We start from the raw sequence: 144,179 nt of genomic DNA, 5'->3' as shown, positions 1-144,179 counted from the left end.
GATTCCAGCCCTCCAGAGGCAGAAGCAGGTGAATGTCCATGAGTTTGAGGCCAGCCTGGTCTGCATGATTCAGATTAACAAAGACTGCATAGTGAGACAATATATGAAAGAGGGGATGATGGGGAGGGAGGGAGGAGAGAGGTAGGGAGTGTGGGAGGAAGATAGGTAGGTAGATTTTTGGTTCACAGTTTAGAGTTCTCTTTGACCACTTGATTCCACTGGGCTATCACAAGGCAGAACACCATTGTGGGAGCATAAAGAACAGAATGGGCACCTGGGAAGCAGAGGGGTGTTTTGGGGGGAAGAAAGACCTATTCCTCTCAACCATTCCTACATCCTAGGTCTCATCACCACTCACTGCCCATCAAATTAGGAACCCATGAAAGAGGTCAACGCATAGCTGAAGTCAGAACCTTCATGATTCCCCAAAGTCCTCGCCTTTAAACACCATTTCACTGAGGACCGAGCCTTCAGTACAACCTTTACAGGATGTTCCAGGTCTAAATAATTGCAAACCTTCAGGCTTGTTGAGAGCTTTCATTCATTCCCTGGGGACCCCTAAACTAGATCCTTCCTTATAAGGCTCCGGACAACAAAACTGTGACTCCACTAACATCACCCCAGGGAACCAATTAGTTTACTGGGAGTACCTACAAAACGTGAGGCTACTTACAGAAGTGTAAGGCCCTCCCAAGAACTGGGCTAGCAAAATCTTCATGTGGCATGGATAATGGCTCCCCTACAGCTGCAGAGATGGAGGGTGGCTCCATCTGTGACGCTTCCCCCACCTATATACTCTATCAGCTCCTAAGAGCCAAAAGATTTTTCTGCATTTAGGGCAGAGTCTCACATACAGATAGCTAGGAAAAGGACTGGAATTTCAGGTGTGTGGGGGGGTCTAGCTACCGTCCCCGCACCCTACCCAACCTCGTGTCTCTGAGAGAACATCATCAAATGACAGGCCAGGTTGGGATGGTCACCTGCTAGCAGGTGCACCTGGAAAGAGTGGCTGTTTTGCTCAGAGGCCTATGTTCTACTACAAGGCTTCCATGGAAGGTAGAGAAACACTATGTGGCTCTGTCTCCGGTGTCTGGCAGGAATATCCTCTGGTTCAACTTCTTCTAACTTGCCTTGACTTTAACTAACACTCCAGGGATTTGGAACAGGTTGACTAAAGCTGTGCATGTCAGCATGCCTTGTCAAGATGACACTGTCTTTCTCAAGGCCACACTGTCTTTCTTGAGGCCAGTTTGAGTCTACGTCTCCACGGTACAGGTTGAGCCTCACTTATCCCAGTGCCAATCCTGGGACATGATCTTCTGAATGTCGGTGGCATGGTTTGGTTTTTTCCCCCCATTGCCTCTCACACAATGCCTTTATTGCTGCCTGTTTTCATGCATGGAGATCTGAGACATCTTATTAGCTAAATCTTACAACTCTGGAGAGGTGGAAGTCTGTCTCAACAACCCCTATGCTTTTGGATTGGCCTCTCAATCCAAAGACTCAAAACTAGAAGGCAGATGCATGCTTGATAGCACCCAACTCTGGTTTTCACTGCTTGTAAAACAGTATGCAAGGCATTTCAGGTCTTGTCCAAAGTACCTAGTGAAGGATGAAAAGAAATTCATTCATTCAACAATTATTTAGTGAGCCACATTTTCTGTTGTCAGGAAGAGGTACTTAGTAAACACTTGTTTGCTAATTGAATGAATGATATATTGACTACATCTCTGAAGTGGAAGCCTTTTTAACTGTAATGAGTGTTTTTCAGCACCAGTTACTGCCAGGCAGTCAAAGTTCAGTCGTTGAGTTTTCATTCTTCATATCCATTCTGCCACACAGGGTTAATGCTCTACTTCAATAGAGGACATGATAAACACCAAAGAGGTTCAGCATCTTGAGTAGGGCTGCACAGGAAGAAATTAACAGAACCAGAGTTTTAGTCCAAGGTCAGTCACTGTTTATTCTGGGCTCTTGCTCCTCTTTATAAGGCAGACTGTCCTGTGCTGAGATAGAAGTGGTGTCTTTCATGCAAGTATTGCTTTCAAGGTCAAATGCTGTCTATTCTTGATCCACTCCATAAGGCTCTGGCCAAAATTGCCTTTAATATCTTGTTATGAGCTGTCTCACAGTTGATCTTCTTCCTTCTCAGGAAGACCTGATATTTTCTTTGGAGTAGGAAGCAGGTGAGGGTTTATTTATTTTTTCCTACAGTGGCTTTGCACCTTTGCCAATTAGATCTGCAAGTATCAAAAACAACAGCAGCCAGCCTGCAGAGGGAGAAAGACAGAAAGAAAATTCTATCATGTCAGAATAATGAGATCTGTGATTTCAGCACTTACTGGGTCAAAGACACACACAATGTGTTATCTGTAATGCTTTCCTCCTGACATTTGGGGAAATTGCATTTATGCAGAGGACACGGGGCACTGGAACGTGGCACTCTACTGATGCCACTCACGGTTGATAGAGTGCAGTCTCTCCTGCTAGAGCCTGGGAGCAGCTGAGCATGGCCCAGCCTGGGATAAGGTGGGAGCTCTGAGGCCCTGCTATGGCCATTGCTTCTCCTATTGTAAGAGGAACCAAGAACCCAGGCAGGGAACCTCTTGGTTAGTCTGACAAACAGGAACAGTCATGCATCACTTAATGTTTGGGATGTATTCCTAGACATCTATTTTAGGTGATTTGGGGATTTTGCATGTGAACATCAAAAGACACTACCCCAAACAGAGATGGCTATGTCATGGTCGATGATGTCATACAGGACCACATCGTGTACAGCACCCATCTTTGCCTGAAGTGGTGCTAGGCAGCACTTGTACATGTAGTGACCTTTGGGAACAATTGTGTGTCTAGTTCTCATCCTAGCCAACATCTTCCCAGCACCAGATGATTGGGCCAGCCTTAGGCTTTTTTATTTTTTATTTTTTGGAATAAATACAGATTTCTGTCAGAGGTCCCTTTTTGCTCTCTCTAAGGTCCACACACAAAAGCCTGTGAAAAGCAAAAGAAGAAGCCAAGAAGAAGCCTACTTCTGAGACCAAATCATCAAGTTTATCTCTCTTATTTGTTCCTCCCTCTAGTCTTATGGCTGTCCTTGTCTGTAGTCGTAGTGATAAAGTGATTGATTACCTTGCCTGAGATGTCTTGGGTAGTTTTACATTTAATCCTGCCACACAATTAATCAATTGATAAGACAGCAAGAGAAGCATGCAAGCACATGTGCTCAGGAGCACGTGCATATGTACGCGCATGTACACACACGCGCGCACGCGCGTGCACACACACACATGCGCGCGCGCACACACACACACACACACACGCACACGCACACACACACACCTCTCCTGGACGTAACACTTCAATGAATTTCCTTCTGCTCTGAACTTGGAAACTGTTTTCTCACCCAGTTCTATCTGAACCCTAGCAGTTGTTTAAACAGCAGCTCAGCACATCCCACATCGACTGCAGTCTAGTATTTTCCATGGCAATTAAATGGAGTGGTTGCTCCAATGACTAGCTCGCAAACACTTTTAGTGCAGAACCACTTTCCACATAAAACACCTAAACCCGGTGTCAAAAACAGATAGGAAGAGTAAATTGACTCCCTAGCTATTTTGACTATACTGTTTGCTTAGGTTGGTGTGGACATTGATACAGTAGCCTTTTAGGCATAGGATGTGCAGTATTCATCTTGAAGGGTAACTCCATTAACCTCAAGGACCGGGAAAACTGAACGATCATGCAAGCTCAAATGGCAAGTGAGTGACAATTGCACTGTTAGCTTGGATTTTCATACCCAAGCACACTCAACAGTTTGAGACTTCTGAAAGGATATGAGTAAAATCTTCTCCACTGCCCTAGAATCACTAGTCAAAGTCCACAACGGAATGCAGAGGACACTGAATGTCATGTTTTATAAGACTGATGTAATGTGTTGACCAAGCACTTTGCTGTCACATTTTAGGTCATGTTGGCTTGTAGTTGAGTCACTAGACATTCATCTTGATTACATTGATTGATGTGGGAAGACCCAGCCCACTGTAGGATGCACCATTCTCCGAGGTAAGTCCTGGACTGTATAAGAGGGGAAAGTGAACCGAGAAGTAAGCATTCATTCGTTCATTCATTCATTCATTCATTTTCTCTGCTGTTTTTGACCATTATAAAAAGGTGTGAAAAGTAGACCCTGCAGAGTCTATCAAAGCTGTACCTTGTGATACATGAAGAATGGGAAAGCAAAGAAACACAGTAGAGATAGAATTAAGGTTGCATAGTTAGGCAATATATATGAATAAACCAGGTCCCAGCTATCCCAGAAGCTCCTAACCCCACATTGTACTGATAATAACTTTTATAACTTCCTTTGAGAGTAAAATGGAAATGATAAAATATGCTAGATTTCTTCTTTGATTTTTTATTATGTAAATTGTGGTTGTCAGGTTAGTTGTGGTAGTTACATGTCTACCTATCACAAAGGTTTCTCCTGGCTCCGTCTCAGAGGTTCACAGTCACTTGGCCCCATTGCTCTTAGGCATGTAGTGAGCAGAACATAATGGTGGAAGCCCGTTTACTGTAGGGCAGCCTAGAAACAGAGAGAAGAGGCGCATATCGCTTTCATAGACATGCCCCAGTGACTTGACTTCCTTCCACTAGGATAAATTTTCTAAAAAGTCCACTACTCTCTAATGCCGTCATCAGCTGGGGAGTAAGCCTTCAAGACAGGGACCTCTTGTGCAGTGGTTCTCAACCTTCCCAATGCTGCAGCCTTTTAATATAGTTCCTCATGTTATAGTGACTGCCCCCCCCCGAAACCACAAATTCACTTCGCTACTACTTCATAACTGTAATTTTGCTACTGTTATAAATTGTAATGTAAGTATCTGATATGCAGAATATCTGATATATGACCCCAAGGGGGTCGTGACCCACAGGTTGAGAACCGCTGCTTTAGGGGCATACTTAAGAGCTAAATGGGAATGAGAGCTCTAAGATGTGCAGAAATGTTGAACAACCAGAACAACAGATATTCATCTAATCACCTCCTAGTTCACACGTGTTTGCTGCACATCTGTTGTCCTTGCCCCTTCTCCCTCTTCTCCCCTCTCTCCCCAATCACTTTCCCAGCTTCTTTCTCTTCTTCACCTTCTTTCTTTCTCATGGACCTAGCTCACAGCAAATTGCAAAGCCATGGCATTTCATCCTTGCACAGCTTACCATCGTCTCTTAAGATTAAGGCTATTCTTCGTCATCACAAAGTGACAATCCCATCTGAAGAAAAATTATTCCCTAATGCCATTCCACGTGCTGGATTAGACCGTTTTAACGAGTGAGTATGGTTGGACAGATGCAATATCTGCCTGGGATATTGAGGCAACAGGAGGGAGACCTCCACAGTTGTGGTCATGATTTGAAGAAATGCTACTTCACGTTCGGATCTCCATGAACTGAGGATTCCTAAGGAACTGGTTATATCCATCATGTCACAGGCTGTCCTCAAGTCCTGATTTCACTACATTCAATACTTGTGTGCTACATAACAGCAGAAGGGCATGCTTCTGCCACTGTGTGACTCCAGATTTATCAATGGTATGGAGACAAAGGAGCAACAAGATGGGTGATGGAGGAATCCCCAAAGGGTTGTATCTTGTAATACAGCCAGACTCCCTATGGAGCATAGGAAAAGAAGGTTAGAATTTAATAGCTAGAAAATCAGATGTACCCCTGGGACATTTGGGTCATGCGAAGGAATGCATCTAGGTTGGCTGAATGTGCCATGCATAGTTTAACTGCCTCTCTCACACTCATGATAGTGTATGCTGCCATTTACAAGGGAGGTAGCTACAAATGCCAGGGTCCCAATAGGAGGCAGAACGTGTAGAGAAAGACTCTAAAACAAGATATCTCTGAAAAGATGGGCGTGGTTCCTCAAGTGACTGGCTTCCTGTTTTGAAACAATTGAAATTTTAGGTAGATTTCTTGACTAGGGACTCAGGCTAAAGAACAAGACAAAGAGAAAGTTAGGTGACAGAATCTAGATATAAGGCCAATGCTAAGATGTAGGTACCATTGTGACACTCAAAATCAAAGCGCAACTAATCAAGCTCAGGTAGCTGTTAATAACAAAAAAGGGAGGATATGAAATGGAGAGGGTAATGGGATGAGGGGCGTTGCGGGGCAGGGGTGAGTAGGACGTGATGAAAGATAGATATGATCAAATTACATTGTATAAATATATCAGAAATTAAGAATAAATTTAAAATATTCAAAAGAATAAAACTTGGAGGGAAAAAAATCAAAGTGCAAGCAGATTTCTGTAACATGGGGCATTGAACCCCAAAACATCAGGGCAGACTCTGGCTTTGGTCTGGTCCCAAAGCTTAAAGAATTCAAGATCTACGATGAACTTAATTAAAGACTATCCTATTGTTTAGGACTCAAAAGACCTATGATGAGGCTAGAAGAAAACTCTAGAAACTGGAATCCAAGGGAACAGGATATTGTCCTGTTGATGAACTAGTGACAAACATTCGAGCCTTTAACCCCTTCAGAAGTCATATGATGCCCAGGGAGCTGCAAGGAGAGAGGAAGAGCTTTATACAGTGATACCCTAGACTCATGGAACTTGTCGCCTGCTTGCTTGGGACAGAGTGTTCACCTCAGAGCTGCAGCATACACCCAGGGCTCATAGTATGTAGTATATATCTAGGTCTATGGTTTAGAGAACAGGCTCTGTCCTCATTCCTAAAGGAGGGTTAGAATTGGTGGTAGTCATTGGGAGATATTTCCCAGAGGGTACCTGATCTGTTTTTCTCATCTTCCCAATACAAATTTACTTTTCAATACTTGACTGAATAAGCCATATCTCTTCATGTTGTATCTAAATGTTCTGTGAGACTCGGTGTATGTAGCCAGCCAGAATGTGACAAAAAGTGATGATGCGTTAGAACTGGCAGATTTTCTTTCCACATGGTTTTGTGAGTTCTCAGCCACCAGGTAGGAAGTCTAGCTACCTTGTAGAAGACTCCACATGGTCAGACCATCTGGAGAAGTCATATGGAGACATGAGTCTACCTGTTGGAAAGGTCCAAGCTTCTGCCTTACTCAGCTGAGCCCAGCCCTCCTATCTTCTACAACCAGGCATAAGGTCTGTGTATGAGCCAAAAAGGACCTTGCAGCCAGTCTAGTCCCCAAGATGACTATGGCCCCAGGTGTTGCCACATTGGAAAGAACAGCCACATTGATGAACCCTTCCACACTACCAAGCCATAAAGCAATAAGCAAGCCATTACATGTTGTGGCGATTTGTTACCCACCAACACATGACCAAAAGCACATCTCTAAAAGCAAAACCGTTTGATCCAAATGGATACTTTCCAAAATCTTCAATGTGCTTGTGGGACCAGGAAGGGAAACTCTCCTGTTACAGCCAGCTAATGACGCCTTCCTGTTCTTCTATCTTCTTAAATATAGAACGAGTTTCCATGATACAGAAACATATGTCCTTCAGTGAGCACCAGCCAAACAAAGGCCACATATGGGGTTGGGAGAGATGGCAGGATACACTGGATAAAAAGAATACTATCTGATGGCAGCAGTGGTGACGGATCATGATGTCTATCTCTAGACTATGTTCTACCACTTGCCCATGGAGTGATGGAGGTACCATTTCTGTACAGCCAGGAGACCAATAGGAAGGTGAGTATTGAGAGCTCAGCCCTTCCCAGTCTGGAACCAGGTCCCAGAGGGTTCCCTTGATGATGTTGAAATTGACTCATGGTGATGTAAAGTGGGCCTTCTGTCCAGCAGCCGATCTTTCCGGGCAATTATTTGGAAGTAATGAAAGTGAATGCATGACATTTAAAAAGAAAACCCTCTGTCAGCAGGAACGCTGCCACAGTCTCCAGCACCTCTGAGAATACACTTAGCTTGAAATAATGTTCATTTTAGCCAAGTTGTAAATTACAAGTGTGTCAGGGTCCAGGGGGATTTATTACCATTTGGAAAGAGGTTATTGGGCTTGTGCGTGGCTGCTCATACGGTGCCTGTTACAAAACGGCTGTGCTGTGAAGATCGAGGCAAGGGGGAAAGTTTCTTGTTTCTTTTCTGATCCTTTTCACTTTTCTTTCACGGTTCATCTCCAGGGACCTCTTGTTGTTCATGTCCCACAGAAACGCCAGTAATAAAGAGCACAGTGTCGCAATCTGCTTTTCTAACTGTTGCTTGGATTTGATCTGACATCATGAATGACAGATGACAGTGAGTCTGCCGATGAGTGCTTTGGCAGGGTGTCAGTCCCCTTGGGTCAAGGTGGGGGGGGGTGGTGGTGGGAAAGCTGGTTGCACTCAGCTGCTTGGACTCCGCAGGGCGCCTTGGAATGGAGTGAGGCTTGGATCCTAGAACAGGCCTGACTTTTCACTGCCCTGCCCTTCCCAGTGATGAACTGAGGGGTGGATTTGGGAAACACACTATTGGGAGGAGTACACCGGGGCACTATATTTTAGGGAGCTTCACGTTCCTACAATGGAATACCTGGGTATTCAGCTTATAATGATAGGAGTTTGTTTAGCTTCTAGTTTGGAGGTTCAAATTCAGGCTCGTGGCCTTATGGGTGTGGTCTCTGATGAGCAGATGTTTGCGCTGGCAGAAGGGTTGGTCATATGATGACCATCACAAGCCAAAGAAGAGAGAGAAGGAGAAAAGAGAGGGAAGTGCAGAGAGACAGAGAGAGAGAGAGAGAGAGAGAGAGAGAGAGGGAGGGAGGGAGAGAGAACTGCCTGGGGCCCTTCAGTGTCCTTTGAGGCAAGTCACCAATGATCTAGTACTCTCATTCAGCCCTACCTCTTAGGAGTCCACAGCCCCTCTCTATGCATCGGCCCTGGGAGGGAAGCCTTTATACCCATATTCAAGCCACAACAGGAACTGAGATCTTGTTAGTACCCACCTTTCAACCATTCCAGTTTCCTTTCTTGTTTCTAGGATGCAATAGTCCTAAGGAAAAGTAAAGCCCCAGGGACTTAAGTTTTAAACAACTCCTTTTCTTGGCCAGGATGGTGTCGGTGTTATGACACAGGGCTCTCTGCCCTTGGCACCCCAAAGCTAGAACTTGAGTCCTGGTTCTGCTATGGTTCTTTGTGTTACCTTGAATAAAGCTTTTGTCCTCCGGTTCCCCTCACTATGGTAGAAATCCACAAAGCCTTCCCTCCAGCCCCCCAGTGTGGTTTGTTTAAGGGTCCTTTGGGAGAACCCTTAATCAAGTATGATGGGAAGGAGTGGTGCTTGGCACACCGTGGTGTGGAGGCTGCAACATTGTAAACACTGTAAACACAGCAGGCACTACCACTGATTCATTTGGTTGACTAGTATATTAGCTTTCTATTGCTGCCCAACAAGTTACCATGGCTTAAAAGCATGCCCGTATATAATCTCAGTTTCTGGGACAGAAGTCCAGGCCTGGGTTATCTGGGTTCATTACCAGGTTCTCCCCAGGCTAAATCAAGGTGTCTGTTGGGCCCGGACATTAGCTCATGCTCTGGCTCCAAGCTCATTGAGATGTTGGTAGAATTTAAAACAAGCAAAGTAAGATGAACAGAACCCTTCAAGTCTAGGGAGGGGAATGAGCTGGCTTAGAGTTGCCCCCGAGTCTTGACTCTTTGGAGCAGGCTTTGGTTTTATTGGGGCTTTGTTCCCAGTTCCCCCTCTGTGGTCCTACCCTGTGTCTCTAGCTCTCTCCTGGTTAAGTGTGACCGACCTATAACAGCAGGTTTCTAAAGCCCACAGGCTTCAGCATCAGGTACAAGGAGACGTCATCCTGTAAGCCCCGTGCCTTCTGGTCTCTCTGCTGTTTCTCTGTCATTGAGAATCTCCCAAATCTTACAGCCATGCCTCCCAGGCTCATATCCTGAGCTTTGTGCAGGCCCAAATTGAGTTGTCGGTGTGAATTATTTAGAGGCACGGGTAGAATACAGTTGTATCAGCGACACAGACTATCACTTTGTGGCCTTGGGGCAGTCTCTGTTGCACACTCTGTCACTATTTCCTCTCATGAATAATGGAAGAACCAAATTACTCTGTGTGTGGAGGATTCATACCCTGCAAAAACAAGGTTGCTCTGAAATTAATTTTCTGTACTAAAAGAGTGACAGAAAATCAATTAATCACAGATTATTCCATATAGAGACAGAGTAAAAGGGGCAGGGAATATGGCTTGGAGCATAGTCAGCTAATGCCTAGGGCAGCTGCAAGCTTTGTCAAGCCTCAACGAAGGTGGATGGCACTAGGAGTCCATATATTCCCCAAGGACGCTGAGGTGTAGCCTCCAGACCTGTTGCTGGGCAGAAGGCTTTCTTCTACCTTATTGGCATCCTCAGATTCCATGACCCACGACCCCTCTCCTCTCTTGCTCCCTCAAGCCTTCTTCCTTGCACCACTTTTAAAGGCACCTCAAGGACAGGGCATTCTTTTCCAAAGCTGCCCACAGATATCTTCGCTTTTGAAGCCCACCCAGCTCCACTGAGGTAATGACACCCCAGGGTGAGTCTTTCCTACCTTTATCCCCTGCCTTGACTACTTCCCCAACTTGCTCAATCTCAAGCACAGATCTCTCATACTGCCTTTCTCTGAAACTGGCACACCCTGGATCCCTGGAGGAATTCTCCACTGTAGAATTTATCAATCAAGGAGAGCCCTGGACAAATGAATGACTCTTCTTCGTGGAGACACAAGTAATTGGTTGTTGGATGGATGAAGATGATTTTCAGGTCTTTGAGCCTTCATAGGTGAGGATTCTGGGGCTCCTGAAATGACTCCACCGTGTTGATGGTTAGCTAGCTTCTCTGTCCTTGTGTATCGTGGATGCCTTTATTGAGTACACTTAGGCACATGGATGGGGGGATGCTGGGCGACACAGAATGTAGATGATAAAGAAAACAAATGCGTAAACGGTTGTTTTCTCCTGAGGAGAACAGGGTGAGTAGAGGCTGGGGTAGGGGAGATGCCTCACACTATGATGTAAACAAATACTGGGCAGATGAAGTCACCCAGTGGCTCTATGGTGGCCCTGGTGAACTAGACATCATTTCTGGCTAGGAAGGGAAGGCAGAAGGTCATGATGACCTTGTGACTGCTCTTCCTGTATCTTCAAATTGTTGTAACAGTAACTGTGTGACTCTAGGAGCATAATGAGAGAGTAAGCAGGTGGGGTGTAAGGGTGTACTGCAGAAAGGGTACCCACAGCCACAGTGACTTTCAGAAGAGGGGGCAGCTCTAAACCTCCATAAAAAAATGCTTCCCCCCACCCCCACCCTGCGTGACTTGTTTCTATTAGACTTGATATTATGCTGAATCTGGCTGAAGGCTAGGAGGGCTCGGAAGAAAGACTTGCTGGCTTATGCTTTTTGCTGCGGCTACATGACAGCCCCTCTCCACTACAAAGGAACAAACGTCCTGCTTATCAGCTGCCTGCGTCTGTCCTGCTTCTGACATGCAGGCAGCTCTGTTGCATGCATACCAAGATTCAGATGCGTGCCCCCAGGAGTGGCAGGGATGCATAGTGTATATCTGGACCTGGTCATTAGGATATTGTATGCTGTTCAGTAGTTGTAGGGGAGGGTAGGAAAGTGTACGCACCCCATGAAGTCCTCTGAGAGTGACCTTGTCACCTTTTCCCATGTGATGCAACAGCAGCCACAGGAGCCCAGCAAGGAGGAAGGAGGCAAGGGAAGTGGAAGGCCAGCTGGAGTAGCTCTTACACGCTGTGGCAGGAACACATGCTCTGACCATAGATTGCTCTCAGAGCCGTTCACTCTGCCAAAGCCATTTGAACTGTAGCATGGAGTTCCTATTTAAAGAAATGGAGTTGGGTGTGGGGCAGAGATCTCTGGAGGATTTCAGCTCCTCCCAAAGGCTTGCTAACTACGCATGTGTATGTTTTCACTGGGCAGCCTGCTCGGGTCTCCGAATGTGGCCCTGCCTGTGAACTGCACTGAGAAAGTTACTTCTGCTGTCATTGGATGCTTGCAGGAAGTGCCACCTCTCCAGCTGAGGGACACTGCTCCTCCTCTTCTGGCACTGGAATTGGCTGCATGGCCAGCCATGCGACTGCTTCTTTACCAGGGTGAAGACACGAGGCTTCAATGGCGGCTTGTGGGTGAGGATTACATCACTGTTGCTATTGCTCAGGCCCTGCGTTTCATTTGAGAAGGACCCAGCCACTGTGGGGACCCTTCCCACCAAATGGTGTGTGTAAAGGGTCTGAGCCAGCATAGGTCAGTCATGACTTCACTGCAAGTGGGCCTATGGGAAAAGAACTTAGTTCAAGGCCACCTGTACGTGAAGGGCCAGCCTCTCTTCTCCACAGTTCTGGAAGAGGTGTGGTGCATGCAGCCAAGGACTGTCCTGCTGGCCTTTACTTTCCAGCTTGTCCAGCTGGTTCTTAATGCTGTGGTCCTGTGAGCACCTCATTTGGGGGCCATGTCTATTGAATCAAACTGGCAGTTAGGCTTTCCTATCTGTGTAATGGTCTGTCTGTAGCCACACAATATGCGAGTGCCCAGCACAGCCTAGGCTGCTCTCCCTGGGCCCACACCATGGACTGATACATCCACTCTGTTTAGCATCTCTGTGGAAAGTGTGGAAGTCTCCTCTTCCCCTGTCATTGTCATCAGAGCTCCCTAAGTCTCCAGGGGCTTTTCTAAGCAGCTCCTCAGGGTCTCACCGAAGGTGGAGCTAAGCAAAGAAAGGCTCCCCTAGAATAGGCTTCTGTGGGAACCACAAAGAAAGCAGGTCTCACGGAAGCAATATCCCATCCCCACCCCTGCCCTCATACCATCCTGTCCACCCTACTTTCTCACAGCATCTTCAGGAGGATGAGAGTATCACTCCTTTTCTACAGATGAGAAAACTAAAGCTTGCTGTGCCTAGGCGATGAAGCTAAGTCCTGACCCTTGATCCCAGGCCACTGCTTTCCAATACCCTGTGCTATAACGTGCTAGATTCAGACAACCTGTGTGCAAATTAATTTTTATTGAGGTCATAAGTAAAGAGATCACTAGGGTTCTGGAATGGATGCTTGATCCTTCAGACCTAACACGTTCCTAGGCATTGCCAACCACCACCACCACCTCCGCCGCTGCCTCCGCCCCCGACACCTCCACCACCACTGCCTTTGCCACCACCACCCCCCGCCCACCCCCTGGGCCTTATTAGTAATAGGAGTGGAAACTAGGGCCCCACACATTCTAGGCAAGTGCTGTACGACTAGGCTAAGTACCCAGCCTCACAATTCACTTTTGAGACAAGTAAAATAATACTCAATGTTATAGTCCAGTAAAGGGAAGCTCAGAGGAGCCGCGCCGCTTGCCTGAGATCAGACCTCAACAGCAGATAGGGTTAGGACTCGCCAACGGCCAGCCTGAGTCTGCAGCATGCACACTCTCCGCAGCCCCCAGCATTGTCCTTCTAGAACATTCACAAAGGTGCAGACTGATGTCCAAGCCCCTTTTCCTGTCCATCAAGTCCTTTTCTGCAATGGCAGAGTCTGACTGCAAAGGGAAGGAGAGATCAGGTCCTGTCACCAACCCTGTCTGGTGCGAATTCTCTCTGGCAAGGGAGGGAGATTGACACTAGCATACAATTTGCATTTAAATTCTTCAGGCTTTAAGCTCCCCCACCCTATCCATATCATACTGTTAAAGATGATTTCGTAATATATTTAAGCAGAAAATGCATGGGGTTGGAGTCAGCCTGGATGGCAGCACAGATAATCACAGCAGAAGGAACAGCATTCTTAGGATCTCAAAGTGGCCAAAGGGGTTCCTCTCTAACCCTGACATGGTTGTATATGCAGTAATATCTCGCTAGCTTATGTGTACATCAATTGAGATGTTGCGCCTGAAACTGGTGTTTTCTGAAGAATTGAGTTTGTCTGTTTGTTTGTTTGTTTGTTTGGCCTTCTAATAGAGAGAAAACTCCATATCTTACTCTGTATCCTTCAGTTCCTCTCTCCCAGATATGCCTGTGCTTCCAGAGACTGAACTTATCTGAAAGAAAGTCTCTCTTTACTCATGTGGAAGTACATCTTAACCAAAACTGCTTCCCTACAACTCTACACGCTGGTGAATTTGTGTGTGTGTGGTACTGGGATTGGACTTAGAGCCTGGGGGTGTGCTTGGCAAGCCCTCTACCGCTGAACAACAACTTTAAATTTTGAAACAGGGTCTCCTTAAGTTGCCCAGCTGCCTTTGAAGTTGCCAGGTAGGCTTGTCCGGCCTTGAGCCCGTAAGGCTCCTATCTCAGCCTCCCAAGTGGGCTGGCATGATAAGCATGTGCCACAGCACCTGCTTTGGGGTAACTTATTTTGAAAACATCTATGTGTTACCGTGGAAGTATATGTGGAACTCACAGCCAGTGCAGTCTTGTGGGAACTTCCTAGTGTAGAGTGGTGCGTGCCTGCTGCTCTGAAACCATTACTCATCTAGACACCCTTGAATTTGCCTCCTGCAATCCCGGAAAGCATAACCTGTGCCTATCTCGGGAGAAAGGTCTGCTTCTGATGCTGTCCTATATCAGGAGAAAGGCGTCTTGCATCATTGCATCCTACTTCTTTCTCTTTGCAGCACACACATTGAGTCCCTAAGACACTGCTGTTGATTTCCTCCTTCCTCTTCCTGAGGGTCACTTTGAGCTTCTGGCTGTCTTTCTGGAGGGGCTGCCCAATGGCTGGCCTCTGCCTGGCATGGGGAATGCAGGATCTGTTTGATAAAGGAATCTAAAAGGACAGTGCACTGTGAAGCATGGCTTGTGGGCTTTGATCTGTGTTGGAAATCTCGGGTGTAAAGATGCTGCGGGGTTACTTTCAAGCTGTGGATGGTGATGAAGCCGGATTGCTGGGATGGTGATATGGAGGAGAGAATGAATCATAATAAAAATAATAACATTTTACAGAAACTGGAGTGAGGACAGGGAGTACACCTGTTAACAGGTGTGCCGAAGCCCTTGGCATGAAATTCTGCCATGTGAGGCAAAGGTGTGTGGAAAACTCACCCAAAATCATACTGTCCCCTGTAAATGTAGAAAATTCATTTTTAAAAATATCGTTAAAATAACTTCCCATGCTTATTAATAGGACTCCTCCCCCCCCCCATAATATACAAATGCAAATAAAGTTGCCATCTAGTTTAGAGTGTCAGGCAATGTGTTCCCGGGGCTTACATAAGCTGTCTCCAGAAAACTGCTTTTCAAAATTTCATTTGTTCACTCATCCATTGATTAAAACTATTTATTGATCGACCAATGTGTGATGGGAATTTTTCTAGACACTAAGATACAGCAGTGACTATTAAAAAAAAAAAAACAAACCCTGTGAGCTGGGCATACTAAGGGCAAGTGCTCTTAATTCCAGTGTTTGGGAGTCTGATTTGGGAGTAATGTGTCAGAAGTTTGAAGCTAACCTGGGCCTATGGAGGAATAGCCTATAGAAACTTGAAAAGGAAAAACCAAAACAGGGGCTGGAGAGATGGGTCCTTGCTTAAGAGGTCCTGATGCACAAGCGCAAAGGTTGGAGTTTGGATCCCAGCCCCTACACAGAAGCTGGGCATGGGCCCACATGTGCTTATAACTCTACAGTGAGCCCAGTGGCCACAAGAGGATCACTGTGCATTGCTGACTGCTGATCTAGTTGTAAAACACACAAGTGTCAAGAAGACACCGTGCCTCCAAGGAACAAGATAGTGAGTGAGGCAAGAAGGCACTCCATGTTTTCCTTTGGACTCTACATGTGTGCAGAGGCAGGCATACATGTAACCACATGTGTGCATACACCACACACATATACAACAATCACACATACACACACACACACACACACACACACACACACACACACACACACCCTAACATGTATATAGGTACACTTAACAACAAATCATATTACTACCTTCTTGGAGTTTACATCCTAGTGCAGGAAGGAAAACAGCAAGCATAAATAGTGACCATAACACTTTCAATGGCATTATACTGTACCCACAGATTAGTGCCTTGCTCAGCCCACTGTACTGAGAGGGAGAGACTTGGAAGCATTCTGTCCTAAATGAGATGTTTTTATCAAACTCTTTCCCTCAGGACTCAGGAATCTATGCAGAAGAGGAGGCAGAGAAATTATAAGAGCCAGAGAGCATGGATGATACCATGGCAATAGTGTCTTGCGGACACAACAGGACTGATGTACCTATAAACTCACAGAGACTGTGACAACATGCGCAAGACCTGCACAGGTTCACGTCAGACAGAGTCCCAGCACTGAGAGGGGGAAGTGGACCCAGGATCACACCCTTAACCAAGAAGGTATCTGCAACTGATACCCTGTAGCTGAATTTTTGGCTAATTATTGGGTTCTTTTACCTACCACTCTTCTCTACCCCAGTCCCTTCCAAACCTCCAACAGTAGGTAGGAGAGAAAGAAGGGTGGAGGGAAAAGGGGACATAGATCTCTTTAGACCACTTCCTGATGATTCCTACTTTCTACATCAAGTTCCTTGGGGGAAAGTCGAATCTTTATCATCAGGATATCTCCAACTACCAATCCAACAATCCAGCAAAAGCAGCATCAGGACCAGCAGGTGCAGCAGCAGCCACCAGAGCACCTTTGGGCCCCTAGCATTATATACCCCCTCTGGAGAGCCCCCAGAAGTCCAAAGGTAAACTATCTTCAGTTGGCAAAATCACACCCCTGCTGGAGCATGAGGCAAATCATAGTTGCTGTGGTCAATCTGAATCAGCCCCATATCCCACACCTGGGATTGAAACAAAAACGTATCCTTAATATAACTGGGTTAAAAAACATTTTTTTTCACTAGAATACCCACTGGTAAATGGAAAATCAGTTTTCTTCACTGACGACTTGATGGGTTTAGCAACCACATTTCAGGACAGACCCCATTCCCAGGAATAATTGGCCAGCATAAAACAGGGTAAGCCCCCAATTAAATGTGTTCTTTTATAAATTAATTTAGTCATGTGGTCTCTCCGGAAATAGAACAGCTAAGACAGTGGTCCACGGGATAGAGATGTAAGTGACAGTTGGTAAGGACATAGAAGGCTTCTGAGACCATCATTAGACATCTGGCTTCTTTTTCTCAATGACATAGAGACTTTTGGCTGAAGAGTGTCAGGACCTAACCGTTGTTTAAAACATTCTTTCTTGCTCTTACATTGATGTTAGGTGGTGATACAAGGAGAGTGTGTATTGAAAAAGCCAGGGAGGTGCTTGGGGTAGCAATGGTGATTCAGATGCTGGACATTCTTTGCAGGCAAAACTAGTACAATTTGCTGATGGATCCGGTCAAGCGTGGCGGAAAGAGAAGAGCCAAGCTTGATCCAAGGCTTCAGCAACTGGTCCATAACAGTTCTCAGCAGTCCTAACCTGCTTCCCTTCCCCATCACTTGACTGCACCACCCCCTCCCCAAGATATTTATCATTTGCCTCCTGGTACAAGGAGAAATAGTGAAATACGATGCCCATAGGGAGGCATTTGTGAGATCCAAGGTTATTGTTTTGTTTATTCCTTGACAATTGTACACATGTACATAACATATTCTGACCCCGCCCCTTTCCTCTTCCCTGCTCCAACCAACCCCTTTCCAGCAAGTTCTCCTCTGCTTTCATGTCATTATGTTTTTGTTTTATGACCCACTAAGTTTAACTAGGGCTGCCCACATAAGCACTGGTATAACTATCCAGGGGAACATGGGAAACTATCTGTGCCACTGATGACAATGACTCATCCTCAGAAGCTATCAATTCTCAATTGCTCCCTGGGGAGAGGTAGGGCTCCATGGGCCTGATCCATGACTGTATGTTGTGTAGGCAACTGTAATTCCTATGAGTTTATGAGTGCAATGTCCACTTCATGTCCAGAAAGACACCATTTCATGGCTCTCTTGCTTATCTTGCTTTTACATTCTTTCTATCCTCTTCCGTTAGAGTCCCTGAGTCTCGGAGGGCATGATGTAGGTGCTCAATTTGTGATCAACTCTCAGCAATCACATATTTGGGATACCTTGGCCCACCATAAGTTTTTAAATTAACTCCTGTTTGCTGCACAAAGAAGCTTCTTTAATCAGTGTTGAGATTATTGGGTCTATGAGTATAAATACAAATACTTAGGAGGTAGTTCAGCAACATGTACATTCAGTGGGGCAAAAGTAACAAGCTCACCCTTGGGGTTGCGATCTTTCTAGCCACAGGATTTAAAAAAAAAAAAAACAGGTCTGTATACCAGGCATGAGCTTTCTCTTGTGAATCAGGCCTCAGAGCTAAACAGAAAATAGTTGGTTATACCTGTGATAGTTATGCCATTATTGCACTAGAAGGTACATCTTACTTGATGCGTTAGTATTGCAATGCCCACATCTGGGAAAGACTGCTCATGACATCTCTCACAGCTACCTACATAGCATCTCATGGCACCATGAAAGCTAGCCAGCAAGGATAAAGCTTCTAGCTCACTTTATTGATTTCTTTGTTTCCCTACAACCAACGTGTGTGATGTCTTCAGCAATAGAAGAACCAGGGTTTTGTTGTGATATCAGTTATCTTTAGCTTAACTGGTGGCATATGAGGAGCATTTGTGAGATCTCTTCCCCACATGCCCAACACAAATAAATTAACTTCCCAACCTAGTAACTTGGCTCTTTGAATATTGTCCCAAGAGGTTTTAAGCCACCTCACAGAGTGCAAACTCACTGTGGTGATTTGAATAAGAATGTCCCTCACAGGCTCGTGTGTTTGAATGATTTGTTCCAAATTGCTAGCATTGCTTGGTGGGTTTTAGAGGGTCACTGGAAGCGGGCTTCGAGAATTTAAAGACTCTCACCATTCTCAGCTGCCCTTTCCTCTTCCTGCGTGCTGCTCCAGCCACCATGCCCACCTGCTGCTGTGCCTCCCTGCCATGATGGTAATGTACTCTGAACCCTCTGGAACTATAAGCCCCCAAATTCTTTCCTCGTATAGGTTTCCTTTGCCAGGGTGTTTTGTTACAGCAATAGACAAGTAGCTAACAAGCCTGATGTGCTTGTACATCCCTTGAATAGCTCCTTTAATTCTCTGGCCTTTTATTTCTGACTCCAGTAAGAGGTGGACCGTATCTTCTGTTCTGCTGTTCTCACTTAGTTGATGTGAGGACCACATGAGACTGTCCCTAAAGACAGTAGGTGACTGGAAAAAGTAGAGATTCACTGGTGTTTGGAACTTTGACACATACAAACACACAGGGAAATGTGTTTTGCCATTAATGCGATTAGCATACAAGTTGTACAAGAGAAACAAGATGGCATGGACAAGCTGCAAGGATCTCACCTCAGAAAGATATGTGATTAGTTTCCAACTAATATCAAGTAGCCTTTTGGCTCAAGATATACCTAGCAGAATATAAAGTAAAGTTCTAGCATTTATGAATTTCCATGTAAGAATTAGGGAGGACATGTGAGGTGGTGGTGAACTCTCTCTCTCTCTCTCTCTCTCTCTCTCTCTCTCTCTCTGTGTGTGTGTGTGTGTGTGTGTGTGTGTGTACACATGAAATGCAGCACATGTGTGCAATATGTGTGAATATGCATGTGCATATGTATGTGTGTTGGTATATGTGTGTGTGAGTATGTTCATTCATATGTGTATATGTATGTGAATGTATGTGCATGTATGTGCATATGTATATATGTGTTTGTATAACTGCATGCATGTGTGCATGAGTGTCTGTTTATGTGTGTATTTTACATGTGTGTGTTTGTGTATGTATATTTTGATATGTAAGAGAGAAAGTGTGTGTGTGTGTGTGTGTGTGTGTGTGTGTGTGTGTGTGTGTGTGTGGTGTGGAGGAAGTCAGTCTCTGGGATGGAGAAGAGATAATGAGAAATAATCATTTAATGTCTGCCCTTGTCTGTCTTATATGCTGCCTGAAACACTTGTCTCCTGTCCCGGTACGGCGAGTGGAAAGCCAGACTCTCACAGGGCTATGCCCCAGTTTGGACAAAGTGAAACAAAGACAGAAGTGTGGGTTGACTGGGGAATGAGCAATGTCTAGCCTTTGGTATGGTCACGTTATAGACAGAGTAGGAAGCATCAATCCCCATTGGGAAAGAAACTTACAGGCTAAGTCAATGAAGCATCAGACACACAACCAATAAAAAAAGGTATAAACTGAATGTTACATATCTATTGAAATAAAATTACTACAGTACATGAGAAAGGTGTTTAAGTAATCAAAATAATAAATGTCTAAAGTAAGTAATGTAATGTAAAAATGTACTAGCAAAATGTAGTATGAAGACAAGGAAGAGTATTTAGAAATGTATTGGTGACGTAGAGACTATAACATATAGAATGAAATAACAGGGATGGAAAGGAAACACACTGAGAACTTTCTCCCCCAGTGCTAAGAGAGATGAACACCACAACTGAAACGGACATAGTTTAATAGGAGACCCGGTGATAAAGAACTTGACCTAGGTGACAGTGCTCATGAGAATATGGAGAAACCAGAAACTGAATCCACTATTGGTGAGTACATAAAATGATGCATCCTTTGTGGACAATAGCATGACAATTTTCACAAGATTAAAATCTGAAGTTATCCAGTAACATCTCTTCTGGGTACATACCCCAGAGAGTCAGAAGCAGGGTCTTGAAAAAAATATTTGCGTATTCATTTTTAGGGTACTGTTACTCACCATAATCAGAAAGTAGAAGCAACCTCTATGTCCAATGACTGGTAATCAGATAAACAATCTGTAGGTATGTGAACAATGGTCAATTTATTCTGCCTTTATAAGGAAGTAAATTCTGACACAAGCTTATGACACCTGTAAAGCTTGTGGATAAACCTTATGATAAATAAACCTTATGATAAATGACAGAAAGCGAATGATTCCTTTTTTTCTGAGAACTTCGGGAAATTTAATTTGTAAAGACAGAAGGTGAATGGATTGCTGCTGTTTCCAGAATATCCTGTTTCTGTTCTCCAGGATGAAAAGTGTTCTGTGGATGGATGGCTGTGATGGTCACGCTCAACACGGATACACACAATGCCACCGAGCTACACACTGAAAAATGGTTATGATGCTAAGTTTTATGTTATGGATTTTTGCCTGTTTTCAAAAGACAAATTCTCACATTGGATTTTAAAAGATCAACTACTTACTGTCTGTAAGGGACAAACATAAATGAAACAGGGGAGATGCAAATAGAAGGATAGATGAGAAAAGATAATCCAGACAAATAGATATTTTAAGAAAGCAAGCTGGGACAGCAATCTTGGTATCTGACATTAGGATTCAAGACAGAGATGTCACGAGAGACAAAGGGAATCTTATTGCACTGCTGACAGGAGTGATAAGCTGATATAAGTAAAAATGACAGCAGTAAAGGGCTGAAATGGTTTCTGATCACAGGCAAAGCATGTGGCAGAAGATTTTAAGGGCGAGATGACTCTTATAACACAACTGGCCATATTAGCCTGAAATTGAGGTTTGAACCTAAAGATTAAGACCCAGTGGGCCTTATTCAAGGAACAGGGGCCTGGATGGGAGGGCCTTACTAGAAAAGGGTGTGAACGGACAAAGATAACTCGTGATTCTGGCTGAGACGGTAACTGGTCACCACTGCTACGCACTACATGCTGCCAACACGCTACATACTTGCCATTTGACTGTGCTGCAAGAATCGAACCACAGTAGGCCAATACGCCTGACTATCTTGAGTAGGTTCTTTCTACAGGAGGTGAAAATAAAAGGTCTACTCATCAAGCAACTATGGTCAGGTAACAGTGGAGGGTGGAGCAACAACTGTGGCCATAGCAACGGGCAAAGATGAATGAGCAGCATGGATGCTCTTGACTTTATCACCTGATCCATTGACTGGGGAAAGATCTCACTATAGTTTGAATCTAGATGTCTCCCACAGGCTCCTGTCTTGACAGTAGTTCCTCAGACAGGGGCATTATTTTATGTGGCCAGGAAGCCATTGAGACATACAGTTTTGTTAGCAGACGTGGGTTTATTAAGAGTGTGCCTTTTACGGGTATAGAGAAGCCTGTGGTTCTGGCTACTCCCTTCTCCTAGTCTATTATAATTTGACCATATTCCCTCTGGTCATCCCTGCCACTGTCATGATGCTCAAGAGTATGGGACCAAGTAATGGTGAATGAGAATTTTGAAACCATGAGTCTAAATATATAAATTTCTCTCTTGAGTTGCTTCTATAAGCCAGTAATGGTCACAGAGATGCAAAAGTAATGAACAAAGATCTCTAATGGGGACTGGCTTTATCCTGATGAAGATGTTGTCACCTACTGTAATATGAGAATGGGTGGGGATCATCAGTATCCTTATAATGACTCAGTATGTGAAGGAGCACACTCAAGACCATTGTCATAGTTATCTTTTATTGCTATAACAAAACATCATGACCAAGGCAGCTTATCAAAGACAGCCCTTAATTGGCTTTCCGTTTTAGGGAGCAAATCCATGCCCATCATTGTGGGGAGCATAGCAGCAGGCGGGAGGCAGTTCTGGGGAAATAGCTGAGATCTTACATCATCTGTTTCATCCATAAGCATGAAGAGAAGGGGAGAGAGGGAGAGAGAGAAAGAGAGAGAGAGAGAGAGAGAGAGAGAGAGAGAGAGAGAGAGAGAGAGGGAGAGGGAGTGCTACCTGAAAATGGCAAGGACTTTTGAAACCTCAAAGTCCATCCCCAGTGACACACGTCCTCCAGCAAAGCCACATATCCTAATTCTTCCCAAACACTTCCACCAATTAGAGACCAAGCATTTAAATATATAAGCATATAGAGGCCATCACAGCCATGTTATTGTCAAGAGCAAGGTGGGGAGCTGGATCAATGGATCAGTGCTTGCTGCACCTGAAGACCAGAGTTCAGATCCAAGAACTTGCATAAATACCAGGAGGGTATGAAGTCAGTCTACAATTTTCCAAAGCACAGAAGGGAGAGACAGGAGTTTCCCAGACCAAGACGGCTAGCCAGACAATCTGTGTCGGTAATCCTTCGTTTCATTGCCTCAGTGAATAAGGTTGGGAACAATTGATCAAGCCCAACAATTGGGCTTACACACACACACACACACACACACACACACACACACACACACACACACACACCCCACATACATGTAGACATGTAGGCATACCACACACATACATATGGAAAATTTAGTGTCAAGAGGACCTCCCAAAGCGAATATTGGGACATCTTTTGGCCACCACTAGAAATGTGTCTGTGTCTTCCTGCATCATTAGAATGTGGCAAGTGTTAGGGTACACAAGGCACACAGGAGTCTATTCTTATATTACCCAGTCAGTTAAAGACTGCTAGGTTCAGTTGGGTGATAGTGGTGCACACCTTTAATCCCTGCACTGGAGAGGCAGAGGCACAAGGATCTCAGTAAGTCCAAAGCCAGCCTGGTATACAACTCGAGTTCTAGGACAGCAAAGGCTACACAGAAACACTGTCTCAAAAACAAAAAGCAGGTAGGCCCAGAGGTGCATGCCTGTAATCCTAGTATTCAGGGAGGCAGAGGCAGGTAGATCTCTGTGAGCCTGAGGCCAGCCTAATCTACAAACCAAGTCCAGGACAGGCAAGGCTATACAGAGAAACTCTGTCTTTAAACACTAAAACAAACAAATGAACCAACAAAACACACACACACACACACACACACACACACACACACACACAAGACTGCTAGGTTGTCTGGATTTTCTAGGTTCTTGTGCTGTGCTTGATCTGGTGGAATAGATAAGGTAATTGTCAGTGGACTCTTGGGACCTCACTGCAGAAGAGGAACTTGGGAAGAAAAGGACAGCTGATGGCACCATCAGGTCTGCAGTTTACCTGTGCTCCTCTAGGGATCCTCATCAAGGAGGATCCAAACATGATGGATTTCTGATTTACTTAGACTATAAAAATAAGACACATTTCTGGGCAATTTTGCTTTTGGTGTTTGTCTTAGTTAGAGTGTCTATTGCTGAGAAGAAATACTATGACCAAAAAGGAAGTTGGAGAGAAAATTATTTATTTGGCTTATACTTCCATATTGCTATGCATCATTGAAGGAAGTCAGAACAGGAACTCAGCCAGGGCAGGAACCTGGAGGCAGGAGCTGATGCAGAGGCCATGGAGGGGTGATGCTTCCTGGGTTGCTCCCCCCTGGCTTGCTCAGCCTGCTTTTGTTTGTTTGTTTGTCTTTATAGAACTCAAGACCACCAGTCCAGACATGGCACCACCCATGATGGACTAGGCCCTCCCCCATTGATACTAATTGAGAAAATGCCCTACAGCTGACAAAACGGAGGCATTTCCTCAACTGAGGCTTCTTTCTCTCTGATGACTCCAGCTTGTGTTGAGTTGACACAAAACTGGCCAGTACAGCGTTCAATATTCATTTGCAGGAAAAATATTGCAGAGCAATACACGTATATTTACTTGAGTGTTTAATAAGTTAGCTTCGTTATCAAATGTAAAGCTGATCTAAATTGGAGCTCTATTGGGTAACTTCATGAGTTCTCCATCAGGTCAATTAGATCTAGAGGCCAATAAACGGCAAGCACTACCACCAAATCCCATGACTTGTTTTACATCTGACAGACACAGAGGCTTAGCTCTGTTGGGAGAGATGAAGTAAGTTGCCTGAGGTTACATAGCAGCCATGACATAGTTGAGATCTGGGTTCAGTTTTCAAGCGTCTCTGGATTCCTTGTAAATTCTTACCCTCCGATTATTTTCTATTCCAGGTCACCCATCCTATTTGCATATCATAAATAAGGAAAGATTTGTTTACACAGCAGGAGGTGAACCTGTACCCCATAGGCAGTATATTCCAGGATTGGATAATGGGCTGTATAAAGACAGATGTGACAGGAGGCAGGCTGGCCGGGAATGACCGCCCCCCCCCCCCGAACTATCAAATGGAAACCTTATGTGTGAGGCACGGAGTCCCAGATCGTCACTGACACTTGCTAATTACAGTGACTAATTAATATGTCATTGGCCTCTAATCGTGGAACCAGACAAGATTAGTAATGACGAAACCATGGCAATTAATTTACAATTCACTACAAGCTTTTCTTGACCCGGCTGAGCTCACTTTGGATCACGAAAGCAGGGGATCTGCAGGCAGGGACACACAGAGTACCAGAACACTGGAGGCTCTGTGGAGGTGGAACTAGGCCTTTGCATCAACCACGCAGTCCCCTGTAATGTTTGAGGGAGCATAAATACAAGAAGTTAAGCTATCCCAAAGGACATTCCCTAGCCTCCAAATGATCAAATGTGTAGTGGGTTCCCAGAAAAGTTAAACTTAAATTATGTGACTCACAGGTGGCGTGTAAAAGGCCCCAGAAGTAAGGAAAGCTGGATTTGGGTCTCAGCCTGGTATTTAGTGGGTGCTCTGCTCTGATCCCCAGAGCTGTTCAAATAGGAGAGAAACAGCAGATTGTGATCTTGGAGAATCCTCTGCAGCCACTGTTCTTCCTCTGCCCCTCTCCTTTGCTGCCCTCAAGCATGTGGATGTCGTCTCTGCCTCTTGCAGCCCACCTGGCCATGTCCTCACTTCCCTCGGTCCTATGTCAGGGACTTGCTGCATCTGGTTTGTATTTCCCCCAAGAGCTTTTCAAAGATCCCTATACCTGCAGCTTCTCATCACTTGAATCAGATTTCCATATGAAAACCAGAGGAACACTGACAAAAGCCTAAAAGCCTACAGCGTGCACTCTAGCAGGGCTCGGAACCCCCCCTCACAATTGGATGTTAGCCTGGCTGGACCATCCACTAGACACATACTTGGCTCATCCAGGTCACATGCATCTTGTTTTTACAACTGTTTTTTTTTTTTTAACCATAGTTAAATATATGGTATAAAATTTCTGCTTTCATGTTTTACTCAAGTATATTAATTCCAATCCATGCAAATGTATTTATTATGCTCTCAATGCTGTGCAATTATCACCACTATCTAACTCAATTTTCCCCCCGCACTCCAAGCAGAAACTCCTTCCCTGAAGCAGTGGGTTCTACCTCCATCCTCCGGTTGTGATGGCTTTAGCCTCTTTCCCCATGAATAACTGTAGTCTAGATACTTTGTCTGCCTTCTTTCACTTACAATAAAGTCTTCAAGATTCATTGGGGTTGTACCATGTCCTCACCAACATTTGGTATTTTGACCTTACATAGAAAATACTTTCAATTTTTCTTTCTTCACATATATTCATATCATGGATCTTAAAATGGTATCTTTGTCCATATAATTACGTAGTTTCCCATTGTATTCTCCCTCGCTTGTTTGCCCGAGTCCTTCCTGTAGATAGTCTTGCTTCTACATGCATGTACCTAAATAAAATGTAGAGTCTGCATATGAAACAAAACATTTCATTTGTCTTTCTGGGTCTGCCTTATTTTGCTTAATATGACAATCTTCAGATAGATTCATTTCCTTGCAGATGGCTTTTTCATTCTTTTTTATTAGAGAAAAACTCTATTGTATATATTTACCAAATGTCTTAGTCAGTGTGAAGAGACACCTGACCATGACAACTCTTATAAAGAAAAGCACTTAGTTGTGGCTTGACTACTGTTCCAGAGGTTTAGTCTATTATCAGCATGGTGGAACATAGAGAGAGAGAGAGAGAGAGAGAGAGAGAGAGAGAGGGAGGGAGGGAGGGAGGGAGGGAGGGAGGGAGAGAGAGAGAGAGAGAGAGAGAGAGAGAGAGAGAGAGAGAGAGAGAGAGAGAGAGAGAGAGACTGAGCTTGGCTTAGGTTTCTCAAACCTCAAAGCCCACTTCCAGTGACAGGCTTCCTTCAGGCCACACCTATTCTATCAAGGCCACACTTCCTAATCCCTCTCAAGTAGTACCACTCCCTCATGGCCAAGTGTTCAAACATATGAGCCTATGGGAGCTATTCCTATTCAAACTACCACATCACATTTTAAAAATCAACTAATCTATTGACATACACCTAGACTGGTTCTATTACCATGGCTATTGTGAATAATGATATAAGATATGCACGTGAATGATCAGATATCTCTTAATACACTGGCTTGGGTTCCTTTAAGGTATATTTCCAGGAGTGCTGGAGCTAGATCATAAGACCTCCACACAGATTCCATTACATTTTTTTCCTGAATCCTTGCTGTCATTTGCTTTCTTAATGATAGCCATTCCGACTGTGGTGCTATAAAACCTAAATGTATTTTAAATTTCATTTCTTACATGGCTGATGATATTAAACACGTCAAATATGTTTATTGGCCATTTGTGCTCATCTTTTGAGAATTGTATATCCATTTTATTAGCCCATTCGTTGATTTTGACTTTTGGTATTTTTTTATATTTAGCTTTCTGAGTTCTTTATATATACTATATATTAATATTTTTGGGGTATATAGGTATAGCAAAGATTCTTTTCCATTCTCTAGGCAGTCTCTTTACTTGATTGGTTTTTTTCCTATGCAGAAGTTTTTAAATTTTATATAATTTTATCAGTTCTTATTATTTCCTGAGTTATTAGAGTCTTTTTCAGAAAACCTTTGACCATGAGTACATCATCAAGTATTTCACCTGCACTGTCTCTAGCACTTTCAGTATTGGAACTTACATTAAGGTCTTTGATCCAATTTCAACTTAGTTTTGTATTATGTGAGGGATATGAATCTAGTTTCATTTTTCTACGTGTGGGTGCCCAGTGTCTGAGTATACATTTGTTGAAGAAGATGTCTTTTCTCCAATGTTTGTGTCTTTATCGAGACATCTTTACCAAAACCCAGGGAAGCATAGCTACATGGGCTTTTTTCTGGGTCTTCTATTCTTCTCCATTGGTCAGCTTGTCTGTTTTGGTGCCGGTACCATATTATGTTTGTTACTATAGCTTTGAGGTTTTGATACCTTTAACATTGCTCTTTCTTATTTTGTTGTTCGTAAATTTTAAGAATATTTTTCTAAAGAAACTGTGGTACATATACACTATGGAATACTATTCAGCTATTAAAAACAAGGAATTCCCGAAATTTGTGGATAAATGGATTGAGCTAGAAATGATCATAATGAGTGAGTTAACCCAGAAGCAGAAAGACTCAAATGGTATATACTCACTTATATCTGCATATTAGCCCAAGGGGCATGTCCCACGAAAGCCTTCACTTACCAGGAAACTGAGACAGAGGAGAGGACATTCTAGTGGGACTCTAGATGAGAGAATCATGGGAGAAAGGCAAAGTAGAAGGACCCAGAGGGTCCTAGAAGCCTACAAGTAGAACATTATGATAGGCAGATTTGGGCACAGGGGTCCCGCTCAAACTAAGGCACCAGCCAAGGACAATACAGGCGGTAAACCTTAAGCCCCTACCCAGATCTAGCCAATGGACAGAACACTCCCCACAGTAGAGTGGAGAGTGGGATATTACTTTCTCACATACTCTGGTGCCTCACCTTTGACCATGTCCCCTGGACGGGGAGACCTGGTGGCAATCAGAGGAAGGACAGCAAGTTACCAAGAAGAGACTTGATACCCTATGAGCATATAGAGGGGGAGGTAACCCCCCTCAGGAACAGTCATAGGGGAGGGGAATAAGGGGAAATTGGGAGGGAGGGAAGAATGGGAGGATACAAGGGATGGGATAACCATTGAGATGTAACAAGAATAAATTAATAAAGGAGGAAAAAAAATAAAATTTAAAAAAAAGAATATTTTTCTGTTCGTGGGTAGAATTTCCTTTGTCTTTTGATGGGGATTGAAGTGAATATTTAGACTGCCTCTTGAAAATGTAGTCATTTTCACAGTAAAAGTTCTCATCCAATATCATGGGAGGTCATTCCATCTTATAGTCTTCTTTAAAGCTACTGATTTTCACAAATTGATTTTGTATCTTGTTACTTTGAAATAAGTATTTGTCAGTTTTCCGATGAAGTCACTAGGATTTCTTGTATACAGAATCATATTCTGTTGATAGGATAATTTGACTTCTTTCTTTCCTATTTGAAGACTTTTATTTCTTTCTCTTGTATTACTGCTCTGGATAAGACTTGAAGCACTATATTGAATAAAAGTGGGGAACGTAGGCATCTATAATTCTTTCATGATGTTTCTGTCAGTGCTTTGCATTTTTCCTATAGTATAAGATTATACTTATATGGTATAAATCTAAGTATAGTATAAGATAGGTTTGTTGTGTATAACCTTTATTGTTTGAGCTATGCCCCTTCCATTCTTAGTTTCTTCGTTGCTTTTAATCATGGAGAAATGTTGAACTTTGCCAAAGGTCTTTTCCACAGTGATTGAGTCGGTCATATGATTTCTGCTTATTATAACATTTCTTCAGTTTATATTTGTGGAATGTATTTAATGACTTGCATATTTGAACTACTCTTCAATCCTTGTAATGAAGCCAACATGGTCATAGAGTTTTATTGAATTTGATTTGTATATATTTTGTTGAGATTTTGCATCTGTGATTATATGATTGTAAGGGAGATATGACTTCTATTTTCTGTGTTGCACACTTAGATAGCTTGGGTAGAGCAATACTGGCTCCATGAAATGAGTTGATAGTGTTCCTTACTTATACACATTTGGAGAACTTTCAGGAGTTCTCTAAAGATTTTTTAAAAAATAACAGTAATTCCATCTAAGCCTGGACATTTTTATGTACTTTTTGAGAGAGTTTATTGTCTTTTAATACTTGCTACAAAACTGTTTGCAATGGTTTTATCATCAGGTTTAATTTTGGTAGGACAGATGTTGCTAGTAAGTTATTTATTTCTCTTAAGATTTTCCAGTTTATTAGAATATAAATTTTCAAAATATATCCTAATGATCCTCTGACATTCTCTGGTATTTGTTTTATTGCTTCTATTTTCATGTCTAATTTTATTAATTTGGGTCTTCTTTAATTCTTTTGGTTAGTTTGCTTAAAAGATTTGCAATCTTGTTTATGTTTTCAAAGAATCAACTCTTTATTTCATTGATGTTTTATATTATCTTTTGTTTCTATTTTGTTAATATCTCTTTGATTATTTCATTATTTCTTTGCATCTATTGCCTTTAAATTAGCTTGTTCTTCTTTTTCTAATACCCGGAAGTACATCATCAGCTCTATTTAAGAGCTCTCTAACATTTTAGTATAGGCATTTATAGTTATAAACAATACTCTTAGAATTATTTTCATCTTTATTCTACAGTTGTTTTGTGTTAGGTTTTTATTAACATTCAATTACATGATTTTTAGATACCCTCCTGAGCTCTCTGATAAACTATCACTTAAGAGTATGTTGTTCAGGGCTGGAGAGATGGATCAGCGGTTGAGAGCACTGACTGCTCTTCCAGAGGTCCTGAGTTCAATTCCCAGCAACCAAATGGTGGCTCACAATCATCTATAATGTGATCTAATGCCCTCTTCTGGCAGGCAAGTGTACATGCAGGCAGGGCACTGCATACACAACAAATAAATAAAACTTTAAAAAGAGTGTGTTGTTCGATCTCTTTGAGATTATACTTTTTGTAATTTTTCTGTAGCTAAGAATTTTATTCAGAAAGTACTGTGGTACAGGGATACAGACTATATATAGATCTTCTCTTTATTATAAATACAGCAAGGGTAGATAAGAAAGTACAGATAAGGACCAGATAGAGGCCAGTCCACAGAAAGTTACTAAGAGAAAACACCACAGGGTTGAGATTCTGCTTAAACTGAGTTGTCAGGGCTCTTGCTGAAGGTAGGACACCTGATCAGATATCAAGAGTAGAGGATGCTCACTAACCTGACTTAGGATTCTTTCTCCAGTGGAGTTGTACAAGCATAAAGACAAGCCCCAAAGGTCCATACTTACTTGCGAAGAGGAGCCAGCCAAATTTAGGCCAGAGGCAGAAAGTGTAAGTCACCTGACTTGTCCCCACCTAGCACCTCAGTGTCACAGCAGGACCCATGTGCAGACTCTTTCTCTACGCCCTCATTTGTGGGGCAATAGGTACAGAGTCTGTTTCTGTGCAATCCTGACTTCTCCTTGTCATCTAATAACAGGAGAGTCTTTACGGTCTTTCCATTTCTGTGTTGATCTTTGACTTGTTTGCTTTGCAACTAAAGGGTGGGCACTGGTTATTATTATTTCTGCTTTTCTCTCTCTGGATATTTGTATGGCTATAAGGAAGGCTATCTCTCCATGACACCCGCCTCCATGCTTTAGACTCTAGTACCTTTAAACTCTTTATACTGCTCATTCCTCTTCCATGGACCTAGTGAGTCTTACTCTAGGCTGCAGCTCAGACTAGCTTTCTACCAATTAAAACACAAAGTGTTTCTTCTATAGCTAGAGAGATTCTATAGGTCTCAGGGTCCCCTGACACTTGACCTGAGTTCCCAGAATGGGCTCTGCAGGAAGGAACCTATGCCTCTGGGACCACCTACCCCGCATGCATCAGTGGCCTTTGAAAAAGGGATTCTTGTTTCTGCCACATTCAAGAAAGGATTTTTGAGGCCAATTATATGGTATCTGAATTCTATGATTCCTATAAGGTTGTAAGCAAATCTGCTTAGAGTCCCACTGTTAACTGTATTTTTGAATCTGTCACATTTTTTATTTCTGCTTCTTTCTCTGCTGGCACTATTACTACAACCTCTCTCTGTGTGTCTCTGTGTCTCTCTCTGTGTCTGTCTGTCTGTCTGTCTGTCTGTCTGTCTGTCTCTCTCTCTCTCTCTCTCTCTCTCTCTCTCTCTCTCTCTCTCTCTCTCTCTCTCTCTGTGTGTGTGTGTATGTGTGTGTGTGTTTGTGTGTGTGTGTGTATGTGTGTGTGTGTGTGTGTGTCTTTAAATCAACTGATATGGAAAGTAGTGTATTTCTCATGCTTGTTTTAAGCTGTGATTTCTACCCTCTGCTGTGACCTCATTTGGTGTCCTTGGTGCTGAGCATCCTTCCTTGGTGCTAAGCATCCCTCCTTGGTGCTGAGCATCCTTCCTTGGTGCTAAGCATCCCTCCTTGGTGCTGAGCATCCATTCTTGGGGCTGAGCATCCATTCTTGGGGCTGAGTATCCCTCCTTGGTGCTGAGCATCTCTCCTTGGTGCTGAGCATCTGTCCCTGATGCTGAGCATCCGCCCTTGGTGCTGAGCCCTCGTGAACAAACTCTGGACTCTTCCTTCAGTTTGCCTCTCTCAAGTTGCCTTTGCCTCTAACACCACACGTTTCGGTTGATGTGATAAGACAGCTTAAAGAAGAGTTTATTTGGGCTTCTAATTCCAGAGAGTCAGAGTTCATCCTGGCAGAAAGCATGGCAGCTAATGTCAGGCATGGTGTCAGGAGGGAATCATGTCTTTGACTGCAAGTGGGAAGCAAAGAGAATGAAGTGAAAGTCCTGTGAGACTTTAAGCTCTCATAGCCTGCCCCACCTTCAGTGATGTACTTTCTTCAGTATGTTCACACCCCCTAAGCCTCCCCAAACAGTGCCAATCACTGGGGAGCAAGAATTTGATCAAATATCCGAGCCTGTGGAGGACGTTCTCATTTAAACCACAGCATATATTTACTATCTAAATATCTCACTTATTCCTTTGAGATTCTAGTGACCTTTGTACAATGACATTTGCCATCTGTTCTATCTCCCTATTTAAAAATAATAGTCATTCCAGAGATACGGAATGGTAACTAGATCAATGTGATTTTTAAAGTTTATTTTCCTATAATCTGTTGATGTTAAGCATTTTTCCTTTTGTTTTTGCCATTTTAATATCTTCTTTGGAATATACCTACTCAAGTTCTTTGTCAATTTTTAAATCATGTAATCTTTTCTACATTGAATTGTTGAGGTTTGTTATGTCTTTTAGATATTAAATTCTTTTATAGATATAATTTGTAAATATTTTATCCTATTCTCTGGGTTGTATTCTCAGTTTCTTAACAATACTGTTTGATTTTTAAAGTTTTAATTTTTTGATAAAAATGTAAGTTTTCTGTTTTATTTGTTGATGAGATTTTGATGTCATACCTAACAATCTTTTATGAAACCTAGAGGCATAAAGTACCTCTTATTTTTCCTTCTAAATGCATTGTAGTCTTAGCTTTAAGATTTAGGTGGCTCATCTATTTAAAGTTAGTATTTACATACAGTATGAAAATGCTCAAGTCTTATTCCTCTAACAAGGAAAATCCTTGCACCATTTGTTGAAGAGTTGATTCTTTCCTCACAGATGGACTTGGCAGTCTTGACATAATCCCACTGATTACATCTGAATTTATCCATTTCCAGATATACAACTCCATTTTATTAGCATATGTGTGTGTCCTGTATATACTAGTATCACAAATGTTTTGAGTATTAAACCTTTGTAGTGAGATGTAGATAAGAAATTGTAAGTCTTCTAAGTTTTTCTTTTCCCACCAAGACTATTTTGAGTACCTATAACCTTTTACAAGGCCATTGCATATAAGAATTAGCTTTCACGTTATTGGGATTTTTTTAAGGTACTCTACTGAATCTAGAGTACACTGAATAGTATAGGCATTTTGACACTTAAATTTTCACTCATAAATATGGCATATATTTTCATTTGCTTCGGTCTTTAATTTATTTCAGTGATATTTTATACTTTTCAGTGTACAAGTCTTACTTCCTTATTTAAATTTATTTGGAGTTAATTTATTTTGGATGTTATTATAAATGGAATGGCTTTCCTTAATTTTCTTTTCAGATTGTTCATTTCAAGTGTACAAAAGCACACTAATTCTGTGCACTTACTTGTACCCTACAATTCTACTGAATCTAATTATTAGTTATATTAGCTTCTTTACGGAGATGTTGGGTTTCCCATATATAGATTTACATTGTCCCTGAATAAGTTCAGCTTTATTTATTTACCTCCAATATGGATTGCTTTTTACTTTTCCCAACTCTAATTATTTTAACTATAACTAGCTGGATGTGTATTAGCAGCATTGAAAATAACCATATTTATCTCTCCCTTGAGGTCACTGAGCTGTTTGCTACTAAAAATTATGCTAGTTGGGGTTTTGCTTGTTGGTTTTTTTCATAGATGCCCTTTGCAATATTGAGGGAATTCTCTTTTGGGCCTCGTGTAATTAATATACCCGCGCAATTTTGTATTACTAATTAGCAATTGGCTTAGATTTTTCCCTTCCATTTTGATATTTATTCACCCTGAGTCTTTGGGTTAAAAATAAATGAATTCCTCTGGCTTGAGGAAGTTTGCCTAACTTGTATAAACTTGGTGTTTTCATGGTCATTCCCTTCTGTAGCTGTGCCCTCTAACAGCCAACTTCCTTGAGCATGGAGTGAAGACTATCTTATTCATATTCCTGTTCCCACGAACCTATGAAATGTTATCTGAAAGAATACTGGTTAGAGACAGTCTCTGACATCACAGCTTCTCCTCGGAGATCCCGCAAGCTCTGGCTTAGTTCCTCTCAAGGACTACAGCATGAAGGAGCTGCAATCTCTGTCTGACACATGACGCTATGTCAAAGCCCAAGTTGACGCAACAGAGGTGGCTTGGCTGCTCCCTGGATGACTAGACAGGTAAACACCGAGGCTGAGAATAACCTTCTTCCTACTTCGCAGTTCTCGTATTAAGCACATGGGTGCTCACCACCAGATTTCTTCTCTGGCTGAATCATCTTACACTTGTTCAGAAACTCTGCATGTGCAAGACTACTCAACTGTTTTATTTGTTGTTAAATGAAATGAAAACAAAAACAAAAACAAAAAAGAAAAGAAGAAGTGACCGGATGACATGTCTGTGCAAAACACTGCCAGGAGCTTTGGCAGGACACAAAGAACCATTTGACTTTGCCTACTTCTTCCACCATTTGTAATAAAGCCAATAGGGTAAAGTTTTCTGGGCAGATTATACTGTAGATGAGAGTGTTAAGTTTTTATTGCTGCCATGTGTACAGAATAATGGCTGACTACAGTGGCAGAATTGAGCGTCTTATGGGTCTGGACGGCACATGTTCACTTACTCGCTAAAACCAAGGTGTCTAAAGAACTGTTTTACTTCTGGAGATTTCTAGGGGCATCTGTTTACTGGCTTTTGCCTACTTTTGCTGGCTGCAGAGATTCCTTTGCCCACGATCCTAGTAATCTCATTATTCCGACCTCTACTGTTCATCACATCTTCTCTTCCTCGATTTCTTCTGCTTCCTTCTGTCAATTACAGAAGTCTCTGTGATTAGGTTGGGCTTGCCTGGGTAAAGGAGGGAACGCTTCCCATCTCGAGCCATGTGATTATATCTTCAAATTTTACTTTTTGCCATGCACTGCTCTGGTGATTAAGGCATGAACCCACGGGAAACAAGGGTGCCATCCAGTCCTATACTTTCAAGGATAAACTACTCTTTCTCTGAGGAGGGAAGATCCCTTGCCACCACACCCATGGCCAGGTGTATGCACCAAGCCTTCCTTCCATCTCAGGATCTCTCTTCTTTGGGGGATTAGAAAAATGAGGTCTGGAGAGAGAAGTGACTTACCCCAGATAGCATAGCTGGTGGTTGGCGGGGCTCAGACTACACAGAAGCTATCTGACCCCTAGAATTCTAAGACAAAATGACTTGGTGATTCAGTGGTAAAGTGGGTCAGAGAAAGAAGCTATGGATGTGTCATTACTTTTACCTTCTTTCATGGCCTCACAAAACCATAGTCATCCACACACAAATAAACCTATTTCCAGAGTTAGATTTTTTTTTAAAAGTAATTCCTTTTGCAAAGAGGCACATATATTTGTCACTCTGTGTCTTGTTACTGTCCTGAGGGAATCCAGTATTTTATCTTCCATATTCAACTCTGTCCCATTATATCTTCAAGTCAGCTTCTCCACTGTGCTTCATAAAATTCGAACCAACAGGGATTTTCCTTCTGAACCCAGTAGACCCTTTGGGGATTTTGGAAGGTTCCAGGGCTCAGGAAACCCCATATCCCCAGCATGCTCAAGTCAGCAGATTGCATTTCCCCTGAGTTCAGCCATTAGCTCCCGCCTTCTGTCATTTTTGTGCCCACACATGGTCTCCACACAGGCTTCTAGAAACAGGCCTCCTGCCCACCCTCGCCACAGCGATGGATGCTGCTCTCTGCTCGGAGTGACACCCCTCTCTGCCTGCCACTCCCCCCCCCCCCCCCGGTGTTGTCTGACACTAAGTCAGAGACTGGGGCTGGAATTTTGTCGTTGCTATGGAAGTAGGATCCAGCTCAGTCTCCCGAACTTACAGAGTGTCCAAAAACACACACGGCATCTTGCGCTGACACACCACTGACAACCTGCGATGACGGGGATGTACTTTTGAGTGTCATCTTGACAAGGAGCAGGAGCCTCTATCTGCCGGCCCACACGCCGGGCCATCTGTCTCCCAAGATTGTGTGCACACCCCTGGCTCGGATCCTGAGCCTGCCTTGCAGGGGGCTTGTCCTTGCCTGGCCTGGCGCCTGCAAAGGGTGAGAAGGCAAGACACAGTGCCCCCCCTCACCCCCCGAGTCAGTGGGCTGTTTTTCTGGATGAGGATGAGCCAGGGAGGCACAGGGAGAGCTTGGGGTCATCTATGGCTTTAGTAATGTCAAGGTCACAGTGGGCATTTCAGCCCGGTGACAGAGGGAGGAGAGCCAGATCGCCTCCCTAATCTGTGGCCTGAAGGCACAGCTTTGGGATTTCCTAGGCTCTTGGAAAGGCAGCCCTTTGGGGAGGTGCCAGTGTTTCCAGGTGGTGTGGTGAGGGCTGCTCAAGACACATGGATTCCTTTGCTTCCTGCCTCCATCTCCCTCTGTGAGGAAGGATGGAGGAATTCCCAGATTTGGTGGATATCCCAGACAGCTAATGTCACCAGTTACACAAGATGAAAATTAGGGGCCTTCAGTTTGGAGAAGTGGAATGGTGGCATCACACAGGAGAAAAAAAAATAATGGAGATAGCAGAGAAGGGGAACATTTTTTTTTGTCTTTTCCTATTCCCACCCAATTTGGTCAGCATCCTCAGTTACATTCTCTCCCACTTAGGACATGGGGCGAGGCTTTCTGTCTGCCTACCACGTTGATTTAGCTGGGAAAGGTCAGGCAGGCATATGCTCAGGGGGCTCTGCTCCTCCCCATCCACGCCTCTTTAGTTCTCTATTTCCGATTCTGTCAAGGACTTTCTACAACCAGTCCATCTGTGAATGGTATCCCAGGACTTCTGTAATCTTCTGTATTCCACTCTGAGCTAATATATATATATATATATATATATATATATATATATATATATATATATATATTATAATATAATATATTAGCTTATATATTAGCTAATTATATATAATATATAATATATATATTAGAGGGTGGGCAAAATATATGCTTTTTTTCTGGATACATCCTTTGTGTTCCATTCTCCCAGTTTTCTACCTGGTGAATATAGGGTGCTATGCTTTTTGTCTCTAACTTTTGCAGAGTCCTGAGGATTCTATTTCCTGGGGCATCAGGCTGGACAATGACAGCTTCTCCACTATGTGCCTGAGCCCTGGAGAACAGCTGTTGGTACTGCATCTCCAGGACCGCATCTCCTGAAGCTGGAGGAGACCGTCCCCAACAGCTATTAGCTGAGAAGTATTTGGCCTGGGTTTCCTCCCTAAAATACTTCACACACATGGTGATGGCTGTCAGCTCTGACTAAGATGAATCTCCTTGTCTACATCTGGTACCGAGGCTGTCACAGACGACGGGTGGTTTCATGAAGGAAGTGAAGCTTGCATTGACCTGCTGGTGGGACTTTAAATGCTGGAGAGGTGAGGAAAGGTGGAAACTGTGGTCTGAGCAAAGCATTGTTTGATTCCGGTCATTCCCTGGTTATTGAAGTTTATGGGTCGAAGGTCAAGCCTTCTTATCAGGCGTTGAACGATGCAGGCTCGTTCCTATAACCGGAAGTAGCTAGATAAAGCATAATCCTAGCTAAGTGAATCTCAAAACTTACCCACAAGAATCTTCCAGCAATCCATAGGTCCTCTTGCTGAAGCAATGGCCCATCTGTAACTTACCTTTTTGGGGGAAATGAACAATCAAGTAGAAAACCTTCGTCAGACTCACCAAAGACAAGGGACTTAAAGAGTGTAAGGAGCAAGGAAAACAATTCAACAGTAAGTCTTAGCACACCCATGCAACTTGGTGAACTTTTCAAAAACACCCATCTGCATTTTGGGAAGTTAAAAAAAAAAGTCCACGTTTTGCTGACTTAAGGTAAAAATAGAATTCACTAGACATTAACATGGTATTTTATACATGAAGGATCTGGACAATTTGTCTTGGGTACTTGTAGATGACTTGACAGAAATTCTATCCAATTTGCTACTAAAAAGAGGGGCTTGGGTCCAACTGTTTTAGTTCTCATGTTTCTTAAATTTGAGGTTGTTGGAGATCAGTATAGTGTTGACCAGCCCAAGTGTGACAGTCACTGATTATCAGTCAGCAATGATGGGGTTTGCAGTATTCCCTAGAGAATGGAAGCCTATGTGTGCCCTTGGGTTACTTTGACAGGTCTCCATTGGGAGCACCTCTACCAGGGAGCTGGAGGCAGGTACAGTTTGAGACATGTGATTTTACAGAACGTATTTTCACTTGTTGTGAGCCAGACATCATTAATCTTAAATACATTGGTATAAGGAGAAAAAGAGAAGGGGGCGATCATAGCCCTCAGTGTTTGAATTCATAGCAGTGTCAAGGCGTTGTTTGAAGATATTACTAGGAATCTTGAGAGCATCCTGGTGCCTATCTGAGGGGATACCTCACTGCATAACAGTGTCTAGCTGACTTCTGTTGAGATACACCTTTCTGCCACCCTGAATTACAGTTCATTACTAAGTCCTATCGGTTTGACCCATCTTCCTGCCCATGATCTCCACCACCACCACTACCCAAGTTTCTACCTCCACTGTCATTTTTACTTCAGCTGCTACAGACCTTCCTAACTGGCTTCTGCAAGTCCAGTCTGCCCTGTATTCACTGTTCACATTGCTTTAGTCTCTAGCCATTTTCTGTTGATTTGCTAAACAAAAAAAGGAATGACTGGTCTAGAAGCCCCTTTGCTGCTCAGCTCCTGCACCATCCGCCAGCCTTATCTGATGCCACTGTCTCTGGCTCCCTGCCTTGTACTCTTTGAATAAACTCCTTTATTTGAGATGTACCCCTCTTCATATATTGAGCATGATTTAGTTTTTCAAAGAGCTTGCTGTTTCTCAGCTAAAAGGGGAAATATGCTTGGTTCTCTCCTTTTATGTCCCCTCTTGGAAGATGGGGACTGCTCCACAGGGCTATTGAATGGCTGCTCACCAGTGTGACCACGGGGTTCATGTCAGTCTCCTTAACTAAGGTAGGGGCTCCTGAAATGCAAGGACCTCAGCCGTTTTCCCTTCCACTGAATTTCCAGTGACTAGCACAGTCCTTGGGTACTGAAGGAATAAAAGAAAAAGTGAATGTAAGGAAATAGATTATCACTTGAGACCCTACTTCTATCCACATCAGAGACTGACACCACTCCGTTCTATCAAAAACTTCAGAGAAATTTAGAGGTCTGAATCATTGGCCCATTCCCCAGTGATAGCCATGTTCTTCGAATGCCCAGGAGGAAGTAGGATGTTTAGAAGACATAATTGTGGACAACTGGCTTCTATGCAGCAGACACTTGTGGAAACAAAGATTTCCACAGGAGATTGCAGGGCCCAGGGTCCTGTAACCTTAGGTGGGACTGAAGAGCTCTGAGCCTCAAGATGCTAGTCTATAAAATAGGGGAAGGATGCCGAACTATTAACAAGGATCAAATCGATGGTGTGAACAAAATGTTTAATCCTAAACCCACCCAAGATGTTAGCTAGTTTCTTCCTTTGGGTGGCTTGAAATCATCTGCAGATCCAGTGTCCACTCTTATTGCACAAATTCTGCATGTAGCTCTACTGGGATTTATGAAAACCTCAGCTACAGACCACACCCGTCCTCAGAGCCATGGGCTTCAATGTCTCTGCACCACCTGGCAGGCCTGGGCCGTCCCTCACCTCCGGGTTAGTATTTTGATTTGTGCACTTTTGCCGAGACTCTCTCTTGCAATGTTGACTTATCACTCATCCCACTGAGTTCCATTCTCCCTCCTCCTGACAGCCTTGCCTAATGTACTTATTCATTCAATTTAAATAAATCGAACAAGGGCCTATGACAGCCGATAAGTGAGTCACACAAGAACAAACAGAAGAGAAAGCTCTGCAAATAGTCAAATGTCAAGGAAGAATGGAAAACTGTCCCCACAGCTTCAACGAACCTTGGATGTCTGATATTTATGGCCAATTGATGTCATTAGAAAGTAAATAAGCCCTCTTATGCTGCATTACATAAGATTAACTGCAAGCAATGGAGTTTAAATAGCAGAGATAAGTGCAGATGGAAATAAACCTGTTTAAAGTTAGAAATATTTGATGGGCCTCCTCGCTGCTTTTAAGATAATTGATCTGTATATCTATATTGAATCTCACCATAAAAGCTTTGAAGAGACTTATGGCAAAGCCTGTTCAGGCCCAAATCTCATTTCTCTGGGGCCACCCAGCCGGGGTTAGAACCTTTCCAGAGAGAAGCCCAGGCTGGGGACTGGAAAGCGAGGAGAGAAGTCTGTCTGTACCCAGTCTCCTACCACATTCCCCTTTCAACCCCAATTTCCTGGACAGCAGCTAGAACTAAATGGCAGGCTGGTGGAGATTGGAAACTGCTGCGTGCGGGGCTGCTAGGGAAGTATGGTAGTTTAGTGTAGAGAGGAAAAGGGTGAGGTGGGCTCAAAGGAGGTTATGGCTCATGCTGGGAGTATTTTTAGCGATGCCACATACAAGTCGGCATCCCTCCTCTGCAACTCCACTTCCTGTAGTGTCAGTTATCTGGACTCAACTATAATCCAAAACATCTAAAATGGAAAATTCCAGAAATGAATACTTTGTAGGCTTTTCATTTGAATATGCTCCTGAATAGCCTGACCCCCCCCCCAAAATATATATATATAAAACTTCCTGCATTGTCCTGTCTAGTATGTGGGCACCCTTTGGTTCAGTGTGTCTGTGTTTTATATGGTACACACCTGTTCACCAGTTAGAAGCTGCCATGGCTAACGGACTGCTGCAGCATCACAGTGCTTGTGTCCAGATGGCTCTTATTCTGTGGAATAATGGCTCCATCCAATAATGGTAGTGACATCAGCATTTGATATGAAGCACTGCCTTTAAGTGAAACTATAAAAGCACAATATGCTGTGTGGAGAGAAGGGAGCATTTACATAACATTTCCAGGCCACTGAGATACCCTGCCTCAAAAAACAAGGTGGATGGTGCCTGACAAAGAACATCCAAGGTTGACCTCTGACCTACACGCATATGCATATATGTGTGTATGCACACTATCCCACATAAGTGTATCCCCCACAATAACATGTACAAACATTCACACACACACAAAAAGAGAACAATAAATAATAATTTCAGATATTTGCCAAAGCAACAAAAAGTCTAGTATACATAAGGGCCAGTCCTATCCGTTCTTTGTCATGGGGGTGAAGAGAGCTGGGGTGGAGATGGGGTGCCGGGCTTTCTTACAGACTTCTCTGCTCTAGGGCGTCCACCATCAGTCCTCAGGACTAGCCCAGATGGAAGCTCCTTCTTGGCAACTCCTCTTTGTCTCCGAGGATTCCTTTCTCTCAATTTAAGATGGTGTCATTATTTCTTTACTTTTTGACGATGGTAGGCTGACTAGGAGAAGTCTCATATTTTTTCCCAATCTTGACTCATCGCTTAGACATTGGTTGTAACTACAGTCCACAGCTTGCTTCTTGAGGTCTCTGCTTAAAACTGAAAACACTCATCATATTTTAAATTATTAACAACACACACACACACACACACACACACACACACACACACACACACACACACACACACACACGTTTACCCACGGCCCAGGAGCTTGGCCATGCTGACCATCTTCTCCAGGTGTATTGCAGTGTGAGGACTCTCTAGGAGCCTCGCTAACAAAACCATTCCCAGAGTCCTCTGCATAGAGCCCATCCCTCACAGAAGAGAGTTTACCAAGGGAGACGTTACAGTGAGCTTGGCATCTGAGTATATCAGATGGCATGAGAATCAGTTGGGAAGTTCACTGGAAACACAGACCTCCAAACTCAGTGCTGAAATTCCTGATTTACAAGCTGTAGGGCCTAGCACTAAATTTTCCAAGCATTTCCCAAATACTTGTAATTTGTAGCCAAGCTCATAAAACATTACTCTCTGCAACAGAACTTTCTATTCTGAGGGAGCACCGTTTTGGAAAATTGTGGGGGAACTTAGAGCTCAGCACATGAAATCAGTAGATAATTGCGTTTGATTCCACACTCTCTTAGACCTGAGCTGTTCTAGCCTGCTGAGGTACCTCAGTTAACTGGTCACTGCCTCTCAAGGGAACTCTGTGGATCTGAAAGAAGGACAGAAGTGGAAGGGATGTGAGATCTGGTTTCTGTCTAATTCTGGATGGGGAAAAGCAGTTTCCAGAAGTCTCCCTGGAGACTTGAACTCTCACTATTCTAATTACATAGTGGCCAGTTCAGGTTGTTTTAATTTTGGATGTATAAAAATTAGGCAGCCAGGCACAGTCGTATGTGCCTGTAATCCCAGCACTCAGGGAGGCAGAGACAGGTGGATCTCTGTGAGTTTGAGGCTAGCCTGGTCTACAAAGAGAGTACAGGACACCCAGAGCTATACAGAGAAACTCTGTCTCAAAAAAAACAAAAACAAAACAAAACAAACAAAAAAGAGATGCTAAAGTAATTCTTGTTTGAAGCTCCTCACAGGCATTTAAAAAGCTCTGAAATAGATGTTCAGGTGTCCTTGGTGACCCCAGAGCAGTGATTCTCAACTTGTGAGTTACGACATCCTTGACAAACCTCTATCTCCAAAAATATTCACATTATGATTCATAATAATAGCAAAATTACAGCTATGAAGTAACAAATAAAATAATTTTATAGCTAGGGGTCACCACAGCGTGATGAACTATATTAAAGGGCCGCCACATTAGGAAGGTTGAGAACTGCTGCCCTAGCGTCTCCTAATAGGAAAATCTTGGGGTGGGGCGGAGGCGGGAGGGGTGTGGTGGGGGCAGGTCTGTCCTGCTTTGACATTCGAAAGTTTCAGTCATTTTGTGTATTAAGTGTTCCCATTCACTGAGATTTTAAATAATCATTTTATAAACACATCGGCCTGACAGTGGCCCAGCTGTATGCACACTGCTGCCCTGGAGAGGCTTAGCCCTGTTATAAGAGATAGTTCGAGCACATGGCAAGGCAGAGAGCTGTATGCAAATGTGTGTTGGAGTGACTGGGTCTTAGAAGTACAGGTGGCAACTGTAGACAACTGTTGAAACCTTACCTTGCGCCCTGCACCATCGATGGCTTGCCACTGGCCACCATCTGTGGACCAAGAGCATGCCAAGGCAGCACGGCTACCACTATTGCCATCAGAAACATTTATTTGATCTTCCAGTGTTGCTTTCAAGAGCATTCATCTTAGCCTGGCCGCGCGTTCAGCCTCTCCATAAAGGCAGGTGCATGTGTCCGCACGCAGCTCTGTCAGGACTGCTAATGTAAGCGTCTGTTTTACAGCCCAAGTGACAGCTGTATTGTTCTGGCAGGGTTACAGCTCTGACACGTGGAATCAATCTTTTTAACCTGTCAATTAATCAGCGGGCAGCTGTCAGCCCAGCTGAAAGGCCTGAAGGACAGTGCCCTTTCAATGGATTATACTGGGGGCAGAGCGAAGTAAAATTGAACACTTCAAGCTTCGGGAAACTCTTGTAGCATTCAAAGCAGGACTTCACTCTCACTTAAAGGAAACAGGCTATCACTCCAGCTTGGATCCCTCCCCAAGGGGCCTTATCAAGGTATCTGGTAAGGAGGAGAGAGTAAGCTCCTGTAGTTACCTTACTAGGCTCAAGAACTCTTTAAAGAGGGGGATGGGGGGGGCTGTGCCCTTATCCTGCCAGAGCGACCCCCATCTGACCTGCATCAAGTGGGGCTGTTGTTTATGGTGTCTGAAGCAAGCCGTGCATCATGGGACATTAGGAAGGATGTACAGCGTGACTGTGCTAGAGAAGCTTGTTTATTAGGCCAGGTTTATGATCTCTTCCTTGAAACAGGGTGTTGCCCTGCGTGTGCAGAAGAATCCAGAAAAGAGTAACACAGGTTTCCCCCCCCCCCGCCCCCACCCACCCTCCCTCCCCTCACATTCTCACCTTATGCAATAGCTGGGGAGATTCAGGCAGAGAGCTGCGTGACAGGATTATCAGGAAATGGTCCCTCTGTAGACGATTATATATTAAATGATCGAATAGGCATGTTAGTTCACAGAGATGGGCGAGGTGCTGAGACCAAGCAGTGAGTGGAAGGGAGAAAGGACCTCCTCACCAAGCCTACACTGTTTTTGGATTTTCCTGCTATTCTTTCTTGCTGTTCCATAAATAGTTTAGTTCCTCTCTTCCTTTCTTCCCTCTACAAATATTTATTTAGCACCTAATAGTTGCAAAGCCTTCTGCAAGATGCTGTGGGGAATACAAAGATGATTCAGACCAAGATGAATTGAGAAGAAAAGCTTTAAAGCTATACTTGGAGCTCACGCCAGTGAGGACTGTCAGTGGCTCAATTTCTTGTTAGTCTGGTACCAGCTAGCTCCCTGTTTTTATTTTCCTTAAGTGGTAATTGGAATCCATTTGCCTGTGCCATAAGAGAGTGCTCAGTAACATAAGCATGCCAGCCGAACCCAGCATCATGTTCTCTGGAAAAATAACACACATTGTTTCTCTCCAATCCATTGTACAATTTTAGCTTCTCCATTTAACTAGCAGTGCTCGCCATACAGTCTTAGCTTTGCCACTTACTACTGTCATTCACGTGGGCCGCATCTTTTGTCTATCCGGACTCTAGAGTATTGTTTTTTCAAATGCAGTTAGAGATGCTCATCTTTGCATCAGTTACGGAAATAACTTCAGGAAAAGAGATTCCCTTTAGCTTATGGTGGCAGCAGAGTCCACTATGGCAGTGAGACCATGAGGCTGTTTCCTAGCTTTGTTGGATCAGGTAACAGAGAACTGAGAATGGAAGCTGTTCTATGGCCCGAGTCCTGCCCTCAGATCCAACTGTTCAAACGCGTGAGCCTTCCTAATACGGCGTCCCTTTAATACAGTCCCTTGTGTCATGGTCACCCCAACCAGAAAATTATTTTGTTACTACTTCATAACTGTAATTTTGCTACTGTTAGGAATCGTAAAGTAAATATCTGTTATCTGTGACCCCCCCAAAGGGGTCACAACCAACAAGTCAAGAACCACTGCTTTACGGGAGAATAGCAAAGTTGAAGGATCCAGAGCATCCTAGAAACCTACAAGAAGAGCATTATGATAGGCAGATTTGGGCCCAGGGGTCCCGCTCAAACTATGGCACCAGCCAAGGACAATAAAGGCCGTAAACTTCAAACCCCTACCCAGATCTAGCCAATGGACAGGACATTCTCCACAGTTGAGGGGAGAGTGGGACTGACTTTCACATGTACTCTGGTTCCTCATATTTGACCACGTCCCCTGAATGGGGAGACCTGGTGGCACTCAGAGGAAGGATAGCAGGCTACCAAGAAGAGACTTGATACCCTATGAGCATATACAGGGGGAGGAAGTCCCCCTCAGTTACAGACATAGGGGAGGGGAGTAAGGGGAAAATGGGAGGGAGGGAGGAATGGGAAGATACAAGGGAGGGGATAACCATTGAGATGTAATATGAATAAATTAATAAAATAAAATTTTAAAAAAAGAACCACTGCTTTAAACAGTTGTTGAAAGAATGAAGTTGAGATCATACATGCAAAATACCTCGTTCAGTCTTGATTATGTCGGGCTCACAAAGGATCATGGGCTCTATTGGTAGATGTATTTTCTGGGAGAAAACATGGGTGGCTTTGTCAGCATCCATCCTAGTTCTGCTGCCTAGAGAATTACTTGATAGTAGACACAGTCAAGACAGAGTGTCTGGTAACTGCAGTCTCTCCATGGTAGCGTTATTACCTGCATCAAAGAATGGACCTTATTGGTGGGGCATGTTGTACCTGACATTCAGGCTGCTGTAGACCGAATTAAATCTACTAGAGCTTTCAGGATGGAAACCACCTATTCCTCTAGCTGGAAGTAAAAACAAAGCAGCCATAGGAATGCCCAAGCCGTGTGTGTGTGTGTGTGTGTGTGTGTGTGTGTGTGTGTGTGTGTGTTTTGGAGGGCATTGAGAAGTGAACTCAGTGCTAGCAAGCATTCTGCCAGAAGCATGATCAACTCAGTCCTTCCTCTTTGGCACATGGTATTCAGCATCTGCTTCAAACAAACACATGCACACCTGTTGATCCTGGCTTCCGAAAGCAAGATTTTTATGGTAGGATATATGTCTGCACAATCTAGTGGACAGGGGAGCTGGAACATCCTTGCTTGTTACAGAGAGATGGTTATCTGTCATTTTGACTTGCAAAATTGGAGCCTCCTTCTAAGCAAGAATGTCATTAAATCGCTATGGCTAAATGACCACTCAAAAGCTGGATGGCGTTTTTCACTAAATAACAAATACTAAATGGTGCTTCTGGTCTCTCTGGCAAAGCAGAATGGAAGAAAGATGTCTATCCCATTCAGAAGATCTCATTGGTGTAACTGAGTGAGTTGTAGGATCCAGAATCAAGGGACTGGGGCTTTACACTTCACAGTTACACTGCGGAGCTTAGTGCCGCACCAGTGTTTCCTTCCGTGTTTATAATGGCTGCTACTTGAAACAATAAGGCATTTCTTTATTAGATTCATCGTCACTGTAACAAAACACCTGACACCACCGAATCAGGAGGATGAAGGCTTTGCACTGGGCCATGATTTCAGAGTCTCAGTCTGTGCATAGTCCCACTCCCTTTGGGAAATCATCACAGCAGCAGGAGCGTGTTATTAAAACCTACTCACATCACAGCAGCCAGGAAGCAGAGAGTGGGGAGGGGACCAGCCCGGAACCAGCCACCATCTTCAAGGCGTGGTTTCAGTGACCTACTTCCTCTAGGTAGGCCCTACCTCTTACCGCTTAAATACTAAGCCATGTTCCAAAATAGCATCGCCAGCTAGGGATCAAGTATTCAGAAATGGGCCTGTGTGGGATATTTCATCCTCAAATCACACAGCAGGGTTTCTGGCAGAAGACTCGGGCTGACGGAAGTCGTACCTCGGGACCTTGAGCAATTGTGAGACATCTGGAGCATGGGCTTGCTCGCTTACAAACTCAGGGTTATTATTACAGAGTAGAGATTGTTTACAAGCAGGTAATGAGCACAAGCACTTAGCAACCCTTGAACTGCTCAAATCATAGGGACTACTAGTTTCCCCTTCCTGATGCCACGAAACTGGATAGGAGAAAGAAGGCGGTCCGAAAGGAAGCTGATTTGATGTATGAACCGAAGCTATATGAAGCCAGTTGTTGAGCAACATGGGAGTCAAGGACAGAGGAAGTCCTGCAAGTCTTTTTCTTTTGTCTTTTTTATTATAATTTATTCAGATTACATCTCACTTGTATATTCCCATCCCCTCCCCTTGCTCTGTCTTTTGCCCTATTCCCATCCCCTAGACCTCTGACAGAAGGGGACCTCATCCAAATAGCCTGCTTCCCTTTCCTCTGAGTGCCACAGGGTCTCCCCACCAAGGGGGAGTGATGGGACTGGGGGGACCAGAGTTCATGTCAGAGGCAGTCCCTGCCATCCCACAACCATGGAGAAGGAGCTGTCCATTGGCTAGATCTGAATAGGTGTCTAGGTTTACTACATACATTGTCCTTGGTTAGTACAGCAGTTTGTGCAGGCCCCCCTGGGTCCAGATACACCAGCCTTGATGATCTTCTCGTGGGGCTCTTGGACCCTCTGGGTCCTTCTATCTCCCCATTCTTCCATACCACTCTCACCTGGAATTCAGCAGCATGTCCCAGCATCTGTACTGATCCACTTTTTCTAAGAAAAAAAAAAGAAAAGAAAAAGAAAAAGAAAGAAAGAAAAAAGAAACAAAAACAAGTAAGAAAGAGTTAAAAAAAAAACCCACAGGTGTGGCGGCTCCCACCTATAATCTTAAGACTGGAGAGAAGGAGGTAAAATCAGAAATTCAAGGTCATTCTTGGCTACATAATGAGTTCAAAGCCAGCCTGGGACACATGAGACCCTGTTTCAAGGAGAGAAAAGTGAGGGGAGGATAAGGATGAAGAGGAGAGAGAAGGAGAGAAGAGAGAAGGAGAGGAGGCAAAGGGAAGGGAGGAGAGAGGAAAGAAAGGGAAGGGAGGGGAGGACAGGGGAGTGGAAGGGAGAGGAGAGAAGACAAATTGTCTCCATGATCTGAATTGGTACATATTACTGCAGCCTTGGCAATTGCTAATGTTTGACATACCTGGCCAGCTGCCAGAGCAGCTGACCTGGTGCCTCTGCTATCTAACAGCCTACAAAAGCCTTCCCATAAGTGAATTTCTGCCTCCAAGGGATTCTTGGTGACCACTGCTCCTGTGGATCACCTCAGCCACCCCATCAATCTTCTCCGTGACTGAACTTTATGCAGGCATGGTCCCCCAAATCCAGAAGCAACCTCTCCCCTATTGACAAACATGGGGTTGCAGACCCAAGTAGAGTTAAGGGCCAAGAGTGGGACTATGAAGATGAGTCTAGGAAACTCCAAGCAGGAAGCCACCATCTAGTGGAGACAGAAACCCTTCCTCTGCCATCCTGAGTTGAGTCATGAGGATACTCAGGGGCCTGCAGTGGGAAGTTCATTCCTTTAGTCACGTGCCTGGCTGAGGAGGTCAGAGTATGCAGGCCAGGTAACTGTAATGGAAAGAGATCTAAGCCTACAGCAGGCCTCAGCTGAAAGGGCTTGGTTTGGCCATCTACTGATCCCACAGGGCTGTCCCTCGGACTCTGCAAACTAACATAGAAGACAATCTTAGGAGTGCAGGACTCACAGCATCCCATTGAAGGAAAGGTTTGGGACCAACCTCTCCTACTTTAAGCTACAGTGTGTATGTGTGTGCTCTGGTGCCATATGTTTGCTTGTTTATTTGGATATATATTTGGAATATATGAGTATTTGTCTTGACTCTCCATTTTTCCTTAATGTTTCAGTAGCTTAGTTTCTCTTTCTAATTGATTCTTTTTGATATAAGTCTGTGTGACTCTGTATATTGATGGTTAAGCCCCTTCTAATCTCAGCAGCATAGATCACAACTGCCCTGTATCTGCAAAAGTCTTCTCTACCTACTACGTAGGTCATAATCTCCCTACTTCCTCTCATACTCCAGCCCATATGCCTTCCTTCGCCCTCGTACTTTGCCGCCTTTTCCCCCTCCCAGGTTCCCTCATACTCTTTACTCTAAACCACAGTGTCTCCAAGACCTTAGACTCTGAACCTTGCAGGGCTTTCAAGTGTACCTCAAATGGTCCCCTGCTTTATTTATCAGCAGACCAGGAATTCCAATAAGTCTCCCCTGATAAAAGGCTGCAGGAAACGCAATTCTTAGTGAAGACCGTACCTGTAGGGCAACTCAGAGAAAACAAAACAAACAATCCTTAGACTTGGAAAGTAAAGAAAAGTTAAAACTGGAAACACATCCATCTGATGGGTGTGCAAGACTCACAGAAGTGCAAAGATTCTCTGACTGTATATCTGTATCCCTTCTTTTCAACCTACCCATAGCTCAACTCCCATGATCCCCCATTTTCTTCACTCAGTTATTCCTCATATTTATTTTTGTTCTCTTCCTCTGCGCCTCTATATCAATGTAATACTAATGGCTACACTCACCATGTGTTTTCCTGCTTTTCTTTTTTTCCCTATCCATGACCACAACACCTAACACATTAGGACACATGATACTGTCAGTGCCCTTTTACTTCCTAAAACAATGGGAACTCAAAGGGACATTGTTATGTAGCTGACTATTATTCTATTTTCATAGTGGGTTTACCCCTGAATAATGACTGATGTTGCAAACAATATTCAACTCTCAAGGAAGAATTGAGGAAAGAGCCTGGCGCCCTGAACCCCACTCTAGCACGGAAAATGACACCTCATACTATTATAACTTAATCTCCCTTGAACATTGCAAACATCTCCATTGAAAGAAGAAAGGTGACATTAAGTAAATCAAAATCAAAACCTCCCAACCAATAACTCGCCCCAGATGCTTGAGTTCCCATTTAAAAAAAAAAAACACAAATAACATGAGAAGAAAAAATAAACCTACAAACTTCCCCCCAAAGCCACCAACCATATAGTAATGGCCCATCAGTGACAGTGGCTTAGATAAAATTGAATATATGAAATCACTTTATTGTAATGAACTCACTAAGAGAAATATGACACAACTAAATCTAAGGTAACCATTCAAACACTTGCCCAGTCAAAAACTCCACGCAGCTCCGTGAACTTCTATACCATTAGTATGGACACCTGGAGCTGTGGACATTATCTTAAGGCTTAACACTTGTATGATCAGTTATATTTTTATGTGTCTTTTCACCAAACAGAAAAGGGGGGCGGGGGACTGAAGCTAGGGAGATGCTCTTCCAGAGGACCAGGTTCATTTCCCAGCACTGGCAGAGTGGCTCACAACCTTCTGGGATCCCATTTTTGGGGATCTATTGTCCTCTTCTGGTTTCTGTGGACACCGGCATGCATGAGAGGCACAGGCATATAGCAGGCAAAACATCCATACATGGCAAAGAAAAGAGGAAAAACCGTGAGAGAATTGAAACTAGGGAAATGATTAATTTCATATCCTCTTCCACATGTCAATTTGCCTTACTCCTCATCAAATATTACCCTTTTTGGTCTCTCTTCTGAGTCGTACTGCCACACTTATAGCTTATATGATCCTTATATGAGGGAGAATATGTGTTTGTTTGTTTGTTTTTCTCTTTATTTCTGAATCTGAGTCACTTTGATTGATACACTTCCAGGTCCATCCATTTTCCTGAAATTTTCATGATTTCATTTTCCTTTATAGCTGAATAATATTCTGTTTTGTCAATGTACCACGTCTTCATTGCCCGTTCATCTATTGCTGGATGTCCAGGCTGCCTGGAGTCCCTTGCTATCTGAAAAAGAAATAACATGATAGGATACGATGTTCTCTAAGCATATGCACAGGAGTTGAATAGCTGAGTCTTACAATAGCTGCGTTTTAAAGCTTTTGAGGAACACCTAAACTGAGCTCCGTGATGGCTATGAGAATTCGCAGCCCCACCAGCAGTGAATGGGGACTTCTCTTTCTTACATCCTCTCCAGAGCTTGTTGTTATGCCTTGAGGATTGCCCTTAGAGCTGGGATGTTTTAGTTGTACTTCCCTGATGATTAGGAATGTCGGGCACTTTTAAAAATAGTTGTTGGTTGCTTGTATTTATTCTTTTGCAAACTGTCTGTCCATTTCATCAGCTCCTTTGTTGATTTGTAGTTTCATTTCCTTGGCGTCTAGTTCCTTGTAAATTTTAGATAGTAGCCCCATCTCTGAAATACAACAGATTAAAGATTTTTCTTTTTTTAGGCTGTCTGTTTACTCTGTTGGTAGTTTCTTTTGTTGTGTTTAAAGAGTTAAAAGAAGACACAAACTCCAGAACAAATTCTAAAACACAAACAGCTGAGTGAAATAAGAAAGTGCGTTTAACATCTGACTTCAGCAAAGATAGAAACACTGGGGGGAATGCAAACTAAAATAATACTGGGAAAAAATTCAGTAAGCCACATAAGCATCTCAGTGAAAACGTCACTAATGGAACGGATTGTGTGGAAGAGAAAATATTAGGGCTTGAAGACAAGAGAGAGGAATTAGATTATGCAGTCAAGGTCAATGCTAAATTCTTTAAACTGTAAACAGAAAGTGTGAGATATTTAGGATGCTATGGAAAGACAAAATCTATGAATTATGGGTACAAAAGGAGAAGAATTTCATACCAAAGCATAGAAAATATTTTCAAAACACTCATACAGGAAAATCTCCCATATCTAGGGAAAGACATGCATCAGGGGTACTCAGAGGGGAGGGCAGCCTCTCAGGTTGCCATAGGCCTTCCTGCAGGCAGAGCTCAAGGGACCTATGACAGGACATTGATAGACCTGATCTTTTACTGGTAATTATAGCTACTATGAGATCAAGAGTACAGTAGCAGCCATTTCCAAAGATAGCATGTCCTTCACTCTATTCTTTTATTGAGCTTTTATATTCTTTCCACCCCACCTTCTACCGTGTTCATTGAGCTATGGAAGTTGTGGTTTGGAAGGTCCACTTACAGATGCGTATCCAGCCATTCCTTGTTCTCAGAACTTTGGCCAGTTACAAGCATCTGCGGTTGCCGCTGTCCATTCCAAAAGGGAAAATCTCTGGACACCTCTGGACACTAGTCAGGTGAAAATCTGATGGCACATCATATCCATGTAGCATAGTATTAGTAGTAGCTTCCCTACTAAGGTCTATGACCTTCTCAGATGGGGGTTAGGTTTACAGAACCAGACATGGATTCCCCATAAAAGTCATGCCAGTGTTCTGCCACTGGGCTCACGTTGCCCGGCAGGTTTGTATAATAGCTTCCAGGGTTCATAGTTAGACAAAACAATTGATAACTTTTCTCCCCTAGAAGCAACTTCCAAAATGATGAGAACTCACCAACAGGCTGCTTTTATGGTTTCTCTCTTGCGACTTTCAATACACATTCTTTGTTCTGTGCATTTTGTATTTTAACTGTAATAACATGTGGGGCATTTCTTTTCTGGCACTGTCAGCTTGGTGTTCTGATTACCTTATGTACTTGGGTAGGCATCTCTTTTCCTAGATATGGAAAATTTTCTTCTAGGAGTTTATCAAAAATATTTTCTATGCCTTTGGTACGGAAGCATATTTTCTGAGAATCAGTGACTTTCTCGCCTGTGTTGGGCCATCTCCTGCTGAATGAAGCTTTTTTCCCACTGTGAACAAAGAAAGGGCTTTCAAGTTTTTGAGGCAAAAGTAACATATATACACCTGCTAATGAGGCCAGCAGGCCCATATTTCTGTGCTAACTGTGAGAAAGTCAGGGACCACCCAGCTCTGTCCTCCCTCACATCTTGCCTTCTTAAAGATGTGATCAAATAGCACTGAGTTAGGAGATATTCTAGAGCAAACTAGTCTTTAAAAGCCAAATGTCTGATGATAGTTTCCTTTTTGTTTTCCCTTGCCTCTCCTCATTCTCTTTGTCCTCCTCTCACACTTTTAATCTTCATTGCTACTTGTTCTATGAAATCAAGTTCGTTACTGAAAGGGATTAATAGCCATGGCAGTGGTAGAGCATTCTCTAAAGGTGAAAATGTCTGTTAATATTAAAATCACCAAGTTCCTATCTCCATCAACTATGAACTTGAAATGGTCTCTTCTTTGTCCCTTGTGTCTACTTGTTTGTTTGTGACAGGGATTCTCTGTGTAGATTTGGATGTCTTGAACACACTTTGTAGACCAGGCTGGCCTCGAACTCACAGAGGCCTGCCTCTGCCTCTCCAAGTGCTAGGATTAAAGGCGCGCGCCACCATACCTCACTTGTTTCTACTTATTCTAAATGATTCCCTGTCTCTGTTTTTATTTATCTAATCTCCTTTCTGCAATTTTGGGCATATAAGGTAGAATCAATCTGTTGGTGTTCCAAAATGCTAGTTTTTATTATGTAAATTCTTACTGAAATATAATGTGCATACGGAAAACTACACAAATAAGGAAGGGCTCCAGTTTAGTAAATTTTCATAAAGTTATTCAAGTTAGCGTAATTTTACCTGCTTTTGATTTTTACAACAATTTTGCAATATGCCGCCTTCTTATTTGACTTTCTTTATTAAATGTTACATTTGTGGCATGCCGTTCATTTGTTTTCATTGCATTTGATGGGGCGAATATACCAAAAATGTGTTCATTCTTCTCTTGCTAACAATGTGGAGTTTTACTAATCTAGGGCAAACTCAGGATCCTCCAGTTCAGCCTGCTGAGCGCTAGGATCCAGACACGCTCTGTCATGCACAGCTTGGTGTGCTGAGTTCTTAACAGTGCTGTGAACATGGACCTAGATTTCTGTGAACACATATATGCACGTGTCCACTAAATATGTATCCATGAGCTGAGCTCTTGTCAATCCCACCAAAATGTTTTAGTGGCTGCACTACAAAACTTCTGGAGCAGTGATCAAGTCGTGGGTGCCAGAGTGCATGTCAGAGGCTCAGCGGCAGCCCCCACCACCACCTTGGAGAATCAGCTGTCTATTGGGGTTCTCTGTATGCAACATCTTTGGTTTGTGCATTAGTTTGTGCAGGCTCCTCTATGTCTAGATTTGCCAGCCTTGGTGGTCTCCCTGTGGAGCTCCTGGACTCTCTCGGTCCTTCCATCCCCTCACTCTTCCCTACAGCTCCCAGCTCTCCACCCAGTGTCCAGCTTCGAGTCCCATTCAGAAGACATCTGTGTTGGGCTAATATCCTCTTATAAGTGAGTGTATACTGTGCATGTCTCTTGGCAGGACAGCCTTGCGGGCACACAGAGGAAGGGGACGCAAGCTATCCTGATGAGACCTGATAGGCTGTGGACAGACAGTGGGGTAGGGGGGGCCACCTCTGTCAGAGGTCTAGTGGAGGGGAGTAGAGCAGAAGGGGGGAGGGTGGGAACGAGAAGATAAGAGCAAGGGGATAATAATTGAGATGTCATGTTTGAATAAATTATAATAAACAAAACATAGATTAAAAATCGGCAAAAGAAAACAACTTTTGGAGCACTTCGCACTATCAGTGTTTTCCATTATAGCTTTTACAGTTGTTCTCTGTGATGGTGTCTGACTTCAGATACTCCACTACAACCAGAGGTGGGAGCCAACATTTGGCTTTAAAAATCTATCCGTGTGATCATTTCTAGTTCAATCCATTTGTCCGCAAATTTCTGGAATTCCTTGTTTTTAATACCTGAGTAGTATTCCATAGTGTAAATGTACCACAGTTTCTTTATCCATTCTTCTACTTAGGGACATTTAGGCTGTTTCCATGTTCTGGCTATTATGAATAAGGCTGCTATGAACATGGCTGAGCAAATTTTCTTGTTGTGTGCTGGAGCATCTTCTGGGTATATTCCAAGGAGTGGAATAGCTGGGTCTTGAGGAAGCCCTATTTCCAGTTTTCTGAGATAGCACCAGATAGATTTCCAAAGTGACTGTACTAGTTTGCATTCCCACCAGCAGTGAAGGAGTGTTCCTCTCTCCCCACATCCTTGCCAGCATGAGTGAGTTAACCCAGAAGCAGAAAGACTCAAATGGTATATACTCACTTATATCTGCATACTAGCCCAAGGGGCATGTCCCACAAAAGCCTTCACTTACCAGGAAACTGGGACAGAGGGGAGGACATCCTATTGGGACTCTAGATGAGAGAAACATGGGAGAATAGCAAAGTAGAAGGATCCAGAGGGTCCTAGAAACTTACAAGTAGAACATTATGATAGGCAGATTTGGGCCTAGGGGTCCCGCTCAAACTAAGGCACCAGCCAAGGACAATACAGGCGGTAAACTTCAAACCCCTACCCAGATCTAACCAATAGGCAGAACATTCTCCACAGTTGAGTGGAGAGTGGGATATGACTTTCACACGTACTCTGTTGCCTCATATTTGACCATGTCCCCTGGAGGGGGAGACCTGGTGGCACTCAAAGGAAGGATAGCAGGTTACCAAGAAGAGACTTGATACCCTATGAGCATATACAGGGGGAGGAAATCCCCCTCAGGAACAGTCATAGGGGAGGGGAATAAGGGGAAAATGGGAGGGAGGGAAGAATGGGAGGATACAAGGGATGGAATAACCATTGAGATGTAACAAGAATAAATTAATAAAGTAAAAAAAAAAGAAAGAAAAATAGACTAATGTGAAAAATTTAAAAAAAAATCTATTTGTGTGACTATGCACCTATAGTTTATTGCTCTTAGCTGGCATATAGCTTTCTATAGTATTTTTCCACACATTAATTCGTTTCTTTAGGATAATCTCTTCCCACTGCCTCAATTCCATGCTATTAAAATGGCTGTATGATTAAAATACTAGAGACTTTCTGAATCTTAGAATCCAAATAGTTTTACTTTTACTAAATCCTGCCAGATTGGCCTCCAGATCAAACACACCAATGCATACCCCTAGAAAAAAGTATGGAAGAGTTTGGGTTCCTCCCTATCTTTCCAGCAGGTGTTATCTTATTTTAAATTGAAGGTATTTGGATTGCCAGAAACAGTATCTTGGGGACTGGGGATGTAGCTCAGTGGTAGGTAGTGACATAGCATTCACAAGGTCTCTGGATTCAAACCCCTGTACAATAAAAGAACAAATAAAAATGCTCAAACCATCTTACTGATACAGTTTGGTTGCTATGGAGCTGGCTATCCCTTTGGATGTGGCTGTAATTGGGATCTCCTCTTCTGATTTGGATGGACCAGTGCCATTATCCTTCAGTGACAATGTCCTGAAAAGGAAGGACCAAGGGATCATCAGAAATTTCAAAAAAAAATAGGAAAGGTGTTATTCAAGAGTGTGGTGGTTTGAGTGAAAAAGGCTCCCACAGGCCCATAGGGAGGGGCACTATTAGGAGGTACGGCCTTGTTGGAGGAAGTGTGTCACTGGGGGTGGGCTTAGAGGTTGTTAGACTTTCAAGCCAGGCCAGTCATCACCCTCTCTTCCTGCTGCCTTACAATCCAGATGTACAATCCAGATGTAGAACTTTAAGCTACTCCTCCTGCACCATGTCTGCCTTGTGGGCCACCATGTTTCCTGCCATAACCATGATGGACCAAACCCCTGAACCTGTAAGTAAGTCAGCCCCAATTGACAATTAAATGTTTCCCTTTATAAAGTTACCAAGGCCGTGGTGTCTCTTCATGGCAATAAAACAATGACTGAGACACACAAGGTGGTGTGTCAGATGTATCAGAGACTGAGCACACAGTAGTACTGGGATTGATAACTCCAGTCTCTTCAGTGGTGGTAGTGGGGCACCGAGGGGAGTCCCTAAGAACTGAAACTATGGAACCCCAGCCATTGTGACTCCATCTTGCTACTAGACTTCATCTTCGGCCTGTCCTTAAGGTCACCCCAGTTACTGTAAAAACCACAAGCTGTTCCAGGAAAAGAACCACCCTAGGCCCGAGCCAATCAGGGGACAGCAAGAAAGCACTTAAATGTCCTCAGACATAAGCATTTCAAGGTCAAGCTTGACCAGTTCGCTAGTGCCAATCCAACCTTGCCAAATGTCAACCGATCTAGTAACTTCCAAACTGGAAATTCCTGTTCATGAAAGCCCTGCCTAAGGGTGGTTTGGGGCTCTCCTGCTGATCCCACTGCTTCAAGGGCCCTCAAGCTCAAGTTTAAATAAAGGCCCCTTTGCTTCCGCATACCGCTTCAGACTTCTGATGGTCTTTGGGGAATCTAGTGATCTGGGTATAACATTTGGGGCTAAGTTCTTCAAGGTCCTCACTACAGTCCCAGACTGGATCTTGTCCCGTCTTCCCCTGGGTAAGGACAGAGAACTGAGTTCTCTTTGCCCTTTCATTGAAGCCTCTGAGAAAGCCTTGGGTGGCCTGCCTCTCAACACACTGAATTGTCTACCTGCCTCCCTTTTCCAATACATGTGTTGGCTTCCCTTTTTTTGTTGTTGTTGATTTGTAAAAACTGTTCCTATAAAATCTATTTGCTAATTTTCAACATTAAACATGACTATGTTCTCTCCCACACCCATTTATCATGTTATTTATAATATTTTTCATAGGATAGATTTATGATACTTGGATGTATAAATCATTTTTACAATTTATATGCTCTTCACATCAGATTACAAAATAGTCTCCTATGTATAAAAATTATAATTATACTTTCCCTGTCACATTTAGATCCATATGTCATTCAGAGATTTTGTTATAGTTAAGTTTTTCTCCAAACAGCAAGCAACATCCCAACATCTATTTAAAAAGCCATTATTTCCCACTAGTCTGTAGTAATATCCTATCATATGTCACATTTCCATACATAAACACATATACTTGAAGCCCTCTTTGTTTTAGAGTATATTTACATTGCTTTATCATACTACCCTTTTGAATTATTCTTTTTATTGTCAAAATTGACTTAGCTATCTATACACTCTCATTTTTATATAAGGTTTCAGAATGTTTACTTTCTGAAAATGCTGAAATATAATTCACATTTAAATTTGTAGGTTAATATAGATACTATTGACATCTTTAAATTCAGTAGATAAGTATAAATTTACTCACAAAATAGAACATGTCTTATATTCTTACTTAAAAATAAGCTTTCTTTAAAATAATAAAAACATCTTCAAATGCCATATTCTGTAGGTATCTTAAGTTTTTGAATACCTCATCTAACTATTTTACCTTATCTAGCTATAGAATCATGTCTATCTGTATCTATCTGTTAAGCCTAGGATGCATATTCTTGTCATAAAAATAGACAAGTAATTGACATGACCATGATTTGATCGACTAACAATTAACTTGTATTACTTAATTATCCTAAGCAGCCTATAATAGCACTTTCAAAGTATTGAAAGTAAACTTTATATTATAGTTGAGTTGTATGGGTACAATACCTCATATTAGAATATATATATATATATATATATATATATATATATATATAATATGTGTGAAGAGTAATCTTAAAATTGAATTCTACATCAATGTTTCAAAATTAAACTTATTTTGAATCAATATACAAATTCTATACCAGTTAATTAAAAGTAACCTTGTTGAATAACAATTAAGGCATTAAGTTGAGCAGTAGACTCAATAATCTACTTTTTCCCCTATCATCCCTATATCTTTCTATATTCTCCCTTTTTTCTTTTCAGTCCCTATTTCCAAACCTAAGAAAAAAAGACAAAACAAACGATATACATCCCTGAAACCAACCTTGTTTTCTCTCGGAGTAAGACCAATAATAATTTATAACTAACTCCCAATGAAAATAAACATCCATAGCCCAAGAAAGCAACAAAAACTTACTCGACCCCTTTAAGGGAAATGAGGCATCATTCCCTTAAGGTTTCTTCTGCCTGGTTTGGGACAAATAATGCCTTAGTAGGGGCCCAAATAAAATTGGAGAAAATGGTTAAACAAGGTAGGAATAGCATTTGTGGACCAGTTTCTACATGTGAGAAATTCCGGGCTTAATTAAAGTCTTACATGGGACAGTCTGAATTGCTGCACCAATTAGGATTGGAAGCTTTCTTCAAAGCTGTTCTGTTCTGATGAGGAACAGCACCTGGAGCCCTTGGTGCTGGAGCATGAAGAATGCAGGATGTCAGTGTCCAGCAGGCTGAGAGGAATGAATCCTGTCAGGTCTGATCCAGCATCAGTGTCCAGTTCTTTAGTTCTGAAAACATGTAACTTCTCATAGGCATTAGAATATGGCATTTAAAGATTTTTTTATTATTATTTTAAAGATTCTTTGACAATGAGACAGGTTAATTCCCGGCAATACCCACCCTACCTCAAAGAGGATGATGGGCATCAATAAACCTCCGTATGGAGACGGCTTCAACCGTGGCAAACCAGCCACTGGGCAAAATGTCCTCACTTTGGCCACAGACAGAATTCTGCCTAAAAATGGGAAGCTTGGATGCAGAGTTTGGCTATCCACTGCCAAGACAGTGTAAGCAAGTCCTCAATAGTTCCTGCCTCATAAATATGTCTGTCAGATATATTGCGCCAGAAAGCTGAAGATGATGCTCTAAATGTTATAGAGAGTTTTGGATGACTATTCAGGTAGCAAACTGTCTCTGTCATCTTCTCCTTTTGGAAGCTGCTAACCTGCACTTCCTGTCTACTCAGATAATTAATTTTATTCTTTCTCAAGTCTCAGATGGAGTTGAAGACCAGATAGTTTAGTTTTACAATTAAGCTTAGTGGTTTAGGGATTTAAGATGTTTTTATGTCTAGATAGATGTTTTAAGTTGATAAAGATGAGATATGATAGATATTGATTTACATTCAGAATTTAGACACACCAAGAAAGATGTTTCAAGATTGTCAAATACAAATAGCCAAAACATATGAATGTAACATGTATATAATTCCTGATTGTCTTGTGGTTCATTGTATATATGTGTAATAATATAAATATACATGTAAAAAAAGAAAAATAATAAAAAAGTAAAATAAAAATACAAGCATTTCTCTCCTTAACTAAGTTTATAGTTTTCCTCATTAGGTTTTTCTGTATGTTTATCTTAGATATTTTACTATTTCTATAACTGCCATAGTCTCTATGTATTTAAAACTGAACAATTCTATGGCCAGCCTAAGCAAAATAAACAAAATGTGATAGGTTGAGAGGCAAGAGCACTTGAGAGAAGATCCCTCATTAGTCACTGGCCCAGGAGCCAACAAGGAGAGACCATTTCTGGAGCCAGGGCAAGCGGGAGTGCCTCCCTGCAGCTTGGCACTCAAAACACAGCACTTCAAACTCAAACTTCTGGATTTCCCTGTCTGTCTAATAAGAATATGAGGAATAGAAAGCTCGAAGTTCAATTTTTTTATAGCATCATAGGTTAGCCCTATTGGTTTAAGCTTTTCTTGTCGTCATATTTCTCATCTTGGAGAAATTGCAGATCCCTGAAGGCTTGGTGAGTCTGGGGCATCTGTGCTATGGCTGTGTTAAGGGGCCTAGGAGCACGTGGTGGTTTCCCTGTGTTTTGGGAGGTGGGAGTTTTTCTGTTCACTCCTTCTTCCCATTTTGCTCCACTTTGTCCACTTTGTCTTCTGTCTTATTGTTCTGTTTTTTTTTTTCCCCAGACTATGTCCACCTTAGTTTTGAAACTCAGCTCCTCTATCTGGTCTACCCCTTTGCAAAGACTGACTACCTGGCTGTCACAGTCAGGAATCTTGTCCAAATGCACTACCAGTGCTCAGTTTGTGTCATTCATTATTGTACCTTTGTTTCTTTCTGTGTTGTTCTCTCTCTCTCTCTCTCTCTCTCTCTCTCTCTCTCTCTCTCTCTCTCTGTGTGTGTGTGTGTGTGTGTGTGTGTGTCTGTCTGTCTGTCTCTCTCTCTCTCTCTCTTTCTCATATTTAGATGTTGTGTATGTAGTTGTTAGTGTGGGTGTGTGTATATGTGTCGGGGGTGTATGTGGAAGACAGAATTAAATCCTCTTTTTTGAGATAAGGTCTTTTGATGAGTCTGAAAATCACTGAGTTTTTTTCTGATCATCTTGCTGGCCAATGAACACCAAAAACCTGCCTGTTTTCACTCTTACCTCAGTACTGGGGTTGTAGGCATGTGTCACCATGCCTGGTTTTTCATGCATAGCTTGGGATCTGAGCAAGGGGCCTCATGATGGCAAGCTGGGCATTTCACTGTGTGAGGCCTCTGTTTAGGTTTCACTTTATGACTCTCAGTACCCCTCCCTAGTGCCTATTTTGCCGTCCCCTTGTCCCCGCTGAGCTCAGTCACCTCCACCGACTTCGGTTTCTTTACTCTCTCTAAGACACGATTTTGGTTAGTTTTACTTTTGTCATAAAATAGCAGACAAGGAGCAACCAAAGGACAATAGGACTTATTTTACCTTGGGTTTGGTGGGGAGCTGTCCATTGCAGAGGAGAAAACAAGGTGTTAGAGGTGGTTCATGGTTGTGCCATTGGGGTCATGGGGCAGTGAGAAATCAAAGAAGATGCAGAGCCAGGTATGGTGGCACATGCCTATAATCCCAACACTCTGGGAGGCAGAGGCAAGTAAATCACTGTGAGATCAAGGCCCGCCTGGTCTACAAAGCAAGTCCAGGACAGCCAAAACTACATAGAGAAACACTGTCTGGAAAGAAAGAGAGGAAGAAAGAAAAGGAAAAAGAAGATAGATAGAAAGAAAGAAAGAAAGAAAGAGAAAAAGAAGAAAGAGGGGAAAGGGAAAAGAAAAAGAAGATAGAAAGGAAAGAAAGAAAGAAAAGAAGAAAGAGGAAGAAAGGGAAAGGAAAAAGAAGATAGAAAGGAAAGAAAGAAAGAAAGAAAGAAAGAAAGAAAGAAAGACAGAAAGAAAGAAAGAAAAAGGGAAAAGAGAAAAAAAATAAGTTTGGGCCCAGGCTACAGTGCTCAAAGCTGATCCTCCACTTTCAGTGACCAACTTCCTCCAGCTACATTACATCCCATCTCTTAAAAGTTCCATAGCATCCCCAAAAAGCATCATCAGCTTGGTAGCCAGTGTTAAAATACATGACCCTGAACTAGACATCCTAAATCCAAGCCACACCACACAACTTTTTTTTTCAATCTCATTTATTGACCTGTTATCCCCCTACTGGACTAGTGCATTACACGATGTGCCAGGGAGCCTGGTGACTCAGTGCATGTTGCCTTACTGGTCTTATGGGAGAAAACACAATGCTCCTCAGTCTTCCATTGGGTGTACACCGGTTTTCACTGTCATTGTGTGTGGGACATGTGGGAGTAGGGAGAAGGCTGAGGGAGAAACACAGCACACAAACCTAGCATTTGACTTCTCTGGCTACATTCTTCCTGTTGCTAAGCTCCCAGGACAGTGCGGCCCATTGCTCTCACAGTTCTACCTGTCAGCCTGAACGTGGGTCTCCAGAATGTTCTGCCTCCAGATTTTGTTCTTCTATTCCTCTGTTGCAGGCTGTTTACTAACCGCTGACACAGAGAGTCAATTAGTTCTCCAGGGTTTCTGCTGTTTTGGCTACGTCTAGGCTCCATTTGCCTTTGGCAGACGACGGAGGCCAGGCATGAAGTATGTGCCTTAAATACCTTTATCCTTGGCCAACTCAGCACACCAGTGCAGCCCTCTGGGGTCAGATGGCCTCTTTTAGATGCAGACCAACTGTTTGGGATTATGTGGTTTAGGGAAGCTAGATTTCAGCTTCTGAAGAGAGAGACTGGGAGGGCTGACAGAAGTGGAGTGACCGAGATTAAGAAGCTGCGTTCCATGGGAGTCTGAAGTGCCCACCAAGGACCATGCATGGCCTGGACCGAGGTTCTCTACGGAGATGTAGCAGATAGGCAGCTCAGGCTTCATGTGGGTCCTCTAGTAAGGGGACCATGGGATGTCTCTGGCATGGACTTTGTGGCCTGCTTTATAATCACTTCCCCATGATGGGATGGGACTGCCTTGCCAAGTGACAGGGGAAGAGGACAAACTCAGTCCTGATGTGACTTGATTAGCTGGGGTGGATGGGTTAGGGAGGCTCCCCTTTTCTGAGGAATAGGAGAGGCAGGAGGTGGGAGGAAGGGTAGGACTGGGAGGAGAGGAAGGAGGGGGCTACAACCTAGATGTAAAGTATATCAATGAATGAATGAATGAATGAATGAATGAACGAACAAATAAATAAATAAAATTTAAAAACAAAACTGGGTTCCAAGGGACAACTGTTGCAGCTGTGGCTCTGAGCCCAATGCACAGCCAGAATTGTTCTGGAGTGCATGGCACTGCTTTTTATAACTTGGGGTCACTGACAGCATACATGTGAGGTTTATGTCTCAGCATACATGTGAGGTTTCCATCTGGATCAAATCCCTCTGGTGAGAGATGGGGACTTTCTTTTGACACTTAAGTAACTGCTCTTTGTGTCCACATCACATGACTTGGGTGACTTCTGGCAGATCAGGAGCCTTTGGCTTTGTTTCTAGGGTTCTTCTTATCACTTGAGGATCTCTCCTGGTTTCATTTACTCAGAGCATGCTGTCCAAAACACTAAGTCTGGCCTGAACATCAGAAGGGTCCTTGGATACCTAGCCTGCTGATGTCTTGTGGACCTTTCTCCTTTCAGCAGCTCTTCCACTGCAGATGATGGGTCTGTGAGCCATTAGTTTTCAGGAAGACTAGGCCTCTGGGAAGAGACCATCATCACAATAGCCAAAGCAAAAAATAAGCATCTCTCACCACCCTGAGCAGGCTGTACTCCCTTGGGCCCACAGCCTAGTGCACACCAGTTAAATGGCTACTAATTTGTTTCCTGGGACAGATCTGACCCTATTCCACCAAGCTTTCTCTGGATCCAATTCCTCTCCTTTATAGGGAGTGCATGGAGCTATTTCTGGTTTGTGTGTTTGTATGTTTATTTGTTTGCTTGTTTGTTTGCTTCAGCTGCCTGGGACCTCCAGTTTCTCTTTCCCACTGAGTTGCTGGTGATCCAGGTCCCCACGGTAAAGAGTTTTTCTCCCACCATGGCGCCTAATCTATCAGTGTGCTAATGCTGGCAAAAGACAAGGGGCAGGGGCCGTTTATTTGATTGTTGTATCATTTATGTGTCGGTGACTTCCAACACTATTATCTTTGTTTAGCACAAACGGAGGGCAGTTAGCGTTCCTGGCAATCTGTCTCAGAATCAAAAAGCTATGCAGACAGAGCCAGCCTCTTCTCTGAGCCTTTATGTCCCCACCATCATTTTCTCAGCCGGGAGCCGATGATGACTCGTCTTCCAATATGCTGCTCGATGATTTTAGATGATTGATCTCTCTAAAGTGCTTCTCCGTTTTCTTGCCACATGGACGTGGATAGATTAAGCAATTATGGATTATTTCAACATCAGATGGCCCAAGACAATTAGTCAGAAGAGAAGCAAAGAGGTAGCCCTGCTGCTTTCCTGGAGGGGGAGATTTTAGGGGATTTTTAAAGGTGGAAGCTAGAATGGCTTGCAATTGGGGTGGAAAAAGACACAGGACAGGGCCCTGCTGATGTGTGGGGCTGTGGTTCTATAGAGGCAGCCATTTGGATATTGTTTTATTGGACTACAGCACAAAGAACCCTTATGATCTTCAAATCAAGCCGGCACTTTAGAATAGCATTCCTTTAAGGGAGATTAAATTGCCTGGTGCTTCTTGAAGCAAACAAAGTTGCAACAGGGAGAGAGTGGAGAGAGAGCCTGAGTAGTGCATGTAATAAAAGACAATAGATTAGATAGCCTGTGAAGGGATCTGTGCCCTAAATCACTGCAGAGGCCTGGCTGCCAGGAGCAGACTTCCCGAGCAGGGCCAGGATGTTTTATGGTGGTGGCTGTGCTGCGGGGGAGTGAATTACAGCCTTGCTGTCAGCAAGCGGCTATCTGTTATCCCACATGTAAACAGGTATTCAAATCCTGACTCCGGAACCTTCGCCTTGGCGTTTAATCATCCCCACAATCTAACCCCTGTCCCCAGCCAAGGTCGCCCGTTTGGATTGTGTGACTTTCAGACTCCTCTCTGGCACCAAAGACAGGAGCAGCCGGGCTGACAGCCGCCCAACTTATCAACTGGGCTGACAGCCCCAAAAATTAACTTTGATATTTTGTGTGGAATAATTCAGTGGCAATTGGGCCAGATGATGTTCTGTAACCTAAATTCAATTTCCATCATGGAGAAACATCACAGTCACCCCACTGCCAAGAGCACCTAGCAAATGAGGGAGAGCTAGTGTGTGTGTGTGTGTGTGTGTGTGTGTGTGTGTGTGTGTGTGTGTGTGTGTGTGTGTGTGCAGGAGCAGATAGTTACACCACACATCAGGCATTCCTACTAACAGACTGATACAAATGTGATGTACTCATTCATTGATTATTGGGGGAATCATTATGCAGTGCACCCATCCTTCCTTCCTTCCTTCCTTCCTTCCTTCCTTCCTTCCTTCCTTCTTTTACTGCCTGGGTTAATTCTCCTCTTTCCTGTGGTGAGGGGCAGATGGGAGAGAAGGAGTGTGAGAGGGGAGGAAGTGTAAAAAGCATCCATTATGCTTCCTAGCAGTTGTCTGAAAAGCCCATGGATGAAGGGAGATATTCTTCTAACTGAGGTTGGGACAGGCCAGTGCTGTGGCGTGCAGGCCACCTGTGTGGCACAAGCAGGACAGGGATGCACTGGGCAACCAGCAGATGAAGAGGATGGATTCTGGCCCGATGTACGGTCCTGTTGACCCACTTCACCTCTTGGAGCTTCAGTGTTTCTCTTTGTAACATGGGAAACGGCATTCTCCCATTGCCTGGCCCAGAGTAGGCATCCAATACATGGAAGCTGTTGCATGCTAGTCAACTGGAAAGACAAAGCTTCCATGCTGGTTCCTTCTATGGACTTTTGAACAGCTCCCCTGATGAGTTACCCTCTAAGAAGCAGCCAGGGCCATGCCACTGGACACTGCTTCTCCTAAAGGAATGAGAGGCATCACCATAGGGTAGCCTGTTCTGAATTAGTCACAAAACCACTGGTGTCGGGTCAGAAGGGAACTGGGAGAGCACCTACATTACCACGAACATTCCCTGGAGTGGGAGGCAGAGGCCCAGACAGTCCAGCACACTGCCCAAGGGCATGATGCTGTAGACCGCATGCAACACCAGCCGGTCCTGGAGTGGGAGGCAGAGGCCCAGACAGTCCAGCACACTGCCCAAGGGCATGATGCTGTAGACCACATGCAACACCAGCCAGTCCTGGCTGCATAGCTGAGAGTGGGAGGCCATGGCCTCTGCTCATTCCTTGCAACAATGTGGAACAAGTGGCTTTGGGGCCCACAAGAATGACAATGGACAGTGCATTTACTTATTGCTGACGTCCATTTGGAGGGGCCTGAAGCTTTCGTTCAGATTCTGCTTAGTAGAATGGCTCCGCAGTTTAAGAGCACTGGCTGCTCTTCCAGAGGACCTGGGTTCCATTCCCAGCACCTAACATGGCAGCTCACAACTGTCTTGTAACGCCACTTCCAGAGTATCTGACACCCTCACGTAGACATGTGCACCACTGCACACGAAACAATAAATAAATAAATAAATAAATAAATAAATAAATGGAATGTGTGCTTCTCTCATGAGATAGTTTTGCAGACCTATATAATTTTACTATTATTAAAGATGAAGGCAAATACGTCTACTAATAAGATGGGTGTTGCGATGGTTACTGTCTGCTGTCAGAATCTAACGGCAGGCCTTTAGGCACGCTTCTGAGGTTTATCTTGATTGCGTTAATAGGGATGAGAAGATGCATCTCATCTGTGGATCATTCCCTAGGCAGGGATCCCGGACTGTGTGACCTGGAGACAAGGAGCTGAACACTAGCGTGGTTCTGTGTCCCCACCCCCACCCCCACCCCCCACCCCCGTGTGTCTTGACTGTGAGTTGATTTAACCATCTGCTTCTGGCGGCTGCCACTTTGACTTTCCCACCGTGATGGGCTGTGCTTGAACTGTGGCCCCAAAATAACCCCTTTCTCCATCAAGTTGCTATTACAGGAGCATTTTTTTTTTTTTGTCACGGCAACAGAAAAAACTAATTCTGGCTGATATTTGTGGTCTTCTGTTCCCCATCCCCTTTGGTTCATTAGCTTTAAAATCAGCATGGAAAGCAACAGGCTTCGTCACGGCATCTTCATACGTCTTTGGTTCCGCTGATCCTCCTCCCTTGCTCTGTTCCCCAGCCCCCTCCCCCCATACTTGTCTCCATCCACATCCCATAGTTTCACAACACTTCCCTCCTTGCTGCTATAGGTGCCGTGTGGAAATACCATATCTTGCTTTGGTGAGGATAAGACAGAGAGCGGGGAAAGGAAAGGACTGGTTCTAAGAGAAGGAAAGGAAGAGATAAGTGTGAGAAATTGTTGCCAGTAGCATCACACAGCTGCTGTGGCTTCACACTGGCCCTTAAATCAGGACCTTGTATCGTGTTTGAGCAAAAACACCCCCCTCCAAAAAAAATCCAAGAGGTTTAGGATTTTTCTCTTTAAATCCAGTGCCAACTCTAACCCAGTGTCTTGTCTGCCACATCTTATGACACCAAAGGCAGATCCTGGCTAGATTTATGTCCTGGTCCTTAGCGCAGTTTCCCAGTATCTGCCTCCTTCTGCTGAGGCCCATAACCTAAATTCTGCAAGGCCTTGGCAGTACACTCAGGGCCATCTGCCAAATGCCTGGATCTTATTTGTTCCCCCATGTCTCCCCCAAGAAACACTCTTGTTCATTTAAATACAGACATGACTACCTTTGCTGGGGCCCATGTATTTATCTCTTTAAATGGAAATGCCGTGTGTGTAATGCTTTCTTTGAAAAGGAAAGCCCAGGGATTGTCTGCATGAGGTTATAAAATGATCCCAAGGTCCGAGTCTGGCTCTAAGCAAGTTGAGTATACATCACCTCGTTTAATTCAGCAATATCATCAATGTCAGTGCGTATCCACCGGCTGTTGGCTATTGGTCATCCGGACCTGACACAAACTCAATAAATACTCCATAACCCCTGACAGCCGCTAGCAGATTAGCCCGAAATGAATGATTGCCCAGCCAACACCTGCTGAACCAAATCAGCCCCGTGACGGATGGGCCTGTACTGAGCTCTGACCACGAGTGAGATCAGTGGGAGAATGATTTTATACTTTAAGAAAAGAATTAGAGATGGTGGTGGCGGGAGTGATTGGAAAGCTTTCAGTGGGGGCCGTTTTTCTTCTCTTTCTTCTTCCTCCCTGGACAGATGACCTGCTGCAGCCCTCCTCCCGCTCCTGAGGCTAGATGCATCCGAAGCAGACAGGAGCATCAAGGGTGCAGGGGTCGGAGACAGCCGAAGCTGGCACTAGGCAACTTTGGGCACGTGCAGAAATGTAGACTGCTGTGTGGCAGGGGCAAGGAGCCACCTTGAGGCAAATGCCTATCCTGGCAGGTGGGCATGATGGTGTCACCATGGACACACATCTGATCTCATGGTAATGCAGGACAGCCATCTGGGGAAGGGCTGCATCACATTAACAAATGGAAGGCTAAGCTTGGAGCTGCCAGCCAGGAGGTCTTCCTGGTATCCTGTAGTCAATGTCCACTCTGTTTTCTCACCCAGCAGCCATCTCCAGTCATACTGTTTGAATTAGAATGCAGGCTTGTTGGAAAAATGCATTTCCAACAAACAAAACCTTTTGTTGCAAGTCTTGTTCTTTCATGCAGTAGATGTGAGGGACACTGGGCTGTCATCTGGTGAGTGTTTGGAGCTTCACTTTTCTCACACATAAAATGATGATTTTTCTGCTCACTCTACTTCCTCTAAAAGCTGCTTCTTAATTAGACCAGACTTTGGTACTCAGAACATGTGTGCTGATTTCCTGTGTAGAGGCTTTTTTTTTTTAAATTGGCTAACAATTTGCCACTATGACATCAGTCTACACTAAGATACGTTTTTTACAAATAGACCTGGAGACTCATTGCTGTGTTTACTCACTCCGAGCCCTTTCTGCCAGGGGTTGAGGAGATATATCTGTCTGCTTTGAGTTCCAGGAATGGGTGTGTTTTCTTTGAATGACCATTTAGACTTGATGCTGTAAACTCCTTCACACTGGTGACAAAGACGTACCTGAGCAAGTTGCAGCTTCCGAGCCTAAGACAGGCCTGCGTTTTGGTGTCCATCTCACTACACATGCTTCCTACTTTGACTTACTTCTTTCAGATTACTTTTCTCTTGCAGAGTTCAGGGGTTTCTGTTTTGTTTCTTCAGTGCTGGGACCAAACCCTGAACCTTGGTGCATGATAGGAGTGTTTTATGAGAGTTACATCCAAGCCAAGGTCTCCTTTCTCAAGGCTCTCATAAAGCTTTGTTGGCACCAGTGTGGAGTAGATGTAGATCAAGTGATTGGTTTGGGTAAAGAATTGGGACCCTTGGATTTTGAGGCCAACATGGTGGGACAGGCAAGTAGCCTGTACACAAGGCTCTTTGGTTGTATCTAGGAAAAGATATTTCTGCTAAAAATAACTGTGAAAAGATGGTCTTGTGCCTGAAACCTCTCCATACGAGGTCAGGTCTATTCCATATGTGTTGTCTGTAACAAGTCAGCTCCCAGAGGAAAGCCTTCAGAGGTCCCATCTGTCTTGTTTACCCAGAAGCTCTGCTCACCTAGATGCTGATGCCTACTGTGTGATAGGTGGCTCCTTCTTCCCTAACACAGGAGGAGGAACAAGCCAACAGGGCTGCCCAGCTCTTTCTGTCCCAGTCACCAGGGGAATAAACATCACTGCTAGCCGCTCTGTATTTCCTCTGTGCTCAGTCACTCGGCCAGACATGTTGCCTCGCTTTCGGAACTCAGCAATTCTTGGTGAGACCACTGACCGCCACCCCACCCCCACCCCCAAAGCCCTGCTCCTCAAAATCATTTTTGATGAATCATTTGTCTGTATGTTTCCCTTGCAATTTGGTCCCGGCCCCTGCTGTCACTGTCTTGATGTTTTTGCGTGCACGGCCTACATTATTTTTCCCTCCCTGCTCTTCCTTTTAGTATCTGAATTTTAAAGGCAGTCTTGGACTTAGCCGACTTACCAAGGCAGATGTGCCAGGGAACGAAGTGTTTCCTTGGAGCTCCCCCCACCCCCATTACATCCATTTCTATTTTGTGTCTGGGTAAGTTAGAGAGCCTCAACCCTGCTCCACATTTGAATCGCATAGGACAGCACTTGAAAAAGGCTAGGGCTGCCCCAAGTTAGTTAGAACTAATTGCTCGGTGTTAGAGGGGCCTTGGATATGAGGGTATCCTAAGGTTGTCCAGATGCCTCTCATGTGCAAGCCAAGGATGAGAGCAACCATTAGCACAGAGTCCAGTCTAGAACAAGGTCTGAAATTCCTTCCAGGCCACAGCTGGAGCTGTCACTGGAGACTGCCAGTGCACAGTGCTATGGCACAAGCAAGGGGCTTGTTGGGTAAACCCTCTAAGTATTTAAGGAGATGCTTGACTCAGAAGTGAAGAAAAATTGCTGACTGTCCGACAAGTGGACACACAGCTTTGGGGAGTGGGGTAAAGAATAGGAAAGGGAGGTGGGAAGAGAAGGGAGGGAGAGGCAGAAGACACAGAAGGACAATCCGTCCCCATAACAGCCTTTCCCAAGAGGCGCAGCGCATCCCTCTGCGAGTGGGCACTGAAGGGAGAGATTTTGCTCTGCACAGCAGTGGACACAGAGCCAGTCCCATAACAGGGCACAGGCCAGGGTGCTGTGAGAAGACACGGAGAGGTCTGAGAATATTAGGAGCTGCTAGGAAGGTCAGCGGGGTCTATTTTCCTTCCTCACTTGCCATAAGGCCTTTGCAGGTGTGGTCTCACCTCATTTATCTTCCGCTGTCAGGCGAGTGCAGCGTTCCACTTAAGTGAGCTTTCCTGAAACCCCAGGCTCGTTCGTTCTAAAGCCAAAATTTCATTTATTTTAGCCATTCTGGATGGAAGGCTCTCTAAAGTGTGTTACATGCCTCCTTACCTTCTTAGGAATACAACTGCGTTTAACTCTTTCAAGATGACCCAGCCTCCTTCGTACAACCAGCCGCTCCCCTCAATTCACTTTGCCCATTTTCTCAGCCATCAGGCTGCTGTCAACTCTAGTGACTGCTATCGAGCTGTGTCTCAGGCTCCCTTCTTCTTCTGCCTGAACATCTTGGCTATGTTACATGCAGTCTGGTTGATGGGGAAATCCACAAACACGGATTATTAGATGTTTATGTAAGGAAGAATGAAGGAGCCTTGAGTGAGAGGCTGAGTCCTTCCATTAAGCAAGCGGGCCCGTGCACTTGGTAGATACGCAGGAGCTACTTGAAATATCCCAAGATGTCTCTGCTTGCACACCTCAGAACTTACTAGAAGTCAGACTTCTAGTTAAGTAGGGGTGATGCTACAGTGGGTTTAAAGAGCTGCATAAGTATTTTCTCCTGACTGTTCATTTTCACGAATGCCAAGTGTCTTATCCAACTAGCTGGGTCCCCACACTGAATGTGTCATTGCCTTCACCTGCCAGACTACCTGTCACTAGGGTTTGTTTTTTTTTTTTTGTCTGTAGGTTTCATGAATCTGGACCTTGTCTGACAAAGAACACTCCCACACTGAAAGAAATGAAGATCAAAAGCCCCTTCAGGAATATGTCCAGGCCCGCAGACTGAGCTACAGGGCCCTGGTTTGAAGAGCTGTCAGGCTCAGACAGGTGCGGTGACATTTGGAAAATAATTTGAATTACCAGAGGACCATGGATATTGAATGGTCGGTAAAGATGTCTCCCTCACACCTGCTGTCAGCAACAATCAACACTGGTCCAGCACTCTCCAGAGAGGAGCCTTGTCCTTACCTAAACTTTGGTGTCTTGTAGAGTTCTGTCACTGGGCCTGACAGCCCCAGTGTATTTCCTGCAAGAAATAATAGCCTACAGGGATCATAGGCAGGAAAGGTTGTGAGGTATAGAAAGGTGGCTCTAATGGGTTCTGTTCCCAGTAAAGGTTGGGGCTTGAGTATTTCCTTCAAAACAAGCTCTATCCTAAGGAGTTGCCCACTGACGTCATGTGTTGGCAAAATCAGAGGGACATTGCCATCCTGTGCCCATGTAGACCAGACAAGGTGCTTTTCCTGAGGTCACGAGGCTGGGAAGTGATATAGCTATGATCAGAACTCAGGAGAACAGTCAAGGTACTGACATTCAGTCCTGGCAGCCACCCCCTGGTGTCATGACCATTTTCTCATATTCTGAGTTCCCACATTTTTCTCTGGAAGCACCAAAGGATGGGAGCACAGTGCTTGTGGGGATGGTGGGAGGCCATGAAGGGCAGAGTCGAGACTAACTTTTCTCCTAAATGGAATAGACAGTATTCCCCACAGTACTCTGGGCTCTGACAGGACACAATTACTCTAGAAATACTATGACTCAGGTCCTCCGGGCTCCCTGAGCCCCCAAATTAGAGAGCGACTCCTCCAGCTTCAGGTTCTTTTCAGGGTGCAAAGCTACAGATCGCCCTGGGGAAACCTACTTCATGCTATTGCTGTTTGTCTGCTGTTTGGAGAAAGCAACTTTCAAAGATTTTTGTGAGGGCAGATATTATTTTTTTTCTCTCATGGGAAGGAGAACAGGGAAGCACGGACACTCTCAGTGGACAGATCAGCTTGTTTGCAGAAAGACAAAGGGGGTGCTGAGGGGCTGGCGGGACCAGTTTCTCCTGAGATTGATGTGGAGTCAGGCATGAAGTCAGAGATGCAGTGATTGGCTGGACTGTTCATAGTCAGAACAGGCTGGGGTTTAGAAGGTCCTTCAATAGATGTAGCCTTGGGATTCGGGCAATAGCTGGTCATTCCAGAGCTACAGACATTAACCATAACCGTGTCGTCTATGTCACCTTGTTTAGCTCTTGTCTCCTGGACCAGTCACCATCTCGCTGGAGGTTCAGTCATCCAGTATTTCACAGCATCGCACATAAAGTCAGACTCAGTAAATGCTTAAGTCAATACTAAACATGTGCTGCAGTTATTTTTATAAAACAGTGTTTGTTTCTCTTAACTTATTTCTTCACCCAGCTATCACACAAATAATTGAGACTATTACAATACAAGGCTTCAGAACACAGTCTGAGCAGATGAAGTCTGTTCTTAACCTTCTATGCTATTTTGTCTTACTCCCAGGAAACATCCCAGTGACACTTGGCACTTTGTAGCTTTCCTGGGCTCCAGCTTCTTCCTCCAGATCTTCTTTGGAAGATCTGGTGGCTGAATCCCTGGGCTGAATCACCAACTTCCTCTTCTAACTCCTCCTCCCCTGGCTGGCAGGAAGTCCAGCCCTATTCTCTCCGCGGCTCATCAATTGGCTGTAAGCTGCTTTATTGACATAAGAGGGGGACAAATGAGGAGCAGAGTTTATACACCATTTAGACAGAAATCACAATTTAAGCTAAACAATAATCCTACAAACATGCTATCTAGATATATTGGGAACTCTGAATACATTTAAATTTGGTGCATTTACACATGACTGGTGGGAAGACACCTATGTCACTGAGAACCAATGCAGAGATCAGAGCATAGAGCCACGTGGCCCCACAGCAGAACTAAGCAGGCCACTTTGGCACCTTCCAGCTCCAAGCCAAGGATGTCCACTTCTCTGTGCCCTATAAATAAGGAGAAACTGAAAGACTTGGAAGTCTCATATATGTCTCTGCTTTGGCATCATGCCACAAGCAACAGTTAATCTTAGTTTGATTAGATTATGAAACTTCTAGGGACTAGTAAAACCCACATTATGACTGTGGTGGAGTTTCTACTGTCATAAAGTGAAGAGTCGAAACTAATAAATGGACTAAGCCCTCATAATATAATAAATATAACATAACATAATATAATGAGTTTATAATATAATGACATTATTAAGAATGGGTTCAAGGTAGGACACATGTTCTTGGAGCTATAGCTTTCCTCTGCTTCCTGGCTAATATGGTTTTATCCCTCTACCAGTGTCTCCTGCCTCTATGATGTTCTGTCTAAGCACACGAGGCCAAGCAGCCAGGCTGAGTCCATGGAAACCAGGAGTCAAACTGTACACCCCTTCTCTTTTGTTTGTCAGACTAATAAAATGCAATCAATAACCACACCGTTGCCAGCCCCTCCTAGAAGACAGTTCCTCTCCCACTTAACCCTCTGCCCATCTTCTCCGTGCCATCTTCTATTTCTCTTCCTACATCCCTTAATTCCAGTTGAACCCTAACTTTTTCTGAGTTCACCTATGAATCTGCGGTTGCTCGTCTGTGTAAAAGCTCTCCCAGCCTGGAAGACTTTTATCCTAGTTTAAGAAATTGCACAATACTAGTGATTTAGACCCATTGCCTATTACTTAGGATGTGCTACCTTAGTTTGGTTGTTCTAACAATAAGGTCCGCCGTGCCTATTCTCATGCCTCTCCTCTGAGCTCCTTAGCAAAATACCTGTGCTGACAACAGTATACTAGACATGGCAGTGTGGCAGGATTTCTGCAGTCCTTGGAGTCTTAGCCATCAGGTGGGTCTTATGAGATACGGTTTCTCTAGTGTGACAGTAGGGAAGCACTGACTTCATTCAGCATGTCCATTCTCTGCAGAAATCCTCAGCCTTTATAAAGCATACAGAATTACCCATTTGTTTATTGATCACGAGGCCCTTATGGCCCTGCTAACCCTGGCACACATGGTCGGTAGTGAGGCAGAGCCAGCTTGTGCCACTTTGTGAGAGACAGTTGTTACAATTTCAGGACTTTCATGAACTGGTAAGTGTCATATTGGCACTTTGGGGTTGGGCCATAAACAGGATGCATTTACACCATGGGAATTGCTAAATGGTACAAGTTGGAATTCTTCACCCCAGAGTTCTGAGGATTACAGCTCGGGAGATCCTAGTATATAGGACCAATAAGGTGGCAGCGTAGGCTGGAGAAAGGAAGCATAAAGACAAATTCTCTGACAGCAAAGAGGCTTGCGATCCTTCCAAGATTCCCCTAGGGAGCCATGTGCAACATGGCTGGTGGGCCACAAAGATAATAATGAAGATGATCAGACCTAACGAATGTGTTTCTTCACCCAACTTAATTTGTTCCTTGCGGCCTTACAGAGCCTGCTGCCAATTAACCAATTAGTAGCTAATTTAATTTCCTCATCAGAGTCGCAGCAGAAGGTTTTCTGATTTGAGTCTGAGGCATGCCAGGACAGGTACAAGTGTGCTTCTGTGTCTGCTAGTGACACAGCCTGGCCTGACTAGAGGCTGTGCATCTCTAGGAAGACAGAAACCAGGCGTTCGTTCCCAGTGTCACCACCATCTGGTGAGAGACCTTGGACAAGTCACTTGTCCTTTCTGGGCTGAGTTTCTCAGCTGCAAAATAAGTCCAGTCTTTTGACTGGAAATAAGATCTTTTAAAAGCAACATACACACACGCACACACACACACACACACACACACACACACACACACACACACACACACGACAAGCCAGACGGAGATCTTAGGCATGGATCATTTATTCTGAACAGATGATGTTTGATGAAGAAAAGCTCCCCAAGGAGGTAAAAACAAGAGGCCATTTCGAATGCATGGCTGGTGGCACCTTCTTTTCTTTTGATCCCAACCACTAGTGGCCATTGAAATCACCCTTGTTTTCTTCTGACCTCTCCCTCCTGGTGAGACCTTCTTGTCTGTTTCTCTGCAGCCATGCCTTGTGCCCAGATTGCCTCCCCTAGGACATGCATCCTCACAGAAGCACGAGGTCACAGTTCCCCTATGCCATACAGTCATTCTTCTGGCCATGCTCGCACCTTTGTAGATCCCATCCTGAATACTGGGAACAGTTCTGCAACAACAGGTGGAACCACTCAATGAGGAAGCCTCTGTAATGCCAAGAGGAACTTCCACAGGAGCCAGGCACAGGCATCGGAAGTCCAGGAAAGCGACTTCCAGAGTGCACCAGGTCACAGGCATGCCAAAGCAGAGAGCCCTATTGCGAATAGTTCTCTAAAGTGGGAACTGCTTTTCATAGGGAAGAAAAAGACACCCCCTTTTGAAAACCAAACCTTCTTAAAGGCTGGGATCATGAGCACCCTTTCTCCCAACTGCTGTACAGACCTTTGCTGTTCTCATAGGCTTTCACTGAAATGTATGTAGGTCACAGTTTGTAAAACTTACCTATTTAGTGTGCACACAGTGGATTTTTTTTTCAGTATATTCACACTGTTGCCAAACAACTAAAATCAAGTATAGAACATTTCTTAACTCTCAAACGAAATCCAGAACCCATTGATGATCACCACTGAATTCATCCTTCCATATCATCAGGCCTAAGCGGCCACACATCTTTCTGTATCAGCTGTGAAGACATTTGGGGTTATAATTATAAGGAATTCCTCTGAACTTTCACCTCTATTCCATTTACTAATGCCTATACTTAGCCCGTATCACATTAGCCTCATGATTTTGTGTGTGTGTGTGTGTGTGTGTGTGTGTGTGTGTGTGTGTGTGTGAGACTATATATACACATACTAGGTTTTGAAGTCAAAATATAAAAACAATTTAACTTTCTTTTTCCTTTTCAAAGATTTCTGGTCTTCTTTATGTCCACTGAAATTTTACATACATTTTAGAATTTCTCCACAAAAGGCAGATAGTTGTGTACAGGTATCACTGAAGCTATAGATTCATATGTGGAACGATGCCATTTTAATAATAGTCTTCCAATCCACAAAATGACATTTTTATTCATCATTCAATTAAGACTATTTTAGTCCTCAGTGTTCAATGTTTGAAATTCTTCTGGTAAGCTCACTCCCTATGAATATGATTCTATTGTTGCCATTACAGATGAAATTATTTTCTTAATTTTATTTTTAGTTGTTCACAATTATAGAAGCACAATGGTCTTTTTTAAAAGATTGTGCTTTTATTTTTAAATGTTTTTATTTATTCTTTGAAAGTTTCATACATCTAAGTGTTGTATTTGGTCATATTCACCTACCATCCCTTCCTTACAAATCCTCCTGAGGCCCCCATCCTGTCACCCTCCTAAATTAGCACTCTCCTTATTTGATTATTAATAACCTGAGTCCAATTAGACCTGCCAGTATGACATGGGTGTGGGCATCCATTGGGCATGGGCAATGTACTGGCAGCCACATCCCCCAAAGAGAGTGACTGCTTGTTTTGCCTTCAGCAGTGATCAACTGCCAAGAGCTCCTCTACCAAGGTGAGAGGGGTCTCAGAGCCCAGCTCGCTTGATCTTGTGCAGGTACCCACAGCTGCTCTGACTGACATGCGTGCAGCGGCCATGTCAAGTCCAGAAGTCTGAAGTTCCCATTTCTCTTCATCTGACAGATCACACATTCTTTCTTTCCACTCTTCCACAATGTTCCCTGACCCCTGGAGGGGAGGTGAACATAGATGATCCATGCAGAGCTGAACACTCATGATCACTTACTTATGCTTGGCACTTTGACCAGCTACTAATACAAATCTCTATATTAACTGCAACTTACTACAAAAGAAGTTTTCTACAACTAAAAGTTGAAAATAATACAAATCTGTGGATTAAAAGAAAAAGATACTTAGAAGTCAGTTTGAAAGCATGGCTATTTAAAACAACAACAGATTCCCCCTGGGACCTGTGATTGACCAGGTTTACAGTGCCAGACATGAAATCCTTCCTCCTTATCAAGCCTCAGATCCAACCAGAAAGAAGTTGGTTACCCTGTCACCTTCATGCCACTCTTGTACGGGTGGGCACAGCAGCCGGTGGGTTCAATAGCATTCAGGATTCCACGCTGAGATCATTAATTTATTTTCCCCCTGCAGCCTGAACAGCACCTCAAATTATTTTTTATATTGATCTTTCAATCTTGAAGAACTCATTTATAAGTTACAATAGATTTTTAGTGGGTTTCATAGGATTTTTCCATGTGATTCTACTGGCTAAAAACAAATAATAATTCTATCCCTTTCTCTGAGATATAGATATTTTTACTCCATTGTTTCCTGTCTAGAACCTCTAGTACAATGTTGGAGGTAGCAAAGGTTGACTGGCATGCCCATTTCTGTTTTTTGGAAAAAAATATTCAGTGTTTATTGCTAAAAATTATATTAGGTGTGGGCTTTTACTGACACTCCTTTCTATTTGAAAGTGCTTTATTCCTAGTTTTAAGAATGCTCTTATAATGAAATGATGCTGGATTTCATCAAATGCTTTTACTGACCATCCTGGGATGCTCCTGTGGATTTTGTTTTCATTCAGCTAATGTCATATATTCCACTGATGATTTTTCAGATATTAAACCAACCTTAAAACCCAGACATGATTGGTAAAGGCCATGGCACAGAATCCATCTAGGTTACATATTACCGGGTTTTGGTGAGGATCTGTATGTCTATATTTATAAAGACTATTGGTCTATAGTTTTGGGCAGGTTTTGTGACATCCTTGCCTGGTTTTGGCATCAGTGCAACACAGGTCCAAAAGAGCAAGCCTGGAATATTTTCACCTCCCCTGCATTTTTTTGTCCATTAAGTACTTACAAAGAAATTGCCAGTAGTTCTTTAAATATTTGACAAAATTCACCATGGAAGCCATCTGAGCCCGATATATTTTCTCTGAGGGGGCGTTTTGGATTGCATCCAGACTCTTCATGTGTCTCTCTACCAAGTTTGTCCTGACTCAGTTGCTGTAGTCTGTGTTTCTAGTGGTTTCTCCATTCTGAATATACCAGCTAACCTGCTGGCGTACAGTCGGTTCATAGTGCCTCTTGAAATTCTTTGTCTCTTATAAAGTCAGTATTAATATTTCATCTTTTATTACAAAATTTTACCTTGTTATTATCTCTTCTGTGTTAGTATGTCTAGCTAAAGTTTGGTCATTTTTATTGACCTTTCAAAAACTAATAACTTGATTTTCAAGCTTTTCTCTATTTTACTGGTCTCTGCTTCATTTATCTTCATTATAACTTTAAATTTTCCCTCTCCTTAATTACTTCTGTTTAACTTTTTCTGCATTTTTAATTTCTTCTACTTTTAAAAGGGAGATTGCTTGTTTTATTTAAAACAATTCTTTGTAGCTATTTCCACATAAGCATTACCTTAATGGCATTCAACAAATTTTGGTTGTGATTTTTTTTTAAATCCATTTGTCACCTAGGAGTGTAATGTTCCCTGAGTCTTTAGGTGTAGGAGTTGTGTTGGTGATGCATCAAATGGTGTTAGGCACTCTGCATTTTGACAGCTGTGGTTTTCTATAATGGTCTCCGTTGCAAAGAGAAGCTTCTTTGGCGTGAGGGTTGTGAGCTATGCTTCTCTGTGGGTGTGCAGATAAGTATTTAGAATGCAGTTACGAATTATGCTGGTCTAGCAAAGAGTAGCTTCTCCTCTAAGATTCATGACCTCACTAGCCCCAGGGAGTAGGCTAGGTTTTCCCCTTGTTGAGCCAGCCGTAAGTCCTATTAAACAACTGTTGGTTACCACTAAGATATGAGTGGCACTGTTGCACGTTTATGGACTTCTTGCCATGCTAGTCATTGAGGTGGCTCATGGGCTTCACGGCTGTGCTCATGGGCTTCACAGCTGCGGCTCACGGACTTCACAGCTGTGCATGCCTATCTGTTGCTTTTCTCCTTCCATGACTATAAAAGTTGGTCAGACCCACAGTAGTAAAAACAGCCAGTACTGACACAAAAACAGACATGTAGACCAACAGAACAAAATAGAAGGTGCAAGCACAGGCGCACGTAACTACAACCATCTGATATTTGACAAAGATGCCAAAACCACTGACGATAACTCCGTCAACTGAAGCTTAGAAAACTGAATTCCCACATGAGGAAGAATTAAATTAGACCCACATCTATCAACTTTCACAAAAATGAACTCCAAATGGATCAAAGGCCTCAATATGAAACTCTGAAAGTGCTAAAAGAAAACCTAAGCAATACCATATAGGATACACCACGTGTGGATAAGGATTTTTTTCTGATTAGGGGTCTGTTTGTTCTGGAATTAAGACCAATTATTGACTAATGAGACCTCATAAAAATAAAAGGAAAAGTCAAATGAGCCCCTTGCTCCTCAATGTTTGCTGCTGCCCTAGTCACAATAGTTAGAACTTGGAAACTACCTAGATGACCTACAATTGATGCATAGATAATGAAAATGCATGCATGTACATTATTGAATACTATTCAGCTGTAAATATTTGAAATCATAAAATTGGCGGGTAAATGTATAAAACAAGAAATATCACGTAGAGTGAGATAACCCAGATCCAGAAAGACAAATGCTGCATAGAGGAGAAATAATACTAGGATGTTCAAAAAAAAAACCATAAAGAACTATATTATGTTTTATTTATCCAAAATTACATACAAGTATGAGTATATATTATACCTATTCATACACAGTTCACGTTATCACATTTGGGTTGACAGCGCACCCCACAAGAGCCATAACTATCTAACAAAAACTCTGGTATCTAAAATACCAGGCATGAGAAGTCCTTTGAGCTGTTGGTCCGAAGAGTCAGAGACTCCCGACGGTACAGGCAGGTATTTTCTGTTCCCCTTAGTTGCCTCCAAAGAAGGTAAGTCCCTATTGCTAAAGACACTTCCAGTAAACCACCCACATTTCAGGACAAAAATCATTGGCGTTTGAAAGGCTGTTATATACAAACATAATTCATTCTGATCATACCCATTCCCACCACCGTCTCACGTGACCCCCACATACAGGTCTCCTTCTCTTCAACTAGCTCCCCTCTTCATGTATTGAGTGAAGCTTACCAAACACAATTTCCATGCATTATAGGAAATTTACTCCACTATCACACCCTCCTTTCCCTCATTTTTTTTTTTTTTTGTGGTACTTTGACACAGATCACATCCTCAGAAGTATTGTCTTCTGTATTCAATACAGGATGTGTGCTATGTGAAGACTACATGGATGCTGTCCGTCGTAATTATCCATGAAGTTACTCTTTTAGCCCGAAGGAAGCCCTTTAATATTTCTTGGAGATCAGGCCTCCTTAGGAAACTGCTCAAAATGTCTTGGGACAAGGGCTTAAGATAAATGGATTCAGTGAGCTCTTTGTAGGTATCTGTAGCTTCCTTGGTTTCATGGCAGGAAAGTCCTGGACCATTCTGTGTTTCTTGGACTTCTCTTTGACCCCCTGGCTAGCTGCTACTTACATGGCATGTCCTTCAGCTCTTGGCTTATTTTCTTGCACTGGCCTTCCTTCCCAGAGAGCAGACTTTTAAAAAAAAATCTCCAGGTGTGCTATAAGACTTCAAATATACTTGTATCCTAAAGGTGCTTCTTGGATTAAGACCTGAAGGCGTTAGGATCCAGAATGTGCTGAAGAAAACACCCTAGACTATGCAAGCTGCACAGGGCATTTATTTTGAGGAAATTCAGCATGTTGGAGCCACCACTTAGACAAAATGGTGACCCCCTGAGGTGAGCTTGCAGGCTCTTTTTAAAGGCATTCAGGGGAATTCCAGGGCAGGGCTGGGGGGTGCGGTAGTTAGAAACTCTTTAACATGATTGGATCATTCAAACTGAAAGAGCATGCTGAGAAGGTGTGGGCTACCTTAGTCAGTGGTCATGAGTTAATCATAAGACAAGAAATTTCTAGACCAACAGTAAATCATCCTTAAACAATCTTATCTTCTTCCAGTCAGGTGTCTAGGCCGTCTCTGATTGGCTGCCCATTTTCTACTGAGGTCATTTCTGAGAAAAGGAGATTTATGCCTGTTCTAAACTAAGAAGAAAACGAAGCCTGTCATGGAGTTGTTTAGGCTTATTTAACCAGGCCCCCTCAAAAGGCTTCCTGATTGCTGTGGTGAGCACTTTTATTTGTAAGCTTCCTGCTAGAGGGAGACACTTCAGGTCAGCTCTGGCTTTGAACCTGATAATCCCAAATCACCCACTACAGGTGATTCTAGGACAAGTAAGTCCTTTTAGGCCTACTTACTCTGATTGTCTCTTTGAAAGAGCGGCTGGCCATATTCTGCCCCCTCCCTCATTCCAATGGATCCCAACATTTGGCGACCGAGATGGCTAACCTTGACTGTCAACTTGACATAGCTAGGAAGAGGGAGCCTCAAATGAAAAACTGTCTCAATCAGGTAGATAGGCCTGTCGCCAGGTCTGTGAAGTTTGTTGTTGTTATTGTGGTTGTTGTTGTTGTTGTTTTGGTTTGGTTTTGGTTTTTTGAGACAGGGTTTCTCTGTGTAGGCTTAACTATCCTGAACTCAGGCTGGCCTCGAACTCACAATAAGCTGCCTGCCTCTGCCTCCCAAGTGCTGGGATTAAAGGCGTGCACCACCCCCGCCCCAGCTATTTCTTAATTGCTAATTAGGTTAAGAGGATCTAGCCCATGGTGGTCCATACCATCTCTATGCAGATTGGTCTCTCTGCTGGTTGAAAAAAAGGTAGCTAAGTAAGCTGGAGGGAGCAAGCCAGGAAGCAGCATTCCTCTCTGCCTCAGTTCCTGCCTTGGGTTCCTGTCTTGGTTCTCCTGATGATGGACTCTAAGCCTTAAGGCAAATAAACCCTTTCCCCCAAGTTGCTTTTGGTCCTACTTTTAATCATAACAGAAAACAAACTACAACAACAGCTGTACAAGGTTCTGGCCTTCTAGATTTCTGAAGAACTAATTTCCTTTTCCTGATGGTGAGCTGGTGTTTTTTCTAGAGGACATAGCCAAGCACAAATGGTTTTTTTTTGTTGGGTTTTTTTTTTTCACGAGCCTGTTATGGAGAGTGTGGTTCCTCTCTGACTGTTTTTTCCCTAGGGGTCTGTGTTTCATTCACTCCTCATATGATACAGTGAGTCATCGGCATAAATAAGACTGACACTTAACCGTCCAAGGACTTTGCCCACTTTAAGTGTCTTTGTCTGTGAGATACCCAGAGATACAGACAATAGTCAGTCAACAAATGTTTTCCCAATGACTAAGTGACTTAGGTTTATTATGTACAGAAAAGCACACAAGCATATGCTACTTGTAAATCACACTTAGCAAACAATTCTGACTCTAGCCGTGGACAAGATAAATTTAGACATTAGATATATGTGCTTATATAGAAAACCCGTAGCATGGCATCTTAGAAATAATATAGGATTTTGAAAAAAGAAGACTTTTTTTAAAGTTCAGTGGGGTAAAGATAGAAATGCACTTTTTTTCCTTCCTGGCATTAAGACTTTCTAATGCAAAGCATTTAAATATGCAGATCTTCCAAATTCCCTGATTTGGATTCTTTATATAGAGAGCTCTGGGGAAGAGGGAAGGTGGCTCTCCCCTGTATAGCTACAGAACAGGAGTGGAGAATGACCTGGTTGGGGCCCACTTTGGATGGTCTCTCCAGCCGAGGAATCCACAGAGAGACCAGAAACACCAGTGTCCATCCCACCCATTGTTTCCTTTCATTCAAGTTTTACTTTCTCTGGCTCCCTTCACGCCAATGAAAAGGTGTGCTTTCTAAATTCAGGCTCATAAGCAAAAGCTTTGAATACTTACCTCCCCTGTGAAACATTTTCATATAAGAAGAGAGCACTTATCAAGGTAAAAAAAAATAAATAAAAATTAAAATAAAAAACCCAACTCCTGGGCCTGCTGAGCATGCACATTCTGAACAAAAGCATCCTCCAGATAACACCTCCATAACCTAAGGGACTGGCTCTCCAACCTGCTTCCTCACCTAGCACCGGAGACGTGGACACTTCTGGATGCTCGACTCTTTTGTCTTACCTACCTTCTCTGTTTTTGCTCCTGCCACACCACTGAGACAGTCTGGCACTCATTCCGGGTACAGAGGGCACTCAGGGCTGCTGCCGCTGGCTCCTGTCACTCTCTGTCAACTCCAGTCAACCCTGTTTTGTTTCGTCTTCACAGCCCATTAACCACAGCCCTCAGAATCTTGGGAGGTTACCCACAGTCCTGACCCCTGGCCTTAGGTATCATGTAGCAAGAGACCGAGTCTTGACAAAAAAAAAAAAAAAAGAATGAGCCGACCTTTGCCTCTCTCCATCCCCTGTCACCTTTCCAGGAGATGACTCTTGAAAGGGTGGAAAATCCCAAGACATTTTATACATATATATTTTTAAGTTAATTCTGCAGACTGCTGTGTTGGTGACATTTCCTTCAAACTGCAATAACTAACCTGTCACAGCCCTACAAATGCTGACAATACAGCACCATGTGGGGTTGACTTAATAAACCTCATTTACATTCATTTTGATTCACTCAGGCGTTGAAAAACATTTCACAGGAAAAACTAGGAACCTCTCCAAGGCGACATGATGTTTGCTGATACTATATGAACAGACTTAATAGGCAGCATATACGAAAACATGCATTTCTTAGGTTATTAGCAAACTCACTACTTACTTTTTTTTTAAAAAAAGCACTTAAAAATTATTCCTTTGAATGTTAGACTTCTAAGCTGTGAAATGTGTCAACAGTCACAGAGTTTTTCCATCGAATAGGTGGATAGGAACATGGTTAACCCTTTCCTTTGATCTGTGAATGCGGAGAAATGTTTGACCTCTCTGTATCTCAATTGCTTTACATGTTTCATGGGGAACTTAATAATGGCTGTTTACCTACATGTATTAGTCAGTTATTATTGCAGTAATGCCAAATAACAAACATCTCTTCAATTCAAAGTGACTTATAATTCAAGTACTTATTTCTAGTTTACAGATACCCATGGAGAGAGTCAGCTACATGGAGCTCTCAGCTGTAGGTTGGGGCTTTAGGTCTCATTCTCCTTGGATCAGTAGGTTTCTAGCCATATAACTCTGTAAACGGATGATGGAAACACAGGAGGCAAGTCAAAATACAGAAGCCTACAGGAATGTGTCTGCACATGTCACTCTTCTAAGCACTGCATTGACCAAAGTAGCAAGGCTGAGAGCAGAGTCAATAGAAAATGTATCTCTTACTACCCTGTTGGGAGCTACTTTAAGGCCATGTGGGGGAGGGAACAGGCAGAGAACTGAGAACAGTCATCAAACTGTCTCACGGGACACACTGAGCACAGAGGATGTATGTGAATGCTCTGTAAGTTTAGTGTCTGGCTGATGGTAGATATTGTGTGACATCTTCATGGGCAGGCTCCTCCAGCTGTGACATCTCTGCCTACACGATGTCTGGTCTGTATGGGGAGCAGCCTTCCTCCAGCCACCCAGATGTATTGTGATCCTATCTCATCTGCCATGTCATAGCAGGATACAGGAGACCACCTAGAGGGACAACCACCTGCTTTCTCTGCTTCAATTTCTTTTTCCTCCTTGGGTTAAAGTCCCCCTAACTCTGTTTGCCCTGGCATCTCTTAACAAGAGGCCTCCTTGCTCCGTTGGTCCTAAATGCCACCCTTGGATTCCTGTCTTCAGCATATAGCTGGCATCACAGCACTTCTCTACCCTGTGCTGGATAAGCAAACATTGAGGCTGAGATTCTTATACACATGATTGCCAGACAGAGTTCTCTCAGAAGCCTTCTAGGGAATAAGGGAAGCAGGAAAGCACAGAGGAAGGAGACAGGCATGGATAATGGTTGCAGGGAGAGTCTAGCATCAGCTGAACACAGCTGATATCACACAGGAAGCATAATTTACACCAAGGAAGTCGATCCACCTGCAGACAGGAAGACAGCTGCTTCCTTCCCTTGCAGTGAGCCCACAGGCCATCCCAAAGCACAAGAGCACCTTCAAATGAGACTTCCTGTGTGAGCCATTAGCAACGTGACCTATATCAACAGTGGAAGTAGTGGGAACAAATCTAGTGGAGGGTGAGAGGGATCTCCTTGAGGTACCAGGAGTGTCTGCCACATCCTCTTTTAAAAAGTGTTCATCAACATTTCAGGGGTTTTGCTTATCATTTGGAATATTCCCTCTTCTAAACTACTTTGCAGTCATTTCATGGGCTTCCCCCAGGAGACGTGGCTCGAACTAAATCCAACTGCTCATAGTCAAGGGTGCCCAGCCTTTGATTGTGTGACTGCCCTTCCTTGACATGTACTTCCTACCCCATCCTGTTCAGCTTCAAGTTTTACCTTTTGCCAAGATTTCCACCTTCTGTGAGAAGTTCATAAAGGGAAATTTTTAAATGGAGGGAGAGTCATTATTATTCATAAGACAAAGTCTGAGACAGAAGCATACACCTATCATGCATATGAGACTTGACAATTACATTGATAACTTAAATTTTAGCATGGCAAGTATGAAGAAAAACACCATGTCAGAAAGCTACACAGGAAGTTAGAAGGCAGCAAGCAGATGAAGGCAGGAAAACATCTTAGCAACTATGATGATAAATATGCAACAATACAATCAACCCCAAAGTAGTTGAGTGCCAAAAAAAAAAAAAAAAAAAAAGCAAAGACCATCCATGAAGAAAACATCTGGATCTACAGGCAGCTTCTTAAGGTACCCAGACACAGGGACGGAGCGGGGGAGGCTCAGCATCCACGAAAGGAGAATGCACAGATTCTCTTCTGGTGATGTCAAAGATGAGCCCAGCTCAGTACTGAGCTGCACAGATGTGTTGTGAACTACTAAGAAAAGAACCATTTTAGGAGTTCATACAGGACTAGGGACAAATTTATGTCCTTTCCAGCCCTTTCCTCTGTCTTTCTGTTCTTCTTTATTTTATTATTATTTTAGTATGGTGTGTGTGTGTGTGTGTGTGTGTGTGTGTGTGTGTGTGTGTGTGTGTGTGTGTATGAATGTGGGGGTGGGCAGGAGTCTAAATAGGGTGTCTTATTCAATCCCTCTCTACCATGTCTTTTGAGACTGAACCTCAAGCTCATCCATTGAGCTAGGCTGAGTGGCCATCAAAACCAAAGGATCTTTCTATCTCTACCTTCTGTGCTCAGGGATGGCTTATGATTCCCTCCTTGCTCAGGGATGGCTCATGTGGGTGTTGAAGTTTTGAACTCAGATCCTCGGGCATATGTGGCAAGTACTTTCCTGGCTGAGCCATCTCCCTAATCTCTTTTCTTTTTTCTTGTTCTATTTGCTGGAACACTTCTTTAGGTTTTTTAAAAATTGCAATTATATTTTAAATTTCCATCATCTCTTTATTGTTCTCTGTTCCTTTGACTTTGTCTTCTCCCTTTTATTATCTTGATTAAATTTGCCTAAAACTTCTCTATCTTTTAATCTTCTCCAAAAAATGAGTTGTTAATTTTCTGTTTTTATTTTAAATTATTTACCTTCAACTTATGACAGTTCAGTTTTATTGAATCTCACTTCTGAATCCATCTCCCATTTCCTTTTGTGTGACAGATGCAGATCTATATGTACTTTGTCAGCTGACACAACAGCAGCTTTGTCAGTAGAGGGTGCTGAAGGGACATGCAGGAGGAAGGGGCTCCCTTGCTTCCAGTGTGCTTCTCCTCCTGGCTTTCGTGACACTCAGCTGTTCTGCAGGACACCCAGTAGGATGTGTCCCCAACAAGATATAGCAGTTCCTTGATGGGTACTTCCCCTATGGCTCATGGGTGCTCCAGCTGGCTTTGGGTGAGACGGTCAGCAGCAACCACCCCAGGCATCTTCCAGAAGACTCTAGGTTCTTGATAGGTTGGTTCTGCTCAACAGTTGTGGCCCGTTGCTAGATCCTGGGCTTAGTCCAAAGACTGTAGGGTGAACTGTAGCTCATGATAATCTGGCAAACTTCCACCATCTTATAGATTGAAATCTCAAAGTCTTCAACCTCTGAATTTGACACTGGAGCTCTTTGGTGGTGAACAGCTAACCAAAGTATACCTTACTGTATGGAGCAGAAAGATTTGGCAAAACAAAGCCTCATGAATTAGTGGTTTCATAATCAGACCTAAATTCAATGAATAGATTCAGAGCCTCTTGAATAGGTGCAGTTGAGAAAAGACTTTCCAGCATTTCACACTCTTCTGTCAATCTTCTCCCAAATTTAACTCAAAAGGGCCCAGGGTCACTGCAAAAGAGGAAATACAAAGAACTTTTGATGATACTAAACACTGGGTATGACATGACACTAGTTCTTGAGGACCCAGATATGTCTCTCTCTCATCTACTGGCCAGGGTAGAACTGTGGCAATCTGGTAATAGCCAGAGCCTTTGCTGATACTTGAGTCACAGATGGCTGAGTTCACCCACAGCTCTGCCAGGTACATTAAATCTCCTGGTCTTGAATGAATCACCATATTCCACATTCTTGCAAACCAGAAATATCCTCACATTAGCTCTTGGACCCATGCAATGAGGACTATCATTGTTGGCAGTGCTGAACAGAACCTCATTCCTCCTGGAACATCTCCTCACACAGAGGTAGTAAATCACAGGCAATATTGCACTGGGGGTGAAATTTTAGAGATTTATGCCACCGTACAAGCACTCAGAGGAACAGGAGTGGTAATAGCTATCACATTCCTATTCAATTCACCTGTTTGGCCTGTGTTGCAGTTGGATGGATTTGGGGGAATAAGCTGATCCAGGTAGTGATCCAAGCACAGCTGCCAAGCCTGTTGTATCTTTACTGGAGCAAATCAGCCCCATTCTTGGCATCTGGCTCATAGTACTGATGGGTGGTGCTTTATTTCTTCCTCTGCGCCAGTCGGAAGGAAAACCAGTAGCAGTTTGCTCTCCTCTGGCGGCACCGCAAGTATATTCTTGCAGTGATCCTTAGCTACAACTCTGCCATGTTACACTCAGCGGAGGTCACAACCTTCTATCGGACATCCCCTTTCTTTGGCTTTCTTGGTTCCTTTATTCTGACTGCAAGCACAAGTTCCTTAGGGGGCTTAGCGAGGTGCATGAGGACCAGCTGTCAGTCAGACGCACTCTCCTCGTCATCACCTTCTCATTTTTGTTGCTGGTTCTGGGGCCAGATTCCTGCCTACGGGCCTCAAGTTTTGCACCCCCTCTTTGTGTTCCCACCTACTAGTCTGAGCCCAGGATTCCATGCTTGCCAACTTGAGCTTAACATGTGAGACAAGAATGCATCCGTAGAAGCATGCAGCATGTCTCTAGTGTCCAGTGGACTGACTGGCCCCTTCCCTCTATAATGAGGTCAGAATTCCAACTCTGAGGCTGAACGCTCCCATGTTTGTGACCTCCTTGGGTGGTCTTCTTAGACTTGAGGCATCCTCTTATTTTCTCCACAGTGGGTAATTCCTTTCAAATGCTTTATAACTATTCACATTAAGCATCCCTTGCTCAAATTATTGGGATTTTTGTTTCAACTGGACCGAGACTAATCCACTTATTTTTTTATCATTCCCTTTTTCTGTTTCTTTGGATTAATCTTATTCTTATTTCTAACTTGAGTTTTAACTTCTTCATCTTTCTAGTCTTCTTGTTTTCTAATACATTTATAAATTTCCTTCTAAATATTATTAGCTGATACTATAATGTTGGCAAGCAACTGCTATATTCGTTAGCTCTAACTATTTTATCCAATATAAAAATTTTAAATCAGCAACTATGTAGTAGTATGATATTTAGTTTCCAAACATACAAAATTTGGGGGGAAAAAAGAGATTGGTTTCACTTTATTTTCTATATTTTTAACTTAGTCTTTGAGAATCTTGTGTATGGCTGTTAGGACCATATTCATTCCCTCTCCCCCTCCAGCTCTCCTGGATCGCCCCAATATGTCCCCTTCCCAATTTCATGCCCTCTTCTTTTAAAGATGTTTTTCTTCAAGTTTATATACCTCTGCATCTCATTAAATGCTGCCTGTATACGGGCGTGAGGTTAATGTACTGGAGTATGGCCACACCCCCAGAAAAAAATTACTATTCTTTTTCTAGCAGTCATTGATAGCCAGCAGCTCCTCATCTAAGGGTGGAGCATGATGAGCTCATCCGCATCCATGCTAGAGTTTTGGTTGGTTTCATCTTGTGCAGGCCTTGTGCAGGCAACCACAGATGCGGTGAGCTCATGGGTGCAATAGCCATGCAATGCCCAAAAGATAGCATTTTGCAGCACCCTTGCTGTACAGCTCTCTCTCTCTCTCTCTCTCTCTCTCTCTCTCTCTCTCTCTCTCTCTCTCTCTCTCTCTCTCTCGCTCCTGCTCCACAGTATCCACTTAGCCTTGGCAGGAATAAGGAGGGGTTGCAATAAAAATGTCCCATTTAGAGCTGAGACTCACAGTCACTTATTCTCAGTACCCTGAGAATCTCTGAACTAACTGCTGCCCATTGCAAAAAGAAGCTTCTCTGTTCCTGACCAAAGTTGAGAACAGCCCAAGTCAAGGGTCATAAACATGATCACTTAGAGGACAGTTTAGCAAAATAACATTATTTGATTTTCCTGTAGGACTCCCCAGACGTGGACTTCTGGTGAAGTTTACAGAGCCAGGAATTAATTGCACCGTGGAGCAGGCCTTAGATCATCTGACTATGGAGGGGGGATTTCCACCTGTGCCTCCCAAGAGCTGGGATTACAAGCAGATTGCTTACCATGGGTACAACTTTTCCAATACTTTTCTTTACTCAATTTTATAAACGAGCGTGGTACTTGAGGCAGGACAAGGGCAGACAGCCACTAGTGATACACAAGAACTTCTAAACTCTCTTTTGTACAGATCGCTAAGGCCAAGAGGCCACTGTCAAACCCAAGAGTCTTCATCCATGTCTTGAAACAGGGAGGTTCCAAGTGAGGATGGGCACTCCACATTAAGACAGCACTTAACAATTTTTCATGAGCTGACCATGGTTTTCCGGAAATGAAATGAAAATGGCAGAATTATCAGTCTAAAGATATGAGTGAACTCTTTTAGAAAATGAACCATTGTTCTTTGGAGGAATACTCCATAATGTCACTGCCAAGTCCAGATGGCCTAACATGCCAATTTTATGGAGTCTGATTCCAAGTGGTTATGGGAGTTATGTTGAAGTTATTTTTACAAAACTGTGTTTGTTTCTATTAGTTTCTCTCTTAACCCAGCGATCACACAAATAACTGAGACTCTTTTATATTTGTTCACAAAGTTTTACAACACAATCTTGAACAGTGTAAGTCTGTTCTTAACCTTCTATGTTATCTTGACACCCTCTTTGCCAAAATTCCCAAGTTATTTGCTGTTTAGTTCTTTCTTTGTGCCAACTGAACCTCCAACATCTCTGCTGCACCTCTGCCTGTGGCTGAATCCTCTGCTGTATCCCCTACCTCCTCTTCTAACTCCTCTTCCCCTACCTTGCAGGAAGTCCAACCCTATTCTTGCCTTTGCTCACTGATTGGCTGTAAACTGCTTTACTGGCATACAAGGGGAAAACTGAGGAACAGACTTTATACTACATTGAGACAGGAGATTCTCAGAATAAAAATTGCAACTAGATATGAGAGATACAGAAATCAGAATTTGAAATACACAATAAGCTTATGCCAACAGTTAAATTGATGGCAACAGTTAAGTAGAGAGCAAGGAAGGTATACAAGTAGCTTAGAGTTTCCTCACAGCCCAACGTATTTTGTGCCATGGTGGCCCATGTGTGTCAACTTCAGGAAGTCCATTTTGGGAGCCAAAAAGGGTCTTCCAAAATCAGCAGAGAAAGGTGTGTCCCCTCATCAATCTAGTTTGAGAGACATTTTGTTAGTGAAACATCTTCCTTCTCCTCAAAACAATGTTGCAGAAATGCACACACTCACTTGGCATCTCCAGTACCCTAAGATTTCTGTGCCTAATCAGCTTTGGCATCTTCATTTTCTTCAGGACAACTCACGTCCTTCCAGCATTAACTTTCCCCCATGTCTCCTTGGGTATGTCTTAGTTAGGGTTACTATTGCTACAGTGAAACACCATGACCAAAAAAAAGCAAGTTGCAGAGAAAAGGATGCATTTGGCTTATTCTTCCACATCACTGTTCCTCACTGAAGAGTCAGGACAGGAACTCAAGCAGGGCAGGAACGTGGAGGCAGGAGATGATACAGAGGCCTTGGAGGAGTACTACTTATTGGCTTGCTTAGCCTGCTTTCTTATAGAACTCAGGACCACCAGCCCAGGATGACACCATCCACAATGGGCTGAGCTCTCCCTCATTGATCACCAATTAAGGAAATGCCCTACAGGCTTGCAGATAGCTGGTTATATGGAGGAATTTTCTCAGTTGAGGTTCTCTCCTTTTTGAGGACTCAAGTTGTCATAAAACTGGCCAGCATGGTAACTTCTCTCCATCTTTGCAGGGGTCTTTTAGGCTTAGGTTCTAGACGAGCAGGGTCAGCAGACAACCTTACACATTGTTCCTATGGCTCAGCCTTCACATCGGCTTCATCTTTTGCATCCCTCTCGGCCTTTCTTTTGAGCATAGCAGCTGCAACAGTAAGATATAGGCACTGAATGCCAGGATGCATAGCTTATGACTTTAGTCAGTCCCTGGGTGGGGACGGGGTCATTCTCGCTTTTTCACACTGCTCCTGATTTAAAAACTTTTAATTTATTATCACTTTAGGGCGTGGTGGTGCATGCCTTTAATCCCAGCACTTAGGAGGCAGAGGCAGGTGGATTGTTGTGAGTTCAAGTCCAGCACAGCCAAGGCTACACAGAGAAACCCTGTCTTGAAAAAGAAATTCACTAATATAATAGGAAAAATTAAAGTTTGTTAGGTTTACTTTATGGTCCAATGCACAATTTATATCTATAAACATTCTGTGCTCAATTCATTGGTATTGGTATAGAATTTTTTATGTTGATTCAAAATAAGTTTAATTTTGGTACTTTGGTATAGAATTCAATTTTAAGATTATTCTTCACACACACACACACACACACACACACACACACACACATATATATATATTCTTATATGAGGTATTATATCCATACAACTCAATTATAATACAAGGTGACAAGGTGTACTTCCAATACTTTGAAAGTGCTATTGCAGGCAGTTTAGGATAGTTAAGTAATACAAGTTAATTGTTAATTGATAAAATCATGATCATGTCAATTACCAGTCTATTTTTATGACAAGAATATACATCCTAGGTTTAACAGGTAGATATAATTCTATAGATAGATAAGATAAAATAGTTAGATAAGGTCTTCAAAAACCTCAGAGACCTACAGAATATGGCATTAAAAGAGTTTTTATTATTTTAAAGACTATTTGACAACAAGACAGGTTAACTCCTGGCAACACCCAGCCTACCTCAAAGAAGATGATGAGCATCAAAGAACCTCCTTATGGAGATGGCTTCAAATGTGGCAAACAGGCCACTGGGCAAAATGGTCTCATTTTGGCCACAGACAGAATTCTGCCTAAAAATGGGCAAGCTTGGATGCAGACAGTCAACAGCCAAACTCTGCCAAGTCAGGGCAAGCAAGTCCTCAGTAGTTCCTGCCTCGCAAATATTCCTCACTGGGCCAGAAGGCTGAAGATGATGCTCTGACATTATAGAGAGTTTTGAGTAGCTGTTCAGGTAACAGTCATTTTTCTCACTTTGGAAGCAAGCTGCTAATCTGCACTTCCAGTTTACTCAGGTAATTAATTTTTATTCCTTCTCAAGTCTCTGATGGGATTGAAGACCAGATACTTCAGTTTTACAGTTAAACTTAGATGTTTAGGGGTTGAGATACTTTAAGTCTAGATAGATGTTTTAAGTTAATAGAGATGGGATACGATAGGTATTGATTACATTCAGAACTTTAGATTCACCAAGGTAGGAAAGATATTTTCTTCAAGGTTGCCAAATACAAATAGCCTAAACACTATGAATGTAACATTTAGATTATTCCTGATTGTTTTGTGGTTCTTCTTGCTGTATGTATTTATTGTAGATATGTAATGATATAAATGTATATATAAAAAGAAAAATAATAATAAAAATTTTAAAACAAAGGAACAAAAAACCATTCTATGCTGTTTATTTGCTGTGGCGCTCTGTGAGTGATGAGCCTTATTGACTTTGCTGTTAGGATCCACTGTATTTCCCATCATGCCATTTGTCTTCTTGGTTTATTTGTGTAAACGCTTCAGCTTTATTTAATATGTCTCTTTCTCCGTTGTTTAATTATTTTGTTGTTTTGGTTTTTTTGAGACAGAATTTCTCTGTGTAGCCTTGGCTGTCCTGGACTCGCATTGTAGACCAGGCTGGCCTCGAACTCACAGAGATCTGCTTGCCTTTGCCTCCCTATGTGGTGGGATTACAGGCATGCTCCAGCACACCTGGCTTCCCTCTCCAATCTTTGTCAGTTGTTTTTAGTATTTTTAGAGTGCATTGTTAGGCATGTTTTTGGTTAAAGTGCTTAGTGTATGACGCTGGTTTTGGTCCCTTAATGTTTCTGCAAATAGATTTTATTTCACTTCGGTACTCCAGCACCAGCTGTATCTTAGCTTATGCTATTGTGAGGTTTTGTTTTGTTTTGTTTTGTTTTCACATTTTTAACCTTGCTTTGTTGTTGTTGTTCCAAGTATGTTTTTAATAGACACTACATTACTGGGCCAGCTTTAAAATCCAACTTGAAACTTAAAAGTTTAAACCAAATGGAATAAAGATTCCTGTGATTGATGAGTTCTACCCACTCACATGCGCAGCACTGCCTATTATACGAAGATTTATCACTTCTCACTTCAGATTTTCCGTGTGCTCTGTTGCATTCCATCTGATATCCCTCATAGTTTTTTTTAATAGCAGAAATTCATCATTTGTGGCTTTTATTGTAATGTACAGCATGCCTATATATAAACTTATGAAAAACATACATGTGTAGTTTGAATACAATAAAAACCATCCCTTAGGCACTCCCTGGCATGACCACAAAATAGAACAGCAACATACTGAATTTTCCCAGCATGCCTCATTCTCCCTCTTCCTAGAAATTATGACAATTTTAAATTATGTTTGAATTACTTTTAGACCATCTGACATGTATCCACGATGACATATTTGGTTTTGCTTCATTTTGACCTTCATATAAATGGGCTAATATTGTAACAGTCTCTTAAACTAAGTACTTAAGATTCTATACATTTGTGGCTGCTTATGTTAAAATTCTATCTGGACTTCCCTTTCCCCCACTGCTGTCTAATACACTATGTGGATACCCCACGGTTTATTTACTCATTGCACCGACAGGCACTTGGGTTCCCTGGGTTTACCCTATGAGGGATAAGGCTGCTAGTATCTCCTGATATGTGTGCCTGACTTTTCTATGGCACAGAACAAGGGGCCCTAGCTAAGATGTAGCTTATGCACACACTGTACTTTGGGCTGTCTAGGGCCAGGGAATATTCCACAGTAGTCACACTGGCTTATTCCCCATCCATCCGTAGACGTGGGTTGTATTGCTTCACATCCAGGCCACTCGACATGATTTTAAACTTGGTCCACGTCTTCACCACTGCTTCTGTTTTCCTCCATACTGTTACTGGCCACTTCTCTGAAACCTTTCTCTTGGCGATGAAAATACCATTTTCCAGCTCCTCCTTTCTGAAAAGGGCTTTTAAATTAAGTCTCGTGACTCTTCAATTACTTTTTCAGAAAGGTGGCGTGTAAATTGTTTTGTATATTTAATTCTCTATTTTGCTGTCATACTTCCAGGCACACTTAGACACACCTACTTTCTTTTTACTCCTCATGTCAGCAGGATTTTGGCACTGTCCTGATCTGTGTGGACACAAGTTCATGAGAGAGAGAGAGGCCACCTGTCTCAGCCTTTCATGAGCTCCAGTGTGAGTGAAACAGTGAGAGACACTGGGTTTCTCATGTTTGCAGGCTGGGTGTGTGTGTATGCATGTTTGTGTGTGTGTGTGTGTGTGTGTGTGTGTGTGTGTGTGTGTGTGTGTGTGTGTATGCCTGTGTGTACATGCATGCATGCGTGTGGGTCTTACCTCAATCTCTAGAGAGTGGCCCTGTCGGTTTATGCGTATTCACAGAAAGGAAACCTGGAAGCCAACTTAGATGAAACCCTAAAAGTAGAAATGTCCACTGCTGATTTGGGTCGCTGATAACAATATTGTTCATCAGGGCTGCCCACCCCGTCCCTTCCACAGTCGGCTCACCATGCTTTCAGTGAGTGCTAATGTCATTAGCAGATGTTAGCCGGCAACAGAACCTACCTCGGGCCAGTTGACATCTGAGTTGCTGATCCCATCTCAGACTTTCTCATATGGTTGTCTGTAGTGGGGCCTAAGGATTTGCTTTTCTAATTAAAAAGTACCTCTGGTGAGATGGATGCTGTCAGTCAAAAACACACTCTTCAATGACCCTTCAGACTCCCATGGCAGCAAAGAAGGGGCCAGAGGCAGCCAGGGCGGAAGAGGGCATCCATGAGCCCTGTTTTGAGACTCTCTCGGTCCTCTTCCTTTTACCTTCACCCTATGCCCCTGCTTCAGAGGAGTTTGGGTGTCTAATTCCTGAGCCTTGTTCTCAGGGCATCTCTTTCTGCCACCGTAGAGTTCAGCTCTCTCTTGTGTCTTGTCTTTTGTCACTTATTTGTTTGTTTTCTCACTTCCAGGATTTTATTGATATTCCTTGTCAGCTCAACATCATCTCCTCCAGTTTTTTCCCAGCGTTTGCTAAGGTTTTTGTTGTTGTTTCAATACTTTTGTCATTTTAATGACATTTTAAGAGTCGAGCACAATGAAATGTGTATCTCCAACATTTGCCTTTTGAAATGGATGAACAGACTTTGACACACAGTGAGGATTGGATTGATTGATCACAAAGTATGAAATGTGACGCCACTGTACCCCCCCCCACACTGAAATGTGTCACCCTCTTAGTCATCCCTGTGACATCACCTAAACTTTTAGACATAGATGCTGACTTACCACTTTAAGCAACTTTCTGAGGTTAAGCAAAGTACAAGAGCTGACTGTCAGGGCTTGAGATAAGCCTCGCTGTCTGGGGAGCAAGCTGGAAAGGGAATCTGGCTCAAGAGAGTGAAACAATTCCCAAAGTGATATATGAGGCCACCACAGAGCTCCATTGTGAAAGGAAGAAATACACAAAAGCAGAACCAGGTGCCCCTGAGGTACCTCTGTCCAGGAAGAACATGCAGAGGTTTATGTCAGCATTTTTAGTCATAGACTTAAAACTGACTTGTTGCCACTTCATTGGCTATTACTTTCTTCAGACATAACTACTGACTTTTCTTTCTATGACTAGAATTATCTCTTGAATCCAGGATTGGCTGGGAGTGGTGGCTTAGCACAAATGGTTTTAAAAATGTGCTTTTGAACAATGGGTATTTCCATACAGATCAATTATCAGAATGTTAAGTCATTCCATTTGCATTAAGTCAGTTCATGGTTGAAAATGATAGACAATTTTTTATAGAATGAAAATATCCAAAATTCTGGGGAAATGGAATAGCCAGAAATGATTATCATCCTATGTGCCACTGCCCTTACCCATACAGATGAGCATTTCAGCACATCCCACTCATTTCCTGGGGCTACCATGACAAAATCTTATAGACACCTGACTCACACAACAGAGGTGTATTTAGGGTTTGTATTTCTGGGAACTCCGCAGCCAAGATCAAGGCTCCAGCACATTCTCCCGAGGCTACGCCTTGGCTAGTGCACAGAGGAGGCGCTCTTGGTTCTTTCTCGGTGCACACACCTCTTAGGTATCCCCAAGTTTACTTCTTTTAAGTACCCCTGTCGTGTGTAGATCAGGTCCTGGCCTCAGGACCCCACTTGAAGGTGACCACTTTTTTTCAAAGGCTCCATCTCTGAATACAGTCATGTTCCAGCCTTACAGGGCTACAGTGTGCATTTGTAGTGAGGAGGCAGGAGAGCCAGAATTCAGCCATCTCACAGGTATGCTTTCAGTAATAACATGCCACACTGCTTCAAAGGACACCTGCCTGTCCCTTCCCTAAGGTCATCTTGAAGTAGCAAAAGACTCACAGGGGGAAAATATCTGCTTCATCTAACTCAACATCCCATTGCTGGGACCAGACAAGTATTGAGCTGGTTTTTGTGACTCCATCAAAGGCCATTTCTACATCATTATCTTCATCTTCCCCTCTGAACCCATCTCTTTGAGAAATCCTGCTTTCCCGGCTCTTACTCCTTATTCTTTTGATTCAGATAGTGACATGGGAGATGATACATGCTTTCATGGTGGCTGTTGATTTTTCATTCCTTGATGTGTTTTCAGTCAAACACTTGAGTCACTTGCTTGCATTCCCACTCCCCCCTTTCTCCCTCCATGTCTCTCCCTGCCCACTCCTCCCCTCTCCAAGAAAACCAAGGGAAATTGACAAGCAGCAGGACAGGGGAAATTGAGCTATATTATTTCTCCTCTGGGAAGCTCACTTTGCTGCCTTTATCTGAAAGCTATCATTTTCTACATCTCTTGGCATGAGTTCCCATCGACCCATGACCCCTAAATGCCTATGCTGATCAATAGTCCCGGTATCTTATTGACATGCCCATTGACAGCTCTCACTGAGCGCAAGACCCCGGACTGGCAGCCAATTGTAATCTGTTTGGGCTGCTTGAGAGGCAGGGAAGGCCTGTGCTGATATTGACACTGCAAATGGAGATGGTTTACTTAGCACTCGGGGAAGGTGCATTTGTTAAAGGGGCACGATAGATCTCATTACTATTTCAGGGCTCAGGCTCTCCTGGCGGCTCAGGGGCTTGCACAGGCAAAAACTTTCTGCTTACTGAGCTTGGTGAGATAAACCTCAAGTGATCCGCTTCCTTCTCACTCCCTGCAAAAAAAAGGAGAACCGGTGCATGGAATTGCAGGAAAGCAAGGGCTAGGCACAGGACCAGACAATAAGATGCCTTAGTCCATAGTATTTTAGCTGTTGGCTAGTCAGGGCCTCAGTTTCCAGGCCCTAGAGGGTAGCAATTGTCTGTCTGCTGCTGCTGCTGCTGCTGCTGGTGGTGGTGGTGGTGGTGGTGGTGGTGGTGGTGGTGGTGCCCTGGCTCCCATGCTTTCATTCAGCCAGGACTAAATCCAGAGTTAAAGGAATTTCAAGCAAGGACGGATTTCGGTACTCACCTGCCTTGCCATGCAGGATTTTCTGCACCCTCTGCCTGAGAATTCCATGCAGGAATTCTTGCACCCACTACTTGGGAATGTGCCCAGCTTCCATTTCTTTTGTCACCGTCAATAACACAGGATCCAACAGGCAAGAAACGCCTCACCTCATCTTTTGGTAGCAGCAGTACTGGAAAAGGTCTTCCCTTCTGAGGGCTGAAATCTGTCTGCCTGTAGCGTCTGCCTGGATCGATTTCCTGTAGCCTCATTCTTCCACTGAAGACAGAGCAAGGCATTTAGCACTCTTCTTTCCTTATCCTGCCAACAGCTCCTCAAGGAAGATGCGCAGCGTGCCTCCTCAGCTCTGTGTCTTACAGATAGGAACACCTTAGCTTGGTGAAGCTCAGTCATTGTCAAGGCTCAGAGCTGGGGTGTGGCAGCCTCCCTTCCCAGACTGTCTCCATGAACAATCTCCAGCTGTGGTTAAGCCTTGCCTAGCCTTTCCCTTCTGTACCTCCCTAAACACAGGAGAAAGTGGGTGCGTTCACCCCACCTGCCTGAGCATGCTAGGAGGCAAGGCATGTGGGGGGAAGGAGGAGGGCGAGGAGGTAGATATTTTTTCTTGTTTCTGTAATAGAATGCCTGACAAAACCAAAACAGAGTAGAAAATCCTTACTTTAGCTCGCTGCTTCAGAGGGGTTGGTCCATGGTAACCTGTCCCCATGCTCTTCAGCAGAACAGCATGGAAACTGGAGGAACTGGAAGAGGAAATTCTCATCTCACCGACAAGAAGCTGAGGGCAAGGCAGGAAAAGGCCAGAGATAACATACTGTCACAAACCCATCCCCAGCAGTCAGCTTCTTTCAACCAAGCCCCACCCCCCTAAAGTTTCCAGAACCTTCCAAAAGGTTCACCAGCTGCAGATCAAGTGTCCTACACTTGAGTGTATGGGACACATCTTATTCAAACTGTAACAAAAAGGAAGTTGGGGCTAGCTCCTAGAAGTGAAAGCTTTCTCCCTGTACCACAACAGTAACAAAGGCACAGTAGAGCCATAATGGGCCAAGTCTCTAAGTCCTGGGAGGTGGGCCAAGTATTATATGAGAGATGGGGCCACAGCATAATTTGGAGGTTATCCTGTTTCATTTTGTTGCTACAATAAAACACTGACCTAAAGCAACTTTGAGAACAAAGCGTTTATTTCAATGTGTAGGTCACCATCCAACACTGAAGTAAGTTGGGCAGGAACTCAAGTACCATGGAGACCACAGTCCTATGCCCCTTGCCGGCTGGCTCACTGGTTCATGCTTAGTTGGCTACCCAGGATCACTAGCCTACTGTGGGCTGGAAGACATGAAATCACAAGCCAAACAATTCCCCCACAGCCATGCCCACAGACCAATCTAAGCCGGGTAAGTCTTCAACTCTGACTCGATTCTCAGGTGACTGCAGGCTATATCAAGTTGACAACTGAAGCTAATGAGGACTGTAGAGGTCTGAAGGAGACAGAGAATTGTGTCAGACCAAATCAATGTGTGGGCTGCATAGCGCGCACACACACACACACACACACACACACACACACAAAATGGGGCCGGGCCAGAGAGAGTTTTGGGTGGGATTCATCTCTTTGTTGGGAGTAAGCGAGCCCCTTTCATGGACACTTGCACCCTGAAGGTCTGCAGAGGGTAGAAGTGCTCCGGGTGTCTGCAGTCTCTAAGGAGGGAAGGACCACAGAGAATTCTGGCTGCCCAGGGGAAGCTGCGAGGTGCTGCCGATATGTCTGTCTTCGGACACAGTAATACGAGGCTTTCATGAGCCCCACTGGAGCAATTGAGAAGCAATGAGTGGGACCAGAAATAATGAACAAAAGTAGCTGAAAAGCAGATTTTTTTTTTTTAGGTTAAATTATTCCCAGGTGAGGGCCCAGGAGACGCAAATTATGAATGAGCTATGGTGGGACCGTGTTCAAAGCTAACAAACTTGGGCTTAAGCGTCGCAATATTAACTTATGGCACCATTGACCACAAGTGACTTCAGTTACTGGAAACGCTGTGGAGAAGCTGGCCCACTTTCACCAGCCGCCATAACTAACCATCCTGTCTTGCTGTGAATCAGCCTTTCAGCTTACCTTCTGACCACACCGCTGTTAACGCTGGCTGTCAGCCCAGTACTAGTCTAGCCCACGTCCTGCCACTGGCTCTCACGTCTCTGTTCAATCACAGGGTCAGCTGTGTGACCCAGAGCATCCTAACTCTCCTGAGCCTTGTGTGTGCCTTCCTGTTGTTCCTTCCTGAACAAGTTTTCTTTGTGTTTGTTTGTTTGGTTTTTTTGCCTGATGAGTTCCTACTCCTTAGCTGGGATCTGCTCCCCCCCAAACCCTTGCCCGTTTTTCTCTCATCCTAACAAAACTTGTGCTCACATGAGTACTTGATCTACCCACTGTTGAATAGCTGACTCTCACATGCCAACCAGTGAGGAACTGAGGATGGGCACTGGCTGAAGATCCAGTGTTTGTTCTAAAGCTCTGACTGTAGGCTAGAAGGTAAGGGCTTGGCCACACCCATGTCCCCTTCTTCTCTGGAGCCTGCTGTCCATTTTCCTGGGTCCTAATGCTTGTGAACTGGCCAATAGGATGTGAGATATGGATAGTGGGTCCTCTGAAACCTTCCCGTGTGTGTCAACCTTTCTTCGGTATTGACTAGAGAAGGCTTCAAAGACCTACAAACACTGTTTTGGAGTAGAGCAGTGCAGCCTCAGGATGGAAGGCACGTGAGGCTCTGACTGGTGGGAGAAATGGACACTTTGGGTATAATATCCAGAGAATTAGGCATAGCTGCTAAAACAGCTAGCCCACCCTACTATGCTGACCAGTTGTACTCACAATGGTTGTGGGTAGCCATGTGTAAGGAACTTGGGGTGGGGGTGGGGGGGAAGGTGGGTATGGATTTGAGGGAAAGAGGGAGGGGGCCTATAGCTAAACTCAGCAGTGTTTCTCACTTTCGGCTGAAATACAACTCATTTTCTAAACACCCTTTTCAAACGTGGTTTATGACGAAAGGTTTTAACTTTTCTTTTTCAGGTTAGCATTTCACCCTCAGAGGAGCTTTTTTCATTCCAAAGACAATTCAAAATGCAACCTAGGAGTGGGGAGGGAGGGCTTGGGAGCCAGACTGTGTAGGTTTGACTCCTGGCCCCACCATATACTAACCTCCTGACCTTAAAATTTCCTCAGTACAAGACAAGGTTAATCATAGCCTGTCCTTCATATTTCAAAGTGAAAATATGTAAAATAAACAGTCACAGTGAGACCAAAATAATGTCACTGTGCTTGAGGTACACCCCCCCCCCCAGTTATTTGTAATAGCTTTCTTACAGGAATCAATACTTCTGGTATGGCCTTAAGTCTGTGAGCACAAAAGGCAAGTTTGTCACTGATTCCGTGTAATCCCCTAACTGGAGAATAAACTTAACGTTGGGGAAGAAGCCTTATCTACTGTCACAACAGTGTGTCTATAAGTGAGAAATTTTGGTTTCTTTAAAAACACAGAAATGTAATGGGAATATTTTTGTTTCAATCCCAGTTATGGGGCTGCTTCATAATTGTTCACAGCAGCTGACTATGATTTGCCTCATGCTCTAGCAGGGATGTGATTTTGCCAGCTGAGGATAGTTTACATTTGGGATTCTGGAGATTCTTCAGAGGGGGTATATAGATGTCAGAACCCCAAGAGAGGTGGTAGCCATTGTTCCCCGGCTGCTATCCCTGTTGCTGCTGTTGCTCCTGGTGCTGCTGTTGATCCTGGTGCTCTTTGCTGTTTGCTGTTTGTTGGATTGCTGGTTGCTGGTTGGAGATATCCTGACAATGAAGATCAAACTCACCCCAAGGAACTTGATGCCCCTAATCATCAGGAAGTAGTCTAACGATATTAATGCCCCTTCCCCCTCTAACCTTCTTTCTCTCCTACCTAGTGTTAGTGTGTTGAGAGGCAGAGGGATGGTGGAAAGCAGTAGGGAAAAGAACCCAATAAAGTAGCAAAAACTCAGGCTGCTGTATTTGTTACATCAGAGCCATTTCTGTGATGTGCTGTTGAGGAGCATCCTCTCTTCTCTACCCAGCCCTTCTTTTGAGACATTGACAGCTAAGACCCTACCATGGGGTTTTGTTGGTCCCTCTGCTTGTCTTTTGATTAGACTTAGTCCTTTATTCCAGCGGGTCATATTTGTTTTGAATTCTGAATCTGTCATCAAATATACTTATTATCCATTTTTGTCTTCTTGTTGCTTAAAAGTTTGATGAATTTCCCAAATGTGCCTTGGTCTAAGTCATTTTAAAAGGTACTGAAACAGAGAACAAACTGGTAGAGCTTCAAAATGCAGTTATAGAAACTTTTGGAATCCCACCTGCACGACTGGGCAAATCTTCCCATATTTGTGGATTCATATCAGTCTAAGACACATTCATCCATTCACTTACTCATCTATTATTTGCATTATTTATGCAAATGACTAAGTACTAAGTGATCCTGGGTTTGGGGAACAAATGTTCCTTGTTGTAACTATTACACTTTGTCATTGCTCTGTGCTTTGGTCACTGTTTTGTTTCTGTGAAGAGACACCATGACCAAGGCAACTTATTTTTTTTTTTAATGTATTTAATTGGGAGCTTGCTTGCAGTTTCAAGAGGTGAGTTCATGACATCATGGAAGCAGACAGGCATAGCGCTGGAGCAGTAGCTGAGTGCTTACATCTGATCCATAAGCAGCAGATGAGTGGTAGGGTGGGGAGGACTAAGCCTGGCATAAGCTTTTTGAAACTTCAAAGCCCAACCCCAGTGACACACCTCCTATAACAAGGCCACACCTCCTAATCCTTCCTAAACAGTTCACCAGCTGGGAACCAAACACTGAAATGGATAAGACTTCGGAGGGCATTCTTATTCAAACCACCACACTATGTGAAAGTAGTATAGGTAATATGCAATCCCCTGAGGGTATTTTTGTTTAAATAAGACTTAATATCAAAGAACAGGGTGTGAGCTTGATTTGGCCCATGGGTACAGTTTGCTGATCCCTAACCTATGGTATTTCTGTTAACACTCTAGTGAGCTAAATGTTCAATAAGCGTCATTCCTGGTTGAGAGAGCACAGGCAAAGAGTTGTTTGTGGAAGTCAACATGACTCATTACAAAAGTAAACCACAACCTCTTGCTCAATCAGAAAGGTAGTCATTATAAGAAATAATAAATAAGAAAGTTTGCTTTCTTAGTCCTGGGACAAATCGTGCTGGCCAACAGAAACTTGGGAAGGAAAGGGTTCACATGCCTCATAGATTACAACATGTCATCAAAGGAAGCCAAGGTAGAAGAAACCTGGAGGCCAGAATGGAAGCAGAGGCCGTGGAGGAATGTGGCTTTACTGGCTTGCCTCCCGTCATGGCTTCCTCAGCCTGCTTTCTTCTAACTTAGGATCACCTTTCCAGGGGTGGTACTGCCCTCAGCTGCCTGGGCCCTCCCACATTCATCAATGGGGAAAATGTCCCATGGACATACCCAGAGACCAACATGATAAAATCAGTCCCTCAGTGGAGTTCCTTCTTCCCAGCTAAGTCTAGTTTGTATAAAGTTGGCCCGAAAAATTAACCAGCATACTAGGGAAGAATGCACCCTGGACCTTCTAAGTCACAGCTCTACACTGAGCTAATAACTGTTCTTGCCTGTGACTGTCCACAGGACATATGTCAGGAAGGCAACCACTGATTAAAAGAGGAGGAGAGGGATGCTGTGGAAACCTGTGAGATGCCCAGTTAGACTCTGTTCCATGATTCTAACTTTTGAACATCCTTCTGTGATGGAAGAATTCCATTTCCCCATGATCTGACTGTTAGACTTTTTCTTCCTTTATCTCAACCTCAGGTGCACTATGACGTCAGCAGGCTTGTTTCTCCATACCTTCCCTGCCAGGACTTTCTGCCAGCACCATAAGTCTGGGGCAAAGGGACGCAGGTACAATGGATTGAAAACTTTGAAATCAGCCAAAGTAAACATTTCTTCCCATAAGATGCTTTTGTCTGAAATTTGGCTCTAATTTTTATGGTTGCCCATTTTATTTTATCTCTCTTTCATCATGCTTGAGAGGAGTGTAGAGAACTGTGGGAGACAGTGCCATCCATGCCCATCTACGGCCCATTTCAGTGGTAAAAGAGAGGGAGGGAGGGAGGGAGGGAGGGAGGAGGAAGGGAGAGAGAGAGAGAGAGAGAGAGAGAGAGAGAGAGAGAGAGAGAGAGAGAGACTGATGTGAAAACAACACATAAAAGGGAATACTGAACTTCCAATGTGTCGTAATTACCAAATCAGCCCATCTTCCCTGTGATGGGTCCCACTGGGATATATTGCATATTAACAGTGGCTTTTCCATTGCAACTTAATGAATAACATTTAAGGTAATAACCCACTGGAAAAAAAATTCCAGCAACAGCAACATAACTCCCTTCACTGTAATTATTATTTTTTTCTAATATGGTGGTTTTAATAAAAATACTGGTTATCTTTTTACTAGGTTCTTATGTAACCACTTGTCTTTAAAAAAAAAAATCACCCGAATAAATCGCCATCAGTCATAAGATGCCGTATGTTAAAGTTGTACTGATTTCTTCCCATTGTACAGACTTGCATTTTTTTAAGCTGCCTCAGAGCCTGCAGGAGACATCACTTTGCCTTCTCTCCCCTCTGCACCCTACCCTGCCTGCCCCATTACCTAGCAGTACCACATTTTACCCCTACCTGGAACTGACAGCATTCAGAGACGTGGGAAAGGCTCAGCTGTGCAAACACAGCGCTTCTGTTTATTTTGGTAGCCTCTGAAATATTTGTTGAGAGTTATTCGAGCAGAAAGCCTGAATGGAGATCATTGCAATGTGACAAATTAAGGAGTGCTTAATGCCTGCCTAATCTCTTGGTAATTACTGTTGTGGCAGCGGAAGGCTTCAGAACCGTAAGAAAGCTAATGATAGCGAGCCGCGTGAGGCTGCCCGGGCATCGGAGGCATTGCCACTCAGCACAATTAGAGGCCTCACTCAGCCCAGAGAGGGAGCAGCTGTCACTTGGGACCCTGATGGGTCAGACAAGAGTGTCAGCTGGGTCACTGGACAGGGAACTTCTTTAACTGGGTGTCACTTTCTTAATGGTGTTCTAACGTGTGACAGCCTCTTAGGGGGTGGGAAGGGTTGTGCCTGGAAGGAGTGTGACCTTGGAGTACTGGGGGGGGGCAGTGGACAAGCAAGCTAGACCCCTGTCATGTCCATCTTTGTGTCACCAATCTCTCTTTAGTCCCTATTTCTTAGTTTCTTTCTGGAGCTCGACTTCTGTATCTTTCATTCTCAGGCCCTGGTGAGCTTTGCCAGCCTTTTCTGGCCTCTCTTTCTCCCTGTCTCCCTTAAAGATGGTTTCAGAGCTCCCTTTCATTGCTCATGTCTTGTACAGTATGGTGGGTTAAGCTCGGGGCCTTGGGTACACTATGGAAACACTTTAAAGCTTTTAAAATTTGAAGCAGGGTCTGGCCTTGAACTTATGACCCTCTTGGTCTCTGCGTCTAGACTGGCTGAGATTAATAGGTGTGCCCTACTACACCTGCAACCCAGCATTTTTATAGGAGTAGGAAACAGCAATGAAAAAAAGTAAAGAAGAAAATAGCACTGAGCAACCCTCCTACCCTCCAAATGGAGGAAGGAAAAAGGAAATTCACTACAGGCCAGCAAGAAAAGGCATGAAGAAAGAAATAGAAACCTGGTTCAAGCTCAAAGCTCATCTTACACTTTGGTGACGGGGCAGTTATCTTCGTGGGTGGGATCATCAGCCAGCATAAGCTTTATTTCCATCTCTAGCACTGGCAAGTCTGAGGGCTAAAGCCATTTTACACATTTCCAAAATGGAGAGATAACTGACAAGGGTTGGTGTTAGGACACAGGAAACCTTTGAGAGGGCTCTCAGAAGAATAACACAGCGCAGACCAGTCAATCAAACCACTAAGCAAGCCATCAACAGGGACAAACGTACAACGCTCAAATAATGAGGGGGCAGGTAACAAGCCTTTGCGGTGATATCACTGCTGCTGCTACGGCTTTGCAGGGTTGCCCATCTTTTTAACAGTAAGGAATGAACCCGAAGTTACAGCAAGTGCGTCCACAGCCCACAGCCCACAGCTTGAAAAGGGAAGGTGCTGGAAGGTAAACACAGGCTTTAATGGGGGCTTAGGAGAGCCAGCGATAAAGGACAGTGTTTCATATCTTCTAAAGGGACTCAAGTGTTTACACTGGATAGGACAGGGCCACAGAATCTCCCTGATCTACTCTGCAAAATTTATACTGCTGGTTTCTATTCTGTGTGAAGGTCCTGGGTACCGGATGGAGGCAACCAGCCAGCTCTTCCTTGTTGAGAAGACTGAAGCTGTAAAATAGAGTCCTTGGCCACAATTAATAATCTAGAATGGGACCAGGTCGCAATGAAGAGATAGATACCACAGCCTGAGCGCTGAGATTCTGCGCTACTGAGTGCAAAAGAGTCCTTCGGAATAACTTCTTGGGTCCTCATTTTGCGGGGAATCCCAGAGCAAGGGGGCTAGATGTGCCGTCTTCACATTACCCCTTTGAGAGCCGCTGTGTGAGGGATGAGCAGCTATAGACCTCTAGTCAGCTCAGAATGAGCGACTTTCTGCCCACGCCTTCCAGCTGCTCTGGTGCAGCCCGACCATCAGCCCCGAAGTCAGATTCAGGAGACGGACAGATAGCTGAGCGTCTGGAACATGAATTTTGCTATATCCAAGATCAGGCTCAGCATGGCCACTACCCGCCAGCCGACATTCCATCTTCCAGATAAGACCCTGAAGGGCTGCCTAGAGCCTCTGCCTTTGCCTCTGCCTCTGCCCCTGCAACAGTATGTGGAACCTCTGTGCTCCTAGCTCGATGTTGACTTGCAGATCCCCCTTCCAGCAGAGAGCTCTGTTCTCTTGAAGGCAGGATGGAGCCTGTGAGGCGTTGTTGGAGGTGAAAAGCCTGTTACTCCGAGGAGGAAGCAAGGATAGGCATGTGTTCCATGCAGCCTGCTGCCAGCTGCAAGATCGAAGTGAGTGAGTGTGTGTGTGTGTGTGTGTGTGTGTGTGTGTGTGTGTGTGTGTGTGTGTGTGTTCGGGGGTGGGGGGCGGGGTTGGTCTAAACTGGCCAGTTCAATCCCAGGGCTCTGTAAGCAGAGGTTCATCACTAACTGTCAAGCTGCGGTTTTAATCAGCCCCGCTCCTCGGTGGAGATAGATTTAATATCAAGGCACATTTTCAGAGCCATTAGCTTAATTATGACAAGTGTCTGCAAACTGGACAACTCTGCTTTCGAACCTGAGTGACAGCGTTTAATTCTCTGGGCCCGTGGGACCTCTGGGTACTTCACCAAAATGAGCCTCCATTAAGGGTCTAAGCCTTTCTCTGTTCTCCCTGGGTCTTGGCCCTCAATTCCCCCCCTTGTTATTCTCCTGCACATGTCAGAATGAGGGGGAAATCACGCTTTAGTGGAAGAAAAATAATTTACCTTGTCCATTAGAACTCATTTCCCTGGGTCTTCAGCCGCCGAGTTCGGGCAGAGCCTCTGTCTTTTGTCTGATAACTGCTGAGAGCTTTCCCACACCCTCTCCTCTGGACAGGCTTGCTGGCATTTTGCACTACTTCCTGGTTGAGATGTCTGAGGGCCTCTTGGTTCAAGGATGAGAACCATGGCCGTAGTCCTCATGTGGGCAGGGTGAGAACGGTTGACCTGGATGGCTAGCCCAAGGAGGGGTCCAGAAGACTCTGTCCATGCCTTAGCTATGATCCGGCCCTGTTTTCATTTGTTCCGCACACTTCCTGGGACACCATCCTTTATGGCGTTTCTTGAGATGACATGCATTAGCTCACCGAGCTCTATGACCCACACAGACTGGTCCATAGGCTCTTGAAAACTACTCTCAGGTGTAAATGGTTAGTCTAGAGGGGATACTTTCCTGATTTGATTTGGTGGAGAGGGTCTTTCGTTTAAACAGAAGGATGGTTTTTAAATGAAATCTTAGGCAACACAAATAAAAGTGAAGACAGCAGAGTCTTTTTGAGAAATTCAGTTTCCTCCCTGGACATGGCCTCCTGCCTTGGGAACCCCTAAGACTCATGAACTAGGGGCCAAAAGCACCGGAAGGGGTAGCCTTGAGGCCCCTCTCAGCTTCAGTGTGCATGGCTACTAGGCCTAAAACTCTCAGCCAAGAGATTGGTGCCTGAAAAGAGCACATCCCAGTAGTGTGACAGGGTCAGGTTGGTGTCTCACGGGTCAGAGGATACTGAGGTACAGCTGAAGAGAGAGTCTTCCTGGCAGCACTATGGTCAGCTGGCCTCTTCTGGCTGCAAAGCCCCCGACCTAACCTCACCTTCGCCTTATCTCTACCAGATTCTTTTTTGCTGTTCCTTCTCTGAAATCACAGTCACCTTGGAAAGGAATAGGAACAAGGGATAGAAAAGTAACCATATGTGTCCCCAGAGATGGAGCCAGAGCCAGAGAAACCCTGCCTAGTGCTGCTGAGGGTTCCTCCTGGGCTGGTATGCAGTGACCTCTTCTGCATGGCTATGGGGGTGGGGCTAGGGGATGAGGAGAAGAGAAAGAGGAAGGAGAGGGAAGTGAGGTCTGCACAAAGCCATGAAGAACCATTTCTCTACCTCTTTTTTGATGAGCCCACTGTTGTTGTTGTTGTTGTTGTTGTTGTTGTTGTTGTTGTTGTTGACTGGTTCACACAAAGTGGAGACCACTCTCTGGAGACCAAAAGAAGCTGATTGCATGTACTTCCATGGAGGCCCAGCTGGATTTCTCAGGATCGCCTCTTCAAATGACTGTTCTGCTCTGCTTCGTGTGTCTTTGAAACCATGCTCTGGGGCCTTTAAGGCATGCAGGATGTAGATTTTTGCTCCCTCACATCCATGAGGGGAGATATGGCGAGGGAATGAGATAGTGCAATAGAGGCTTGGATTGGATGAAGCCTTTACAAGGGCACTCGCCTTCTAACCAAAGGACCTTAAGGTCCCCTGTTTAGGGGTGGACACAGTAATTGTGTGTCCCTTCAAGTTTAATTTGTCAGTTACAACAAACAAATGTTGCCTTGTCTATAACAGAAAGAAGTGAGTTCTCTCGATTTATTGTTTATTACGATGGACAAAAGTTCCAGCAATAGCCTTCCCAGGATCGCAAGGCCCTACCTGTCCCCTGGGACCCCTGGGACCCCCTCCAATATTCCCTGAGACTCTCCCTGTTTATACACCCCACCCGCACCCGACCCCCACCCGTTAGGACCCTCCCCTTGCTCATAGGACTCCCTCCATGCCTCATCCTGAAACCCTTTTCCTCCTTCTAGGACTCCTTGCCTGTTCCCAGGGCCCCTCCCAACCCTGGGAGCTCTTCTCTGCCCCTGGGACCCTTCCCTGATGTTAGGACCCCCTCGCTGCTCTTAGGATCCCTTCCTTGTTCCTGGGACCCCATGCCTACTTCTGGGGTCCTTTCTTTGCACTCCGGGATCTCTTCCCTTACCTAGGGATCTCTCCCCTGCCCCTTAAACACCTTTCCTTACCCAGAGGTCTATTAGTGCCTAGAACTCCTTTCTTCCGCACCCCACCCCCATCAGAACCCTTTTCTGCCTCTGGTTTCCCTTCCCTGAGGAGAGCTGTTTGGCAGGTAAAATGTAACTCTACACACTGGGCCTAGCAGAGGCCTCTGGACTCTTTGACAATCCCTTCAACCATTTAGAACAGGCCCATGGGAATATTCCCTCAGGAACATGGAGATTGCAATCCATCCTGTCAGTCTCGTGTGCGCGCTTGAGTGCTGACACGGTGTTCTGTGGCATTTCTTCCCAAAGCAGCAGCTGGCAGATTCCCTCAGACCCCTCTCACTCAGGAGTACCCTGCTCTTCATTCTCCATGTCCCGCCTTCCACAAGCCTCCTCCGTGCAGCTCTGGCCTCCTGAATTGCTGCCACTGGACACTCCACACTTCCGAACATTTGCTTTTTCATAGTTTTGTGTGAAGCCTCTGTTTATTCTTCAGGCTGAGTGAGTCCCGTCCCACCGGCTACACTATTAGAACCCAGGACCCTGACCAGCTCCTCCCCAGTTGATTCTGCAGCCTCCACGTGTCCCTTCCCCGTGTCTGGGACAGACCTCGCATGTAAGCATACCTACTAGAATTGACCGGATCTCTTCAAATATCCTTTTTCAGTGGAGCACTGTTTACATGTCATTTTCAAATATTTTTTTGTTTTTTGTTTTTTGCCAACATATGGCCTGGAAGCTGTTTAATATGTTCTTGCCTCAGTTGGTCTTGTGGGGAATTGGGGGATAAAGGGGAGTGAATGCCACCAAACATGTGATTTACCGACAGGCAATTCATCCCATGTCGTATACTCCCTGAGCAAGTGAGCATTAAGCCACTAAGTAAAAATATCAGAACTGAAAAGGCTTGGTACTCTAGCAATTAGTGACACCATTGCTCAGTCCCAATGCAGCATCTCCTGGACAAAGAAAGCACTGGGGCTCACTAGGAAAGACTATAGTAGTCACGTGTTCAGGTGGGCGTGCATGCCTAAGCATATTTAGTTTGAGGTCATATCATATGTTCAAAAAATACAGTGGGCAAGAATGCCTCTGCCTAGAACCTTTGTTAAGAGAAATTTGTTGGACCCACAAAAGCAAGGGTCATGTGTGTTCTGTTATGTGTGCAATGTAGGAAGAGAAAAGGAAAGAACATGAAAGTAAAAGGGTGGGAAGGGACTCAGGGGTTTGCAAAGGAAATGGATGGAGGCAAGGACACAGGAGTTGTGGAAGATCCAAGGACGTTGGGCACATACACGGAAATACCACAAGGAACCTGTCTGTATAATTCATATAGGCTAGTAGAAATTTCACAATTTTTGATGAACAAAATTTATCCCAGCTGCCCTAAAAAATAGTGACAGTGATCTAGAGATGTCATCTGCCTATTGTACATTTGTCTGGAGAGTCTTATTTGAAACAAAAACAAAAGCTTCAACTGAATGGTAGCGTCATTGAAAGGGTAGCAGTTTCCCCTTGCACCCAGCTTTAGGTGATTTCTGTAAAATACCTGCCTAGCAACTGACACCCACGTCCTTTAAGAACCAAGGGAGACTGTGTGAGCTTTACTATCTCCTTCTCCCTGGGTTTCCCAGAACAAGGGCTTCCAGGAAACTTGAGCAAGAAGAACTTTCAGTTCCATAAATCTTCTAGACATTGCAGAATGGAACTCAGGGCTCCAAGGCCTTTGATGAATATTAAAAACCCTTCTTTGCATAACTGTCACGTCCCGTGCAAGGAAAACCCAAAAAAGCAATTGCTTTCCTCCTTCCGCTGCTGGACCTGTGTCTTCAGAGGAGGTACAGTGTCTGTCTTTATGGATAGACCTTTTAGAGGGGATGGATTAGTAAGTTTCATAGCTTCGGAAGACAGAGACTCTAGAACAAATTATACATGTGACGGCTCAAGCCAGACTGTGAAAACCTGCCATTACTAGAAGGTATTAGTGACCACAGGACAGGAATTGTAAGTTCAGAGCTAAAAACCATGTGGTTTCAAAGTGATTGTTTGGAGTTTGAGAGACAAAAGTCAAAGCTAAGAAATTGCAACATTCAGACCCAAGTCACTTTGCCTCCTAATTAAAACAGGCACAACAACGTTCTATAAATGGATCCTATTTTTCTCTCTCTAACAAATGAGAGAAAAGCAGATTTTTAATGCACTAATTAGCTTAGTGATTAATTAGCTGAATTAAGACCAGTCCTTCTTCTGAAGAAGTAACAAGCTACTTAAAGACAGAATGCTGGGTTTTGACTCTTAACCCTCTCGGCCACTGTGAAGAGCCTCCCGTGCTGATTTTTCCCACACCGGTCAGCCATCTGCCCAGGTAATCCTAGGTTATGTTACTGGATGAAAATGAACTAAAAGGAGGCGGACACGACTACTCCTAAAGTATGGAGATTTTTATTGTAGGTGTGCGGGAGATAGCAGGTAGAGGGAAGCACCTCAGTCCAGGCTCCACATGGGTGCAGACTAAACCATACGATAAGAGAGGAGGCGTCCAAGAGAAGACTGGTGATAAAACGGCTGAACTGTATAGGGATCAGGCTGAGAAAAGAGATGCAGAAGCCCAGCCCCTGGGAGTGAGAGAGAAGTGCTAGGAGGAGCCACAGGTACTGGGTGATGCTGGGAGAACTGGGAGGAGCCACAGGTACTGGGTGATGCTGGGAGAACTGGGAGGAGCCACAGGTACTGGGTGATGCTGGGAGAGCTGGGAGGAGCCACAGGTACTGGGTGATGCTGGGAGAACTGGGAGGAGTCACAGGTACTGGGTGATGCTGGGAGATCTGGGAGGAGCCACAGGTACTGGGTGATGCTGGGAGAGCAGCCGCATCTGCTTTGGTATGTTAACTGACACCTCAGTAAGACTTGTGCCCAGGTTTCTGTTCCCAGCGTCTGGTCTGTGGTCTTCAGCATCTCTGGGTCCCTGGGTACTTCTCCTACATTTGCAGAAGCTGGGAGCTTACTACTGCCTGGGCCTCAGCGGGATATTTGTGGTTTGCATAGTCTAAACCATAATCAATAGATAAGAGGGTCCAATGATCAAATGGTTTTGGAAAACGCAGTGTTATTTGCTTTGTGAATCTATTGCAGAATCTATTAGTAATGTGTAACATCAGAAATTGTCCTATTTTGTTTAACCCCGTGTTTCCCAGATCTAATTGTCCGGGACCCTCCTTTCGGCACAACACATATTAACAGACACATAGCTAATTAACATCTCGAGAGCCCAACGGCTGTGTGGTTAATGGGTAAACACTTGATTTCTCAATACTCTAGCTATGCTAATTGGCTCTCTTCCTAATCTGCTTTTCTTTTTCTTGTGTCTTAGCATCCTAGGCCACTGGCTTCTCCTATGTCAACTTCAGCAACCTCAGGAGCCTCTTCCTCTTTCCCAGCAATGGATGTTGATTGCACCACTTGGCAATTTCTTAGGCTCTTGAGCCTGAGGATAAGAACTTGAAGACCAGGGTCAAACTTTCTTCCTTGGCCTAATTAATACACTGAAATGATAAAGACAATGGTTTTGAAGACTGAGTAAGGATTTACTTACCGATAATCTGAGGTGTCTCCATGTTTCATATTTGAGAACAGTGAGGCGCCAGTTACAAAATGGCATGTGTTAGGGAACTCACGCCCACGTGACCTGTAACTTTTCTCCTAAAAGTTCCCTCCAGCTGCCCTGCGTATCTAATGAGACAGCCTCACAGTAGTGCACGGTGGTACATGCACACTGATGCAGATGTTCGAACCAGAAGACGCATTAGGTTTCTTCTTCAGCACTCAGTCCACTTAAAGCACACAAAAGCTTGCTGCTGCCACGTCCTCCTGTGTTCACTTATTCCAAGCCTGAGTCAACGCCTTGTGCAGTGTGCAGTTTTCCCTCCCTTGCTTTCAAGGGGGGCATTTGAGCTCCGGTGAGTCCCTGTAGCACCAAAGTTCACAGAAGGTGGCCCTGTTGCTTGTTGAATCCAGGCCTCTGCTGTGGATGAGTCATCTCCTTTGACAGCTGCACCCTTAGAACTTCATGCCAGAATGTCCTAGCAAAGCAGTTTCATGCAGATTGGCACCCATGGCCCTTGGTATTGGAGGCAGGAGATGCCATCACAGCTCCCTCTTCCACCCTGTTCCCCTTGACCGAAGGGGACCTCTGGTTAGTTCCCTTCTAACCTTTCCCGAATACATGTATTTGATGCATGTACTCTTTGGGTTGTTTCTGTGCATGTGTGGCAGTGTGTGTGTACTTGTGTGTTGTTGTTGCTATGGGGGACTAAACTTGAGGTCTCATGCATGTTAAGCACCTTCTCTGTCCACAGTGGCTACACTGATTGCTATAGCAGACATATAGCATCCTGTTTGTAGGTATTGTGCCTATGTAGTCCTTTATTTCAGTGACCCTTCTTGAGAAGCACTGTAGTGAAATAACAGTGCATCCTAGGAATATAGCATAAGGTTTGGTCACTTATTTTAGAGATTTAAGTAGTGAGTTCCTGCTATAAACATAGATGACACTAGCGTGAACTTCTATGCACATGTGTCATTGCACTTTTATCAGATTTCTTTAAAAGACCTTACAAGTGTTTAAACCAATAACATGAGATATTTTTGAGGTGCTTAGTTCTTATTATCATGGGTATATATTTCACTAGTAGTATATAAAAATATTTCTATCTTACCACCCTCATGATTTATTCCCTACCACTAAAATACAGGATTTCAGAGCCCAGTCTCCCATGAATCTTTGCATGACACCCAGAGTGTGGGTATATCTTTGGAAAGAGGTTTTGATGACAGATTTTTTTTAAATTGTATTTTTCTTATGTTTTGCTTAATTTTTCATGTCTTAAATAACAAATGAGGTTGAACACTTCTTGTACGTTCATCAGCCATTCGTCTCTCCGGTGAGACTTGTCTTTTCGTGTCCTTCTTCTCGTCTCCATTGGGCTGTTTGTCTTCGTGTTTCTGAGGCACAAGAGCTTCTTATAAATGAAAGGAATTAATCCCTGCATGTCGCATTTGTTTGGTTTTTCATTGGGAGTCATTGCAAATGGCTGTGGAATCAGTGCCACGGGACATTTCCTTTGTTATCTGTCATCTCCATAGTTAAGGCCCTTCTCAATTAGAGATCAGTACAAATATATGCTTGTAATTTCTTGTACTGTTTTATGGATTGTCGCGAATTTAACCCATCTAGAATTCAATATATTATTCATTCAATTATTAATTTCTTCCTTTAACAAACATTTATGTTGCTCCAATTATGCATCAGGCACCTAATGTGAAGTGAGAATTTTTAACTTGATATTCCACTCAGCCGACTTAGTTATTTTTTTCCCATTATTACTTATTACATTCTCAATTGCTTTTTTATTACATTTTAAAAATTATATTAAATTTATTAAATATTAACATACACCGTGCAGATGTTTATCTTATTGATACAGTTACTTATTTGTTTTTATTAAATATTAAATAAATTTGCTAATTGTACTGAGTTTACTTGATTGCACATAAATTTAATAATTAAATCTACATGATACTTGACATTCTCAGTGCTGTTTCTTTACTCACTCGCCTTTGATTCTCCCACCAGGTTCTCCTTGCCCTGGTGACTACAGCCCTGGAGTTTATTTGAATGTTAGACAGGCACATCTTCCTCTTGTTGCTCATCTAGATTTTGTTGAATCAACGCCCATTCTTTTCCGGGTGCAATCAGAATTACTCCACAAGGGAATTCATGTGTACAGAACGTTAGAAATCCTGTGCCGATAAAGTTCCCTTCTCTGCGTGTCACGGGATGGCATAGCCACACATGCATGTCTAAGACCACACCCACCCAAGCTGCGTTTGTTCACTTCTGTGGGCATCGCCAACAGGCTCTGCTGCTGCCCCTTTAATTTACACAGCTCAGTGCGCTTTCATTTGGGATGCAGGATTGTTTATTAATTCGTTATGAATTATAAATTTGATCTCTGGGTCTCAGGTTTTTTGTCTTTGGTGATACATAGTCACTGGCCTTATTTCCGCTGAAGTCTGGAGCCGCTGGGATGCAGAGAGACAGTGTGGCAGATGAGGCACCAGCCTGCCCCTCCACACGCCTTTGAAATAGGCATAGGGCCCTATAACTGGGGGGAATTGCTGCATTAAAACTATCTCCTTTTCATCTCAAATAACCCCCTGAATGATGCAAAATTAAGTAGGTTTTGTCACTCCGGTCGGTTTGAGAATGCTTTCCTGTAGACAGATAGCTTTTCATCCCCCTGCTCCCGCATTTCCACATCTCACCATCTGGCTTTACACTCTCTGGGTTTGCATGCCTTTTCGTTTTTATGCCGTGATTTTTCTTCACTCTGCTATCTGGCTGTATGCTTTTGGTTTATGCAGCTTCACTAAGACCTGGGTCCCCCTCTTCTGTACAAACTGTGGCTTTATCATTCCGTTGTTGTTGGTTTGCTTCACAGTGTACTTTGGAAGACTGTCTAAGTGGAAGACGCCCTCGTTCTTCTCTGGGGAAGCTTGGCCCCAGACGATCCAGACTTGGGAAGGGAGGCAGAGTTTGGGCTCACAGGCTGCACTCCATTTCTCCACTGGGTCCAGAATCTCAGCAGGATCTCAGTTGTGGGAGGTGGGAAGGGATATTCAGCAATAATATTCACCAACTATTTTCCCTGGAGAGTCCTTTTCCCCTGAGGTAGAGACCTGCATGTCTCCTTGGTTGCTACTTATATGTCATTGTATATGCGGGCTTTCTGTTTGCTTGCTTGCCTTTTGTTTTCTTTATCAGCACTGTGAGGAAGTGTTTTGGTTTGTTTTGGTGTTTTTTTTTTTCCTACCATCTGAACCTGAGAACCAGGAGCTATTTCTGTTAAGCACGGAAATAATTGCCGCCGTGCCGGCCCTCCCACACTTCCTTGCTTCTACTCTTCCTAGTGCTCCACCTGGGCAAACCCAGCTTGTGTTGGAAGGCGGGCTGTGGCACGCGGAGGAGGAGGAGAGAAGGCTTGGTGGGCAGGGGAAGGGTGTGCGCTGCAGACTGAATCCACGTGGTTTGGGAACGTCCCTGGATCTTCTCCTTTGTACGTTCAATTCAGAAATCAGGTGGAGAGAGTGTAAGTCGGCAGAAGTCCTTTGGTGTTATCTCCAGAAGGTGTGTTTCTAACTGTGGCTTAGCAAATCTGGGGTGTGGAAGCAAGGGACCAAGCAACAATACATTTCACATTCAGCATCTCAGCATTTCGGACGCTCACTGTTTTCCCCGATGGCCACATGCTGAAGGCCTCATTCCCAGCCCCAAGCACTATCAGGAAGTGGTGGGACCTTAATGGGTAGGACCAGGTAAGGGGAGGTTATGTCACTGGGGCGTGTCCTGGAAGAGGACATGGAGATGATGCGCCTCCTCCTCCTCCCCCTCCCCTTCCTCTTCTTCCTCCTCCTCCTCCTTTTCCCCTTCCACTCTCTTTGCTTCTCTGCTCAGTGAGATGAGTGAATTTGTTTTATCACATGGCACAAAGGTTTTGTTTATGGCTTTGTCCTGTCCTGAGGTGCTGCCTTGTTAATGAGCCAAAAGCAATGGAGCCAAGAGACCAGAAAGGAAACCAAAGGAAATCTTTCCTCCTTCCAAGCTGGCTTTGTAAGATGCCTTATCACCAAGCATCCCGCAGCAATGTGGGGCTGGCCTTACCAGACTTTTCTCTCCTGTTGAACATGTTGTCTGACTATAGCTTTGCCTTTTCTGCCTTTAGCTGAGAAAAGACATGTGCACTCTTTGTTTCATTTATTTATCTGCTCAGCACTACTTATTGATTACACTAACTCTCCCGCACAGCAGTAGGTACCAGAGTATCCTCGGGCTCATACACGGTACTCTAACCACAAGGGATGGGGATATTCTAAAGGGACACTGTATTCTTCGCTTTGCTTAGCTATTGAAATAACAGACCCAGAGAAATGAAATTTCCCCGGGAATGTGAAACTAGCAGACGAGAAAACCTAACACCTGGGCCAGTGAGGGAGGAAAGATTTCTCCCACAAAGAGATTTGGAACTTTTGGTTTTTTTTGTTTTTTGAGACAGGGTTTCTCTGTGTAGCCTTGGCTGTCCTGGACTCACTCTTTAGACCAGGCTGGCCTCGAACTCACAGAGATCTACCTGCCTCTGCCTCCCGAGTGCTTGTTAGCAACCTTGCAGAAGGAAGAGCTGAAGATGGAGCAGCAGTGGGTGGCCACATGCTGACTGATAACAGCATAGATGCATGACTCTGGCCTCTACTTGAACTTTAACCTCACTTTGAGGACTTCAGGAAGGTCACTAGGTATCTTTGTACCCTCTTTCCATTGTAGCCACATTGAGTAAATAGTCACACTTTTCACTATTACTTTGGCATTTTAATTGGCTTATCAATAATGGGTGTCAGGAGCTGTCTTATTGAAAAACAGGTTGTGACCCTAAACCTAAGACCGATAGCCATTTGGACGTAATTTCAAGTACCATCTCAAAATAGCAATTTACAACTTGTGATTCACCTTGGAAAATGTGATGAACCTCTGTGGCAGTTCAAAAGAGAAACTGTCTCCCATTGGCTCATGTATTTGAACAATCGATCCCTAATAGTAGTTTTCATAGCTAGGGTTCCTATTGCTACGATGAAACAACATGACGAAAAGCAAGTTGGGGAGGAAAGGGTTTATTTGGATTACACTTCTACATCACAGTCCTTCACAGAAGGAAGTCAAAACAGGAACTCAAACAGGCCAAGAACCTGAAGGGAGGGGCTGACACAAAAGCCGTGGACAGGTGCTGCTTGTTGACTTGCTCCACATGGCTTGCTCAGCGTGCTTGCTTTCTTATGACATCCAGGACCACCAGGCCAGGGATGCCACCATCCACAAAATGGGTTGGGCCCTTACCCATCAATCACCAATTAAGAAAATGCCCTACAGGCTTGCCCCACAGCCCAGTCTTATGGAGGCATTGTCTCAATTGAGGTTCCCTCTTGTCAGATGATTATATAGCTTGTGCTAAGTTGACATAAAACTAGGCAACACAGTAGTGCTGTCTGAGGAGATTTGGGGGGTAGGTTTTGCTGGAGGAAGCATGTCACTAGAGGTGGGCTTTAGGGTTTATATGTTCTCTCTGTTTCCTGTGTGCGGATGGAAGTGTAAACAGCCAGCTTCCTGTGCCTGCTGGCATGGCATGCCTTTCCAGCTATTATGGACTCTCTCTCTCTCTCTGGGACCATAAGCCAAAATAAACTGTTTCTTCTATAACTTGTTTTTGGCCATTGAATATTATCACAACAGAACAATAATGAATACAACCTCCATGTCGGGCACCCTGACCTCTGCCTTTTGGGGTGCTTCCACAGAGAAGTCTGGGAAACACTAGTAACAGTGGGAACCACTAATGGCTCCATAAGCAGGTATACCCGATGAAAAGAAAAGGATGGAGTAGCCAGAGGCAGAGGTCAGAGGTCAGAGGTCAGGAAGAAACACCTAACACAGCTCTGAGGGGAGCTGAGGCCCCTGGAATAGACCAACAGTGTTGTGGGAGAGAAAGAAGACTTCATAGAAAGATTTAAGAAGCAGAACTGCTTGGTAGAAGAAATGAGAAAGAGGAGACACGTGACCCCCAGGATGAGGGTGTGTGCAGAGGATATGGGAGGAAAAGACTGTGCAACGCCAGAGTGAGGCCTCAAGGAAGGCACATTGACTGGGGGACTGCAGAGGGGTGGGACTGGCCATCCAGGGCTTCTTCTGAGCTAGCCAGGAGTGGATGCCTTTAATCTCACCGTTTGGGAGGCAGAGGAAGGCGGATTTCTGTGAGTTAGAGGCCAGCCTGGTCTTCAAATCAAGTCCAGGACAGCCAAGGCTACACAGAGAAACCCTGTCAAAAAAAAAAAAAAAAAAAAAAAAGAAAGGAAGGAAGGAAGGAGGGAGGGAGGGAGGGAAGGAAGCTGAGCTAGAGAAACTTCATGTTGCTCTTACGGCTGTGACCACCATTCCTGTGAGGGTCACTGATCTCATGAGCCCATTTTCTCTGTGGGATTTCTTCTCAGGGCTGTACGTGTTCTGAGAACCTAGAGCCCGTGTCATACAGACTCTCTTCTGTGTCCAGCTACCTCCCACTCCATGCAGGAACAAGATCTGGATGCCGTATCTCAGGACTGTCTTCTGACTCCACGCCCACTATGGAATGTGCTAGGAAAGCACCAGAAAAGCAGGGCGGTTGAAGATGGAGGGACCTGTCTGCAGACGGCAGGAGTCAGGACCTTGCTGCAGGCAAGCCCTTGGCAATCTGGAAGAGCAAGAGAGAAGCCTGCCTTTGCTGCTTCAGCCATGGGCAGGAAGAAGCAAACAGAAAAGGATTCACTCTGCCATCTGACTCCTGCTGTAGCTGGTAGGGTGGGAGACACAGGCTCAGCAGTCACCCTGCACCTATAGGCTCCTCTATTACTTTTCTGTCCGGGCTCCCTTTCCTAGTCTGCCACGTGAGTGGCCTCTTGAGTTCTAAAGCACAGAAGGGGCTGTGAGTGTCAGTTACGACCCTCTTAAAGATAACAGAGCACAGGAACACAGTGCTGGGGACAATGAATTACAGCTGGACACACTATCCAAGGTTGAGTGAATCTCTGCGTCAGAGATATATGGTGGCAAATGGAAGTATCGTTTGGACTGAGAAACTTCTAGAAGGTTAGTGATGACACTTTGGGGTGTCTCGGTCAGGGTCAGTGTTTCCAGATATGATTAGTAGGAGAGTTCTGGTATAAGCAATCTATTGATGAGTTCAGAATTTAAATAGACCACTGGGAGGTGGCAGAGGGAGGGAGGTGGGGCCTGGTGTGAGGGTGTAGGTCAGTGGAGGATGCTGGGAAGAAAGCCTCTCCCACTCATTTAGCAGAAGGTAGATCTTGAAGCATCTCTGAGACAGCCTTTCCCCTCCCAGGGAATAACCGGCAACCTGACAGGTGACTGGTGACAACTGGCTAATGGCTCAGTCCCAACAAGGACCAGTCTCCAGCCTTGGAGAGGAGTGGCTTTGCTATGACTGAATCCAGGAAAAGCTACCCCGGGTCTTCATGCAGAAGGCCTAAATGGCACCTGCCTCCTCAGCAGCAGCCCTTCCGGGAAGCTAGTGGCCAAGACACAGGGAGCCTCCTCAGGACAACCAAAGTAGACTGCTTGTCATCCCAAAGCACTGGGGAGAATAAGAGTTCCACAGGCATGATCCAATCACATGGAACAACTGCTTTGCTTTACCTTCTGGTACTTTCCATTCATAGGTTCAGAGCACGCGCGTGCGCACGCGCGCGCGCGCGCACACACACACACACACACACACACACACACACACACACACACACACCCCAAAGGACTTTTTAAAAGGAGCCTCTGTCTGACAAAACCAACCTTGTGATCTAGTGTGTCTGTTGGCCACTGTTAGGAGTGATTGTTGGCCACAAATAACCCAAATCCCATTTAACAGTGCCTTTATGACACAAAAAATTATTATTGACTTAGCAGGGAAGTCTACAGTTAGCTGATTCAGCAGTTTGTTGTCTAGAAATCCAGGGTTTCCCCACCCCCCCACCCCCCACCTTTCTACTGTGCTACTTGAGAACATTGGCTTTTTGTGTTTGCTTCGTGGTTACAAGATGACTGCTGTGGGGCAACTCTCTCAACCATGTCCGAAATATGTACACATCATAGCAACTTGTTCTTTCCTCATAAAATTCCACCTATTATAATACTTTCCTTTCCTAAAATTCCCTTTGCACTTCACAGGTCAGTACTGAGTCCTGTGTCTTATTGGCCAGAAGGGCTAGAAAGGGGTGAAAGGAAAAAAAATGTTGAGAATGGATTTTGAAGGGTCAAATAATAGTATATCCTGTAAAGTACATGGAGGCAGAGGATACCCTTCCCTTGCTTTAAGGAGACTTGGTTTCTAGGACTAGAAAGACCTTTATGAGAGAAGGAAAAAAAAAACCACTATAGCTGCCTTGGACAAAAATCCATCCAAGCTTAAAATGCAAGAGCATTAACCGCTCAGAGCCATCACCAAGGAGAGATAAAATACGTCTGCTCTCTCCAGACCTCGGAGATGCTTGCAGAGTGATTATTTTTTTGGCTGAGAAAGCTGCTTAGCCTACAGAAAAAAAAAAAAAAAAAAGAACGACCGTACCTGAACATTTATGAGTCGGCTTTTCAAAGACAGCAACTCATCTTCCCCTTCACCCCCTCCCCTTTCTCCTTCCCTGTAAAGGAACACTTAGCAAAACTAAATAAATTATCAGCCAGGCCATGAGAAAAGGCTCTCATAGGGCAGTGCAGGGGCGTGTGTGTAGCTAAGTAAGGCCATCTTCAGGACTGAAGTCATGGGCTGGGGAGAGGGGAGGAGGAGGAGAGCCTAGGGGAGGAGAGGAGGGGCTGGGTGGTGGGAAGGCTGTCAGAGAAGCCAGCAGGCTGACCTCTTCCTTGCTCTTCCTCTTGTAGCAAGGAGGCCTGGGGCTGCCCTGCACTGACTCAGAGGACCTGCTGGCCAAGCTGTTGTCTTGTAGTTGCTGATCTGGAACAAGGCACCATGGTGCAAGGACTGAGCTCTGAAACTCTGCTCACTGTGTTCTTGCTGGCTGACCTGTGGTGGTACCCATGGGGTCCTGGGCTCGGCCTTATCTGGAATCTGATGATGATGTTGACCTGGGCTATAGTAATAACATCTGCCTCTGCTATGGACTAGGCTGTCTCTTCCCCCCCCCCCCCCAACCCACAGGGTGCAGAGTTCGGTCCTCACATGACTGAAGTTGACCTGCAGCTCTCTGAAGGTAACTCTGAAGTGAGCTCTAAGGGTAGGCTGCTAGCCTTAGGAGAAGGGAGGAGAAATGTCTTTTGTTTCCTCCACGCACTAGGGAGAGGTCAGTCGAATCACCGTCTCCAAGACAGGAAGAACCTCACAAGACCCCCCAGGTGAGCCAGCATCCTAAGCTTGAACTTCCAGCCACCAGAGCTGTGAGGAGCAAATTCATGTCACTTCCCTGATCTACTGTCACATCACCTCAAGGTGACTTAGCCAGCCTGCTAAGCTGCTTGAAAGATGTACATGGGAGAAAGCAGGTACAGGTGACAGAGAAGAGCTCAAATGATGCAAATGTCAATCACTGTGACGCCATAGGCCCAGACCTGTGGAACTCATGAGGCATCTGGAGACAGAAGATGCTAAGAGACCATCTTAGTCCAGGTTCCACTGCTGTGATGAGACACCATGACCATGCAACTTTTATAAAAGAAAGCATTTAATTAGGGCTGGCTTACAGTTTCAGATGTTTAGTCCATATCATCATGGTAGAAAGCAGGATGGCACACAGGCAGACGTGGTATTGAAGACGTAGCTGAGAGGTCTACGTCCATATCCACAGGCAACAGGAAGAGAAAGAGAGAGCTACTGGGCCAGGCTTGAACCCTTGAAACCTCAAAGCCCGCCCCCTCCAATAAGGCCACACCTACTCCAAGGCCACGCCTCCCAATCCTTCCCAAGGAGTGCCATTCCCTGATGACCCAGCATTCAAACTTGAGATTCTAAGGGGGTCATTCTTATCCAAACCATAAGTTGGGCCAGTGCTAACACACGTGGCTATGACTGCCTCTTGATTTAAAGGGTATGTTCCCTCCACAGAGAGGCCACAGCCCTAAGAATGGGGATTAGCTATCCCCACCTCTCACACTTGCTGCCCTGGAAACAAGGCACCTTTTCCTGCTTCTTTGTGAAAAACAATAGGGTTGGATACTTTCTGATATAAACAGCCACCTCCCCTGAGATGTGAATGTCCCTGAGTTTTAGGGAACAAACAGAGGTTAGTTATCCTTGGCCCATTGAGTTCATGATTCCAAACGCACTGATCCTCTGGAACATTCTAGTCCCTGAAAGGCTACTGAAAAGCTTTCTGTGACAGGGGCATCTTACAAAGTCTTGCTCCTGTTTGGTTAGTGAAATGTACCTGTAGGCTCCTGCACAGGCATAATGCATTTTCTTTTCCACTGGGAAGAATAAAAAGGAAAATGTTGCGCACTCTCTCTCTTTCTCTCTCTCTCCAGTGTCTATCCCCATGATGAACTAGGCTGGACACTGCTCCCTTGGGTCATTCCAAATCAGATGCCCAAGATGTGAAGTGTTGATTGATAACTGCTAGGGGACCACTCTGCTCCCTTGCTGCAGCTCTGGCTATGGTCAGCAGGAACATGGGCCATGAGGCCTGTGCATTTAATGCAGGGCTTGACTCTGTGTCTTTCTAGCTGGCCACTATGAGAGGACTCAAGAAGCTTGCCTAGCCTGGAGCCTTCCCATGGGAGGTTGTGGGTCTGGTCCACCTGGGCAGAGCCATCCTGATAGCTGTTGGCTCTGAACTATTTATGCGCTAAGCTCTTTGCTGATTTATTTTAAAGACCGACCTTTCATTTGTCTTTTCCATCCTAGAAGCGTGGGTGAGGTCTCTCTTTGTCTCTGTCTCAGTCTCTCTCTCTCCCCCTCTCAAACAACAACAACAAAAACAAAAAAGCTAGGTCACCATTTTCTTCTGGGGGCAACAGCCAGCCCTGCATACTTCTCCGGAGATGATTTCACAGGCTATGCTAATTATTTTTTAAGAGCAAGCATAATAAAACCCAGGTGACTTGCCTCCAGCCACTTTTCCTTATCTACACACAGCTCTGGATCATTTTTCCCCGGCGAGGTAAGCAATTACCATGAGCACTGCCGCTCTTTCCCACCAGACAATCTTTGTCGGAACCCTGCTAGAGCCTGCAAAGGTTAATACACTTCTGTTCTACAAAATGTATGCGTTATCTTCCGGGTGGTAAGACATGCCTGTGACACTTTGAGTCTAGACAATTTACAAGATCAGCAAAACGGGGAGTGGGGGGGCGCCTGGTATCTCCACTAATGATTTTCTCATCAGAGCTTGGCTCAGGGAGGCACAGTAGTTTGCATCACCTTTCTGTGGTGGCGTAGGCTTGACCTATGCACCAGGCCCTCTCCTCCAGGGGTGCTGAGGAGTTATTTGGAAGTGGGGGGTTGGGGAGGGAATCTGCTCTTGCTGGCAGAAACCTGGGGCTGTATTTTCAGTGAGATAAAGTGATTATTTCGTTGTTTCTCATAATTATTGCATAGCTTATTTAAAATTGAGATTTTAAGTGGTTAAATGCATCATCCACCTGCAGGGACAATAGTATGGTCCAGGAGAGCAGAGACAAGTATTTGGAGTGACTTTCTAGAAAGGAAAATCAAGTCCTAGACATTGACAGGGATGATGAGGTTTAGTGGTCTCAGTTCTGTTGGTACAGTGCTTGCCCAGCATGCTTGAAGTCTTGCCTGAGCTTAAGCTCCAACACTGAACATGAGGGTGTCTACCTGTAATGCAATCACCTTGGAAACAGAGGCAGGAGGATCAGAAGCTCAGGTCATGTTTGGTGACAGAGGGCATCTGAAGCCACCTAGAAGTATAAAACTCTGGTGCCCCACCTTCCCTTTCCCCCAAAAAAGAAAAAGGATTTAAAAAAAAAAGGTAGGACCACCAGAAAGCTGACTCCATGGGTAAGGGATCTTACCCCGGGGGTTTGATCCTCAGAACCCATATGGTGGAAGAGAGTCAATTCCCACAAACCCTCTGACCTCCACACACGCATCGTGGCATGCACTTGAATAAACACACAATTAATTAATTAAAATGGAAAGAGTACTACCTCAAGACTTAGCTATACCACCCCTGAGCACATACCCAAAAGATGCCCCATCATACCACAAGGACACTTGCCCAACTATGTTCATAGCGGTTTTATTCGTAATAGCCAGAACCTGAAAACAACCCAGATGTCCCTCAACCAAAGAATGGATAAAGAAACTGTGGTACATTTACACAATGGAATACTGCTCCGCTATTAAAAAACAAGAGCATCATGAAATTTGCAGGCAAATGGATGAAACTAGAAAAGATCGTCCTGAGTGAGGTGACTGAGACCCAGAAAGACACACATGGTACATACTCACTTATAAACAGATATTAGTCATATGCTACTACAGTGGAGCCATACTACAATTCACAGACCCAAAGAAGCTAAGTAGCAAGGCGGGCCCAAGGGAGGCCCTTCCTCAATCTCGCTCAGACGGGGAAATAGAATAGACAGCAGAAGTGGGTGTAGAGAGGGAACTGGGTAGGAGAAGAAGTGACGATCAGACGTGGGGAGGGGAGCGGAGAGGTCTTGGAGAGAAAAGGGAAACTGAGGGCAGAAGTATCACTGAGACAAGCTGGAGACTTGTGACGGGGCAGGCTACAAGGAGGATATGGGGATGCCTCTAGCTGAGCCTCCTAGCAGCGGGGCACAAAGAGACCAATGAGGCCACCTCCTAGCCAGGCAGGACTTCAAGTGGTGGGGTGGGGGAGCACCAATCTACCTACAAAACCTTTGACCCCCAAATTTACCCTGCCTACAAAATGTGCAGAGGTAAAGGTAGAGACTGAGGGAATGACCAACCAATGCCTGGCCCAAACCGAGACCCACCACATGGGAGAGAGCCAACCCCTGACACCGTTAATGATGCTCTACAATGTTTACAGACAAGAGCCTAGCATAACCATCCTCAGAGAGGCGCCACCAGTCACAGCCAAGCATTAGGCAGAACTTGGGGGGTCCTGTGGAAAAGGGTAGAGGATAGAAGCACCTGGAAGGGACAAGAAAGCCAGAAGACCAACAGAGTCAACTGACCTAGACCCATGGGGACTTACAGAGACGGAAGCACCTAGCAAAGAGCATGCATGGACTGGACCTAGGCCCCCTACACATATGTAACCGATGGGCAGTTTGATTTTCATATGGGTCCCCTAGTAAGTTGAGCAAGCAGTACTGTCTGTGACATGGACTCTGTTGCCTGCTTTCGATCACTTCCCCCTAACGGGGCTCCCTTGCCTGACCTCAGTGGAAAAGAATAAGCTCAGTCCTGATTCAGACTTGATGTGCTGGGGTGGGTTGGGGGAGCTACCTTTTTCTGAGAAGAAAGGGAGGGGGAATAAGGGAAAGAGAGTGGGGGGGAGGGACCGGAAGGAGAGGAGGGAGGGGACTACGATCAAGATGTAAAATGATTATATAAATTAAACATGAATATAAAAAAAGTAAAAGAGAAAAACAGGCAAAGAAGCCAGCAAACAATAAACAGAATGTGATGCTCCGTTAGCTTGACTCTCAATAGTTCAGAGCTCTGGATGGTATTAACCTAATCAAAATAATCCCCCACAAGCATGGCCAGAAGCTAACCAGATCTAGCTCATCCTCCACACTGGTAGCTCCAGAGGCTTGTCTCCTTGGTGACACTAGGTCCTATCGCATTGACAACAGTAACTATCACACCTTAAACCTGGGCTTTGTCTTCTTCACCTCAGTGACCATTCTCTAAAATGGTTGCTAAACTGGATTAGTTCTCATCCCCCTAGGATGGCACCCCCTGATGCAATCAATTTGCCTGTTTTTGTTCACCATTTTATCACCAGAGCCCAGAGATCCTGGCCCAAATAGACCCCAATATATATCTTGCGGTTTCATATTTTGTCTCCATTTCCGCTTGGAAGCAAAGTGCAGGTGTCATCTTTGGCATCTGCTCAATTTTTTAAAAATCCACCTCTGGTTTTTCTCTTACGTATCCATCCACAGTGTGTTATAAAGTCTCCCCATAGCAGTCAGCTTTGTAGCTCAAGATTATATTGTTTGGATGTGTTGGAGAGATGGCTCAGTTAAGCAAAGTAATTGCTATGCAAGTATGAGGGCCTGAGTTTGGCTCCCTTATGAGAGAGAGAGAGAGAGAGAGAGAGAGAGAGAGAGAGAGAGACAGACAGACAGACAGAGAGAGAGAAAGAGAGGGAAGAGAGAGAGAGGGAAGAGAGAGAGAGAGAGAGAGAGAGAGAGAGAGAGAGAGAGAGAGAGCACCATCTCTCTCCAGTGCTCAGAGGGGAGAGACAGGTAGATCACAGAGGCTTGCTGGAAGCCAGTCCGCCAATCTGGGGCAGTAAGAGATGCTTTCTCAAAAATTTAGTGGAGAGGGAATGAGAAAGACAACTGACATCAACTTACTTTTATCTGTATATACAAACATGCATGTGTGAGTGTGTGCGCACACACACACACACACACACACACACACACACACACACACACATTGTTCGGAGAGCCCTATCTGGGCACAGTCAGAGGTGACCTGAAAGTCAGGCTTTTTTTTTTTTTTTTTTTTTTTAAGCTCTTTGGGCTAAATTACAGGGTTTTTAGAGCCTCTGAGCCTTACTGTACCCTGGCCAGGCTACTGGATGAACCAATGCTTTTGGGTAGGATCTCCACTGCCCTTCCCCGCCCCACCCCCACAGCCTGTCCTTTCCACTCGGCTCCTCCACCCATAATGACCTGATCTCTGGCGATCATGCTGGGTGGCCTGTGAGGGAGACCAGATATCCGGGGTTGGACATGACTTGACTCTACTCCTGCTCAGGACCACATCCTCCTGGGTTTCACTGTTAGGAGTGTGGGGTCGGAGTGGGAAGGACGGACTTGGGTGGAGGAAGTGCAGCAGAGATCCTATGCAAGGCCTTTGGTTCACTCAGTGGCCTGGGCAGGGTACGGTAAGGCTCACGGTCTTCAATACGCCTACATTTTAGTCCACAGAACAGAAAAGCCTGAGTTCCAGGCCACCTCTGACTGTGCCCAGACAGGGCTCCCCAATCAGCTCAGTGCTCATTTGCTTCATCATACACAGATATGGGACTCACGGCTCCGGCTCTGGGAGAATAATCAGCTCACACCATGGCCCCGTTGTTAAGCAGTGGAGAAAGTGCTTGATGGAGAGACCTTTCTCTGATCCGATTGAGATGTGTTGGCTGGTAAACTCCAGTAAGATCTTTGTTCCCAGCCAAGGAAGCAGCTCAGGCTGGCTTTCGTCTCACCTGCTATCCAGCGACAGGGAAAGCAATATAGAAAAAGCCACCGCAGTCAGAACTATTAGAGTCAAAAGTGCACTCTCAGATCGCCCACCTCCACCTTCCTGGGTCACCCCTCCCCCCTCCCCTCCCCCACCGCCCAAGATCATGAGAGGTAAAGGAAGCTGTTCAATGCTGTAGAACCAGTAACGGTCAACGTCAAAGTCAAAACCCAGATTTGACACACTCATACAGACTCTAATTTTCTGCTCTCTATTATGCAAAAACTCCTGGTCTGTAGAGCCTTGATGCTCAGCACTCCCCACCCCACTCACCCACTGGTCCTACTTGCTCCTTTCTCTTCTCCGTCTCTCAGTAACACTTGTGCTTGGTCACTCCTTGCCACTTCCTCAATAGGCACAAACTTGTGAATCTCCAGCATTTCCAGTCCTGCCACCCTCTTGGGTGTCCCTCGTCCAAATCCCCCTGTGAGAAGCCACTCAGTCCTCTCTTAAACTATAGATGCCATCCCTCTGTTTTCCGTTGCGTGAGGTGGGGCTGACTCATTTCTGTGGCTGGAATGGGAGCCCGGATCTGATGTTTCAGGTTGGCTAAAAGAGAGTTTGTTTGTTTGTTTGTTTTATTCTTTTAAAACAATAAAGTTTTTAGTGGTCAGATAAGACAAGCAAATTGGCCTTCTGTTGCCGTCAGATTGTGTCTCCCGGATTCTAACAACTCCCACAGTTAAGCTTGGGTATCTCAGGGCAGACTTCACTCTGCACCTACTTTTCTCCCTCAAACATTTGATGATTTCCTGTAAAATACACATCAGCCACACCCATCCCTGGCCTGGAAGTAGCATGACTTCTTTTCACCCTTCTCTTTCTGAAAGGAAGCCGGCTCTGATGGTTATGGCAGCAGCACCCCGTGATTCTGATTTTGTTGCTGGAAGTGGTCAACAGACAAACCAGGCTAGCTGGAGAGAAGCCTTAACCTTCCAGTTCCCAAATGAAACCAAACCTGCCCTGACACCAAAACACGTCCTGGGGAGTCTGGGTCTGGGCCCTTTCTGCTGTTATCAACATTTTCTCCAAACTTTCTCCTATTTCAGCATGTTGACAACTCTGTTTAAAGTACAGGCCTGACCCTGTGGAGGCCTCAGAAGACTGGTGAACACCAATACTTTATGGTGTCCAGCAAGAGCTTGCCAAAGCAAAAATAACCGCTGGGGACACTAGAACGGACAACATTTTAGGGAGTTCAAAGAAGGAGAATGTTCAGGCGCGTGTGCGCACACACCCTGCAAATCTCGGTTTGGACACATTCCCTCGTCGTCGTTTACTTAAAATGTACAAACACGGAAAAAAATCATTTAGAAAAAGAGTTCTGTAGACACATGCAAAAAGGAGAGAAAATTGGACTGTGTCCCTCACTGCAAGGCGCCTTTCCCTTTCCACTCCTACCCAGCCACTATTTCTCTCTGCCTTTCCTCCTAGATTTGCCCCCTGAACAAGTCATTTACAAGAGATGGCTGTCGTGAAGCATAAAAAAATAATTTAAAAAATCTTCAAAAGGCTGGCAGCATAAAAACCCCTGGCTCTGTCGTTTCTCTGTTTCTGCAAGCAGCAAAAGATCCATAATTCTCACACTTAATGTAATTCCAAGGCATCTAAAGTGATTTACAGTCGGTTTACTCAATACTTTCAGCTTTATTTAATGTAACAGTTATGGCACATAAAAAGTTTATTGACAATCCTTTGGGAGTGCGATTGAGTAAGAAAGAGCCATTGCTAATACCATTACAGAGACAGAAGGCAGGAGGCTCAGCCCGTTCCCCCTATGACCTTTGTGCTTCCTCAGGCAAGGGTTACACAGCAAAGGGTCCCTCTTCACCTCTGCACTCCTGTAGACCTGCGAGCCATCCTGCCTGCCTGCTAGAGCTGCCATCTTAGCTGCTTTGGACGTCTCTTGTCAACTCTTTCTGGCTATGGACCTTGGTTCGGGGCCTTCAGTTTAGATTGCTCTGGAGTCCCAGTTACCCTGCAGGGTCCAGACTCAAGCAAGGCCTGATAAAAAGGCGGGGGGGGGGGGGGGGGGAAGACATTGTTATTTTTCTCTCTCATGCCACATACTTCTCCATTTTAAAAGCAAAAATATCTACCAGTGTTCAGCTCCACCCCTGTCTGTCTCCAAGGAAGTGACGCTGAGAAGTATGAAGAGCCCTGCCAGGCAATGTTTGCTCACTGGCTCGGTCCTTGGGGCTCTTTTGTTTCCTGTGATTTCTGTAGGATAGAAATAAAGGTGACTAACACAGAACTTTGCCTTTGGGTGTGTCCTCATGCTTGCCTTTAGCCACACATATTCCCCATGGCTTAAAAAACAAAAACAAACAAAAAACAAAACAAACAACAACAACAAAAATAGAGGTCTCCAGAAGACTTAGGAGAGAAGCTCCCATTTCTGTGAATTCAAACAAAAATGTCAAATTTTCTCTTGAACAACACATGGTTGTGAATTCTGTGCTGGTGCATCCTGGGGGCTTCTGAGAACACAGGTGCTGAGTTATCAGCATTTACTCTTCTTGACCAAACGAGCATCCCAGTTCCTGCCGCCACGAGACACTACCTGCTTCCTGCCTTCAGCCAAACACAGCCCCGAGCTTTGGGGAAATGATACATTTTACACGCGAAGAGTTTTTGACAACTGGAGTGATGATTTTTCATACACAAACTTAAAAACCTAAACCTCTATGAGTATAATTTCAAAGTAAATTACCCAGCTTTCATTTCTTCCCAAACAAAGTACCCTGCACTAAAAGTATTTGAAGTTTCCCACATTGTATACAAGTCATTGTGTGACAGCTATTTCTCTGGGTGATGCTGTTGGGCTCTGGCAGATCTTCAGCTATTTTTTTCTGACTCAAGAAGGCTTCTGAGTCCCACAAATGATTTTTACACACACACACACACACACACACACACACACACACACACAGAGGGGGATCTTTTTTCCCTTATTCTTTTACTTTTTCCTTCTTTCTCTAATAGCTACACAAAAGACACTGTTTAACCACATCAAAAAACGTAATTTTATGATGTATATATTACTTTTTGTGTGGTATTTTTCTCCTTACTTCCCGAGTCTTTCTCATACTGATATTTATTGCTATTAGTTAAGCATTGAGCAAAAAAAAAAAATGACCTATGTAGAGGATGTTATGGACATATATTTATACATACTTCCATGTTAGTTTTGCAAATGTGCAGAATTTCTGGCAAGCATGCTACTTAAGAGGAATGGAATGCTGACCTGCGGGTCCATTCTCCCATTGAGATAACTATACCACTGTGCCTTTAAGGGCTCCCAGAAATTTCTCAGGAACTGGTGGGCAGGTAGTCAGTCTCCAGGATGTAACTTAACCTGTCCTAGCTATATTATTTGCAGAGAGCCCACTCTCATCTCGTCACGTGTTTCCACAGCCTGGCGGTTCAGTTACATCACTGGCTGTCTTTACATGCTATCTCTTTAGGAAGGGTAAGGCCTAAGGGAGCAGGCCTTGCAGGGCAGGTCTGGCAGAACAGGGTGCCACCCGAGGCATGTTCTTCAGCCTTGGCCTCAGGAAGCCATTCTGTGACCATACGAAGGTATACTGAGGTTTATAGCGTAGCTCCTGTCTTCCTGCCCACTCATCTTTGTACCTGCATGCTCTTCTTGTTTTTGTGATTTTTCTGAAAAGAGCCCCATTTTTTTGCCGGATGCCTTTACACGCATCCAGAGGACAGTTTGTGGCAGGTTGAGATCTGTTGTTCTCAATCACCATCGTCCTTATGCTCCGGGGAAGGACATCTGATGGTTGTTAGAACTCAGGTGATGTTAATAAATTCCTGCTTGCAATGTATTTCAGAAGGGACACCATATTCACTGTTTTGCAAATGAATTGTGCCGGGATGGATGCCTGTAGACTGTGAGGCAAAGAGTCTCATGGAGCCCTGTGCTGGTGACACAAAATGGAGGCCCCTCGCAAACCAGAAGAGCCTTGTGGTAGGGCCTGGAACATGGCATTGGCAGATTCTGCTGTCTTCGTGGAAGTTCCCTGGTACCTTGGCGCCAAGCACTTCTTCCCTCAGTGAGGTCAACTGGCCTTCACAGTGATTGGCTAGCTAAGGGCTCTTATCCAAGCTCCCTTGGCCCTGACCCCATTGGTCAAGAGAGCTTATAAAAGGCTTAGCACTCCTGCTATACTCAGGTAATCAAGTTTATTCCTTCTCAAGTCTCTGATGGGGTTGAAGAGTAGGTAGCTTAGTTTTACAAGGAAGCTTAATTGTTTAGGGGTTAAGCTGTTTTTAAGTCTAGATAGATGGTTTAAGTTGATAATGACAAGATATGATGGAGATTGATTTATATTCAGAATTTTAGACTCACCAAGATAGGAAAGATGTTTTCTTCAAGGGTGTCAAATACAAATAGCCGAAACACTAAGAATGTAACATTTATATAATTCCTGATTGTGTCATGATTCTTCTTGCTTTAGATAGTTTATTGTATATACATGTAATAGTATAAATGCATATGTAAAAATGCTTAATTAATAAAAATATACTTTAAAAAGCTTAGTTATGTGCAATAACATATATCTGCACCTTGAGGTGACTTCATCGCCCTCATTCCCTCCTGCATCCTGGTTCCCACACTAGGACATCCCACAGGAGCAGAAACTGGTCCTTAAGTAAGAGATTCCAGCAGTACCACTCAAGGAGTAAGTGTCAGCGATAGGACCTGAAATCACACGCCCTCTGCTCTTGCTGTTGGGCCACCAGATATAGCTTACAGGCAAGGAAAGTCAGTCCTTGACCTCTAAGCCACGTAGAAGAGATGTGCATGTCCACTTGGGGCCTCTCTACCCTCATGCCTCACCCACTACTCCCTGAAGGATCTTGCTCTCACAAGACCATATCAAGAAAATACTCAATAAGTAATAATGTTTTCACTTGATTCAAGCATGTTCCAAAAAAAAAAACAAAAACAAAAACAAAAACAAAAACAAAACAAAACCTGAAGACCCTCAAAACCTTTAAGATGGAAACAAGTAAAAGTCTGTACTATGTCAGAATTTAATATTCGAACTGAAAAGGTAGAAGGAAAAAAATAGAAAGACAGAAAGGACTTTTTCTTCAGTACTAGGAGCATTTCAGCTTGATGCATTTGTGGGAATGAACAAATACCCTTCTGATAACGGGATCAGAGGGGCCTCCCTGATTGGAGGGGTAGTTGTACCAGTAGCCACCAGAGGGCAGCAGACGGTCAGAACAGCTGGTGGGACTAGCTGGAAGTTAATTTCTCAGGAAAAAGGTTGAGATGTGAAGAGACACCCCAGGGGACTGCCTGAGATGCTTCTCCCAGGCAGAGCCCTTCTTCAAGGCCAGTGCATCTGTCCCCAGACGCCGGGAACACTGGCTACTGAGAGCTTGCCGATGCATAGTTGCTGAGAATTGCCTGCCCAGGGAACTGTTCTTTGCCCAGGGTTATGCCTTTCTTCTCTAGGGAGACAAATGATTGGCCAGTGCAGCCTTGGGAGCTCTGGCTTTTTGCCGCAGTTTGTGGTAACTCTTAAGGGCCCTGCAAGCTCCAGAGTTTCCGGACTTTGAGTACTCTAACCAGCTGTGTCTTTCTAAACTCATCGGCATGTCTCCAGACCTCACTTCTTGCTGAGCACGTCTCGTGTTGTCAGCCTCCAGGGTCCATAGCTACAGCAACAGCTACTTGGCATGAAGATACGCAACCATTGACCAAAAACCTAGAAATAGAAGATACAGAGTAGGCGGGGACAGCGAGGGAGGGGCGGGGTCGGGGGAGGGGTGGGGTGGGGAGCATGTCAAATTCCTTCAGGCACACCTCAGAAGATCTTTGCGGGGGAGGGGTAGTCGCAGGCAAAATGGCACGTGGAATCGTAGGTCTTTTCTTCCTTCCTTCCTCACCTCTCCCCTCCCCTTCAAACTCCAGGTTACAGGCAATCACACTTTTCTGGGATGGCGCCCGGTCACTAAGATTCTGAGATCTCATCAGGCTTCCTATGACGACACGGCCAAAGGGGACCAGCAAAGAAATGAAATTCTCTGGCTTACTCCCCATTTTCCCTGAAATTATTTTCTAACCCTGGACCATGCTGGCCTTTGTCTATTTTTTTAAGTCCTCGGTAGAATTTTTTCCCCCCACTTAAATAATACAAGACCTGTGTCTTTCCTTGGCTTTAGTAAGAAGCCCTCTATCAAACCTCCTGTTGTTAAGGAAAAGGACTCCTACAATCATGAGCTGCAAATCCAGCATTTTGTAGCATGTACAGAGGCTGGGGCCTCCACAGGGAGATGACTGAACAGCCTATGGATTAATGTACTATTATTACATTACTCTTTAAGCTTCAAAGGTCTGCCAGGAGGGGCTAAGCTCACTATCTAGTCCATGACATTTTAAGAACAAATAATACATTAATATATTTAATTTGAGAATAAACACATACATTACAGGCAGGGGATTTTGTCTATGCTGATAAAAGCACCAAATGACCTTTCCAGAGCAATCCCAGCACGCAGAGCTGAAAAGGGACGTGTTCCAAAAACCCGTTTCTATCTGCTGTAATATGTAGGCTCTGACGTGTGTTTGACCTGTGAAAAGCTCAGCTTCCATGCTCTTTAGAGATGGGAGCCTTGGCTATAATTACTCCTCAGACACTAATCTGCAGGAACACTAAATCTTGTTGCCTCAAATTAGTTAATCAATTAAGTGTCAAACCACAAAATGTTGGAGATTTGGGGTTGTATTTATTATCTTGGCAGTCACTTCCTCTCTCAGCCTCTTGGCTTCCTCTCTCTTCTCCTTGCAGGGGGGCTGGCTTTTAAAAATGACCGGCCACTCATTGTTTATTTCTGGCTTGTTAGCAAAACAGTTGAAGTTACATAAACCTGATGCCCAGGACCAGCCAAATCCACCCTGAGATTGATAGGCTGGCTACCGTTCAAGCGTTGTGTTCTCCAGTGCCTTTCTTGGGATTAGTTTAAAAGAGAGCACAGCCGATGTGGCAGCCAGCCTCTTTTTTTCAGCGAAGGCCAGCCATTTTGGAGCCTGTATTAATTGATTGGGAGTCTTGTTGATTGCTAGGTTACTCTCATGAGGTGAGTAAAGCATGGGCAGTGGTGATTCTTAGAATCTCCTGCTCAGGGTCTTTATTTTCCCTGTGCTGCTCGTCTCTCCAATAGACGTGCACAGCTTGCTGCAGCACGGCACTCAGGGATCCAGGAACAAGGTGCCTTAGGGGCTATGCCCACGCACCCACACTGCTCTGGATCTGGCTGCCTGCGCATCTCATAGGCTCTTCTGATGTGACCCCACCAAACACTTTGCAACTTTAGCTTACTCTTGCCTTCTGCCCGGCTTAAGCTACAAAATGGTGCCACGCTTGAATCTCAAGTAGACACAAACAGATGGCTAAACTAATTCCACCTGTTGGTGAGAAGGTAAGAAATGGTCCCAGTACTTAAGGAGTATATGGTCTCATTGACGGGATGGAGATTTATGTTCCTAACAGTTAAGACCCACAGGAAAACGCACATGTACTTAGCAACTGATCAGTGTGCTGTGCAGAATGCACGAGTCTGAGATGAGGTTATTGCCACACTGTCTCTTGGAGACACCATATCATATAGTTTGATAGGTGAAAGGGCTATTATACCAGTTCCTGACAGCCGTCGATGGACCTATGCTCGTTCCTAGCATTAATTCTTTCTAAGATCTGAGCATCAAGGTATCCTTCCTCCATGACATAATAGCAAAGATAAATTATCATAGTCTGTAATCTTATTTGGAGGAATTAAAAGTTGACAGTACCATGTTTGATTCGAAATATTTTTATTTCATATTTTTATTTGAAATTCTACTTCTCCATGAAATCCAGATGTCTAAAGCCCTGGACCAATGTCTTACATCAATCCTACTACAGTTGTGGAGATGAAAGAGAGGCCAGCACATATTTGCCCAAATGCCCCTGTTTGGTCCAGGGCACCCTCAGGCCTGCACAGTGCTATAAACAGGTAGGATTTCATAGGATGCCTCACTCTGGTCAGGGTGGCATCTTTGGGCTCTTGACCTTTACTGGCAGTGCCAGAAGAGACCATGATGAACCGATATAAGAGAGATTTTTTAGACACTCCATAAGTGACTTGTTAACTTTAGAGTTGGAGAGACTGAGGCTGAGAGAGACAGAAGGAACTGCCTCAAGAGTAATGACTTTTCTATCTCTGGTTGGGAATGGGTCTCCTGTCTTGCATTCGTATGGCTCTTTCTTCTATGCCTACTAGATCTGGTGGTCCAGGTCTGCTGGGTCTCTTGAAGTTGGAACTTCCATTGCCAAACCTGTGGCAAGAGATTGGTGGCTGTGGGGATGGAAAAATTGTCCCCTTAGACGAGATTCAAGTGCCACTCATGGAACCCTTTGGGTCCCCTGGACCTATGTGAGGTGACTCCTGGGGACTAATTGGCATAAGGAAATAGGAAACGTCTGAATTTGGAGCCGGAGAGCTGTATCCAAATTTTATGGTATGTACAAGAAACTTGGTCTCTACATGGCAATTTAGTTATCCTTGAAACATGGTGCACACCTGACCTTAGTAAGTTGTTGTGAGACTAACATGGTGGTCTTCTAGCAATCACTATATGCAGAATAGTATTATTCTATTCTATTCTATTCTAGCAGAAAGCGTAAACCCTTTCCCCACTCCCTTTAGTCAAAGGGGTCTTAATTAAAGCTAGCAGCGAGGGGGAAGACATCACCATCCCTTTACAGGGCCTCATGGCCAACTTGCAAGGTTTGTGACTAGGTTAACAGACATGCCACCCAGAATCTCTGAGGTACTCCAATACAGAAGAAATGGACAGCATGTTTCAATGCTTACTGAATATTGGTTGTTGTTTTTTTTTTAATTAACATGTGTTCTAATTTAGCTTTGAGTAAGTGTTGTTAAATAAAAGGAAACCTCTTTGGCTTTCACAGGAAACTCACTTGTATCTGTGTAGCTTTTCAGTTCTTGACCTGCTCCTCCTTGCTGGAAGCATCAGCAACAAGCAAGAGGCTGGTAAAGCTGATGTGTCCACAGGTCTAGACTGCTCCAGGCGTATTTGCCGGGTCAGTTTTACATGTCTGCTGGTCGTTAATTCAGCCTTCCTCCCTTTGACCTACACTGCAGTGTCTTTTCAATTTAATTTCCCCTGAACACAAATAAAACAAAGCAGAGGAATTCATAGACGTCAGCGTGTGTCTCCTCCAACAAGGCTTGGAGTGGGTGAGTCGCTCTGCCTTCCTCCTCAGTCTGCCTGTTTGGCAGATGCAATGCTAGACCAGGCTTTTGTTTCCCTGGGTTATGATTTACGGGAGTGGACCCAGAGCGGGGAAGAGCCGGGTATCAATTTCTCTGGGTTACCGTGTTAAATGACCGATGCGCGGATGGTTATTGCTGCCTCGGGAGCAAATGAAAGCCCTTTGCTTCCCTGACACTGCCACCCGCCCCCCCCACCTCCCCGACTGATGATCAGTTAAAAATGTAAATAAAAAGACCGCACTTTGGAGAGAGTCAGCTCTGGAGGGGGGGAAAATTGCAAAAGCGAAGTTTATTGATCCCCTGGTCAAGATTGATGGCACAATAAGAGCAGGAGGCGAAGAGTGATTTTGCTTTTGAAAACGTTGATGAATAAGCATTGGGGGGCAACAAATAGCTGGGCTCAGCCAGTGATGGACGGCGGCGGGAGAACAAGATGCATTTTTATAAATGGGCAAAAGGAGAGGGGGACTTATTAAAAAAATGAATGACCACATGTGGCAGGGATATGCCAGGAGGGAGAAGAAAGCCATTGATTTATGTGTAGTACTGGCATTTGAAAATTCAATAATAACATTGACAAATGAGAGGCAAACCTGGCCACAGGACAGCGCCGAGCCAAGGAATGGAGAAAGAAAATGCCAAGGTCAGGAAGAAGGAACAGAAAAACAAGCTTATGTTGGAAAGCGTTCCATTAGCTGGTCTCTATAAAGACGTTAAGAAAAATCCCTCCGCTCTCAGTGGGCGACTCTGTGAGACCAGCCAGTGAGGACGGCCCCAGCTGTCCCTGCCTAGAGGAGGAAGCTACATGGCCACTAATGGCCATGCTGCTCTGGGCTCTGGTACCTTCTGCGCAAGTTTTAAATACTCTCAGAATCCAGAAGACTCTGTTGCCGGGGTCCTGTTGCCCATGACTTGGTGTTTGAGCTGGTCCCTCTGCGCATGTGCTGGCGGAGGATGCGGTGTCGTGTCTAAGGAGCTTCTTGTGCTTTTCCTGTGTGTTTCCGGCTTCTCTGCCTCTTTAGGTCTGTTCTGTCTCTACTGTGCCTTAATGGATGTTCCTTTCACTGAAGCATCTTTCCCCAGAATCTCTCTCATTCATTCATTCATTCATTCATTCACTCATTCACTCACTCATATACTAAAAGCCCTTCTCAGAAGTCTCTGTGGGAGAAGCTGAGTTGCTCTGGAGGCTATCAGCCAGAGGGTACCTGAGTTAAGAGTAACTCTGAAGCAATGCCCCTGACTGCATGGATGTGCACGACAGTGTGCATACCTCCTGCTGTTGAGCAGACCACTCAGAGAGAACAAGCCTTTGACCTCTGACTTGTGCCAACCCCGTGGTTTCCAGGGAGGCTACACCCAGGTCTCTCTGCCTTTAAGCACAGACTGATAGTGTAATCCTGGGATTGTAACATTTCAGCCACTTGCTGTGTTCTGTGTTCTCTTTTGTTTCCTGGCTCTGCCTTAAATGGCAAAGGAGTGTGTGTGTGTGTGTGTGTGTGTGTGAGAGAGAGAGAGAGAGAGAGAGAGAGAGAGAGAGAGAGAGAGAGAGAGAAACCCTCCAGGGAGAGGGCTGGTCACCTGTCACTGAGCTCCCTTTGTCTTTTCCCCTGTTCGGCTGAGATTTCCCTGGGGCTTTGGCTGGCCATGTGATGTCTTCTCCAAATGTTAGAAGGTGAGTGGGGGCTTGAGCAGAAACATAAATCCTTGCTAATGCTCTCCTTTAAAAAAAAAAAAAAGCCAGGAGACACCATCTCTCCCAAGGGCCTGTCTGCCGGCCTGATCCAACAGTTGGGACAGCCATGAAGCCCCAAGTGTGCACCTGCCTATTTGGGGTTACTATAGGCCTCCCTGGCTCATCAAGTTTTCAAGTGCAAGTATTTTATTAGCTCCTACCTTACAGCCAAGTCTTCTTTTCTTTGTTTCTTTTCTCTGAAAATTCTCAGGCAGGGTTTTTTTTCCCTTCCCTGCCTTAGTTCCCAGTGGCAGACAGGTAATAAACAGAGAGGCACCGAACTGAGAGATGGCTAATGAGCAAAGGTAGGGAGAGCGAGATTTCCCAGCCCGCTGTGGGTGCCCCAGCCAGGTCTGAGGACCGCTCTTGTATCCCCAGGCTTGCAGAGCCCATGAGCACAACCAGCAGATCTACTTAGCTTCCGTTCTTCAGGAAGACTCGTAGGCTCATGTACACTGAGTCATCTTGACTCATGCGGTGTGACCTGAGATAGGGTAAAGAGCTACATCACGGATAAAGAAAGGGAGGAGGCTGCCCGCCTCTGTCGAAGCATCATCACTCTGCTGATGGAAAAACAATGAACAGATGCAAGCTTTACCCCCACAGCGCCCCCTCCCCGGACACCTTCATCCAGATAAAGCTGTACCACACAACTCAAACTGGACTTAAGCTCTTGATTTCCCTCACTGGTCTCGCCAGCACTAGAACAGCAGGCGGTACCCCACGTTTCGTTAACAGGAGCCTAATAACGAGCACCCTTAACAACTTCACTTCAGGAGGGACCATTAGGGCCCTGGAGACTTATATTGAGGCTTTTGCTTTGTTGGGCTGCCTCTACCCTCTGCCCTTAGAAGGTCCCTGCCTGTCTCGGCCTCCGGAGGATGTTACAGGCAGGCTGGCTAGGCCTCCCACCTCCTGCCTTGACCAGTTATTGGAAAGCCTTTGTGACGAGGCCTGAGAGAGTCAGCTATGCAAACTGCTTCCAGACAAGGAGCAATGGGAGCTCTTCCCACAGGGAACAGATGGGCCCTCCAGGCCTGTTAGGTAACCTCAAGCCTCTCTCTGAGCCTGGGTCTCCTACTCTTCAAAGTGACAAAACTACCATTAAACTCATAAAACCGTTGTAAGGGCTGGTGGTCATTATGGCTACGGACACACTTGTGTCTGTATCATATAGTGATGGAGAATTTCTTTACTACTGCAATTGCTGCGAGGGGTGGGGGTGGGGCGTCCCTTCTCCGCATCACACTACGTGGGAAAAATCCTCAGAGCCACAGGGAAACTTCAGACCCAGTGGCATTTCTCGGTGTGTCAAACCCATTCCTGAGGCCCAGGGCTGCCTCCTTCAGATGTCTCAGCTTGGGGCTCTGGGCACTGGGGTCTGGTTGGGGAAGGCCAGGAAGGAAGGATAAGATGACAACGAGTGTCCTCTAGCTCTGAGTGTTTACGTTTTATCTGCTGTTGATGTATAGACGGGGCCTCTTGTTCCATACTGCAGGAATCACGAAAGAGGGAATGTTTTGCTTTTGTCTTCGTCCACTCAGAGTGTTTGCCTCGTTGCCGATGTGCGGGGTCATAGTTCCATTGTGGTGGGAGGCGAGGCCTGCTCTAACTTAGCCCACTTCTGGCCTAGTGACAGTTTTGGCAGAGAGACTGTTGTTTGTCATTTATAGCCTTCCCACCCAGAGCTGCTACGTTCCCTGGAGTCTGTCAGAGCCTAGGAAGTGGTAGAATAGACAGACAGACAGACAGACAGACAGACAGACAGACAGACAGACAGACAAACAGGCATGCAGATGGGCAGACACATCCATCCGGCAAGCTTCCAGTGAGTCTGAGAAAATGTTTCTCTGACCACTGCTATAAAGATCTTTAAGAAGATGCGTTCACATTCACATATGTGTTTAACTGTTGTGACCCCTGAAGACAAAGGAAAGAGGAACTTTGACTCACTCAGTCTGCCTCTCTTCTGATAGGGTGGGGACAGAGATGCAGGGTGAGTCATGTAGGTAATCAGAGCCACGATAAAGGCTATTTCCTGCTGCCTTGTTTGTCCGATTTTTTAAAATTATTATCCATTGCTGTTTGCTATGCTCTTGATGCTACTAGTTGGCTGAGAACATGTTTATAGGAAAGAGACATAAGCATTATCATTTTCCTTTATCCATCATAAAACACCCATGTCAGATGCTGAATGTTAAAAAAAAAATCCCAATAGGATCCTAGGCCATGCGATATGCAGTGCTTATGACAAGGGGTCTATTTCACTTACCTTGTCCTAACCTTTAGGATATTCAGACTGTAAATTCCATTTGGTAAGCATATGGTATCGCACCTTGAACGTTGGATAAAATTGATCAACAGTGTGACTGTGGTGGGAGAAGGATTAAAGGAAAACATGTTAATGAAATAATTTTATTTGAGTTTAGGTCTTGGCATCAACTTGTGACGTCTTAAATATGTGCTCTATTTTTTATTCTTCAAATGTCCTTCACAGTGCTTGAGCTAGGCCTTCTCCTTCTTCTCCATATATAAAATGGGGAACCTTTGCTATGATGACAATTTAAAAATATTTATTTATGTAGCTGAATAGTTCTTAATGCATAATGAATCTCCGATGAATGTGAGCAATCACCTCACCATGGTGAGGAAAACACCATTTAGCTGTGGGCTCCACAAACTAAAGGCATCACTGTCCCCCTCAATGTTTAGCACAGTCCTTAGTACCTAATAGACCTCTCATAAATATTTGTTGACTGGGCAACAGACAGAGTGTGGCTCATGGAGATTGTTCAAACTGTTTACCTCATAAAGCCTGACAAAAGATAATTTCCTATTGCAAAGACAAAGTCCGTTCTTCATTGTCTATAGCAGTTTTTCTACCCCCACCAAATGGCTGGGTATCTATAGCGAGGCCTGGGATTGTAAACCTGAGACTCAGACCAAGGAGGTCAACGGTAATTTTCGCTACGACAGCATCTAAACACTAGTGAAGGCTTACAACTGTCGGCAGATGTCAGCTGAAGAATTAAGGATTTTAGGCTCACGCCCATGGTGGCACCAGGGACCTACAGTGTGCACCCAAATGAGAACGAGCCACCCCTCCCCAACTCAGGCTCAGAATATTTATAATCGTGTTACTTCAGTAAGAGGCCAACGACTGGGGGACTGGGAGCTGCCATGGGGTCCGGGGCTG

The sequence above is a fragment of the Acomys minous genome (assembly GCF_964271855.1).
Source record: "Acomys minous genome assembly, chromosome: 15".
Classification (NCBI taxonomy): Eukaryota; Metazoa; Chordata; class Mammalia; order Rodentia; family Muridae; genus Acomys; species Acomys minous.
Note: the sequence above shows the minus strand (reverse complement) of the source record.